The sequence below is a fragment of the Pelodiscus sinensis genome, chromosome 14 (genome assembly GCF_049634645.1).
Source record: "Pelodiscus sinensis isolate JC-2024 chromosome 14, ASM4963464v1, whole genome shotgun sequence".
Classification (NCBI taxonomy): Eukaryota; Metazoa; Chordata; order Testudines; family Trionychidae; genus Pelodiscus; species Pelodiscus sinensis.
Genome location: NC_134724.1, coordinates 29,221,124 through 29,365,302, shown reverse-complemented (window position 1 = coordinate 29,365,302; position 144,179 = coordinate 29,221,124). Strand labels below are relative to the sequence as shown.

Here is a 144,179-nt window from a genome sequence, read left to right as displayed (position 1 = left end):
TCTAAGACAGTATCTAAGACAAATCCATTCCCTCTAGTCTCAGACAATGGCCTATTGGTCATTTTGCTGGCCTGGAAGTCAGGCATTCCAGGTTCTTTTCTAAATTCTGCCACAGACTTGTACCTCCTTGGGCAAATCACAAAGGCCCCAATTCAGAAAAGCACTTAACGACATTCTTGGGTCCATCCCTATTCAGGAATGCAGACAAGCGTGTGATTAAGTGCTCAGCATCCACAACTCTAAGTGAAATCAATGCAGGCTGCAAGTGTGCATCATCTCTGAAAATTAGACCCTATTAGCCTCTCATTGTGACAGTAGCCGCACAAGTTAAATGGTGCTATCTATTTCACCTGAGGCTTAATTAATGCTTTAATCCATTTGATAAGACAGAGGTTATTAATTTCCACCATAATGGTGAACATTAGCTACCAAGAGAGTTGGCAATAACATGCCTTAGTCATCTGTTCTCTTCAAGAATAGATTGAACACTGAATAAAGGAAAATGTGGCCATATAGTGATGTTTTCATTCATTGATTTTTAGGTGATCTGTTTTTAAGGTCAAGAGAGTTCGCTGGATGTAATGTATAGCATTTCAGTGAAATGTATATATTCTGTATGTATGCCGTGCAACAGCATGAATTCAATTGCTGGATAATTCAGGCTGTTCCGTGCCATACTGATCCTCTATCTAGAGCCTAGCGCATAATTTAAACTTGAGTGTGAAAGTGCAAATGCGCACTAAGGATTATTTTGACATATGGTATCCATCATTTGGATTTACTCCTTTTCCAAAATAAACTTTCGCCAGTGTCCCTGTGTGTGTGAATTTTTGGAACAAAGGCAGAGTGTAGTGTCATCAGATGCATTTATACACAGCTCTTTGAGTAAGCCAGCATTGTTAATGAAGCAAAGTTGGGAGGAAGCCCTCCATTTTTATTTTGGCCACTGGAATCACAACTCATGTTTTAAAAGGGAAAGTGATGCTATGTGATTTGCGACCTGGCTCTGTTACCTTGCAGAGTGATCCTACTGATATCATTGGGATCATTCGTGTGAGTAAGAACTGCTCATACAGATAAGGATTTGTAGAATTCGGCCCTCGCTGAGCGATATTCTGCATGGTAGAACATGAATCACCTACATATACCATATCTGTGCAAATCACGGGACATGTAGTTTGCAAGGATTCATGTAAACTTTTTCTTCACCCCTAATTCAAGTAGTTTACATACCCTAGGTATGTATTCAATATGCCACGTTTTGTCTATTTCCAAATCTCTTAATCCCTATTTAAAGTGAAACAACCTGTCATTTCCCATTCACGGGCTATTTATGCGCATTAGTTTTACTGCTAGTATGAATTCCTCCACAGCCGATCAATTTCTCTTTAACGTACAGCTAAAAGTATGGTACAATTTGGATAAAAAGTACATTTGATTTGAATGTGATTAAAAAACAGACCACCACCACACCGGAGTGCACCCATCTAGTGCTCTAAGGCTGTGGTTTTCAAACTTTGCAGGGTACATACCCCTTTCTAAATGACACAGTCTAGTGCAGACCTCCATCTAAGATATACAGAAGCTGTTGGGAGGGGGAATCTGGGGCCACATGCCCCTTCAGATTTCTGCTTTTCATTTAGCAACAGCTTCTTGAGGTTTTCAAACTGTGGAGTGCACACTCCATAGGGGGCACGGAGGAACATTTGGTGGGGTGAGCAGTGACACCAGATGAGGCTGGCCCAAGCTAAGCCACCTGGCATCACTATTTGAGTCATCTAACATCGTCACTCTCCTCAAAAAACATTCCTTCGTGCTCCCTCCCCCTCCAAGGGGTATGTGCCAGATAGCTTGAAACCTCTGATTCTGGGTCACATAGCAGAGAGGACACATACATCAACATAGCTGCAGTTTTAATTGGAAGGAGAATATGCGCTCATGAGACTGCCAAGTCTCCCTAAATAAAATGTGTTGTTTGCCATTACAAGATTTGTATCAGTACATACCCTTAGAGGTCTTCTACCCCACTTTGAAACCCACTGATCTAGGACAGACTCACAAGGGCAATATCGGCATTGCAATGCCTAACTTTTCAGTGTTCTACACAACCCTGAGTTAGGGGCCCAAACTGCCCATACAATGCACAGACTGAGTTTGGTGCCTAAAAAGGGATTCACAAGAAGGCAAGCATACTGTGTGGGGAGAAGCCTAAACGAGGCAGTGGGAAACACCAAGGAGAGGTGTCTGACCTAAGCCTCATCCTTCATCTGGTTCTAGGGGCCTGATTCTGACCTGGGAATTCAGAGCTGTGAACTCTCTCCCGGAGTAAATGCCTAAGCCAGGTGAGTCGTTGCTCAAGAGGAAACAAGGATGTAACAATGCCACCCCAATAACCAGAACATTCACCTGGGAAGCATAGGATCAAATCCCTCTTCTGCCTGCTATGGAGCAGGGATCCTAACCACAGTCTTCTGTATGCTAGGAAAGCCCCCTAACTACAGAGTGATGGCTCTTTATTTTGCCTCTGTTGTAACTGTTCCACTTTGTCAAAATAACTACATATTCACTGATGCTGCTGCCGGGATTAGAACTTACGTCTGCCACAGCCAAGATGGGTACACTAACCACTACCTTACTGAGCACCTGTTTCCTCATTTTGTTAAGGTCACTTCATTTCCCTGGTGACGCTAGCCCCCAAAATCAAATGGAATGTTTCTGTGTGTCAAACATTTTCTTTCTTCCTTTCATCCAAAACAATTAGCTGAAATTGACACAAAATTGACAAAATGTCTCAGTTGACCCAAACCTGCATTTTTTGCCAAATAAATGCTGTGGCTAATAAAATTTACCCAGGCTCTACTCCACACCATGTTTCAACTATTCGTTCCACTAATCAAGCTCTGTTTCAAGTCAATTAAACAAGGAGTAAGAGAGTCACATTTGCCATATATCTGCCAATTCTATGATATTTCCATAGACCATATCTATCTAAATATACAATTAATCCCTCTTCATTAATTAGATTAGCAAAGCAAAATCCCTACTGGACTTTATGCAGTCCTGTACTCTTCCCCTTTCCTATAGATATGAGGGCTTTGTTGTGTTAGACAGATAAGGCCAAAATGTTATTTTGCGTGCCTCCAACTTGGGTTGCCCATCTGGAGACTACTTGTGCCTGATTTTTAGAGGTACCAAAGATCCACATGAACAGAAACACATAATTGGCGAGCATTTCTGAAAGCATAGTTACATGAAAAAATAGTAATGGTGAGCAGCTTTTCTTCTTTGACTCTCTGAGTTAGAAGAAAACCTTCCTATTTCCCCTGTGACCTCATCTTTATGTGCAATCTGCATCTTCTCTCAGCAGCTGTGAAAGTCCCATGGACCCAGAATTGTACAGACAGTCAACTGCTGAAGACCAGAGCTGGTAAGTTATTGCTGTGTCCAAATCTGCTTATTCTTGAGGTCTCTTAGGAATTAATAATAAAGTGTATGCCCATACAGATGTATAATGAGCAAAAACATCATTGCTCCTTGAAGTGCTTCTAGCTACATTAAACAGTACCAGTTTCACGGAAAAAAACCCACTTATTTAACTGGGAATAATTAAAATGGGTTAATGTATCTACATATAGAATTTGAGAAACTATCATTAAACAGTCTAATCAATCTTTGTGACAAAAGGCAATAAGCTCTGGAAGGATTGCATTTTAACTGCTGCAGAAAACCTTCAGTTTCATTGAATGAGGCAACAAATTGCTAGTCAGGAAATTATTCTTCAGTCAAAATATGTGATCAACACAGAGCTTCACACCTGCACAGTCATAGAGGGTGCCTGTTATAATGACATTTGACTTTGTGCCTATTATATTACATGACCCAGTAATGGGGTTTGAGTAGTTTCAGTTTGTAATGTCTGGCAGGATTCCCAAAGCAATTTTCAATTAAAAGGTTAGACCCTGGTACTTGTCAAATGTGACGACATACAGTGCCACAATAATATGAAATAGCTTCCTTACAATTAAACTAATTTCATCAGGTCTTTAAGTTGTGCTTGCAAATATTATGCCTTGGGGCAACATTTCTCAATCAAATACATACATGAAGTGTAATCATTTTCTGTCATCATCCCAGCTACACAGGAATATGTGCGTGGGGTTCAGGTCCACTTAGCTGAAGGGACTCAAAGGTATGGACATTAGTAACCATATGTGTTGTGTTTACAGTGCATTAATAGACTGACTTTTCCTGAAAACGTAAAACAAAGAATGATGCTTACCTACAGATAATCCCCTGAAGTCAGAGTGATTGTCATTAAACACGCAATATGTGATATTTAACTCCCTTTAAGTTAGCTTTCTTCCAATGAGATTGTTATATTTATAAGAATTTGGGAAGGGAGAACTGTTGTTGATCATTTTAACAGTTTTGTAGAAAGACACTTAAGAAATAGAACATTCTTGATAACAAGGACATGATGTGTAAATCCTGGAAATCTAGGGCCTCATCATACTTCCTCTGAACCCACTACCCAAACCTTTGTAGACTTTTAACACATATGTGACTGGGCCCCTAATCATTATATCAAGAGTTTGAAGTAAGAAGAGGCACTTTTGATGCATACAATTATTCACAGGGTACTCTCAAGCTGTGTAGCCTAGGGGATAGAGCACTATTAAAGGATTAGCCCAGGTAGCACTAATTGAGGGCAAATAGAGAAGGAGAGTCATGCTACATATTCCTTCCTTCTCTTGTTCCTGCACCACAGAAACACAACGCTGTAAAGGTTTCTCTCACCTTTGTAGGCCATTCTACTGAACAAAGCAGCACTGGATGTCTTTGGGGCTCTTTCTACTGACTCCTAGGAGATGCTGTTTTGAATCATGGGAGCAAACGGGGGATGTTTCAGAGATATAGCCTCTCACAGCACTACTAGTGGCAGAATTGCAGTACTGCAATCTTCCACTGACATTCATAGGAAACTGCAAAAAGAAATATATGTTTGTTTTCGTTCTTTTTTTTTTTCCTGCTCTTTTCTGTTGCTGAGTATTCATTTTTTCTCCTTAGAAGCTGAGGCAGCTGGTCTCCCCTTGTTTCCTGCTGGCCAAACCAGATTAAGGAGAAATAGCTGGTTTGAGTGAGCTTTTCATAAATAAACAAACTCACGGGGTAGAAGGAAGCATAGAGAAGCACAGGAGACAAAATGGCTGAGACCAATAGGAGACAGAGGCCAACGAAGCTGCGTTGTAGGGTCTTATGGGTCTACTTCAAGGGCTTGAGAGGGGCCTTGAACAAACAGCCAGTCTTATTAAAATGCTATCAGGAGAATATTCCTGCAGCTAGTAGCAAGCTGGTTGTGTTTGCTTATTCCGTCCACCCCATTGAATTAGTGGAAACGTATAGCTATGACATTTTTAAAGTTAGAAAACCACATTATGACTGGCCATTGTCCTTTCTTCTCCCACTGAACCAGTGCAAGTGCCCAGCCATGGCTCCCCCACATAGCTGTCACGCAGCAGAGGCACAGTTGATGCTCATACTGTCCCTACTACATTCCAGTCTAGGTGTTACTTGCAGAGCAATGAGATGATATCCCTACTAGGAATGTGCAAACCTTACAGGGTGAGATAGGCCCCTGAGGGTCATCCCTAAGCTCTACTGCAATCAGTTCAATGGTCAGAGATTTAATGCAGTGCCATGGGTATACAAGGACCTGTAGAGATTAGAGACATATAAAATACCTCAGCTACTTCCAGACTAGGAATGTGCAGAACTGCATGGTAATATATTATATTGTGAGACAATTCCAACCAAAGGCAGCAACATGACGGAAAATGTGAGGACAAAAAACTTGAATACAATGCAGGGAAAGAGAGGAAGCTGGTGGAGCGGTCTCAGAAGAAAGCTGATAAGGTCTGTAGAATGGGAGAGGCAGATTATTTCAGCAGTAGCATTTGAATAGACCGATAATGAGACAGAAAAGAAAGTAGGCCAGAGAGAAGGAGTCAAGAGAAAAGAGAGCCAAAGTTAAGTCTTTTCCAGCATGCTACAGATGTAACTCAGAGCTCTTGGATCAAAGTATATTTATTAGAGTTATAAGCAAAGTCAGCATTTCAATCTGTTAGGGCATTTACATTGTGATAAGATTCTTTAAAGATTGTACAAATGTACCAATGATCTCAGGAGCCGATTCCTTCCAGGTTGGTTTAAACTGAGGGACGGATGAAGATTCTAAGAGCATTTTCAGGCTTCCTTTGGTTTTAAATCAATGAAAGAAAAAAAAATCAGAGCTATTTTACATGGGGACTCCCATATCCTGACAGGAATATAACACTGAAAAAACAAAAGAAAAATGCTAATGAACTACACTATAGGCTCCTTCTTTACTGGGGAGTTCATACTTACCTAGAGCTATCCTTCATTCAGTGCCTCCAGCTTTTTCATTGGAGTTAAGGTCTTTGGAGTTACATTCTTTTAACATTAAGAAACACACTCAAACTTGCGCTGTGCCAACCACCCTGCCAGTTCTGAGATTGCAGCTCAAAAGGATTTCCATGACTGTAGTGGTTCAGCAACAGGGTTCTTCCTCTTCTGGATCCATGGAAGGTCAGTCTGTCTCACTACTTCTTGGGGCATCACCTGTCATGGGGAATTCACGGCTCAGCAAGAGTCTACTGCTTGGGTCTGTATTCAGAGTCGAACAGCAACGTATCTAAGTAGCCCAGGGGTTGGAGTGAGGCTTTGGGCTGGGGCAGATAGTACAGGGGCAGGAGTGGGTGAGAACTCCAGCTAGGATGTGGGCAGTCTGGAGTGGGACAGGGGATGAGGGGTTTATGGTGCAGAGTGGGGCTCCAGGCTGGGAGGATGGACTGAGGGGATTCAGAATACAGGAGGGGGCTGTGTGTGTTGTGGCAGATGGTTGGGATGCATGAGTGGATGAGAGCTCTAGGGTTGGCCTGGAGATGAGGGGTTTGAGATTTAAAAGGGGATGCCAGGTTTTGGAGAGGACTCAGGCCTGGGGGTTGGGGTGCGGGAAGGGGTACAGGCTCTGGACTGTGGTGTGGGCTTTGGGGTGGGCCTAGGGATGAGGGGGGCTCTGGTTGACGGGGGGCTCATACAGAGGAGGAGTTGAGGCTCAGACTTACCTGGGTGGCTCCTGGTCAGTGGCACTAAGGCAGGTTGCCTGGGGCCTCCTGTCCTGCAGCACTGCACTGCACTCCAGAAGTAGACAGCAGGTCCAGCTCTTTGGGGGAGTGGGGGCAATGAGACTCGCAGTTGCTCTCTCCAACAGAACTGCCTGGTGCTCAGGTAGAAGCAATGCAAAGAGCCCTGTAGCCCCCCTTCCCACCGCCTAGCAACCAGACATGCTGCGTTAGCCACTTCCCCGCCGGCCCCAGAACAGTGGCCCTGGTCACAACAGCTCCATGCTGGGGCCAGCAGGAAGGGGCTTCTCTCCTGCTTCTGTAGCAGCTGTTTGCTGGGTCTCGGGGGAGAGGTACCTCTCTCCCAGGCATGGCAACTGCAGGGCTTGGGGAGAGGCAGCTCTCCCTACTGCAGCCCTGAGCCCCTGAGGGGGGCTTAATGGGAAACTGAGCAGTTGTGCAGCTCAGAAAGAACTTAGGAGCCCAGGGCCTTGGAAAGGACAGTGAGTCTATGACTTGGGTCTGTGTTCAGGCTAAGTAGCAAGGGGTTTGGGCATCCTGGCACTGGAGGCTGACTGACAAGTGCTGGCTCCTTAGCCTTGAAAGGGGAAAATTCCCACCCTGGGATTAAGGTGTCAGGCCCACCCACTCCGCTGTGACCCAGCACATGGCCCAACAGTAACAACAGAGATTGCTACTAGGCCAGCGGGGATCCTGTCTACAACAAACTGCTGACAGTTGATTATGGCCAGCTGTCCCTGTGCCACTTCCTACCTCCCCCTTGGAGTTTACCTGGTCCTGGAGAGCACAGTCCAGATTGTCCAGGTAGAAGGCCAGTGGTAATGTTGGCAACTCCTCTGTGGTCAGGTCAGCAAACAACTCCAGCTGCTTTGGCCACTCCTCCTCTCCCTTGGCGTCTGCAGTATTCGCCCAGCTTGGGAGCAAACAAGAGGTATTGGTCCCTCCTGCAGCTGCAATCCAACTGAGCCATCTTTCATACACCCTGTCCTGACCACTGTCTTCTGGCAGCAGGGGTGAATATGGCCTGGCTTCGCCCACTAGGGCTCCGTGAAGGGTTCCTCCCACTCCAGATCTATGGGTGCTCACTCCACCTAACTACAATGACTTAGATTGCCATTTTCAGTTAGCACGATTCTTTATCTCTTCTGTCTTGATTCTTTCAGAACCCAACTACCAAAGATGAAACTTATAAACCAAAACATGTGTACAACTCGGTGGGTTTATTTTGTTAACAGTTGTTTACTATTTAATAGTAATTCTTGAGCTTGGCTAAGCAAAAACTAAAGGAGCCCATGCCATTCTACTAGTATTGAACTGTTGTAAGTGCCAACAAGGGGGAACAGGTACTCTTTAGGAATACAAAGAGGATGAAATTCTGGCCTCATTGAAATCAATGTAAATAATAAACAGGAGAAATGAGATGAACATAAGAGAAAATTGAGACTGAATATACAGTGAGAAACACTTACTGTACATCTGGACCAAAATACTCAAGGTACTCACAAATCTGACAGAAGCGTATGCATTGATTAGTTGAGGACCCAATCTCTGTATAGAAATACCAGACTCCATACAACTGCAGTATGCATAAATTAGGTACATATACAAATGATCACATTGCTGTATGCGTATAATTTTGATCACCTGGCCAATAGTGTAATGCCCACTTATCTGGATGCACAACTTTCCTCTAAAAATGCTAACATGTTTACTTTTCACCATCTGGTATCTCTCCAACCTGCATAATTCACACACAAGAGAAATCTTACATAAAAAGATGTTACTATGCTAAGCCGATGTTACTATGCTAAGCCAATATGTAATTTTCATGACTGTGGGTTCTACAAGTGCTTAAAAGAGGAAGTATTACCAAAAATACCATCTTCACCCGCCAGTCACTAGCAAGCCCAGGTCCATAAACAAAAGACTTTCCATAGAAGTCCTCCCAAAACCACTAGGAGCATGGAAATATCTCTCAAGTAATGGGTCTTAAAATTCTCAGAGTATATCTTAAACACAGCTGCGCAAACATTAGCATATGAAAAAAAGAATTTCTGCCAATTAGCACGCACGCCACCATTTAAAAGGCCCCCTTGGTGTCATTTTTGCTTCAGTCAGAAGAACTTAAATTTCAATTGTAACTGCTCCAGAATTTTTCTTTCGTGGTGATCTGCTTTTCCATAACGTGAATCTATTTTATTTTCATTGCAATAGATGTTTCTTAAATGTAACATCTGGCTAAAAGTAAAGTGTTTGGGTGTTGTCTTCTGTTTAGGAACCCAATGGAAAGTACATATCAAAAGGAGTAAAGCTGTCACTGGTTTAATTCTACCTGCAAAGTATTTTTTCTGAGGTAGAAATATTGCACTAGTTTTCTTTGGATTTCAAAGGTAAAACTCATCCTGACCAAGGAATATAAAGCATTGATTGATGTATATATACATTTCCTTGCAGCATATTTATTTTCAGACACTGTTGAGTTCCACTATTACAAATTAGGAAATATTTATTATAAGTTCTTCTTGGAATAATATTTCATTCTGTTTACACTAGCAACATGTTGACATTTTATCAACAAGATTTTCACCATGTGTATGTTAAGAAAGTCCTTTTAACAAAAACTATCACAGTTTATGAATATGTCTCCTTTGGTTGAGTGTTCAACGTGGGAAGCAAATGATAAAGGGACTTAAAAGGGTTTTAATAAAAGTGTTCATGGGAATGTTAATAAGAATTAATTAAACCACAAAAGCCAAATAATCTCTTTATTTAGGCAGTACCTGGTCCATTTAAATGCTGTATGCAGAATATTTATGTCATTTCTGTTTTATAGTGGAATAAATGGACACTAAAGGAATTAGAAAAATAAATATAAAAAGATTATGTGAAAATAGCATTGACAGTTTGAAATAAATGAGAAAACTAAAGCGACAGCTGGCACTTTGCCCAAGTATGCAGTTCTGTAGCTGATTTATTATAGTATTTCAGAGATGGTAGCAATAAATGCCCTTTAGTAAGATGTCAGTGCCTTCACTTCCAAAAATATGGAGATCTATAAAACTTAACAGTTATCTAGAAAACACATTTTCCCCTACTGCATCAGGAATTGATCTGCTGCAGTAGAAATATCTGAAAGCATCATGGGTTTTTAAACTAGGCCTACTGAATCAAAATCACCACTTTATGCAGCTCTTTGGTGTTCTTTAAAAGACTCCTATCCAATGCTGACCAAAGCGCAACATGTGATAGAATCACAGAAAATGATAATGCTAACCTCTTCTTGTATGAGGATGTCACTAGCACATGGCTGCAGTGAATGTGTTTCCTCCACGCGTGCAGGAAGTTTAAATCTGCTAGAGGCCTAGAAGAAGCAATTGATGCCTTTGTAGTAGCTCAAGGCCCTGACTACTGAATAGAATGATATGTTCTGTCCATAAAAAAAAAATCCTTTACTAATTTGGACAGCTTTCCTTGTTGATCAAAAGACACTTGAAGCAGGGCCAAGGAAAACTGCATCTCTTGGGCTTTGAATACTGCTAGATGCTCAAGTCCAGAACCTCCCTAGAAGAATGATTGTCTCAGGATAAACTGAGGAACTTTGTTTGATACCATGCTTCCATATTCCTACAGATCACCTACTGCCTCATTCTTTAGCACTACATCAGCATCAGTCTTCATTCTTGCTTTTGAGGCCCCAAATATCATGCCACACCTACCACTCTGCTCTCATTTCTCCCTGTTCCTACTCTACATTCCTCTCTGGTTTTTTACTGCTCCCTTCTTCATCTCCCACTCTGTTCCTTCTTGCTGCTGACCACTACATTCGTGAGTGCAATGCACCCCCCTCCTCTGAAAATCAGGACCATTTCCAGGGTCTCAAATCAGAATGGGTAATTTTTAAAAATTTGGGCAGCTGGATTCTCCTCTTTTCCTGCAATATCCATTCTCCCTTTCTTGGGGTATGTCTACACTGCAGAATTTTTTGGAAAAGCGTCCGTTTTTCCAAAAAAAACTCACTTACGTCCACTTTACAATTGCATTCTTTTGAAAAAAAATTGAAAGGACAGAGAAGTTTTTCCAACATTTTTTCTATGAGGAAGAAGCCTTCTTCCGAAAGAGCTCTTCCGGAAAAAAGTGTGTGTGGACAGGGAAGAGGGAGTTCTTTTGAAAAAAGAGGAAAGAGGAAAAAACACAGGTGCCCTGGTGGCCACTCCATCCATAGTAATCACAGCTTACATGAAAGATAGTGTCCATTCAGTGTGGACACTATCTGTCGAAAAAGCAGATAGCTTTTTCAATGCACTTTTGATGTGTAGACACTCTTTTTCGGAAGAGTTTTCTTTCAAAAGATCTCTTCCTGAAAAGCCTCTTCTGAAAGAATCTTGCAGTCTAGGCATAGCCCCAAACAACTGTCCCATGTCTTACGCTGGTTAGTCTTTGTCTTATCTACTGTAAACTGTTTAGGGCAGAAAATGTCTTACTTTCTGACAAAAAGTCTCAGAAGGGTAGCCATGTTAGTTTTAGAGATTGCGTGTACCCAGGGGCAGCCCTAGACTAGCTGCCAGCAACTGGCACCCTAGGCGAACCATGCAATTGGCACCCCCACCTCCAAACCCCTCAATAATATTGCACCACCATTTGGCGCCCCATTTAACTTGGCGCCCTAGGCGACTGCCTAGGTGGCCTATATGGACAGGCCGCCCTGTGTGTATCTATATATATAAAAAATTATGAGCTTTCGTGGGCAAAACCCCAGATGATGAGCTGGGTTAGTTTGGTTTTGAGACTGTGGATAGCATTGCATTCTGCATGGCTATATGTCATATGATGTTGTTTGTTCACAATGTCAGCTTATGCACATTTGTAGAAGCAATCAATGTAGCAGTCCAGACTCTCATTACGACCATTAGGAAGGGTCTATAGAGAGATCATCTTCTTGTGGGATTAGTAGGGGGATCCTGAGGGTCAGTGCGATGCTCAGTGATGTGTTGGAAATATTCCTTCAGTCAGAGGCAGTGAAAATAGGCTGTCAGGTCACCACAGAAAGGAATCACATGTGGGAAGGTGTGACAGAAAGAGAGTCCCCCAAAATAGGATGGACTCTTCTGCCAGGCTAAATGGGTGGTTGGATAGATTAACAATGTTGTTAGGTGAGGATACCGGCGTTGTAGTACCCTGAGGCATGAAGGAGTTTAGATAGTTTATTGCCCTTTTTCTTCTGTAGGGAGGTGAAGTGAGCATTATAAGTGGCTTGTCTAGTTTTTGTTAAGGCCAGACACATGGAAGTTTGTGTAGCAGCTTGGTTTTTTTTATGAGTCTCTCTAGTATTGAGAGCTCCTTTTTGATTATCTTCTCTTTGTTGTATAAGATGCTGATTAAGTGGTTCCTCAATTTCTTTGAGAGTGTATGTTATAATTTCTGACTGTAGTTTGTGGGGTATGTAGATTGTAATGGGTTTTTCACCTTTAGTCCATAGGGTATGATGTTCATTTGTTTGCACTTGTATACGGAGGTGATATGTGTTTGGATCTATGCGATTTCTTTATGCAGTCGATGGATTTCCACTTCGTACATCTGAGTGCAGTGCCTTGCATGTTTAAAAGTCTCAGAGGGGTAGCTGTGTTAGTCTGTAACTTTAAAAACAATGAGTACTCCTCTGGCACCTTAGAGAGTAACAAAAATATATAGTATCATGAGCTTTTGTAGGCTTTCATCAGAAGATGAGCTGGAGTAGAAATAACAGAAAACAAGTATTTATAACAAAAAAACAAAAGGTACCTGCCAGTTGTAGAATCGGTGCTAATGAAGCTAATTAAGTGGGCTGCAAGTGCCCCATACTTAGCTTTAGATGTAACAATGCAGTGTTAAAGGCAGAGAAGATTGGCTTTATAACGTGACATTCAGTTAATGTATTTGTTCAAACCCAGGGAAACAGTGTCAAATTTGCAGATGAATACCAATTCTGTACTCTCTCTCTGTAATTGGCTGGTGAAATTCCTTTGTAGAAGAATGGCTACTTTTAAATCCATGATTGAGTGCCCAGGGAGGTTAAAATATTCCCCTATGGGTTTATGTGTGTTACCATTTCCAATGTCTGATTTATGTCCTTTTATCCTTTGTCGTAGAGACTGTCTAGTTTAGCCAATATACATGAGCTACACCAGCTCTGATGAAGTGTGTTTTGCCCACAAAAGTTCACAATACTATATATGTGTGTTAGTTTCTAAGGTGCCACAGGACTTACCTTTTGACAGTTAAGGGTTATTTACATTTGCAATGCTCTACAAGTGGATCTTATTAATAAATCATTACATATACTATCCTGTTGGTTCTAGATGCTGTTGTAGCAATGTGCACGTGAAAGCACAGGGAGATGGGACATGAGGAAGGAGTCATATCCCTTATGAAGTGTTGTTTGACCCTTAAGGAGAACTGCTAAACAGGCATCAGCAGACACCACAGCTGAGCTCATCAGAAGAGACAGTAAATTTTCAATTTTTTCCCTTCTTATCTGGAAATAACTATTCCCATTCATTGTTTGAGAGGCCACAGAGCATTTCAAAGAGATTGGCCAACCTTTTTTCTAACTTGATAGAGGTCAGCCTTTGAGGATCTTTACCTGAGTATTATTGGCCAGGACACCAAATATGGATAATTGATCAGATGATCCCCAGTTAAAATATTCATTTCAGTAAATGGACCTCAGGGCGCATCTTCTCTATACAGAAAACACCACCACTCCAAAGTTAATAGACCATAATTCCCTACCTTACTCATCAAGTTACATAAAACTCTAGAAGGCTGCAGAAGCCTCTTTGGAAGAAACAAAGACTATGAAGACAAATTTATAGCACCTTTCTCTCAACCAGCCTCCATCGAACTAAACTAGGATCCCACATTCATCTCACAGAAGCTTGGGAAGTACAGTTTACTTTTATATTTGCACTACCAGAGGGAGTGGTGTGTAGTTACAAGGAGTAACTAACAAGTAACATATGAGGAAGGATAACTGTCATTTTTACAGGAAGCTTTAGAATTTAGTACTATCCCTAATTAAGCACCTCAGCTCTACAGTAAACAACTTCCTTTCCATACACCTTTCCATTCTAGAGATTTCAACTCAGCCAAAAGTATGTTTGCATGATGAAGCATAACCCCAGCCCCTGAAAGAGGACTCATCTTCAATGTTTTCCCTCTCCAATCCAGAAATGGTTTTGGCTTCTTCTTTGCTGAGATCATGTTGTGTCCACACTGATAGTAAGAAATGAATAAATCTTCGTGGCGGATTTATGAGGCAGCTGAAGTGCATTTTTCTGGGCTTTTATGGAAAATAAGTCTGGTGAGCTAAGGGTTCTTTCGCTGGGTCATGGGCATTGGGTGTTTGAAAACTCTCTGAGCTCAGCTGATTTTAAAATGAAGTCTTCTCTTCCTCCTGAGTTTTAGGGAATACCTATAAAATAGTGTTATTTCAGCATGGATTTCTCACCTAATGCTAACTCAGTCACATGAACTAACAATGATCCTGGCAACTGACTCTCCTCACACAGATCAAACAGGCATACATCTCATACTTCTTGGCACAGTGATTTGCCATGCTTTGCCCACCATGAACAGTAGATTTACTTTCTCCGTGTACTTCATCAAATGGCAGAGGAACATCATGCTGCTGGCCACCTCTGGCTCTTCCAGGGGAGTTTGGGATCGAGCTCATGTCCACATTCTGGTTCCCTGGGGAGATAAGGCATTAGGAATCATAACTACACCACTATGAGCACATGATTTGTATGCAGCCCTACACCTGAGTTTGTGTCTTAGCCTGGATTCTGTCACCACACATGCATAAGATAGAAAAGCCAGCTGTTCCCAGTGAAAGTCCAGGCTGGTTCATGAGAAGGAACTGAGCAGTGAAGGCGGGGGATAAATCTTCTGGCAACATTAGATGCAACTTTACACAGTTAACATAGAGAAAACACTTGTCAATTTGCTTAATATACAGCACTTTAGTGTATTTTTTATCAGTAGTGATAGTCATGCTTATTACTTTAGTGCTTAGGGGGAACCAAGGTGAGGACCCCACTGTACAAGGCTCTGTACAAACTTGGAGCAACAGAGAGGCCCTTCAGCAAAGAGCTAAATAGCCAAAGGTAGACGGAAAAGATGTAATAGATGCAGAGTGACTGGTGTAACAGTGGCAAGCATCATGCTAGCTCTAATTTGGGGAGAGTAGGGGATGTGATTGAGTTTGAGCTAAATGGAAAGACAAGGGATTGCTTTGTTTTCCCTACATGTACCACACAGAATACCTTGAATACAACAATTACTGGGGTTATATAATTACAATATTTATTTAATCATCATGGACATTTGGCAAGTTTGTAACTGTAGCAACAGTGGATTGCACAAGATGTGTGAAATCCTGGTTCCTTTAAAATGAATGAAAGAACTCCCACGGATTTCGGTGAGGTCAGGGTTTCCCCTCAGAGTTCACAAGAGTACAAGGAGTGCTAAGTATGACCTGTGGCTTGCACTTCCCCTTATTTACCTGTGGTGGTTTTACAATTTTGCAAATCAAGAGGCCATCTCAGTGTTCTGGAGTTTCTTTAGCTCATGCAGCAATGAGGCACACTGAGTGTCTGCTTTTCAACCAAAGACACTGCGCAGGAGTTGAAATTAGATAAAAATCTCATAACTCATCTAGGTTTTCCTCTCAGTCTCTATTGTAATTACCTGTTTATTGCAGCTCACTAATATTTTTCTCAATTCCAGAAAGTTTTCAAACTCCGTTTCCTTAAGCTTCAGTTACAGTTTAAGATCTGAAATCCTGTCTCCCATTATTGGTAGAGATTAAACTGACTTTCTTCCCCACCATATGAAAGGAATCTTTCAAACCTACATTTGGATAGATTGCACCCCTAGATTGCACAGCAGCATTTCCCTGTTAAACATGGGAGGGCTTCGTTCATTTCCTGGGTGCAGCACTTCTGATTGACATCAAATTCTGGTCTTCCTTGCCCCAGGCACATAGCAAGGAGAAGAAAAATGGGTTGTGTGGATGGGCTCAGCCTGGATAGGAGCTGTGAGAAATCTCACACATGCTTGGTTTTTAGGGGTTCGTGTGAACCTTTCTTTTGGCTCTTGATTTTACGTGGTTTTGTCCTCCCTGTGTTTCACTTTGAGTTTCAGGTTTAAACAAAAAATGTAAAAGCTCAAAGTGAAACTCAATCGAAACCCCCACATTTCATTTTCAAAACCATAAATGGGCTCCAGGTTGCTTGAAAGCTGCAGATTAAGGAATTTGAGTGGAACCTTAAACAGCCCTTGGTTCCTTTTTGAGTTTATAACTGAACTTGAAAGCAGGCAAGTTTCATGTGGTTCTGTCAGGTGCATTTCACACAGCAATTCTCTGGGCTCATTTTTGACAGTGGGGGGAGGAATTTTCTCCTCTCATTTGTCAAAGATGTGGCAAGTCCCTAATTTGTCAAAATATTTTCCTTTAAAATTTCTGCTCAGTGGATGTGTTTGCTCTCTCTAGGGCTACGTCTAGACTACGGAGTTTTTCCAGGATACCGGAGGTACCTCAGAAATACTCCACCGTATCCAAGGAACGCATCTGCTCTTCCACTTTTTTTTTTCTTTTGCAGAAGACTCTTTCAGAAGCCCTGCCTTCCTCCTTCCCCTAGGAAGAAGGGCTCTTCCGAAAGAGGAGGAGTTTCTGAAATTTGGTCCAGTGTAGATGGGCCAAATTTTGGAAAAGCCTCTTCCAAAAAAACTATCAGAAAAAGGTATGCAAATTGAGGAGTGCATTTTGCGTACCTTTTCCCGATAGATCGTTGTAGTCTGGACATAGCTTAGAACAGGAAAAAGCATAAGACCTGGGGCTACAGATCTCTAAAACCTGGCCCTCAGTTTTAGAACATCAGTGACTCTTGCACATATTAATACATCATGTTGTCCTCACCAAAGATCTCATTGCAGAAGCTAGCAATCAGATGGGGGCAGAGTGGGAGACTCTGCCCCTTAGGGTAGAAACCAGGCATCCTGTAGCATTCTTCAGGCACAGAAGAAAGGAGATTCTTCAGGCACAAAGCAGGGAACAGCTTCCACAGCTGCAGAGCACAGAAGGCCCAGAGAATTTCCTAAGGCCAGCAGCTGGGAAAGGAAATTTTGGCTGGATTGATCCATTATTGTTGATGCACATAAGACATGAAATTCATATTCAGGAAACAGTGCATGAGCTGGAAAGTCTTGCTGACTTAAATCATATGTTTAGTTATGCAATTGTATAGTAGCTGGACCTAGCTTTGATGTGGAAACTGTTATATCAGTATAGTTGGTATAAATAAAAACTTATGCCAGCCTTTCCACTGAAATCATCATATTATGTATTATATATAAATAATATATTATATTATATATACATATATATGCATGTATATACACACACACACACACACACACAGACACACACACCCTTCTCCTCACACGGCCAGAGTTTTTTCCTGCACCGTCTGCATTAACCCAAAAGTTATTACTCGCATAACCTATTTAAAGTTGAAGATCTCTACTTTCCATTTATGAATGCAGTAGCCATGGTCCAGCACTTATTCTAACATGCAAACTACCATTCCCAACTCCCCACCAATCTGGCAGCCTGCCTGGAGACATAGCCAAAGTCTGTCCTGCAGAGGTATCATAGGTGACCAACATGCAGCTGTTGAAACAGAACGAAAACTGTGAAGCAACTCTGCACTTTTCAGTACTTTTGGTTCAATCATGAAGGACCACAGAAGATCTGTTACCACTTCGCTTCTGACCTCTTGTGACACCTGAGCCAACTCATTTAATCTCTTTGTGCCTCAGTTTCTTCTTCTAACAGAAATACTCCTTACCTTCTTCATCGGGGTTGTATGGTTTAATTCATTAAGGCCTGCCGACCACTTTAATATGCTCTGATGGAAAGTGCTATGAAGTTCAAATTATTAAATCTGGTTATTAATGGTAGCAGCACAGCCCCAGGAACATTGGAAGGACATTTGCCCCGCAGCATTCAGACAGGGGAACACCCATGTCTTTCCCCCCTTCATTCATGGTGAATAAACAAAAAGGCCAGTTCTAGCACCATATGTACTGCTGGGTAGTAGATGAGCAGGGATGCACATCAACTGAAAGAAAGCAGAAGCACCAGTCTCACCAGCAGAAATCAGTAAGGAGGAAGAGCCATCTTCCCTCCTGCTAGCTACAAAGGAAGGGGAGGAGTCCTCCTCTCCTCACATCCCTTGAGCACCCGTTTGGAGGCAAAGAACACCCATCAGACTTACTTCCAATGAGGATGAGGAAGGCACTGCTGGGAAAATGACAGATCTGCCCTGTGGTGCTACGGGACCCTCCTACCTCAAAAAGAGAGGGGAGTGGGACAAAAGAGCATTGGAGAGAGATGGGAACAAAGGATGCTAATGGGGAGACACAATTTTAGTTGCTGTGAAAGACAGGACACTTGAAGGAGTCAGAATTCTAGGGAATGGGCATTCAGAGCAAAGGGAAGGGCAAAGCACTATGGGAAACAGCAGTGGGTCACCAAGCATGAGGAACGAACACAGGAAAAAATAGAGAATGGAGAGACTTTGTGATATAGAGCTCTAGATGACACTAATGAAAAAGATTATCAGCGTGCACACACAGAGGTGCACGTGACTTTATAGTGTAGGTATTTTCAAGGTACTCTTGGGACTTTAGGGGGGACAGGAACTGAGCTCAGCTGTGAAGGCAGCTCTTCATAGTTTGGATCAGAATTTCTCCACTTATTCGCTCTTGTTTTTTGTGGTTGTACCTGTTGTTAGTGGGATCTGGAACTATTGGACCCACATCACCAGTCTGACTCTATCCCTGTCCCTAATGAACAAATGTTGTTACAAGCAGTTGGCCTTTGGATGGGTTTGGGAGGTTAATTTGGTGAGTTAGGTGGTCCCATTCCAATTCTTAGTGGATGAGTGTTTACATAACAAAAAACAATCAACCATCACCAAAAGGACTAATGAGCAACCCTGTCCAGTGCCATCTACATGCAAACAGGCCATAGACACTCTGCTACTGTTCATCCAGAGATGATTTCTGGGGTATGGTTGAGGGGACACATTGGCAGAGTAAGGTAAGGAAGCTTTCAGTGCTGCTACCTTTGCTGTACCTGTTCTGGACATACTAAGATTTTGTTTTCCAGAGCTGCAATCCTGTTCTTCATCTCACATTCACAACCTCTGCATTCTCCCCAGAAACTGCTGAGAGAAAAGGGAAGTAGGAAAAACAAAAATGTCTGAATAAAAAAAACCACAGAAGCACTCATAATATCAAAAGGAGCGAGAATCTGGCTAGATCACATGTGAAGGAAGGTACTACACTCAGCAAGTCCAGGAAACAATGGGACCTTTTCATTCTCTCAGGCAAGTAAATTGTAGAACAATAGCACACCTACCCACTTAATATAAAAGATCCATTTCCAAATATTTCTGCTTATCTTATAAAGTTGCAGTGGAATTAAAAGTTTCTGTTCAGAAGGGAAAAAAAATCTACCAAAAGTATTTTATTCTACTTCCATGCTTTCAATTATATAGTCTCTGGGGCCCAATCCTATTCTCAATGGAGTCAACAGGATGTTTGTCACTAACTTCACTGGAAATAAGATTGGGCCCCCTTTTTGTAGCAGAGGGTTAACTGAATGTAGCTGAAGCCATATTGTAGGAGACAGGAGTAAATCAAATTATGTGAATACATTCCCACAGTTTTGATTTACTTCCCAAAAAGAAGCACAATATTAGACATCTTACGTTACTTCACATTTGCCTTGGGGGCAGAATGTGAGGTAAACTTCTAGAAAATTCTAAAAATGTAGCAATAAGCCCTTTCCACCAAGTTCTTGATGATGGCTGCTTTATGGAGAATACATTTTTTCTTTGACAATGCCAAGTTGTAATTTCTAATCCCATCTCTATTATAGACAGAGAGCAATGGATACTCCTGTGCAAAACTAAAATTGGAAAAATAACTAAAATTGTAAACAGAAGGACTTGCTTGAAGCAATAATACTTGAAATGGTTGTAGTGTTGCTGACATCTACTGAGGAAAAGTGAAAAAGCACCTCTTAAAGAGTTGATTAGAGGGAGGGAGTCAGACTCCACTCTTGTTTTTCAAAAAAAAAATCTGCATTATTTATCATCCTGAACTTCTTTAATATTTATTTATATTCTGAGGACTCAGACATATCAGGATAAGGTCCCATAAAAACACATACAGAGAAATGGATCTTACCCTGAAGATGTTACAGTCTAAGTCCCTGACCCTGCAAATTGTTCTGTGTGGGTGCAGAAGCCTGCAAGTTATTCCAGTAAGTCAGGGTCAGAATTTAGGAAGATTGGTGCAAATGAAGGCAGAATCTGGCCCTAGGTGCAAAACAGTGAATACTGAAAACTATTCTGCACAGTGGATAATACCTGTAGATTATGATGGACATTCAAATATAATTTGCCTCATTGTGAAAAGAATTTCAGATAAACTGCACCAGAAACTAAAGAGAGTAAAAATATTATCATTGTGAAATGTTAATTCAGACAATACTACAAACAGTATCATCTTTTGGATAGAAGATGATTGTCTGCTGCTTTGTCTGCTGCAGATGATATATGATCACTAAATACCTTCAGTCAATTCTAGCAAAAACATTGCTACTTTCTTGGATTTTGCATCTCAAAGTTCATTTTTCCTAGTCTGAATGGGAAACAATTTAGTATTATTCATTATTACAGTGCTTATCTTGCTATGAATTTCATTTACCAGAAAAATAACAAAATATTTATATGTCCATATGAATTATAATTATAAAACCTTGTTTTAAAAAAGGAAATTACACCATGCAAAGGTATAAAAGCTCTGAAAAATCTTTAAAGATCTTGATAACTGATCAAACTTTTATTTAACACTTCTACTGGGAAAAATCCTCATCACTGAAGTTACTATGAATTTATAGGAGTGTAGATGAAAATAGAATTTGACCCAGTAAATGTTTGCAGATCAGAGAGGCACAGCCACACTTGTAATGAAGAAATCCCGGTCCTATTGCAGTGAATGCCTAAACCCCATTAGCTTTAATGGGGCTAGGATTTTACCCACCATCTCTAGCGTATATTACTCTAGATATGCAATTCTCTTTTGTTCCTACATACTGTTTAATGGAAATACACATTAAAATCTATATCACTCAGATTTTTAGTCACTCAGAGCCAAATCTTGCTTGCCTTTTTCACATTCGTAGTTCCATTGACTGACAGAAAGAAAATATTATGCATTTATACTCTTAAATCCATCTAATTTTAAAGAACAAATCTTACATTCCAGAGCACTTCAGTATTTAGTGGAGCAAAATCCTACAACCTACTTTTTTAGATTGTACAACATTCCAGCAGTGTCTCATATAAGAATCACATTGATCATAAACTAAAGGAGAAGGATGCAGACATAGCTGAACAGCCCTTCATTATAAACTGAACAAAAATGACTTCCTTATTGGCTTATAAATCAATTTCAAATTACCTAGAGAGAATGTTGAAACATTTGACTTGTTAGAAATAACCCAGTTCCAAAGATGAGTCCCTGAAAGAGCTTGGCCTGGATTGGGCTTAGATTAATATCAACATTTTGAAGATTCTAATAACAAAAGACTGCCAAAAATATGTTCTCTGTGTATATTTGATAGAAGAAACATGTGAGAATATTAAGACCAGATGTCACAGATATCTTAGAAAACACTTATACTCTAAGTACCACGCAAGCCTAGATGTATGAAAACTTACCCAAGATAAAATTAATGTAGTTTTTTTCAGATTCCTTCCAAACACCTATACATTGTTATAGAACAATTTATGCTGGCTGACCCCAGGGTGGAAAAAGCGGCTTGTATCTTTTCTTGGGAGTGGCTCTAAGCCTTAAGAGTTTTCAGCTTCAACAGTCCAAATAAACAAACAACAAAGTCACCTTTCCTTGTCTGTTATTCAAATATCAAGCTCTATTTAAGAGAAAATTCACCAGACTATTCAACTATCCATCACCAACTAGCTGTTTTTAAATTCAAATAACTCTCTAGTGACCAGGAGATGGATTTTTTTTCTATATAGCTAAGTGAAAAGGAACTTCAGACCGTACTCAGTGTAACCACTACATTAAAAATAAATCATGTAGACTAAAGCCAAAAGGCCATTTAGACCAGGGTTTGCTGACCTAAAACCAGATCACCAGAATTCATTACAGGATTGCAGTGTTGGCTGAGCTTCTCTCTCCACCCCAGGTATTGTAACCTGGTGCATGGGTTTGCAGCACCATTCACTCAAATGTAGCCCTGCCAGTCCCTGGGGGCTGATAGGCCTCCATTTGAATAGTGCTGCAAATCCATGCACTAGGTCACAATGCCACTTACATCAATGTGGCCTGGCCAGTGCTGACCCAAACTTGAGCAGCATTGCAACCTTGGAAGTCATATCACTAGGGGCAGAGAGCCAAGCCCAGCCAGGCCCAGAGGACAGGATCCAGGAGGGAGTGATTGATGTCCTGTTCTCTAATGAATGCCAGGCTCCTGATTTGCTCCCACCCCACAGCCAGGTGTAATCCCATCTTCCATATTGCAATATTTCAAGATTTAGTAACATCACCAGAATTGCAGCACCCTATTTCTCATTGGAGGAGGATTTGCTTTTTTTAATTCAATAAACAAGAAATAAACCCAACACAACAATTTGGCCTGCATTTGGCCTGCAGCAGGATGGATAGACTACAGGAGCAGCAAGATTGTGGCCATTTTCAATAATCTTACTCAGCACAATCTCACTGGTTTAGACTGTTCCAGCCTTAATCGCATACCACTGTGGATAAAAAAATACAGTAACACTTATCTGTACAGCACCATTCCAATCCTCCCACCAGAAGCATTCAGGGCTCTGCATAACACATTAAAAACTGCTTACAAAAACACGAGGGCCCAATTCAGAGAAGCTTAATCTTAAACACAAATTAAACCCATCCTTACTCAGCAAATCACTTAAGCAGAAGCTTAAATCCTGCTGAAGCACTTAATTATGTTCTTAAATTCTCTTGACTTCACTGAATAGCCATGGATTTGAGCACATTTTTAAAATTAAACACATACTTAAGGGCTTTGCTGAATTAAGACCTAAAATATTACAACTGAAAAAAAATGCATTGTCTTCACAATTAGCAGATGTAAAGGCACCCATGGCATATATTAATGGCTTAATTTCTTCCTTGTGAATAATCTGATGTCCAGTTTCTGTAGCACATATAATAGGGTTTACATTGTTTCTGAACAAAGGAAATAATAAAAAAAAGCAATGGGAGAGCAAAGTAGGGGTGTGTCTGTATCCATCAATGGAATGTGATGATGGGAGTAGAAGGAGGTGCTGAGGTTTTATTTACGTATTTTGTTGACGTCTTTTGGACCCCAATGGCCCCATTCTTGCTCAGCTTGGCTAATCTTCAGATCAGGGCTGTCAGCCCTGGGAGAGCATAATACTTTCAGTATACTTTTGGAAGTTCTCAGCTCTCTCAGAAATGTTTTCCTTGACTCAGCCAGTGAGGGAGCTGGTAGTTCCCTGGGTCCCCTCAGTCTTTCCCTATGAATTAAATTGCCAGCTATGGAGTTAACATCAGAGACTGCACCCTGTAAATGAAACTGTGGACCACCTTGGGGGGGGGGGGGGCGGTATGATCCTGGAATCTTTCCTCACAGATAATCCACCAGTCTGACTCTTTCTGTGAGTAAAGGGAGCAGGGTTTGGGTCCCTTGTGTCCACGTATTAAGTTCCATGATGCAGAGTAAATGCACTGTCAGAGCACCTGAACATCAGGAATAAAGCTACTGGCTTAGATCTGGAGTCTGCGAGGAACTTAAGCAAATACTTAACTTTAAGCGCAAGACCTGCCCCATTACTGATTCATGCCCCTAACATATATTAAGGGAATGCCCACTGGAAGAGACACCCCCAAGATCGCCTTGCTCAGGCGTAAGCTGGTCTCTAGTAATACTAAAATTGCACAAGGCCAGAACTTTCTGGAGTTGTCCTTTCTTGCTCCTTTATGAGGTACCAATAGCTTTATAATTAAAAAGCAAAGATACTTTTCTACTTGTCTTTGATATAATCAGAGACATCAGACCTTAACCTCCTTCCCTTTGCAGGACAACGCTGGCATCTGTGGAATGCTGTGGTCACACAAGGTTAGAACCTGAGCTGCTGTCCCTCCCCCCCACCCGCAATGAAGGGCTTCCACTGACCCCTCCATGTGCCTAGAACTAGGAATTTTATTTGGGGCTGGGAGGGGCGCTGCAGTTCAGGTTACATTCTATGCGACATCACCATTTGGCTCCTCAAAGCTGCCTGGGACCTCCAGCAAAAAGGAGGTCTGATATTTCTAGCGAGAAAGAAGCAGACAGAAAAAAACATTCCTGGGGGAAAAAATAAGAAAAGTGTGGTGCTTCATAAAAGACCACTAGAGTGGGCAAACCTTGAAACGTTGCTTTGCAGATTCCCTTTATGATAATAGCAACGGACTTTACCAGCCAAATCTGCAGCTGGAGAAAGGGGATACAGATCTATTGAAGATCCAGCTGAGGGTCTAGCATATTTTCTCTATTTTATATAAAACCTGTGGTATCTTCAGTATCTCTTTACTACTATGATTTTATAAGAAACTTTTTCAAGTTGCATTTAAACATTGGAAAAACTGTAGAATTTTCTCTTGATTAAATGCCTAATTTACATCAATATTTAAAAGGTTAAGATTTTTTTCTGCATCTTATATCAAATGGCATACGTGGCAAAGCAATATATAGGACAGGTTGCTTGTTTTTAAACTACACAGAAAATTAAAATGACACCCTGCAAAACTTCAGATCTCACTTTAGAAATTAAAAATAGGCACCACATTCATGAATCAATTAAAAAAAACAAATATGCTGGTATCAAGTATCTCAATGTTCATCAAGCTAAAACTTTAAAGCATCATTAAACCAACCTTCATTACACTGCATGGGAGTTTGCAGTTCAAAAGAGGGTCAAAGCAACTAATATGAACACTTTTCACCTATACACAGACAAAGCATTAAGGGAAATGAAGGCATAGAAATTATTTGTGGTACAAACTGAAGCGGGCCTTTCATTACTATTTTCCCATCAGCCTTTCAGTGAATGATCATCCTTTTCTTCAGGAATGAGAAAATGCTATAAATAAGTAAGAAAATTACCCGACGAATCCAGTCCCTGTGGTGAGATTGGATAGCAAAAGCAGCCAAGCTAACTTTGACCATCAATGCAGGTACCATCCTTATTTAAGAATAAATTCTATTAATTTCAATGGAAGTTACAAGAGAGTTACAAGACAGCATGATCAGGCACTAAGGTTTATTGCCAATACTGAAGAGTATTGGTGCCTCATAAGAAAGGAGTACAGTATTTTGCAATTATGAAATAGGCCATCCAGTCTTACCCTTTACCAACACAGGATTGTTCTCTCCAGTGCTGTACTTTGTCCAATTAGTTTTAAATATCCTGTTTCTGCACTGAAGGCTGGACTGACCTCTCTAGGTCTTTTCCATCTTTATATATAAAAAAGATGGGCCTTTTTCAGCAACTATTCAACAGTTATTTTACCTTCGAGTTAGGAAGTTCTGCTTGATATTCAATCCATATTTTCCTTTTCTTAATTTCTACTTCTTGCTCTTATTTATTCCTCCTCACTCCCTAAATATACCACTAAATACTTCCACTCCCTCACCAGTGTTTGTAAAAGAGGGAAATAAATTAAATTGCATCAGCTAATGCTTACAGCTTCTGGTGCAAAACTTTAGCAGTAAGAAATCAAGTATTCTAATAAATATAAAAAAACTTAAACAATGAATGGTCTTGAAGCACCTTAGAAATGTAGATAGTATCAGCTCATGATGCTATCTACATTTTTTGTTAGTCTCTAGTATCATGATTTGATACTATCTACATTTGTTGTTAGTCTCCAAGGTGTTGCAGGACCATTCATTGTTTTTTCAGTGTTTTCATTTACAGACTAACACGGCTATTCCTCTAAGAGTAATAAAAATAATGTTATAAGTAGGGGAAAAATATTATACAGCTGTAAATCCATTAGCAAGAAGCAAAATTGCAAGAGTGAAGCTTTTAGATTACTATACTTGATGCTGATTTGTAGCTTTCTCTATACTTCTCTAGCCATCACTTTTATAGTAGATTTATCCGGTGGTGTTTGGGTCCTTATCTCAAATAAGTTTTGTTTTTCTTTGTTTAAATCATTGATCTGGTGTAGGTTGGAGATGAGAAGTTCAGTAGTCAGGCTGTCCTGGGGAAGAGAGGACAGCCCTCTCTTACGACAGCAGCTTGGGGCCAGGTGAAAAGCACCTGTCCATGGCTGCTGCAGCTGCAGTGGGCAAAGCTAAGGGCAGGGTACATGTCCTCCAGCTGGGGGACACAGACACACACACACTCTGAAATATATAGTAGATAGCCTCTGGGTGGCAAAAGGGACAGCTATGTCTATATGCTTCCTTCTTGTGCAAAAGCCTATGCAAATGAAGCATGGATTAGCATATTGCACTTCATTTGCATAATTAATTAGAGGCCATTTTTCCACAAAAAGGAGCTGTGTAGACGGCTCCTGTGCAAGAGCCGTTCTTCCTCATTTTTTCAGGAAGAACGGTTCTTGCGCAAGAGGGGGCTTGCACAAAAAGAGCCCCTAATGAATTATGCAAATGAAGTGCAGCAATATGCTAATCTGTGCTTCATTTGCATAGGCTTTTGTGCAAAAAGGAAGCAATATAGACATAGCCCTATTGCTGGTACAATGGGGTTATAGCTGTGTCAGCTGACGGTCAGGGCAGTGAGTGGTGTGTGTGTGTGTGTGTGTGTGTGTGTGCTATACACCCGAGACTTCAACTGCTGAGACCGGGGTCCCTTGCAGCGGGCAACCTGGAGGAGGTTGACAAGCGCCCCAATAAGTTTGCAGGGAGAGCTTATTACACTTCAGATTTTAGCTGCTAGAATCTGTGATTCCTTCGCAACGGGCAGCCTGGGGGAGGCTGAGAAATGCCCCAACGGATCTGCCACCTGGGAGTGACACAAATCCAAACGCCCAAGCTCTCCCTATATCTGTCCCTTAAGACCAGCTGAAGTTCTTTTAAATTGTGCCTGGTTCTGTTACAGCAACTGAAGGAGTCAGGTTAAAGCTTAAACAGTTACAGGTTTATTGAGGAAGCTTATAAATCATATGGTTGCAATGGCTATTGTTCTATTTCTTAACTGCTAGCAAAAATATAGATCTTAAAAATGGTTACAAAGAAGATAAAGATAGGAAAACAGAAATAATAGTACCAAGTAACAGCTTAATCTTTAAAGAGCTCTAAGTCTGTGTACACTTAAGACAGAGGACCACATCCAGGTACAATTTTTACCCCCTTCTGTGCCTCTCGACTCCAGCGTGTCAGGCCAGGGCCGGTCCCTCAATTCCTAGGAAAGACGAATACGAGGTGGGCATCCCCATAGAACCTCGGGAGGTCAAACACCTAACCCGACCAGCAGGTAGAGGGTAGAATGACACTCAAAAGTGAGTGTCCTGCTGTACCCATCTTTATACCCATGGGGTCACGTATTTCTCTTTCTTATCTGTGATGCCAAATGGTGCTGGTCTGTCTTTTGTGAGACCAGTTCTTACAAGGGAGTTGTGAACTTAATTTACACTTGTAAGAGAGATAACTAAATTGGAAGTACTGGGCATTCTTTTCTCAGTGGGAAATTCCTCTTCCAGGGACTGTGTGTTTGTATCAACATGGGTGCCAGCCGGGTACTTCTCGCAGCCTCGAGGCCAGCTTATTGCCTTAATCGTTCTCTCCTCATATCTATGTTTTCAGCTTCTCAGGATCAGATGAGCCAGCATAGACTATGCTGATTTTATTGCTCCTTCTCTGCCCTGTATGCTTTGGGAATCTCAGAGAGGCAAATAAGATGGATGAGATGGGGGAGGGCTGTCTGGCTACAAGCTGTCCCAGTCCCCATCTCTAGCCCCTTGTGGTAATTCTGCAGTCTAACTATCCCTCCTACCAGACCCCTCACTTTCCATTTTATGAGAAACAATAGTACTCCAGGTACATCCCATTGTCCTGGCACAACCAAACGCTGACCTTGCTTTAGGTTATGATAAAAGAAGAAACTGCATACCAAATTTGGTGGTCCTAGCTCTTACCATGGAGTAGGAGTTCTTAATAAACAGACTCACAAATAGACAGTCACACATTTCTAAAATATATAGTAAGATGTAAAAAATCTACAAAGTCTGAATTGCATTTTTAAAATGAACATGGAAATTGTAAACAGATTTAGATTACAATAAGTAGGATGAAATTACTAGGTTTCTTTAGGATATCAAAGCAGAAAAGGTATTTTATAGATCTCTGAGAGTTCTGATAACATGGAATACTTTCTCTAGATCAGGCTTGGGCAAAATTAGCCCTGGAATCTGGCCTGTGGAGGCAGTGGGGAGCCCCAGGTAAGCTCCTCTGTTTGCCCCACACACTACTCAGAAATGTGGCAGTGGGGTACTTTCTCTTTGAGTCCGGAGGGGAGGAGAGAAGAGTCAGATGCTGGTTCAGCCACCAGCACAATCCCATTGGCCGGTTTCTGGACAGACACTGGCCAATGGGAGCTGACTGTCTGAATAACAGGCAGCCCCAAATCACAACCCTCCTGCTCACTCACTCAAGTGCATGGTCGAGCAGGCAGAAGCATTTTAAGCTTTGCTAGTCTTTAGCTCTGCAGGTAGGCAGACAGGAAGGCTGGTAAGTCTCCTGGAAAGAAACCTACCTCTGGCACCTCAGCCCCTCCCTTCCCCAACCCTCTGCCCCACACTCCTGCCCTGCTACTCCACATGCACCCATACCCCCAGTCCCAGATCTGGCACCCTAATCTCCTACCCAAGATCACTCAATCCCCTCCTAACCTAGGTCACATACCAAAACCCAGCACCCCAGATCCCTGCCCTAGGTCATAACTGCCGCCTTCATCCAAACTCTCTCCCAGACCACATTCTCCCTCCTGCATCCCAATCCTTTATCCCATACTCCCTTCTGCACCCAACCTCCATCCCAGACCGCCACACCTCCTCCATTAATACCATGGAAGAGTACAGCCCTTGACCATTTTCGAAAACCTTGGGAGTGGCCCCCATCAAAAATTATTGCCCACCCCTGCTCTAGATAATATGTACACCTGAAAACCTGCCTCTCACTAATTCACTCCCCCCATCACAGGATTTATACATAAGGCACCATACTTTTCCTTCTCTTCAGCAAACTTTTGATGGAAGATGGCTGCACTGTGTATCTCTACAATGCAGCTGGGAGGCGTGATTCCCAGCAAGGGTAGGCAAGAATAATTTTAGCTCTGCTAGCTTGGGCTAGCCATCTAAGCACAGACCACATTCTTAACACAATTATTTTTGCAAAACTAAGCAAAAACTGAAAAGACCCTTTTAAAAAGATAATGGAGAACAGCTTTTTTTTTTTTAATTGTACTCTTCTTTCACCACTATTTTAGTGGGCTCCATGGCTGGAATGAATTAGAGTGCACTACTAAGGTTTTTGGAAAAGGCCCGTCCGCCCAAGGTAAACTTCAGTTGCATTCTGCTAATAGTATTTGGCAAGCTTACGCTATTGTTTTTGTACAAACAGAAATAAATTTAATATGAATAAAAAATTGCATTCAAAGTGAGTGAAACAAAAATCAAATTCTGTAATCTTCAAAAGAAATTATACACTTGAATAATTAACTATGATATATTTATAAAACTAGAATAATTGAAAACAGGATTTTAAGTTGATTCATGTAGACTGCGCTGAAATATTTATTATTGCAAGTCCAGAAGATCTGTCTGGGTTTTGTCACTAGAAATGTCTAAACTCAGTGTCCAGATGTTTATTTAAGTTGCTCCCACATAGTTCTAATGTCAATTACGAGAGGTTATCAGAGAGCATCACTGTGTATCTTCCTTGACTAATATTCTCATTTCTTCTGCATCTTTGATGTTTTCTTTCATTAAAATTCCTGGCCTACAGCCACAAAAATCTGCTGTGTTGGCAAAAAAAAATGGTCTGCAGACATGACATATGATGATGCCCTATGTCTGTGCAAGGATAATATTTATCATCAGCTATCATTTAAGCAGTATTATAATCAGTACTGTGCCATTTTAAAATAGCTAAGATGAATAATATGAAACCAGGGGCTGAGCACTTATAGCTAATAGACAACATGAGTCAGTAAAAAAATATTATTTCACATAATGAGGATTTTGGGAATCCATATATTTATCTTCTTCCTTAAGTGGGGGGGAAACAGCTGAAGACAGAGGCATTTCACACATAATTAGGAATGGATCTGGTGGATCTTTAACTCCAGAAAACAACTGCATCAAGAAGCTCTCCTGAGACATTTAAGAAGCTATAGAACTTTCATAGCAACCAGGAGGCAACAGAGCATTCCTATTCTGAGATTTGAAAGCGGCCACATTCATCTTGCGCACAGTCATGAAGCCTTTCCTAAACACAAATGCAAATATGAATAATATCACTAACTTGCAGGCTAACAGCTTTCTTGGAAAGCTCATTTATGCTCTTTTTCCCCTTGGAGATCAGCTGGCTTCTTTGGCCAGTGTTAGTTAAGAAAAGTGTATTACAATTTTTTAAAAACAATTATGTTGGCAAGGAAATATCATCAAGCCCAAAGTAGGGATGGAAAATCCCATGTAATCAGTTAACTGGGCACTGGTTAGCCATTACCTGATAAGCATCACCAGGCACCAGTTAACCATTCACATCCCTAGTTCAAAATATATTGATTCAAATAAAAAGTAACACTGATATAGGATTGTTTTTCAAACATTTTTGCATCAGTTGATACTTGTATCTTGGGAGCATTCAGGGGCTCCAATCAGGATCAGAATCTTATTGTACTAGGTGCTGTACAAATACATGAAGACACACAGTAAAAGTTTCAAAAGTGGCAAAGTGACTTTAGTGTCCAAGATCAACCCAAATTAGGATCCCAAATCACTTCAGCACTTTCAAAAATTATATCCCAGTCCGTATGACCAGGAATTTACAATCCAAAACAAGTAACAATTGCAGGCCAGGGTCAGGGATAAAATATCACTGACGTTTTAGGAAAAAATATCATAAATAAAGTATCAGTTGTCATCTGCCCCTCAGTCTGTCTCTCTCATCTCATAACAGAGGAGGTACTACAACAGGGCTACTCAACTTTGGAAGCCCCAGGGGCCACAATGATACTCACAGCACATACCAAGGGCTGCAACTTAAGTGTGGTTGCATACACATGTAAATATATACGCAAATACATGAAAATAGCTTCTTTCACACCGACAGCCATGAATACAAAGATTAAGGCAAGACAACACAACATGCAGACCCCATTTAAGTCAGTTCAGCTGATATTAATAAAATGCAATATTTACCCAATATCCACCCGTATGTCAACACTTTTAATAAGCAATGACAGTCCAGGAATTTGATTACTAAAAAGCATATCAACAGAAGACCATTATATTTACTTTTTTGTTTGGGCTCCCACCCCCGGGCCACGTGTTGAACCCCACGTAAACCCAAACCACGCCGTAGGCCGCAAATAAATGGGCCACGTATTGAGTAGCTCTGTACTAGAGCTTTCCACGGCTGCCACAGTGCCCCTGGCTGTTGCCGGTCTTTTGTAGTTTTGCCGCCAGTCCTGAAGAACAGAGCTTTATGCAGCTGACATACTTCCCCAGCAGATGCATGCTGTCTGTACAGGGACTCTGAACATCAAGCTTTAGCAGGCATAGCTCTCCCTTACTCAGGCCTTTCACACTGCACTTTCAGGGAGGACTCAGCAATGTATTATGAAAAAAAAAAAATCACCAAAATCATAAATCCAAGTAACATTGCCATGGGATTGTGTATTTCCTGCCATAGAATTTGAACTTGTGTCACAGACTAGATAGGCCCTGGGATGTAATGTAGCAATGGGAGGAGACAGTAGATCTGAAGTTCAAATATTGGTGTAGCAGATATTACAGACTGAACCTCTGAAAACCAGTACTCTCTGGTTCGACAACATCCATGATCTGGCAGGACCATGAATGCTCCTGGACCAGAGAGCCCGGGAATCTAACAGTAGGAGAGGCCAGAGAATCCCAGTAGTCCACGACAGTGCGGGGCTAAGGGCCGAAGAAGCCTGACTGCCCGCAGCAGCGCGGAGCTGGGGGCTGGAGAATTCTGAAAGCCAGCAGCAGCATGAGGCCAGAGAACCCCAGAAACCCATGGCAGCATAGGGCCAGCAGCAGCAGGGTAGACTCCCCAGCTGGGGAGGAGGTAGAGGGGCCCCGAGGCAGGGTGCTGGCTGGCTTGGGTCAGTGGCAGGGGATACCTCCCCTCATCTGGAAAATTCTCTCATTTGGGACCAATCAGGTCCCGATGTTGCCGGACCAGGGAGATCCAACCTGTATTTTGTAACTAGCACTAGTCTAATCCTATCACTATTGGGCAGTCTTAAGTAAAGGGTACAACATCACCTCCACGAAGATTTCTTTTAGAACACATTTTTATGCTAGACAGCAAAATAAAAGTAGAAACAAATCTTTCTATGAAGAGAGAGCAAGAGTGCCAGAAAAAGTATACAAAGTGTCTTATCATAGAATACTAGGATTGAAAGGTACCTTGAGAGGTCATTGAGTCCAGTCCCCTGCCAGGACCAAATACTGTCTAAACCATCCCTGATAGACATTTATCTAACCTACTCTTAAATATCTCCAGAGATGGGGATTCCACAACCTCCTTGGGCAATTTATTCCAGTGTTTGACTACCCTGACAGTTAGGAACTTTTTCCTAATGTCCAACCTAAACCTCCCTTGCTGCAGCTTAAGTCCATTGCTTCTTGTTCTATCCAAGATGAACAAGTTTTCTCCCTCCTCATGACACCCATTTAGATACCTGAAAACAGCTATCATGTCCCCCCCTCAGTCTTCTCTTTTCTAAACTAAACAAACCCAGTTCTTTCAGCCTTCCTTCACAGGTCATGTTCTCTAGACCTTTAATCATTCTTGTTGCTCTTCTCTGGACCCTCTCCAATTTCTCCACATCCTTCTTGAAATGTGGTGCCCAGAACTGGACACAATACTCCAACTGAGGCCTAACCATTCTTCCCATAGCAAGAATGACTTCTTGTGTCTTGCTCACAACACACCTGTTAATGAATCCCAGAATCATGTTTGCTTTTTTTGCAACAGCATCACACTGCTGACTCATATTCAGCTTGTGGTCCACTATGACCCCTAGATCCCTTTCTGCCGTACTCCTTCCTAGGAGTGTGAAACTGATTGTTCCTTCCTAAGTGGAGCACTTTGCATTTGTCTTTATTAAACTTCATCCTGTTTACCTCAGACCATTTCTCCAATTTGTCCAGATCATTTTGAATTATGACCCTATCCTCCAAAGCAATCTAAAGTGTTCATCTTTAGATTAAAGCTTGTCTGTGAATTGCAACTATTTAAGCCTGTTTCAAATACACCATTATATTGGACACCTTGGTCTAGTAACTATATTATTGCCATCTGCATACACACACAGTGAAGAAATACAAATATCTAAATTAAACACTATGGACTTCAGTGACCTTAGTGAGGATGTATTGCTCTGATTTCACTTAGTGAGGACCTAGTCAATACCATCAAATTTAAAAAGTAAGCTGGAGAGCTATTGCTTTATACAAATTCCTTAACTTCTCATAGCAAGAAACAACTCTTACCATGTACTGGTATTTCAGTTCTCCTGGTAGATTTACCTAACCCACCTTGACTTTTTGGGACAAAGTGTCTTTTATTGAACCAACTTCTGTTGGTGGGAGTCACAAGCTTTTGATCTTATACAGAGCCCTTTTTCAGGGCTGGGAAATGCGCTCAGTGTCACAGCTGAACATAAGGGGGAACAGATTATTAAACTGTTGTAACAAGCCAAAAATCCAGTGCTTCTGTTCAGTCCATGATTGTTGGTAACTAGTGAAGTTACCCATTTAAGATCCTAGACTTGCTATTTGAAGGTGTAGAGCAGGTTTCCTTTGAGGATGAGAACAGATGTAGAGCAATTGTGTTATGGTTCAACACTTTCACAAGTGACCATTCTACATCTGGCCGCTCAGACTCAAAGAAGGAATCTGCAGGGAAGAAAGGCTGGTCATGGGGTTTTAGCCAGACACACACCCCAACACAAGAGCAGGAGCTGAGGAAGTGGTTGTTGAGGTAAGCCAGGCTAGGAGTTGCCAGAAGACCTTGTGATAGGAGACAGAGGAACAAGAGAGTCAAAGGTGGAGAAGAGTGAAACATGGAGAGAATCATCCACATCAACAAAAGAAAGGGATGAGAGGGCATGGAGGAAAGGGCTGAGAGCAGACAAGAAGTCATTAAAGCTGATGGACTGGATATCACAGAAAGGCCAAGACAGAGGGCATGATGGGGGAGCTGATGGGTGATGCTGAGACCAGATGATAGTCATGGGTAGAGAGGAGTGTGAATCAACAATAGAGAGATCAAAGCAAAAGCACTGCTAGTAGAAGACCTAGGCAAGTCAACAGCTTTTTTGGTGAGCGAGATAATTTAACCAGGGCTGTCCAGTACACTAAAGACATGAAGGTGAAGAAACTGCCAGCTGAGATGTCAAATGAGTCATCAACTTGGAAGCTGAAGTCACTACATAGAGATAACAGGAGTAAAATTAAATCAGAAAGCTGAAGAGGAATTGGGTGAAAGATAGATGACAGCAACACAGAGTGGAGAGGGAAGAGTCAGAAGCAATGCTATTCAAAAGAGAGATAGTGGCAAGTAGCAGGAAGTTAGAAAAGAAACCCAGCACCCTCATTAAGGCAATACCTTGATTTAGGGCAAGAAGCTAGACACAGGCCAGGCCCCTCTGACTATGTCTGCATGCAACTGTGCAGTGTGATTCCCATTGCTGAGAGACCTGTGCTAGCTTAGCTCAAGCAAGTGGACCAAAACTAGCAGTGTGGATGTTATGGCATGCTATGAAAGTTTTAGATATAATCAGATATTTCATTATTCCAAAATATACAGAACAACTATTTTCATTATATCCTGCAAGCCAAGGCCCTTTTCTCTTTTTCCCCTAATACAGCAACACCATTTCAGAATTATCCTTTGAGAAATAATCTTCCTTGCTAGGATTTAGCTTATTATTTATATTTGGAAGCTAGAAAGAAATCTGATGTCCAGATATTTAAAAGACACAAGGCTTGAGGCTTCAAAAATGTTCATCTGTACACAAAATGGGTAGTTGGTATGATTTGCACATAGTGTTTTTATTGCACTTATCAAAAGACCCTTAAGTTTCCAAATGTAGTCTGCTTTAAATGACTGACACCATAGTATAATTAATGCCAGCAAATGAACAAAAGTCTTTTTTACCTGCCGTGGCTCGAGTTTGCTTACAACAGCTAATGCTATCGCCAATAGCTAAGTCAGCAGCAGGGAAGTGCATTCCTTGTGCTGCACAGGAATATCAGAATCATGATGTTAGCAAGGAAAATAAAGAATTTTCTATTATGTTTTATCTGAGCTGTATTTCTTTGCAATTAAGAAAAGCTTTTCACTGGTGCTCTCCACCTTCAATCTTCAGCTGAAACATAGACAATGTTACTGTGTTTGAGAGATATTTGATCAATGGTTGGCTCATTTACCTTACTGAAAAATACCCAGGACTTCTGAAACTAGAGAAAGGATCTGTTCTATTAGTTTCAACAGACAATAATATTTCAAAAGTTTAATCAATGTACAAAAATAATACAGGAAAACAAAACACCAAGAAAAAAAATAGTCTTCAAATTAATTAGATCTCTAGATTTGCTTAACAAGCATCACCATAACTGGACAGAAAATGTCCTGGAGTTCTTGCTTATTCACTATAGGTTTTCAGGTGGAAAAATATATTTCTTTTATGTTTTGTCCTCCAACTATACCATCTTCTTGTAGACTCTGCCACTGCTTACTACAGTATGTTGAACAGCCCTTAGCTGTATATAGAGGTATATAAAGCCCAATGAGCAATTTTTGAGGCACTGAGAACTTTCTCTGCCTATGAAAATCAGGCCCCAAACAACATCATTTGTACTTGAAGTATTAATCCCTTCCAAGAATTGCAATGCCACATCTCCACTACCAAAACCAGCACTCTACAAGGCCAAGAACCCTGATTATTGAATCCTAGTTATTTTTAAAAGGATAGTTCAAGACATCAGCTGCATTGTCTATTGACTGATATTTTCCTTTGAGCTCAGTCTTCCAGTGAATGGTAGTTTTCCTCGTCCCCCATTTCTCTGTATTTCATCGAGGCTTCTCCCTCAGGTTCATATCTGACCATTTTAATATTCAAAGTTTCTGCTAGTTTGTGCGCGGCAAGTTTGGCTTGCATTTCCTAAAAACAAAACACACACAGGAAAGAGAGAGAAGTTAAACTAGAATGTGCTATTTCATTCTGGAAGTCAAAAATCTACTAGCTGAAAAATGGAAACATTACAGAGTAACTTGCATGTTCATATTAACAGTCTCGTCCCAGCAATTCATGGTATCTCCTAGAAACAGGAAGACATTTCCTTACATTTATAAGTTCTTTCATTTTACTGCTAGAGCAGCAGCTTCTTCATGTTGCAGTACTTATAGGCCACCTTCTTTCACTTAGGCCACATCTCTACCTAGGCTAGATCTTGCTCATCAGAGTCATCACATGACTGAGAAACAAAACTCCTATGCTCCAAATCCAGTCTGACAAAGATTATAGCCTTTGTCAACTCCTGTAATTTCTCCAGTTACAGCTTCCCCCTCTATAAAAAGGGGAAATAACATTTACCTTACTCTCAGGAATGCTGAGATTAATTAGCACAGCATTGGGCAGCCTGCGGCCCGCATGGGGCCCAGGGGGCTCCACCTGTAGCCTGCAGACCCCCTGACTGCTCCCCTCCCCCATGTTCCTCTTGCACATTGGGGCACCAGAGCCCCACATCTCCTTCTCCGTCCCTCCCTCCCTGCCATCACTTTTAGAGGAGCCGTGAATTGCCTTATTCATACTCCATACTTTGTTCCCAATCTTCCCCCTCCCTCCCAGAGCTGGAACAACATGAATCAGCTGTTTGCAACTTTCCAGCTCTTACAGGGAGGGAGAGGAGCAGGGACACAGCATGAATCAGGTGATTTATGTGCTCCAAAAATGCTGAGAGGGAGGAGGAGAGCAGGTAAATGCGGGGCTCATGTGCCAAGGTGCACGAGGGGTCATGGGGCCACAGATGAAACTTGAATGGGCCTCAGGCTGCTGTGGTCCACTAAGGTGGAGGAGGGCCACTCAGGCAGCTCATCTACCATTCCTGATTTCCCATCCTGAATTAGGAAGTGCTTGTAAAATACTGAGCAGCACCACACTAAAATTAAACAGCCCAACATCAACAAGTTTTTATAACTTGTCCAGTTTTAAACATTACTAGTGTGTCATCACATGGAATTCAATGCCAAAATCCAGTGCCACAAGAGAGCTCTGTTCAAAATGAAACTTCTTTAACATCTGACAACTACAAAAAACTTGGTTATTACCAGTCACAGTGTGAAGAAAAATAACTGTAATTATTTGCATACATTTCAAAAACATAACATTGGATACTTCTTTTGCCTTCATTAGCATGAAAGGGACATCCAGCATATAGTAGTAACTAGTATGCTTGTTAAAAGAACATACCTTTTGAGTGCAAAGCACAGAGGTGACAAGGGACACAACAATGAACTGATCATTACTAGATGCAAAGAATAATGCTAAATTTTATTCACTGCTTGAGAAACTTATCTAAAGAATTTATTTGAAAACACCACTCACAAATCAAATAGAAATATTAATCTGATCTCATAAAGAGACTGGAAATCTCAACTAACATGTTTAGTTTTTATACTGTGGCTTTCTAAAATGGTCCCAGATATACAATACATTTTCCAGATCAAACAGTAATACTGATTTATACCTCATAAATTTCTTTTTGCCGTGTCTGAATTGCTATTGATTCTTCTATGGATAACAACTGAGCAGGTGCATAATGAAATGGTGGCAGCCGCGCTGCTGTGATGTCATCCAGATGTTTCTTATCTCTAATACGGCTTTCTTTCTTAGAAATTGAAGACCCAGGTCTCCTAGGTGAATGACTAGGTGAGGAACCATGCGATGACCCACTCCACTCAGCTGGCAATCTAAAAGGGATCAAATGTAAAGTTGCAACCCATATTGCCATGTGAATGTAATACACAGAAATGACTATGTTTACAATTAAAAACGGATATAGAAAGACTAATACAGAAAGTATAAATCAGGTCACATTTTAATGTACCACATAAGTGAAAATAAACAGAATTTTCATAGTGCTTTTTCATGTGCAAAGGTAATTAATTTCTAAGGGAAAAAAAAAAAAAAAAAAAAAAAAAAACTTATAAGGAAGGACATTTTACCAAGGAGGAAAAATTCATGGACTACCTACTTCAATTAACCTCTCTGGGAATGGAGACATTCATTTTCTCAGAGAAAATCCTCAAGCACATTTAGGGTTACCAGATGGCTTTCAAAAAAATACTGGACACACATGATCTCAGAACGGGGGGAGGAGGGAAGCACGGCTGGCCAGGAGGGGGTTGGGCGGAGCGAGGCTGGCTGGGGGGAACCAGCTGGCAGGAAGCAGGGATGGCCGGGGGTAGGTTGGGGGGAGCGGGGCTGGCATGGGGAGATTGGAGGACTGACCGGCGGGGAGCAGGGCTGGCCGGGAGGGGGTCGGGAGGAGAGGGGCTAGCTGGGGGAAATCAGGGAAAGGAACCAGCCAGCAGGAAGCAGGGCTGGCCAAAAGGGGATTGGGGGGGAAGCAGGACTGTCCAGGGGGAACCAGCCGGCGGGGAGCGGGGCTGGCCCGGGGGCATGCAGATCCCAGGTTGCTGCCCGTCTCATGCACAGTCCTGGCGGGGCGCACGGGCGAGTCCAGCCCCAGGGATTCCATCATGCCCCAGCCCTGCCCCCCTCCTCTCTACTGTGTAGCTGCGTGAGCATGTCTATCAGCCAGGCAGTACGCAGTATGCAACTACATACCAATACTCGTGATAACAATAAATAACAATAAAAGTTACTTAATTAGAAAATACCAGACATTTATATGTCGGGTATTTTCTCAATTTGTTTCCCACACAGAGAGCTCAAATATGGGACTGTCCGGTTCAAAACCGGATACCTGGCAACCCTAAGCACATTGAAGGATCATGCCCTATTTAAGTAGAACCACTCTCTACACACAGGTTTCCAACACTAACCATAAAAGAGCAATTTGGATCACATGCTACCCAAACACTTGCAGTGACACCTTCCTGCCTTCTTTTGTGAATATTTAAGATTTTTAATCAATGGAGGCCTGGGGGGAAATGAACTAGTTATTTCAAGCAGCTTGTAATCTTTTAATACTTTAAATATATTTTATTGTGATCTGCAGCTACAATAGGTTCATCTTTTCAATTACATGAAGGGGTTGTGATGATGCTCCATCATACATATCAATTGTTTCTAGTGTAGTGCCTCGTAAAAGTACAAAACTCTATCATATCACCAACCCTTAGCAAATATTCTTTCTGGGAAAAAAATCTCTACCAGAAGCTATACTTCTAGTTCAGTTTCTCTGCTTATTTTGTGTCCATAAAACAGCAATGGATAGAAGCATCTATATTCTACAATACTTACGCATTTGTTTTAAATTTATTTTTAGCTCTTGGGTTCTTAGCTCTTGATTCTAGAACTTCAATATAATGCGGCTTTTTTGGTGTCATGGTGGAAAGGCTTTCAAAGGGATTATCCTTAAATTTAGGAGTGTTCTGTTCTTTTTCTGACTTTCCTTTGCTGTTATTCTCATCTCCAACTGCAACTCTTTTGAAGGCTTCAACCAGCATGTCATCACTGTTGCCTGAATCATCCTCAGCACTTTCTGCTTCACCCAGAGAATTATACTTAGGTATCGGTTGATCAATTTTCATCAGGCTGGTTGTGGATGAAAGTAAACTGGATTCACTTTCATGAGTTTTTGCATGGTCTTGTATCATACTCTCTGATTGATCATGTTTTTTATGGCCCTTTGCAGAAGCCTTATGTGTGTGTCTTTTCTTGGTACATTCAGCTTCCTTGTCTTGCAAAACAGTGTTAGAAGTTTTTGTAGCAGAGTAAACATTTATATTAGTAGCAGAGTTTTCATAAATAGATAAAACTTTATTTGTTGATTTGTCCTCACTCAGGGGTACTCTTTGGTTGTTTGTATTAATCTCCTCTTGTTTTGCCTGAAACTCCAGTCTAACAACAGACAACAGTTCAGTTGTCCTCCTTAATTCTTCTTCTTCTGCTATGGCACGCTTCAGCTTTTCAACAAAATCGGCGATCTTTTTACCTTTATCTGGAAGTCTACAAATAAACGTCCTAAAATAAGAAAGAAAGAGTTACATGACAGACCTTTGGCTTTAGTTCTGATATTCACATATGTAATACCAAATAGTTAAAGTTAATAGTTTCATGAAAATACTAAAACATTGTGTAAGACATTCTGAAAATATACGATTCTAAAATCTGCATTAATGCATGACATTTGTAGTTTTATAAATTAATGACTCCATCAGAAAAAAAGTAATCATTTTGCTAAACCAGTAAAGATTATTTTGAGCTGAAATAATGGCACGGCAAATATTTTCAGTGATTTCATTTAAAGAACACAAAACTGGGAGGGGAAAATACAAGATTGATGTGAACTGTGCTATGATTATTGAAGATATTTATCAACTGACTTGGAACTATGATCATTATGTAGAACTGGAGTATACTTCTTTAAACTTGTCTTGACAGTCTTATTGGGAATAACAATGGTCCTGTTGCATTTTAGAGACTTACAAAAATATATAGTTCGTTAGTCTCTAAGATGCTACAGGACCATTATTGTTTTTAACGTTTTTTTTTAGTTACAGACTAATGCAGCTACCCCTAAGACTTTTGTTGTGAATAGTCTTCCCAACTCTATTATGCTACCAAAGCTATCTGTAGCAAATTAATCAGAGAAGTTTTCAACCTAGAAATAGATGCAATTCTGACACAACTGAGTAGAATTCACAATCAGTAAATTGCATCTAAGGAAGTTTTACTGATTTTATGGAAAATACTACAAGTAAAGTATCAGTATGTAGTACTTTTAGGCATTAGGGATGTAAAATCCCATTTAATTGTTTAAACAGTTAAACATCTTTTAACCAGTTAACTTGTTAAGGGATGAGGTGTGTGAGGTTGGGGTTGGCCCATCCACTGCTGGTCTGGAGCAGCCTCCTGCCCCCACCACAGACAGGGGCTGCATCTTACAGGCCAGAGCAGCCCTGTCAGCAGTAGGCCCTCCTGTTAAGTGTGAGGCTTACCAGTTTGCTGGTTAAACATTCACATCCTTATTATGCAGAGTTGACACTAGAATAGATTTGCTGGTAAAGCTACACCAACAAACCCTCCTAGTGTATACACAACTTGCAATGGCAAAAATCTGTTTTTGCCACTATTATTTATATGCCATATGAGCAAAAGCACTTCTATATCTTCACAAGGAATTTTACTGGTATAGAAATATCACATAAAACCTAACAAAAACAAGGAAAAAAAAACCAATGCTCTGACCAACATAGCAAAAGATTTTAGTGTACTGGTCTCAAAGAATAAGGCTAAAATTGCACATTTGTGCAGGATGCATGCGTGTTCTAGTTCTTCCTCTCTCTCACTTTTTCGCCTATCTTCACTGAAAGAAATGTGTCTCTATAACTAAGTTAGCTATTTCACTGTAAATTTTAGAGGGGGGCAGGCATTGGTGTTTTACCTCAGTGTACCTTGTTGTGATCAGGCATAGCTCCGCTAACTGGGGATTACTTCAACTAGCTGAGGTCTAAAATTATTTGTGTCTTGTCTCCACTACAATTTTGCGTCAAACTAGCTATATTGATGTGAAGCAAGACACATCTTTTACAACAAAGATAAAGTCTAAGTTTTAGGCAACACCTTCTTACATTCCCACCCCCATAAATTGTTTCCCTCCCCATTTCAGTATTTATTCATTAACTGTCTCTCTCACACACAGTCTTTTTATTAAAATAAGACTAGAAAGCCTCTTTAAAGACTGAACTTATTTCTGTAGGTGACATATGTCATAATTGTAAATCATTAAAGTCCTGACCCTGTAAACATGAGAGGTGGTTTTACTAATGTGAGGAGCTGCACATGTGAACACCATCTGTTGGTTCAGAAAGAAACTTTCCCCCAGGTCAAATGGGTAGTGACAATTTTTTTCACCTTCATACAGTGTGTGGGAACAGGTTACTTGCCAGGATTATCGGGGTCTACCTATCATTCCCCTGCCAATGCAAGGTCTTTGAACATTGCTGCACCTCAGTCCCTCCTATTTTCTGCCTGTACCACCTAACAACATAGCTTCCCGTGGACAGTAATACTTTGGTCATTGGGTTTAGCATGTGGGCACTGGATGATGTTGGTGACCTGTGACTGGGCCATCCCTTCTGGCACTGAATTCTGATTGACTGATCCTGTACTGCTTGGACTACCAAATCCTTCTTCTCCCTGTCACTGCACTCTGCGTCACAAAAACACTGTGAGGCAGCCCCTTCGATAAGCTCTTGGGCCTGTTCTGCCCACTGAGTCAGATCAGTGACTTGGTTGTTAACCCTCTCACAATGACTCAGCTCCTGTCACCATGATATCAACCATCCAAAGTGACACGTACCTGGTGTAAGCTGTAGAAGGTTGTGACTGGGAAAGGGGGCGGGAGAAGAGGAGCAGGAGGCAGGACAGCTGTGTGTCTGCATGACTGGCATCGGGAATGACAGCACTGTCTTGGCACTGGGGTAGCAGTGAGAGTATGGGGGGGTGGCGAGGGCAGGAGACAGGCAGCGCTGTGAAGCGTGGACGATGACAACAGAGCGCTGGGGATGCTGGCGGTGGCTGAGGGCAGGAAGCAGACAGCTCGTCGGGGGGGGCGTAGACGGGGATAACAGCGCGGCATTGGGTGGGGGGCGCAAGGTGCGCGGGGGCAGCAGTGACGCCGGATACCTCCCTCCGCCGCGCGGGCGGGCAGGGACAGGCTGAGCCCAGCCCGGGGGCGCTCTCCCAGGGTCTCGCTCCCCCGGCCCCCACCCCTCGCTCACCGAGCGGCCAGCAGCCTCTCCTGGCGCCTCAGCATCTCCCGCAGCTCTTGCAGGCTCCGGCCCCGCAACTCCCCGCCTTCCCCGGGCGGCGCTGACATGCTGCCGGCCGGCTGCGACGGGTCACGTGCCCCTGTATCGGGCTCCCCAGCGCCGGCTCCGCCAGCAGCTTCCGCTGCCTCCTGGAGGCCGCCATGTTACCGGAAGGGACGGCACTGCCGAGGAGTCAGTTTTTGTTGAAACGCGGTTGCGCGAGCTGCGGAAGATACCGCCCGTTCCCGGGGCATTCCCATTGTTGCCCGGCCCCTCGCTAGAGCCCGTTCTTCCAGTAAGAGCGCGCATCTAGCTCCTGCCAGTTGGGCCCCACGACCCTGGCGTCTTCAGTCCCTCCGCTCCACGCGCATCAGCCCGTGCCCTGCCGGGTCACTCCCACCCCAACCTCTATATCGCCCCGCCCCGCCCTTCTGCCTCAGCTCTATAAAGCCCCGCCCCGCCCTTCTGCCTCAGCTCTATAAAGCCCCGCCCTTTTGCCTCAGCTCTACATAGTCCGCAGCCTTGTGCTCCTGCTTTGTAGTCCCAGCCTCTATATGGCCCTAGTCTCCCCGCTGCGTCCTTCCACGCCAGACCCCACTTTCTCACCCCTCCAATCCCAAACACAGCCCCCAGCTCTACGCCCTCCTCCATTCCCCTATGTGTCACACGCATCCGCTCTCCATAAAGTCTCTGTCTGCTGCACCCCCAGGCAATAGACTTCCTTCAGGCCCTCCACATAAGTACCAGGCTCTTGCCAGTGCCAGCATTAAACCCTTCCCCAAACCCTGATCACTTCCCCTCTACCACTGCTGCACCACATATGCACATGTAGAGCCACCGGACGCTGGTCATCAGGTGGTATGGAACAAGGGTGCCATTTAGTAGCCCCCCCGAAGTTTGAACCCCTGGGCTGTGTCTAGACTGACAAGTTTTTCTGCAAAATCATCTGCTTTTGCGGAAAAACTTGCCAGCTGTCTACACTGGCCGCTTGAATTTCCAGAACAGCACTGACGATCTCATGTAAGATTGTCAGTGCTTTTCCGGAAATACTATGCTGCTCCTGTACGGGCAAAAGTCTTTTTCCGACTTTTGCGCAAAAGGGCCAATGTAGACAGCACAGTACTGTTTTCCGCAAAAAAGCCCCGATCGCGAAAATGGCGATCAGGGCTTTTTTGCGGAAAACCGCGTCTAGATTGGCCACGGACGCTTTTCCGCAAAAAGTGCTTTTGCGGAAAAGCATCCTGCCAATCTAGACGTGCTTTTCCGAAAATGCTTTTAATGGAAAACTTTTCCATTAAAAGCATTTTCGGAAAATCATGCCAGTGTAGACGTAGCCCTGGAGTTTATACTTGAGGGCTACTTAAAGCAGCATGCCCTGGCTCCACAGGCAGTTCTTTAATGCAACAGTTTAACGTGCTTGCAATTTTGCCATTGGGGCAGAGACTTTGTTATAAAAAGAGGGAGGCAAGTAATTAAGAATAACAAAAGACTAGTCATTCAAGTAATTGAAGGATCCTTAGATCATCACAAAAACATTGTCAGGTACTCCACTTAAAAGATGGGGTGGTGGGAAGAGAATGTGGGTTTTGCTGCTGGGATTTACATTTAGACCAGTATTGTTAAATTTATAAAAAGGCGGTAAATAGGGAGACGGCAAAATTTGCAGATACTGTGGAACAGTGGTCCCCAGCATGGTGCCCGTGGGCGCCATGGCGCCCGCCGGGACATTTCTGTGTGCCCGCCTAGCGCTGCCCCCAGAGCTTGGCGCATGCATGGCCCCGCCCAGGGCCAGCTCTAGGCACCAGCAAACCAAGCATGTGCTTGGGGCGGCACATTTTCAGGGGCGGCATTCCGGCCAGTCTTACAGCCCAATGAGGGCCTACCTGTGGCTGCCCAAGACAATGGGCGAGGCGGCGGAGGGGAGTGTGGCAGGGAAGGCACTGGGCAGCAGGGAGACAAAGGAGGGAAGGGAGACAGGAGCGGGGCCATGCAGCAGGATGCCGGAGCCCAGCCACCCCCTCCTCCTGCAGCCTCCCCCCCGCCCCTCAGCCCCACCCAGCGGCTGCGCTAGGCGACGACTGAAGTTCGCAGGGTGCCCAATGCAGCTACCGCCGCCCTGAGTAGCGGGGGCCCAGCAGGGGGCTGCAAGCCAGCATGGGGGCGCCACCTCCGCACTCCACACATGCCCAGCCCTGCCTGGGCATGAAGCGGCCGAGCATCTGTGGAGCGGCAGCTGGCGGGGAGAGGCGACCGGGCCGGGGCTGGCATGGAGGCAGGTGCAGTGTGCTCTGCTAGCCACTGCCAGTGTCCTAGGGGGCGCCATGATGGGCAGCCCGGCCAGGAGGCGGGCGAGTGTTGAGCCCCGCCGCATGTGAGCTGAGCCCTTGGGAGGATCGGGTGCGCCCCGCACCTAATCCACCCCGATGGCGAACGCTAGTGAGCTCAGCAGCAGGCAGAGGCGAGCAGCTGTGCCCCATGGTCTGAGTTGCCTGCCTCCATCCCCACTCGCACTGCTGCCGCACCACTTGTTGTTGTTGATTTCAGCCCCTCCCTCCATCTATCCCCTTCCCTCCGGCCTCTTGTCTAATCAGTGCCAGGGGAGCTCAGGAGACCCTCCGCCTGCTGCACGAGGAGCTTGGACCCTTGCGCAGGCAGCGCCCCATCCAGTGCTCTGCCTCGCTCCTGCTCCCAGGTGTTTGTCCGGGGCTGCCAGCCAGCTGCACTACCGCGCTGGCCCCTCCGCACTTCCGCAGCACCCCCGGGAGCCGCTGGCTGCTGAGTCTCTTGCAGTGACTGCAAGTGAGCCCTGTCCTGCCCTGTCCTGGCGGCTCCTCTCTCCTCTTTCACATCGTGGAAAGGTGTGTACAGCTGCAGAGAAAGGGAAGTAGGGGGACCCGTGACACTTTCACCCTTCTCCCAGGGCGCTCTGACATTTCCGCGTGTGCTGTGCGGAGGGGACACAAGGATTTGGTGGGAAGAGGAAAAGGAGACGGAATTCAGTCAGTGGTGGGAGAGGGGAGCAGACTGGGTCTGGTCGGGATTGGGTTTGGCTGGGAGGGAAGAGGGTACAGGGTGGATCAGGTGGGGGAGAGAAGAGGGGTGGACTGGGTCCAGTCACTGAGGGGTCGGCTTTGCCTGGGAGGGGAGAGAAGGTGGAAATTGGAAGGTGGAAATTGGGTTCCGCGAGTGCATGGGGTGGGAGAGGGGGGAGTCAGGATGTGCGTGGACGGGGATGTGTATGGAGGGGAGGGGTTTGTAGGCTGGGTTTGGCTGGAGAGAGTGGTGGGAGTCAAAGCCAAAGGGGCACTTTCCTCCTCAGTGCCTGTCCTGGGGAGGCGGCCAAAAAAATGTTTTGCTTGGGGCAGCAAAAAACCTAGAGCCAGCCCTGGTCCCACCCCCGGGCGTATGGCACATGTGCAGCCCCTCCCCCGGATGGCCCCGCCCCTGGGTGGCCCAGCAGCCCCGCGTGGCGCCCACCACCCAAAAAGGTTGTGGACCACTGCTGTAGAATTACTCAAAATAGTTAAGTCCAAAGCTGACTGAAAAGAGTTACAAAGGGCTCTCACAAAACTGGGTGATTGTGCAACACAAGGGCAGATGGAATTCAGTGTTGATATATGCAAAGTAATATATAATTCTAACTATGCATACAAAAATGATGGAGTATAAACTAGCTATTATCACTTAAGGAGCTTCAGGGGGTAACCAAGTTAGTCTGTTACAGAAAAAAACAGCAAGCAAATGGTCTGATAGCACTTTATAGACTAACATGGTATCATGACCTTTCATGAGCACAGCCCACTTCTTCAGATGACCGGAGTTATGATTAGAAGATAAGGAAACTCAAAATAAATAGGAGAAGGAAAGAGGGGGGAGAAAGATATTGTTGCCCACCCCCCTACCTCTATGCATAAAGTATCAGGAGAAATACCTGATACTTTATGCATAGAGGTAGGGGGTGGGTGACAGAACATCTTTCTCTCCCCCTTCCCCTCTTCCCTTCTCCTGTTTATTTCAAGTTTCCTTATCCTCTAATCATAACTCTGGTCATCTGAAGAAGTGGGCTGTGCCCACGAAAGCTCATGATACCATCTACATGTTTTGTTAGTCTATAAAGTGCTACCAGACCATTTGCTTGCTGTTACCACCTAAGAAAGACATCTTGGAATCATTGTAGATAGTTGCCTGAAAACATCTGCTCAATGCACAGTGGCAGACTGAAAACAAAAAGGTAACAGAATATTGGGAATCATTAGGAAAGGAATACATAGAAAATATCACATTGCCTCTACATAAATTCATAGTATTCCGACATCTTGAATCGTGTATGCAGATCTGGTCAATCTAGCTAAAAAAATAAATATTGGATTTGGAAAACATACAGAAAAAGCAACAGAAATTATGAGGGGTAAGGAACAGCTTCCATATGACAAAAGATTAACAAGACTGGGACTTTTTCACTTGGAAAAGAAATTACTAAAGAGTAGGAGGATACATTAGATGTCTAGAAAGTCATGAATGGTGTAGAAATAGAATAAGGAAATGTTATTTATTCCTTCACTAATATAATCCAAGAAGCTAATCCAATTAAATTTATAGGCAGAAGATTTAAAACTTACTAAACAAATTATTTCTTCTCAGTCAACCTGCGGAACTCTTTGCCAGGACATGGTGGAAAGACTCAAACTATAACAGGGCTCAAATAAGAACAAAATAAGTTCAAGGAGGATAGGTCTATCAATGTCTACTAGCTAGAATGGGCAGGGATGGTGTCCCTAGCCTCTGTTTCTCAGAAGCTAGGAATGGGTAAGAGGGGGTGCATTATTTGATGATTGCCCCTTCTGTTTATTCCTTCTGAAGCACCTGACATTGGCCATTGTGGGAAGACAGTATTTTGGGCTAGAAGAACCTTTGGTGTGACCCAATATGGCCATTCTGATGTTCTTATGTAGAACTGAAATGTATCTGCCCCTGTAACCCACTAGACCCCCACTCTCCTTCCAGAGCTGAGAAAGAGCCTGGAGTCCTGACAGTGTGTCTCCCTCTCTCTCTCTCCCTGCAAAGTTAGTAATAAAGTAAGAATATTTATTCAAATGTTAAGGCTAACCAGTATCTCTTAAGTGACTTGCCACAAGCTGTCAGAATGTGTTAATATTAGAGCTGAGTGGGTCAAATATTTAATTTTCTTTCTTTTATATAGGAATTAAATACAGTGCTCTTTTCAGCTAAGTTATCTCCCAAAAAACCCTCCACATCCTAGCATTTCCAGTGCCTTAGCAGCCCTAGAAAGTGATATGTGTTTGTGGAAAAGAAGGGCGGGAGAGGCAGGGGTGAATGGCATTTCCCCCACCTTGCTGCTTTGCTTGTTCTGTGCATGCTCAGTAACACTGCTGCAGCTACCATTCTTAGTCTGCCCCCCCATCATGGTATATACAGGTCCCTCCACCAAAATCTAAAATAGCACTGCTGATATTGAACTCGAGATCTTAGGGGCTAAAGCTATGAGCCTCTACTGCAGTGTTTCCTAAACTTTTTAAGACCGAGGAATACCAAACAATTTTTTTTTATGAGGAACACCTAGAATATTTTGTTGAGGAAAAAAAAAAAAGGTCAGGGGTGGAAGGAAGAGTTATTGAGGCCATTTTGAATTCTATTCTTCTCCGTGGCACACCGGTGTACCACGGAGCCCAGTTTAAGAAACACTGCTCTACTGCATGAGCTAAAAGCCAACTGGCTCTTGGCTAATGCTCTAGAGCAGACTTCACTCTCCCTAGTAGTCTTGGGTTCTCTGAGTTACATACAAATATACCTACCCATGGCCAATGCCTCATGCGCCTCCTCTTTTCATGGCCTTCCTTATCTCCACCCACAACTTCTTTGGGGTCAAATATCCCATGCCCCCGACACTGACTGCACTCCCACTTTGTACAGAACTCCACAATCGCCTTTCAAATAACCATAGGAAGAATTATACATTGGAATACCAATGTACTTTTTTTTAAAAAACTATAGATAAAACCTTGGGGGGCACTGTGTCAAAGATGATGTCGAATCTTGGAGGGCACTGTGTCAAAGATGATGTCAAAAGTAAAGTCAGTAGTGAATGCAACATACAGTCAATCGTGTTCTACCTGTTCAGGCCAATGATGCAGCTAGTTCAGGGTCTGCAATATTTCTCTACTGAGCTCCTGATGTCCCTTTTTTCAGCACATCCAGCCCACAATTAGATAGTCATGCATTGTTTTAAATTCTGCTCATTCTTTCATGACTGCAAGAAGGAAGACACAGGGGAAGCAGTGTGGTTTCACTAGATGGCACAACTGGAGTGATTACTCAAGTCAATTTTGGGGACTTTTACCAAGCCCTTCCACCCCCCAAATTAGCTCCTGTGAGTGGCTGAAAAAGCAAAAATGTTGGAAAAGGACAGCTTCTATACCCTGCGCTCAGCACTCCTAGATGATTGTATCAAAGTGGTTCTTTTCACTCCCCCACCCCAGGTGTTTCTTCAATTAGGGTATGTCTACACTACAGCATTATTTTGAAATAGCTTATTTCGAAATGACGTGTCTGGATACAAAATGCATTTTGAAATAGCGCATCCACACTGATAGGACGCTGAATCACATTTAAGGCTGGCCAGAACTGGTTCTGGCAGGGCATCAGGTCAGGAGTTAGCCTTAGGCAGCAGCCACACAAGGTATCTGAGACCTGTGCTTAAAGGGACCCCCCCCCATCCCCCGGACAGCTGGTTCTAAGGTTTCCCTGCTTGTTGCCTACCTCGATGAGGGACAGCAAAGCATTTTTTTCTCTTTGTGCTCTGGGTGCCCTCACTCAGGACACCACAGCACTCTGCAGCATGGAGCTGCAGCCACCCCTGGACTCTCTGGTGATTCTCCTGGATGTGTTGCTGCAAGCCTGGCAGCACGTTCTGCAGGCAGTAACAGTCTCCCTGGTGTGCCCCATTCCCCTCTCATGTCCTTCCACTTACCCCTCCCTAACTTCCTGCTGTACAATAAAAGACACGTGTTCATTACAACAAAGCCTCTTTATTGAACAAAACTGGGGTGGGAGGAGAATGAAACTGAGGTGAGACTAGGGAAAGAAGGTGGGAGAGAGGAGGAGGGAGGGTGGAAGAAGGGAGGGGGAAACCTGGGAGGAGGGAGCTGGCAGGGGGAGGCAAAGAAAGGAAGGGGGAGGAGAAGCTCAGGGTCAGGGGTCTCACTGGCCCAACTGTCTCCCAGCACCACGGGTACGGGAGCCTTTGGTGTCCCTGGTGCTGTAGGGGGGTGGGGAGGAAGAAGCGGGAAGAGGAGGAGGAGGAGGAGCAGCAGTAGCTGGGGAGGCAACAGAGGCTGGAGCAGCAGGAGGCAGCAAGCTCTGCCACAGGGTTGATGACCACCTGGGGGGCATGGACCATTGTGCCCCCCAGGATGCGGTCCATAGCATCAAAACAGGGGCAGGGGTCTGGATCTGGATCAGGCCCCTGCTTGGGAGCTGCCCCCTGTGGCCCTGGCATATGCCTGCCTCAGCTCCTTTATTTTCATGCGAACCTGCTCCTGGGTTCGCATGTGGCCTTTGATGGCCAGGCTGGCAGCCATCCATCTGTAGACAGTTCCATTCTTCCATTTAGTGTGGAGATCATAGACGTAGGAGGCATCCCCCCCAAACCTGAATTAGGTCCCTGATCACCACACTGGACCAGGCAGGTACCTACCTTTTCCGGCCCCTGGCAGGCTCTTGGGAGCTGGCAGACTGGTCCTGGGTAGCGGTGGAGGGCTGGCTGGCACTGGCTGCCTGGCTCATACTGGGGCTACTGGGTCAGGTGCAGTGATTTCTGGCTTTGGGCTGGCAGGCTTGGAGCTGACACAGGCACTGCAGCCAGAGTCTACCCCTTTAAGGACTCCGGGGAGAGGGTCAGGGAGAGGAGATTTCTTGGTTGGGCCCAGAGTAGCCACCAGGGCACCCTGCAAAGGGCTAAAGGCCTTCTATTTCAAAATAAGCATCTACACAGCACTTATTTCAAAATAGCAATTTCAAAATTGGAAAACCTCATTCAACAAGGAATAGCAACAATTTCGAAATAAGCCCTCCACTATTTTGATTTAATTTTGAAATAGCAGTTTGGCTGTGTAGACACTGATAAAGTTATTTCAAAATAACGGCTGTTATTTCGAAATAACTTTGCTGTGTAGACATACCCTTAGAAAGCAGGCCTCAACAGCCATACAGAAAAATTCCTCATTCCTGGAGCACGTCGTACTGTTAAATTTTCAAAGTACTTTATATAAAGAGGAATAATAGAACTTAGTGGTCTACAACCCCCAAAGCAATGTTTATATAATGTCATATTCAATTATTGTGCAATGGGATAACTCTATAAAGTGACTGGTGTCCGAGAACAGATACCAGGGTGAGACACGTATGGCAATTTTCAAAATATTAACAAGACAACCAGAAAAACAAACACACACTCAAGACTACAGGGAATGGGACTTAAACAGCAGGAATAGGAAAGAGAAGGTGGGTTAAGAGGAAGAAGAAGGGAATTGAATGAGGATAATAGGGTGGCGCCAGTTTCCTATTTCAAGCTGAGCAGTGCAGATGTTCGGAAAGATCTGACTAGAGAACCACAGGTTGCTGACTTCTACACTAAATAAATCAAATTATCCAATTGAGGCAAAGGGCTCTGGGCCCATGAGAGTTCAATTCTAGATGAACCCTCATGTCACAAAGTCTGCAATCTTGAAAGTGGTCATTATGATCATTGCAAGAAACACATTTTGTAGTAAGCTCGATGAAAGAAATTGTAGAGAACAGGAGGAGATAACTTCCATCTGGTGTTCAACAATCTCATCTTACTGAAAAAGCAATGAGGGTCTAGATTTCTTACTAAAATTGATTTTGTTTTTTGCATTTTCACTTGTAAAAATGTAGTCATTTACACTTGTTTCAATGGATATCATGTTTTAGTTGAGTTCTAATAAAATATTATGGTTAAGATTTTTAACGGTCAGGGATTGCTTAGTAAGGGTAAAAGTGCAGATTACAGAGATATTAGCAAATTGACATTTTCTATTGGCTATTTCTAATTTGTCCTTTTGAAATTGCAGCTTTTTATAAAATGTAGAGCCGATGGATGCACTTCTGTCATTCTTTAAAAAAATCCCAAATGAGAACAGATGATTTGACGTAAATAAACATTCCTCTGCATAAGGCAAGAACAAAACCTTACAACACTTAAACAATACAAAAACTAAAAGTAAAATGGACTCCATTGGCGTTCATTGTCCAAACAGAGAAATACAAAATCTAAGAACATGAGACAGTGTCTCTTTTATGTTAAACTTCTTTTAAAATACACAATACATAATATACAAGATAAATACAGAACTTCAGACTCGGAGGGTTTGCTTATTATCAACTGGTTGTTATAAGTGCCATGAGCTTTATTAAACTACTCTATATAGTAGTAATAATAATCAAGCCATTAGCAGAATAGTGATTCCCAGGTGGCATATTTGGGCCTTTTAAAGTTTATCCCAATAGAGGCCGCTTAGCCCAAGTAACAGTAAAGAGACACATTTATCAGAGATTGTTAAAACAGTTGTTTTATGAACAGGATGAACTGAGGCCAATCCCAGAGGGATTGAGGGAGGAAGCATGTTAAAATTACTATCCACCCCTTTGTTTGCTCAGCTGGAAGGTGAATGGAAAGGCTGAGGGCCAGGGAAAATGAGATTAATCAAGTCAGCAGCTATCCATTGGAAAAAAATACCATGATCAGGGTGAGAAAAGCCCAACTAAGTGACCGTTGAGTATTAGTGCCTATTGCTCCCAAACCATATCATCCCCTAATGCAAAAAAATCTTACAGGAGAGGGCTCAGAAGGAAGAAATCTGTTTGCCCTATTTCTTTCTGACCATTCTGTCAGGTGAAGCAGGTTTTGCCTTTGACAAATAGGCAAGAATACCCTCCCCCTAAGTTAGAAGAACCCATGAACCTGTAAAATAGGCCAAATGAAGGCTCTGTTCCCTGCATCTGCTCTGAATTTTAGCTCCTCTTCTGGACAACTAGCCCCAGTAACCCTTGAAACCTGTAAGTGGAACATTTTTAGCTGACTCATCACAGGTCCAAAGGCAGGATGATGCCTAAGTCTCAGCTCATCCCCTCCTGCCCCTATCTCTACCTCTGACCTTTGTGCAGACCACAGAGGAGGGGTGCCAATGTCGTGGAAGAAGAATTCCCCTTTTTCTGTAGGTGAATAGGGAGGCTCACATATGCACAGGTCTAAGAGGGATGATCTACAGCTCTATCACTATTAAACACCAAGTTGCTGCTGTGCAACTTCAGTTCACTCATTATTCCATGTGCAGAATGGTAATAGCTTTTACAATTTATATTTCTAACTCTAAACTGCAACAGTAGAACAAAAGATGATGAAACTGAAATCTCATATTCTAAATTACCAATGTGAATCATCAGCAATGATGTACAGGATACAAAACACACAGGAGTTCCCTTATGGCATCACTCACGAGGACAAGCACTCAATCTGTGGCATTCACTTGTCTTTAGGAAGAATACTGAGTATATGGTGTCTGTATCAGAATAAGATTTAGAATTCCCTTTATGGTTTAAGTATCATCAGCAGTTTAGCTAGAGGTCATCAGTGATAGACAGGAACAGGGTGAATATATATTCTTGGTTGAGTCTGATCTTCACTTCTTCAGCCACTCTAAATATCTAGGCTGGAGAAAGCAGGCACAAATGCTTAAAGGTAGAAGTGAATCTGAAACTCCTTCCCAATGCCTACCTCCTCCTCCATTTCCCTGCTTTGAACTGGCATTTAGAGCAGTTGTGGGGAAGGGAAAGGTCATGCATTCTCAGGCCTTGTCAGCTGGAGTCAGCTCCAATACAGCTCCAATATAGCTGTTTCAAAGATAAGCAATTATCAGAACACGGGCAACTTAATACAGTCTAAGGACCTTGGCCACTTCTTTTTCTAATGGGGTTCAGATGTATCATATTTTTATTGCTCACTAATAGTATTTTCACAGCTTGTTTTGAAGAACATTTTTGGTGTATTTGAGCATATTTTTCCTCCAAAATAAATGGGACAATTTCTTTCATTCACCTATTATTTTCTTTGAACACTTTGTTCATCATTCATATAAAGTGCTTAGTATGTCACAGGATTGATCATTTTGTTTCACTTTGTTGTGGAAGCTGGAATAGCGGATGTTGACAGAGGGACCTCTGAGTTCGATTTAGTGAGTCTTAACTAGACTTGCTAAATTGAACTCCAAAAGATCGATCATGGCAGCATTGATCTTCCATTTAGTGAAGACATGGCCAAAGTGTATGCTCCTCAATGTGGATATTGTCTCAAGAAAGGGTGCTAACAACAGTTGACAGATGGCAATAGTCTGTTTTCTGTCATATCTGAACTCAAATTCAATTTTTTCTTCAATAGTATGAGAACAGTTGCTATGCAATTTAGTATAATTTTCATGGCAAATATTGTGGAACCTATAAGGAAATTAATTGTAAAGAGCAGCAGAGAAGAAAATCCACTCTTCTGATAATTAAATGAGAATATATGATGTGATGGGGTGACAGCTGAGACAAGAATAGAAGAGAGGAATACTGTTCTTTATATAGGAAGACTAAACTTTCAAGTAATTAGGCAATGCATCCAAAAAATAGTTTTTGATATATTATACAAGCCATTGGGGACATTCCAGTAGAGCTAGATGTTTATATATGGTAATTTTTAATCATTCTGGAAGGTACCAAACTGAAGTTCTCTATCCACACCAAAGGACTCCAGGAAGGGGGGAGAACATATAGGATAAAGCTCACAAAATTGTCAATTGAAATGGTCAAAGTTTTTCAATTAAAAAGTTTTCTTATTAGAAAAATGTGGATGCATTACAAATTTTGATTGACCAACTGGGAAGTTCTAAACAAAGAAAGTCTTAATTTAAATTGATATTTCAAAGCAAAGCTAAAAATTTAAAATTTTGACTCAAAATGCCATTTACTTTTGGAAGGTTTCCAAAACCTAATTTTCCATTAGTTTCTTCTGTTATAGCCTACTTTAAAAATTAAAATATAGGTTTCCATCCTTCCCTCGCACCCCAGTTGAAAGCTGGGTGTGGGGAAGTGGAGAAGAAATCTACGTTCATATACTTTGTTACTGCTTCCAGATTGAAAACATTTAAAAACCTTACATTTGTGTTTAAGCATGATATAGTTATCATCAAGGAAGATGAAGAGAAATTTGTGAGAATGATACAGGTGCTAAATGAGAAAGGAAAACGGTATGGATTGATTACGAATATCAATAAAATGAAGACAATGGTATTTGGAGATAAAGAAATAGGAAGGAAGATCAGTGTAGATGGGATTGAACTAGAGAACAAAGAGAAATTTACATATTTGGGGAGCAACATGATATATGATCTAGACTGTAAGAAGGAAATAGCGTCTAGAATAGCGAAAGCAAGAGCAAGTCTGAAGGCGATGGACAAGACCTGTAAGAGTAAAGCAATTAGCTTAGGAACAAAGCTGAGCATCTTGAAAATGTATATTCAGCATGTTGTACGGATGTGAGACATGGGTGATAATGAAAGATTCGAAGAGAAGGATATTAGTGTTCGAGAGTTGTTATAGAAAAATCCTGAGAATAGAATAGATGCAGAAGGTCACCAACGAGGAATTATATAGGAAGTTACAGCTGAAAGAGAACCTACTGCAGAAGGTTACACAATGGAAGTTACAGCTATTCGGGCTTATCTGCAGAATGAACAAGTTAAGACCCTGGTATTCAGCATAATGGATGGTCCAAATAGGAGGGGCAAACCCCACAGAGAATGGATAGATGATATACTAGATTGGTACGGAGCTAGTCTACAGAAACGAAGCCACTCCGCACTGGACAGGGAAAGATGGAAGGAAATAGTGAGGGCGGCATCGGACACCAATGAGCATTGAGCCCATGGTTGTTGTTGATGATGATGATGATGATGATGATGAGGAGGAGGAGGAGGAGGAGGAGGAGGAGGAGGAGGAGACCACCCATATGTGTAATAGACTTGGGAATAATCATTTAATTAAAGTTCTGTATGTGCTTAAGCTCTTCACTGAATTCAGAGCTTGAGTGCACTCTTTTCTGGAGATTTTGGTGTTGTGTGTTGCTGCAGTGATGATGGTGATATCTCGTGCACAGCTTATGGGTTTAGGAAAAAGCCAAATCCTATACTCCTAAATTTATACACTTTTTTACCTGCCCCTCCACTCATAAAAACCCCAAATGTCAAATCATGGATTTAACTTCCTCCCAAAAATATCCAACACGTAGAGACATTAAATCTGACAAATATTAAAAACATTTTATTAGTGCATTTTGGCAATTTACAGAAAAACCAGAGTCAAAGTTTAAGAGGTACTACAAAGCTATCAAAGATGCCCATACAAAAGTATATCTAAGAAAGTACTAGCTAAGCTATAACACTTTGCTTTCTTCTGATAAGTACTATAAACCAATAATCCTGTTCATCATTGATTAGTCCCTGTTTCTAATCTTTTCTATTATTTGAATATTTATAAAAGACTCTTTTGATGCAGTGAAGATATTTGCTTCATTGTAAACGTGCTTTTAGGGAGATAATATACCAGGCCCATACACAGGAACGTGTGTGCGCTTTTTTTGTAAATGTAGACCGCAAGGGTGTGAATGCTTACTCTGGGGACGACCTCCTGCATACAGGCCTGTACTTAAATGATTGAGCATTAACTATTAAAATAAAAACAAATACTGCCATGACATGCATTGCACAATGGTAATACAGATAAATGATGACATGATGCATTCCATAATGATATTACAGATAAATTATGAAGAGTAGTAAGAGAAATAGAAGTAACATTTGTAAAGGAGCAAAACTATAATTAAAATGGGTTACAGGGATGGGAGTGCAATTTAGGAAATCACAGCAGCTAAGACAAGACAAATTTGTGAACTGTTATGAAACTTCACATTGACATATAAACTGATACGAGACTTCCAAATCCTCAAAATGTGTTATACACTCCCTCAAACACTGCATGTGAGATGTTTTACAGCATTCAGTCTCCTGTAGTGTAGCAGTGCAGAGAAAGAGGCGCTGCGGGGGCTAGCAGGGAGAGCCAAGGCATTATGGAAGCTGTACCTTTAAGAGAACAGTGAGGAAGCTGTGCTGTGCTCCTGCGCTGATATGTTTCACCCTAAGGGGGGGAATAAAAACCTCTCTCTGCTCCCTTGTGCCCCACACCTCCACCTTTGCGCACTTGGCAGGTGGTTCATGCCCCTGGGTAACTATTACCCCCTTCGCCCCTTCCTGTGTGGGGGCAAAACCCCCATGGCAGGGACTGGCAGTGCCTCCCCCAACCCTCTGAGTCAAACCCCAATTCCAATCATCCCCCCCCCCACCTGATTTTTCCTTTCTAGCCTCTCTTCTGCCTCATCCTAGTTACCTGAACTGCCCCGGTCAGTTAATTTCTGGCTCCTGCTCACACTCTGTCCACCCTCCCCCCCCCACTGTGTTTTGCCCCTGAACTCCTTTTTAATGCTTGTAAAGAGCCAGCAGCAGCATCTGAATCGACTCGAGGACAGCAACAGCCGCTCTTACTGAGCGTGCTGCGTTCCAGTGCTCATGCTCAATACACCCTAAGCAGCGAATTCTGAGATGCCATTGCTTCTGTTGCTACACTGGCGTAGGGGAGGGACTGACATGACTCTCCACCTCACCCTTGCTTGGGGGACTATTGAGAGTGGTGTTTGCACCTTTCACAATCACCTCCTCTCCCCAACCTCCCCGCATACGGGCCTGGATACACTCACTGATTAATAATGGAATCTATCTTGGTAATGTATTTCATCTGCCCTTGGTTTAGACAAAATGGATAGTTCATTTTTTAAATAGTTTTTTGTGTATGTTTGTTTTTTGAGGGACAAGGGACCAATAAACTAGTTATTGTGTATCCAAAACAAGTCTACAGTTTTCTTTTCTTTAATTAAGGGTCTCATCTACTTGATACTCAGCTCAAAGAGCAATTTTGGGTCTTAAACAAGAGAATGATTTCCTGTTCTCAAGATACATTTGCCAAAGGAAACATCAACAAGAAGGACCAAAAGCCAAACAAATCATTTAAAAATTCATACATGTTTTGAACCTAGAACAGTTTGTAGATTAAGTTGTTTCTATAATTTTTATGGCAAGCTGTTATATTTTAATTAGTGTTGAGACACTAGAGTATACAAATTCATATAAAATATACAGTATTTATTGCAGTTTATCCTTTTCAAATACAGTAGATATTAAAATGTACAATGTAACTTATACAGTGTATATACAAACTGAATCCTAAAATGCTTTTTCAAGTTAAATACTAGACAGCTGACAACATGGTTTAAATTACAAAAGAATATGGGGTACAAACACTGCTTTGTGATCCAAATAAAATGATATAATTTACACTTATACATTCAATGCATTTTATAGGCCTTAGCTACATGGATCTCACTGACTATTCCAGTAAAACCTAATTTCCAATGTTGTACGGCACAATTATCCAAACCAGTACTGATACACAAGATATTGAAATGTGAAACCATTTGTATAGTTTTTTAGGTACATATGAACTAAGGCTAGAAGGATCCACTGATCATCTAGTTTGACTTCCTCACAATGGAACTATGCTGATTTACACCAGCTGGGGATATGACCCAAAGGTGCTGAAACTAAGTGTGTGGCAGGTTCTGCAGAAACCGCTCCCCCCCCCCACTTCAAGTGCTTTCTGTTACATACAGGATTTACAGATCAGTTCAATGGCTCTCAGAATCATCACTATAAAAATTGTTACAGTACCTCTGCTCTGACCCTAAATCTCTAATTGTTCTCTGAATACCACAAACTTTTCCCCCTAGCCTTCCTACTCCTATCTTCATGATCAAGACAAGACAAGACAGTATTAATCAATTAAGTCTGAACAAAATGTAATTACAAAATCCCTGTCTTTTCTTTTAGTCAGTGATTTTCATGTAGCACATCAGATATTAAGATGTCCTTAACTGGTATATAGTTTCTTCAGTCCTTCTAATTTAGAAATTAATCCATTTTTATACTGCCAACATTTTCCCCACTCTTTCACAAGCTCCAAGCGTCACTTGCCCTCTAAACAACTGACTGTTGTTTCCAAATCTTTGCCTATGTAACTGCATTGGGCTCTATTATGACTTAAGAGGACAAAAATCCAAAAATGTAAATTTAAAAATGTAATCTAGGCATCTTTTGTAACTAGGCACCTATCCACCATCTTTTAATCCAGTCTTCATCCAACCATCTGAAGTTTAAAACTTACTCTCATATAATAAACCAGCCTCATCACATCATCAAAAACACTTGCAAACCTTTTTGTCATTTAAGATATCAAAAGATGCTTGTGTAACGAATTGTGACTTTGTACCCATGGGAAACCAGAATCACCTGTGGGGATCAGTTAAAAAATCTTCAGTATCAAGAACACAAGCATCTATCACTTGAACAAAGTAAAATCATGAGGGCCTACTGACACTTGAAACACTTCAGTGGCGCACCTGCAGTTTTAGAGCATTTCAGTGTAAGCATTAACCGTGCGGATGGGAAGATTCTCCCATGGGCATAGGTAATCAACTTCCCTGAGAAGTAGTAATAAGGAAGATGGAAGAATTCTTCCATTAGCCAAGCACTGTCTACACCGGTGTTACGTTGACTTAAATACACCGATCAGATGTGTGGGCTTTTGATATCCTTAAGGGCCCGTCTTCACTACCAGGAGATCATTGCTGTGACGGTTGATCCACCGGAGCTCAATTTAGCAGGTCTATTGAAGACCCATTAAACTGAATGCAGATTGTTCTCACATTGACTCCGCCGGAATGAGAAGCAGAAGGTAAATCAAAAGGATAATTTCTCATGTTGACCCAGTGCAGTACAGACACCACAATAAATTGACCTAATCTATGACAATTCCATTCATGTACTTGGAATTATGTAATTTAAATCATCTTAATCCCATAATGAAGACTCGCCCTTAGTGATTTAGCTGAATTGACCTAACTTTGTAGTGTAAATCAGGCTAAATTATGAAATAATCTGAATGGCTGCTGCTATCAACCACTAGAGGGAGTCATGATCACACACAGTAGACAAGAATATCATATATTGGATTTACAAAAATCAACCACCATCAGACCAGCTCTGAGTAGCTTCAAAACTTGTTTCTTTCACCAACTAAAGTTTCAATATAAGATATTCACTCACCCAGTATGTCTATAATCTCTGGCACATATTAATGTATTTGAAAACCTTGCCAATAAGTTTCACTCCTCACTTATAAATATGATAAACTTCAAACTAGCTGTAAGATGGTGGAAACCCAGTTCAGCCAACTCAGACACAAAGCACACAGGGCCATCCTTACCTATACACTGAATATGAAGCTGTATAGGGGACCTGAAAATTTGGGACACCATTGGATCTTAATGTCCACACACCCGCCTCTTCCTATCCTTGTTCTATGGTTCTGCTTTTCTCCTCCCTTTTTCCCCAAGCCCCCGATACGCTAGTGTCAGCTGACAGTCAGGGCAGAGTATGTGTGTGTGTGTGTGTGTATGTGTGTGTGTGACCGAGAAAAGGTTTAACATCCGTGACTTTACCGCTAGGACCGGGGTCCCGTCGCGGAGGGCAGCCAACAGGCTGACAGATGCCCCAGAGTTTATAGGAAGAGCTTATTACATCTCAGATTTCAGCTGCTAGGATACAGGATCCCTTCGCAGCGGGCAGTCTAGGGAAGACTGAGAGATGCCCCAACGGATCTGTCACCTGGGAGTGACACGATCCAAAACGCCCAACTCTTCTTATAGCTGTCCCTTATGACCGGCTGAAGTTCTTTTAAATTGTGCTTGGTTCTGTTACAGCAACTGAAGGAGTCAGGTTAAAGCTTAAACAATTACTATTTTATTGTTACAGAGTAAACTTAGCTGTTAAATGCTCCTACTGTGTTACAGATAACACAGCCACTACAAAGGACAGGACAGAACAGAAATTACACTAATAAGTCACTTACAGGTACCATGAAACCCTTTTGGTTCTCTGAGCTCTTATTAAATGCATGCAAAATAGACATCTAGCAGGTATATGTTCTCACCCCTGCGTTCCAGACTTGGCGTGGCCAGCGTCTTTCTCTCAATCCCTCGGGAAGAAGTAGGGCGAGGTTGGGCGTCCCACAGAACTTGGGAGACAATCAATACCTGCCAGCAGGTGTAGATGATTGGAGCTCAAATGGGGTGGGCTACTAAACCCCTCTTTATACCCCTTGGGTCACGTAGGCTTCTTCCTGGTCTCAAGTGGCCAATTAGGAAAAATGGCTTTGAAGCCAAGTTTCCCACAAGGGGTGCAAAGCATAATTCACACCTGGGAAAATGCAGACAATGAGTACCTCTGGTATGTGATGGGTGAAGATTCCTCTCCTGGGACAGTGGAGGCGTGTCAATTACTGGTACTAGCCATCAGGGCGGCGGGAGGCCCTCGGTCGTCAGCTAGCCCATTTACTGTCTGGTTTCTGTTTATGGTAGAGTCAGGGTCAGGCAGCACACCTGCGTTCCCAGGGCATCAAAGGCTGACTGCCTTTCTCTTGCTTTCGGGGGGGGAGGGGAGAGGAGGAGAGAGAACAAGATGGGGTTCATGTCTGGTTACAGCTAGTTAACGTAAAAGTGAAAAACCCTGGGAGACCTATTAGCAGAATATTGAACCTGTGAAAGTGGTAATGAAGCTATTTAACAAGTATTTTCTACTCCCAGGCATACACTATCAGTTTCTGAATAATTTACTAAACCTTCAGAGTTAGTCTGTAACAGGAAAAACTTAGAAAACAACAAATAGTCTAGTAGGAACTACTAGACTATTTGTTGTTTAAGTTTTTCCTGAATAAGGGGAAGTTACTCACCTCGAGTAGTAACGACCGTTCTTCGTGATGTGTTCCCGTGGGTGCGCCACTCTAGGTGTTGGGCTTGTCCTTGTGCCGCTGATTGGAGGCTTTTCGTAGCTGTAGAAGGCCAGACCGCGCATGCGCAGCAGGCGCCGCACGCTGTTTCTCCCGTCGCATGGTCCGGCCCTTCCACCAGTTCCTCTCACCGTCCTGAATCTGTAACGAGACAGGAAGACAGACCTGGAGCGTGGAGGAGGGAAGAACGTGGTGGAGCACCCATGGGGACACATCTTGAAGAACGATCATTACTACTCGAGGTGAGTAACTTCCCCTTCTTTGAGTGATCCCCATGGGTGTTCCACTCTAGGGCTATGTCTAGACTGCAGGCTTCTTTCGAAAGAGGCTCTTTCAAAAGCATCTTTCGAAAGAGCCTCTTTCAAAAGATCATGTCTAGACTGCAGGCGGATCTTTCGAAAGAGAAATCCGCTTTTTCGAAAGAGAGCACCCAGCGAGTCTGGATGCTCTCTTTCGAAGATGGCCTCTTTACATTGAAGAACGCCTTCTTTCGAAAGAGGGACTTTCGAAAGAAGGCGTTCTTCCTCGTAAATTGAGGTTTACCGCCATCAAAAGAAAAGCCGCGTTCTTTCAAAATAATTTCGAAAGAACGCGGCTTGAGTCTGGACGCAGGGGAAGTTTTTTCGGGAAAAGGCTACTTTTCCCGAAAAAAACCCTGAGTCTGGACACGGCCTAGGTGACTACAAAGCAGTAGTCAAGATGCGCACTGTGTCAATGATTGTCTGCAGAGGCTAGAACCGCAGACGCTACTGCCGCGTCTGAGGCCCAGCGCCGCACTATAGCGTAATGATGCACAAAAGAAGTGCTAGAGGACCAGGTGGCTGCCCGGCAAATGTCGCTGAGAGGGATGCCTCGGGCAAAGGCAGTGGAGGTGGCAACCGCTCCAGTGGAATGAGCAATAGGCTGAGAAGCGAGTGGCCTTTGAGTGAATGACATATCATGATGCAATTAGTAATAAGTCTAGCTATACGTTGACTCGAAAGAGGATTGCCTTTGGAACGCTGTGCTATCGACACGAGCAGCCTGTCTATACATCTCCATGAGCGGGTTCTCTCTATGTAAAAGGAGAGAGCTCGTCGTACGTCGAGCATGTGTAACAAGGTCTCTGAGAGAGAAGCATGTGGCTTAGGATAAAAGGTGGTTAAAAACTATAGACTCGTTGATATGAAAAGACGTATTAACTTTGGGGATAAATGCCAGATGTAGGCACAATGTCACTGTGTCCTTTGAAAAGGATGTGTAGGGAGGACTTGCCATTAATGCCCCTAGCTTGCTGACTGTGTGCCGAGGTAATTGTTAATAGGAACACAACTTTCATTGTTAACATTTGCAGCGATATTGATGCCAAGGGCTCAAAGGGAGGGCGAATGATTGTGCGCGGGACCAAATCCAGGCTCCAGGCTGGTGGAGGCGGTCTGTGAGGTGGGTGTATGTTCGTCAGACCCTTCAAAAATCTTTTCGTGGTTTGATGGGGAAAAAAAATTGAGAAACTTTTCACTGATTCTTGGAAGGCACTGATCGCTGCTAAGTTAACTTTCAGGGTTGACATGGAGAGGCCAGAATCGTGAAGCTGGAGGACGTAATCCAGGATCTGCTGCAAAGGAGAAACAAGGGGTTGCACGTTTTGAGTTCGACACCATTGAGCAAACCTGTGTCACTTTGCCAGGTAAGTTTTTTGCGTCGAAGGTTTCCTGTTGCTCATCAAAATTGTCTGGACTCGTTGTGAACAAAGGTGCTTGTCATATTTGAGCCAGTTATCAGCCATGCTGTGAGGTGGAGTGAATCGAGTCTGGGATGCAGGAGAGCTCCTTCCTCCTGTGATAACAGGTCTGGGTGAAGAGGGAGTGTCCATGGTGGGCATATCGACATCCTGTGCAAGAGTGGGTACCACGGCTGCCTCGGCCATGCCAGGGCTATCAAGATGACTGTTGCCTCCTCAAACATTATTTTCCTCGAGAGTCCTTGCAACTAGGACTGCCGGGGGAAATGCGTAAAGGAGCGATCTGTGCCAAGTGGTCAGAAGAGCGTTGCCCAGAGAACCCCTTCCCATTCCCACTCTGGAACAAAACTGGGGACACTTGCACTGTGTGCTGTGGCAAAGAGGTCTACCGTCAGCATACCCCACCTGCAAAAGATGTAATGTAGTACGTCTGATCTTATCTCCCACTCGTGATCCATAGGGAATCGTCTGCTCAACGAATCTGCAATGACATTGCTGATGCCAGGTAAGTAAGATGCTGTGATGGTTATGTCGTTCTTTATGCACCAATTCCAGAACCGTATTGCTTCGGCGCAGAGGGAATGAGATCTGGCGCCTCCCTGTCTGTTCACATAGTACATCGCCGCCACGTTGTCTGTGAATATCCTGACCGTGGTGTGCCGTATGCATGCGAGAAAATGCTTACATGCCAGAAAAGTGGCACGTAACTCCAAGAGATTGATGTGATAAGTCTTCTCTGTGGAGGACCACCTGCCCTGAATGCGGTCTTTGTCCATATGTGCACCCCAGCCTATGAGAGAGACATCTGTTGTTATAAGCGCAGAGGGCTGAGGACGACAGAATGGGACTCCCGAAAGGAGGTTTCCTGTGTGCTTCCACCAACGCAGGGAATCACGGACAAGTGACCGTCTTGTGAATGCTGTGCTTTTGTGGTAAGTATACCCTCGCTAACCAGTGTTGAAGATTCCTGAAATGAAGTCTGGCATGAGGGACAACAAAGGTAGTGGATGCCATGTGGCCCAGAAGACGAAGGCACGTATAGACAGATACAGTTGGAGCGGTGTTGGGTAAATTGAGGCAGTCCATGGTATCTTGCTGAGAACTGACAAACTCAAATCTGAAAGTATCAGACCAAGCCTGGGAAACATACAGTACAGTTACTGTGACCCTGGTTACCACATTCCAAAAGGGCCTCACTTTGATAAGGCAGGTACCAAACAACCGCGCGGGATTGTCTGCTTTGTTCCTAGAAAATAAGCTTGAATCCCAAAGATTGCGCCAAGGCAAGAGATGCATTATATTTCCGGCCGACAAAATGGCCATCAACATGCCTTTGCTTTTGTTGGCTTATTTAGCTTGTTAGGAACAACTACCTGTATTAGTGATAACATGTTTAATTGGCAATGGGTGAAGATACTGCATAACTGTCGTAGACCATTGGCTTATGTGCATATCTCACTTCCGCTGCTAGACCTATCAAATCACTTCTCCTCCGTCCATATAATCTAATGTATGTTTTGGTTAAGTTAGTGCTCACCAGGTTAACCCCTGCTGAGTACTCCACCAGCTGTGTGAACCAATAAATCCTCTGCTTGTTTTCACCTGCACCCAGTGTGTCCAAGAATTATTCCCAACAAGCAGTGTTGAGGATCTTTACTAGTTCTTGTATCGAGTGAAACCTGTCTAGAGGTAAGTATGCCCTTGCCGTGATAGAATCTAGGTCTGCCCCTATGAAGTTTATATTTCGTGTGGGATCAATGGTCGACTTCTGTTTGTTTATTATAAGGCCAAGAGAATCGAACGTGTTTCTGGTCAACGAGATCATTCACATGGTCTCCATAAATGCATTGGCGCCTTTATGAAACAATCGTCCAAATAAGGGAATATGAGAACGTGCTGGCGATGGAGATATGCCGCGACGACCGCTAGAGTCCTTGAGAAAACTCTGGGAGTCGACACCAGGCCAAAGGGGAGGACCCTGTATTGAAAATGGTTGTTTATCACGAAGCACAAGAAGCATCTGTGCGCCGGATGAATTGTAATGTGAAAATATGCATCCTGCAAGTCGAGGGCTGCAAACCAGTTGTGATTCAGAGATGGGATTATTGTGGACAGAGTCACCATCTTGAAATGTCTTCTCTGCAGATAACGGTTGAGCCGACGCAGATCGAGAATCGGCCTCCATCCTCCTGTCTTCTTTTGCATCAGGAAGTAGTGGGAATAAAAGCCTCTCCCTTTGAACTCTTTTGGGACTCTCTCTATGGCTCCAATGGCAAGTAGGCGTAGAGCCTCCTGTCGCAAAAGAGTGTCGTGAGAGGGGTCCCTGAAAAGGGACGGGGTTGGTGGATGGGTAGGGGGTATAGATGCAAAGGGGATGGTGAAACCTGATATTATTTCCAATACCCATTTGTCGGTGGTTACTTCAGCCCAACGATTGTAATAAGGCTGAAGGTGATGATGAAAGATGGGTATGGTATCGGCAGTGATGGCAACGACGACTGGTGAGTTTACACCCTCGACAGGCAAGTCAAACCTGCTGTTTTGTGTGTGGTACATTGGTCGCCCTAGATGGTTGCGGACATCTATGCTGCGCTCTTTGTTTGGATCGAGTCTGATCAAAGAGACGAGGTTGTCGTCTTTGGAACTGAAAGTCATATCGTCTCTGATTCGGGAAGTACCTTTGGCAACGGAACGGTGGTACGTACATGCCAAGCGTACGTAGGGTCGTACGCGAATCCTTTCCAGTATGTAACACCTCATCAGTTTTGTCCGCAAATAACTTCAATTTGTCGAAAAGAAGGTCTTTGACTTTCGCCTGCAAACCCCTAGGGACGCCCGCAGCAGCCAACCATGATGCTCTGTGCATGGATATTGCAGTAGCTATTGATCTTGTGGCAGTATCCACAACATCTATGGCTAGCTGTAGACAAGCTCTAGAGCAAGCATACCTCTCCTGTACCACGGCACAGAGTATGGCCTTGTCCACTTCGGAGGTGTTCTGGGCAAGCCCTGCCAACTTGGTGATGTTATCGAATCCATGGTTGGACAGAAGTGCCGCGTAATTGGCAATGTGAAGGAGGGTGGACGAAGAATAAACTTTTCGACAGAAGATGTCTAGTTTTTTGGCCTCTTTCTCCGCTGCTGCATTTTTCACCTGTGAATTCTTGGCACGATTAAGGGCTGCATCCACTACCAGAGAGTTTGGGTGGGTGTGGGTAAAGAGAAACTCCAAACCCTTGGAAGGGATGAAATCTCTCTTTTCTGCCTGCTTTGATGTAGGTGGGGCGGAAGCCGGGGTATGCCAGATTTCCGAGGCTGGTTCGAGAATGGCCTCATCAATCGGAAGTGCTGCTCTCGACTGTTGTCTCGGGTGTAAATTTTTCAGCAGCTTGTATTCCTTGGTCTCCACGTCCGCCAGCTGGACATTCTGTGTCTGCGCTACCCGTTTAAAGAGATCCTGGAATTCTCGACTGTCATCCGGGGGGTGAAGTGTCCCATTGAAATACGGCCTCATCCGGGGAGGATGACAAAATGTCAGCTGGAGATACTGTGCACAGAGGGGCATCCTCGTCCGAAATCTGACCCTCCTCTGGTTCGGACATCTGAAGAGGAGGAGGAGGAGCAGCCACCAGAATCTTGGGCAATGGGGCTGTCTGTTGGAGTGAACCTACTGGGGACTGGCGTCTAGCCAGAGAACCATGGCAACAGCAAGAAAACGAGATCTTGTATAATGTTGAAAAAAATAATCTCTCCCCCCATGGCTATAGGAGCAGTCGGGAGACGGCCTCCTGGATGAATGGGCACTGCTGTATCTACTGTGGTAAGACCTCAAAGGTGAACGAGTCGGTGAATGAGATCTACTAGTAGGCATCACATAATGCGGTAGGGGGTGCCTGTACACATAAGTATAGTGAGGCCTCAAGTGCCGGTGCAGAGAACGCGGGCTGTGGTGATAATGAGGTTCTCACGGAGAATGGTACCGTGGAGGGGATGGAGACGATGCCGGGGAAAACCATTGGTGAGGGAGACGGGGACACTCTTCTCGGAACAGATTTCCTCTGAGCCTTTGTAAGAATGACTGAAGGCGTGGTGCAGGGCTTATCAACAGAGGAATGTTTTGAGGCTTGATCCTCATCATCCAAACCCAGTATTGGGGAGTGCCATACCGATGAAGCTGGGGAGGCTACCTCTCCTATCGGTGCCTTATGTGGAACCAAACTGCGGTGATCTGTCGGTGCCGTACTTGGTTTCTTAAGAGTTTGCAGTGCCGCCTCTGGTACTGCAGTGTGGCTGTCACTCGGCACCATATCAGGCACCGTGGGTGTTTGGTGCCCCAGTGCCGACTGGGCTGTCAGTGCCGTTGATTGAAACGGTGCCGGCCTCGGTACCGTATCATGCCTCCCGTGCCGTTGCACCGATGGTGCCGAGGTCCTCGGATCCGGCACCTGCGTAGGTGGCCGCCTGTGAGTCAGAGGAGCCGTTTTCTTCCCCGCAGCCTTAATAGCGTTCGAAGGCGCCAGCACCGAAGAGGAGGGCACCAAAGGCTTATGCCTCTCTGATTTTTCTTTCGCAGGCGGACGACCCGTTCTGATTTTTCTTTCGTCTGGTTGGTCACCTGCACCGACTTTAGACAGAGGGGATGCGGCCAGGGATCGCGCCAGGGAGGCTTTCGTCCCTTTCTTCTCAGTCAACTCCCTCGGCGGTGATGACCTCTGCCTGCACTCCATAGAGGGGGTCCCCTTGAGCTGCCTCAGAAGGCTGTAGAACCTTATCAAAGAGGATGAGCTTGAGCCTCATGTCTCTGTCCCTACGTGCCCTGGCCGTTAATTTCGAACAGTGGGCACACTTGCTCGGTATATGGGACTCCCCTAAACAGCGTATACATTCATCGTGGCCATCGGACGCTGGCATGGGGTCTTTACACAGGGAACATTTCTTAAACCCCGGTGAACCAGGCATTTTGATTCTACTGGATTAAATAGTAATAATAAACTAGAACTTAGCAACAGCAACACTGACTAACTACAACTTTTGTTTTGTTTTCTTTTGTTTGTTTTAAACTAACAAATAAATAACTAACTAACAGTAACCTGAGGAAAACTAATGAAAATTTTAACTTTTCAATTGAAAGGAGCTGCCTCTGTGGAGAGACAACAGAGCTCCGTCAGCAATATAGGATGGTTGAAAGGAACTGGCGGAGGGACCGGACTGCGCGACGGGAGAAACGGCGCGCGGCGCCTGCTGTGCACACATGGTCCGGCCGACTACAGCTACAAAAAGCCTCCGATCAGCGGCATTGGGATGAGCCCGACACCTAGAGTGGAGCACCCATGGGGACCACTCAAAGAAGAATTTACTGTTAGTCTACAGGACCTTAGTTTAAAATGTGTTTTAAAAATATGTCATTAGTGTGTTGCTGAAGATTATAAAATCACATCTCCAAAAAAATCATCAAGCCTCCCTCTCCCTGGGCTGCTGTTGGGCACAGAGGCACCAGTTTAACAGTGTTGGGTATGGCTCCATAAATCCTAAGGACATCCCTGCCACCAAGCTTCAGGCACCATAGCTTAATTCAAGTAAAGATTCTCCACACAAGGTTAAAACAACAGTTACCATTGATCTCAGGGTGTTAGTAGTTTCATTGTACTTGCTACCTGGTCACAAAACAATTCCTCTGGTTTATAGTATAAAAATAGCTTCTCGTTTCAGGGGTCCGTAGACAGTAATCCATAGGGGAGGGCAGACTGTCCTCAGGCCCTTTCCCATAGAAGTGATTTCTGTGTCTTTTCACTAGGAGAAATAGGTTTATCCCATCTCTTGTATTAATGCTGACTTAGTATTTTAGGATTTTTTTTAATGAAAAGTTTAACAGCTACATCTATGTTAGCACAGATTATAATAACATACTTTAGATAAGCAGATATTACACAGCTCTCCAAACTGTATTCAAAGTAATTTACACATGCCTTGATTTTTTTTTTGGTGGGGTTAGAGAGGAGAGGGCAACAAAACAAAACAAAACTTACCTTGAATTTTGTAGGTAGTATTATATCACACTTTGCATCTTAGAAAATGAATATTTTCAGAAGTTGAAGTCCAATTTCACTGGACCCTAAATCTGCAGCTTAATACACAGTCACAGTGCAATCTGTTGTGCATATGAACTTGCAGAATTGGTAACTTAGTTCATATTCCATTTCATTTCTTTGGTCTCTTCGAACTCTGTATATTTTTGTAAAGTGTTCCAAACTATCCACACCAATGCAAGCGTTGTGTGTGCTATTTTATTTGCCATTTAAAAAGTGCAATTTAAAGCACACTTCTTTAACATTGAAAAATATGAAATACCTTGGAAGTAAGCAAGGCATTTGTTAGATGTAGATTATTGATCATTTTAATTAAAAACACAACATCTTACTTTGTTTTTACAGCTTGTGCCACAGCTTAAAATCTTTGGTTAAGATTGGGAAACATTCATTTTGAGAAACCCTGAGGCATGGCTAGTGTCCTCCAGTAATAATATGAAATGCTAGAGGAACATTAAACAACAGTGCATTTTAAAATAAATACAGTTGTGACTGTAATAAAGTTATTCTTTTAAAAACTAATTTTAATAAAACCATAAACAATATTTAAAATAAAATTAGCATAGTTTTAAAATTCTGGGATTATAAACAAGTTTTAAAAATCATCCTGGTATTAAAATACTTGCAGGTAGAATAGATGTAGTAATTTCTGTCTGTACATGAAAAGTGGGCATGTGATATTAAGACAGATTTTGAAGAAATAGTATTCTGATTAAGAAACCTAAATCACAAAATAGAATAATGTACAGCTAATATCTTTGAAGGCAAAATTCTGCTTTGCAGTTATTCGTTCCTCTTCCTGGGCAAAAAGGGACAAGAACAAATCCAAATACCAGTGGTAGGGCCTTCACCACTAGACTTGGTCCTGAGTCTACAAACATTTATCACTGACTGTATTTCTTACAGCTAACAGAACAAACAATGGTCTGAATCCAACAATGCAGTAAAGCTTCCGTGTTTATACTGAGAGTAGTAAGCAATATATTATTAGCAAGTGTCTGTAGGATCAAGGTACACAACTCTGCTGTAAATATTCTGCAAAAGAATACTAGTACACCTTATCTGGGCAAACATGAGTCCTTGGCACTGTAACAGGTGACCCACCCAAGAAGATAAGAGGTTAATTGTAAATCAATGTCCTTTCACAGGAGAATTATAGATTTTATACCTAATTATATTACATTGAAAATAAAATAAATTACAGCTTAATTTTACAGAAAGAATTTCAACACACAATCAGAAAACTATAGAACAGTCTCTCCTTCAATATGTGTGAAATATGACCAATTGTACTATACAGCTTCCCCACAAGAAGCAAATATATATTGCATTTTCACACAGCTCTTCTTCCACAACCCCATGCAAAATGCTAATGTCAGTAGCAACTTCGGATATGAAGATACTAAAAAGCTAGAAAGAGTTGATCAAGACTGCCTGCTATGGTCTTCTCTGAGTCTGCTTAGCTTAATTCTGATCAGATGTCAAGCTTCACAGGGCATTTGCTTATTTGTTAAGGAGTGCATTGACTTGTGCGTTTAAGATGTATTATTCTTCATAGTAAACTCCAGGACTCTCTTGAATGGGATGTATGTCCTCACGAGTCTTGAAGGTTCAGGAGACCTTTTGCTATCAATGTCCGTACTACTAAGAGAGAAAGAAAGACATTTTGACTGTCAAATTCTGCAGGGCTCGACTTGTTTTGCTTGACATATCAATTTGGGCAGCTGTAAACTTCATCACGAATAACTTGAGACTCAAAGGTTCTTTGTGATACTAGCTCTAGAAGCTTAAGCATTGTATTTATCTTCAATTGTAATGCACATTTAATACATGCCAGATATTTTTATAAATGTCATGAAGAACTCTTGACAATTCTTATGCCAGATACTATCACGTTTGAGATGTGAGCATCATCAAATCACATATTAGAATACATAGCAACCCAAGTTCTGATTTATAGCCATAAAACCAGTGACGTGGATTGAAAAAAATAAAATTGACTATAAAACATAGTTTCATAAAAACTAAACTTGGAAGATGTCTTGATAAGTTTAAAGAATGGGAGAAATCTGAGAGGTAGGCAAAAGCTGCTTTGAGATCTAAAGGGGCCCCCAAAAAGCATCACAAAGAAGGGTTTGTTAGCTTTTTCATTATGAACCAATTTTTGAAGTTTCATAGTGCCGTTAAATTACTCTCTAGGATGAAAGTTGCCAAGAGTTGAAAAACTGCCATGGGGTTGTTTTTAATATTAGGAGGGCAAATTATATTATACAAGATAGTTTACTGATTTCATGTGACTATTTGCATTCCTCAAAATTAAAGATTTATTTTGCAGGGCTGTTAAATGGATTAGTGTACTGCTAGGTATTTTTAAAATGGCCAAAATATTAGGGTTTATTGTTCATGGACAATTATTACTTTTTATTTTAAGTGTGTTCTATCCTACTTCTAATGCAAGTGCACAGAGCCTTGGTTACACCAGAACTAACATGGTTCCACTGAATCATGTAAGAAAGACATTGCAGTCCATGTTAATGGACAGGGAAGACACACTTCCCCTCAAAGCAACGAAAGTGGTTTAGGTAAAGGCTAAGGAGGGAGAAACATAACTATGAAGATTCACTGGCAAGTCCCCATGCAGGGCCGGGGGCATGTAGAAAAACTATGGCAGCCATTAAAAAAAAAAAAAAAAAAAAAAAAAAAAGCGCTGTACTGTCACTACTCAGTCTTCAGAAGGACTTACCACTTTTTCCTCCCCTCCCCGAAGCTTGTATTAGGCAGGCTTAGAACTGGATTTGCCTAGTTATATGTACATAGTTCTACAGTTAATATGTTAATAGTGATATTGTAAGAGCTCTTACAACAAACAATGATCAACAATAATTTACTTCCTATATTAGATTCTTGTTGTATCTAGGATAATATCTGGCAATTTTAAGCAAATGCAACTTTTTAAAATACTGATGGACCATGTATTTTATGAAGACATAACATGAGCCTGATTTGAACTACAGAATTGCACCCAAATTTTAGTACTGCCTAACATACCAGATATTTATGCAAGTCAACTATTGTGCTAATGTTCTGCTGCACTCTCAGTAGCAAAAACTTGAACATTAATTTTCCTACAGGTCACAAGAACAGTTCGTTGATATTCTTCCAAAAGGTGGAACTCCAGGGGACTAGATTTAACTCTCTTATCATTTTACCCCTTTGTAGTTAAATACTCCCGGAGTCTCTAGTATGCTCCATTAATTTCAGGAAAAAAACATGATTGTTGTAGGTGACCGAAATAAAGTCAATGGTAAATATCATTTTAACGCTACACGCCACTCTGTATGCCATGAAGAAAAAGACCATTAAATAAAAATACACTGCCTATTAAAATTGCAGATAAGTTCTTCAGAAATTACAGTTTGTAGAGATATAAACTGTTTCAAAACCATATGCTCTTTTAATGGACAGGTTTATTGCCAGAGTGATTTTCTGTAGAGAACCCTTCCCAATAAATTAGACAAAGCTCTGAATACCTGGATGGAAGATCACAACCTATTCCAATCTCTCTTGTTTCTACATTCGTCCTTGGCTGGGTTTCCATTAAGTAGTCTAACCTGTCTTGTAATTCTTTATTCTGGAAAAGAAGAATTTTCTGCATGACTTTCAAGATGCATTTTTTCAGAAGACAAATATGTATACATGATTTCAACTCATTAACATAATATATTTTTCTTTTAATTAATAAAGTCCAGCATTAGACTTCATTGATATTTAAAAATATTATTTAGAGTATGCACATTTCCTTATTTTACAGTTGCAGTAATTGTAAAATAAAAGTCAATCTATGGCGTACATTTAGAATGCTAGGATTTTTATTGTTATCTTTTTGGTGCATATGCATAACTGTATGCTACAAAAATTCAGCAAAAGTGCAAAGGTTATTTATTACATGCATTCATGCTGTTCCTGATGTCATAACTATTTTTGTTTCCATATTCAAGACCAGTTACTTACTAGAGTCATTGAATTTACATAAAGAAAATATCAGACAGCATGGTTCTAACTAACATTTCTTATAAAGCACATCAAAACAATTTTAACTTTTTAATTTTTTTAACTTTTAAAAAAAATATAGCTAATTTAAGTCCTTACCTCACATTCTAGGAAAGAAATTTTTTCTAGAAGCTGCATTATAAACAATTCCTTTTGCTTGATCTTTTTCTTTAGTATTTCAATCTATTAATGACAAAAATAGAGGACTTTAAGAAAATGAGGTGAAAAAGACTTTTTGCCATAAACAAAAAAAATCATTGATTTCAGTGTACAGCCAATATTATACTTTCTGTTCTAGAATGTGCATATATTACAAAACACCCTGAATTCAAAAAGGTCACCTTGGATGGTTCATAGTTGGGAAAAAATGCCATTACCAACAATTGTTTGCCAGATTGATGATATAACAACAGTAAGAGACCACCTCAATAGTAATGTGACATTTTCTATGCTCTGTAGGGAACAATATTTACTGTAACATAAATACAGTATTAATAGCTTCAATTTCTCCCCTTCATTAGAGCAACATTTCACAACTTAATTTGTGCAAACTTGTCCTAAAGCTAATTTACCTAGCTACAAGAGGATCTCCTCTGAGTAGTGGGATACTTGCATGTTATAGAGCCATTACATTAATTTTTATTACACATTCCTCCCAATAGGTTCTGGCCCAATATGTGCATTTCTGTCTCTTGTGAATGAGTATTTTGGAGAAAAAAAACCTACTGTGGACTTACTGCTTAAGTGAGTTCTGCTGCAGTTGATCTGTATGTTGTTTAGACAGAGCACTAGTATAACAGCTCAGAACACAAAGTGGAGAAGACAAAGTTGAAGATATGAGCATTAAAAACTATATTTATGCCTTCAATTTCAAAATCATATATTTTAAAAGGGTGCAAGTTATGTCCTATGTGTAGCAAAAGTGGTAAAAGATAATATCTGATAGCATGTACTGGATTCTGCACTCTTAATGAAGCTAAGTTATGTCACTACTCATACAATTAAGTTCCTGCCCACCGTCACTAAATAATCAACTAATTAAAAATCAAATTACATATACAATTTTAAGGAAAAAAAGTAAACAAAAAATGTATTCGTGAAAGTGCAATAAAGTTTTATATAATGTATTAAGTTTTAAAAACAGCCAATCAGAAGGCAATTGAAGTTCCAAATAATTTAGTTTTCCACTTATATCTGTCACTCTGGTACACTGGAGAGTCAAGGTGTGTGAGGTAATATTACTGAAATGCATCAGAGTAAAACAATTTCTGAATTTCTGGCCTGCTTTCTTGCTCTTCATTCCATCTTTTTTCTTAAAAAATAAATTCTTATTAAGAATGCTTTTTGCTGTTAAAACAACCTTCTATGCAAAGTTCACCAGCATATATGAAAATAATAAATAAAAAAGTTTCAAGAAAGAGGGAAAGAATTAAATACAGGGGCCATCACTATCACAAAAAAATCACTACAAACCAATATAAAAAAATTAATCAATGCAAAAAGCCCGAAAAATATTCTAAAGAGAAAGAACCTGGAAAAGGTTAGAATAAAACACAAATGAATAAAAAAAATGCAGAGAACTTAAAGGAAAAGATTTGTGAAGCCAATAATAATAAAAAAGTACAGCCATAATGGGTATTTATCTTAATATAAGTGACATGCCCCATTTGCAGTTTTAATAATTTAACTTCAGTGAATGTAATAAAACAAGGTTCCGATTCAGTTATTACTGAAAAAGGGAAGAGTATATTCCATTCTGTAAATTTTTCAATTAAAAGTTAGTGATAAAACACATAATGAAGAAATGCTATGATCAGCTCATCCATTTATTTGCAAACAAAGGGGGTTTGTTTTCAGTTCAAGCTAGTGCTCCATCTGTCTTTCACTTTAAATAGCAGAGCCTTGTCTGGCTAAAATATAGTTCCAGTAGCAATATCATTTAAAATCGTACTTGAAGTGATCTTTTCAGCTTTCATAGCTTTATAGAAAAGTAATCTTTATATCACCGGCAGACATTTGACAGCTATTGATCCTGTTTTTTTATTTATGGCTCTGTTTAATGCTATAATTATAGTTCAGCCAGAATTTTTATTATAAGTAGGTTTAGTCTTTCCATGATTTTGATAGAACAATTTATACTATCAGTATATTCCACTCTCATGGTGGTAGTTGGTATTAATAGTATGTTCCTCTGCCATGCACAGAAGGAAATCATTTTGGTATCAGAGCTCTGTATCAGCAGCAAGAGTAGAAGTACAGCTTTAAACCAAATATAGCTGTGTGATCAGACGACAATTTTGCCCTTACTTAGGCAGAGCCTGTTTACTGGAGACATTATACAGCAGTTGGTGCCAATTCTGTTTTTTAAATTAATTCAGAAGACTAATGTTTTTATTTAGAGTAATAATCTAATTACACACCAACAAACATTTCTGAAAGCCCACTAAGTCTTACATCTTTACCTTTTCATAATAGTTCAATTTACTGATTAAATAGAGTAAATATAATTCAAAGCCTTTAGACCATGAAAGTTAAAATTGAGCAAAGAGGCTGGTTTAGTATCACACTGTCAGGTACAACTAGATGTAGTATGATTAAAATGGCACAATCATATATATTTATATATATTCCACACCTACTCAATAGAGTTAATACTATAGAAACATCTGAATGATTTGAACATGGTCTAAGAAGATTATACTTAGGATAATAATGGAAATGCTTGAATTAAAATGAAGGCATTGAAAACTCAGAACACAAAGATGGAAAATGGATTCTTCCACCTCCCTCCAACATGATATTCTATGATCTGGCATCACATTTACTGCATTTGTGATTTAAAGTGGGAACCACTAATGGCTCTGTAGGCTGAACCATACACACCATAAGCAATATGTCTTGGCTCATTTAAGCATGGCTTTATGGTTGCAGTTCAATTCTATTCATTCTTCGGTTCCTTTAGAGGGCTATTTATTTATATCAGTAAAAACAATATGAAGTAATATCAATAGAGGATCTGATTAGACCGTGTGTATTACACTTGCAGTGTTTTGTGTAACAACACATCTGATTCCTCAAATCCTGTAACACTGAAAAAGTGATACTTCATTCAATCCAAGGCCTTAGCTTTGTTGACTAAAATGACCAAACCCATTAGGGGTGACACACACGCAGCAGTGGACAAGCCATGGTCATCTTTCTAGTGTGCAGAGAGGAAGACAGAAGTGCAGAGACATTTTATATCTCCTGAATGTAGCAGAGCTATTCTCAGTGCCAAATGCACATAGGTCAGCATGGAAGATGAGCAGGTATGTAGCCAATAAGCCTGCAAATATACAGAGTCTATCAAGCAGACAGTCAGGTTATTGGCAACTACTGCAGTCCAGAAGCTGGAGTAGCCACCAAAAAGGGCTATGGAGCTGCTGAAACCTTGTCCATAAGCTGACTGGATTTAGACCTCCTCCTCCTCCGAGAATTCTCCACTAAAGGCCACTCACTGCACCTTTGGATAAAGAAATTACATTGCTAACCTATGGCCTTTCATGTGGCAAAAAGCCATTAAGAAGCAATCAAACCTGACTGTATAAAAAAAAACTTTAGAGAACTTTACCCCTAATAATGAGATGTGATATGTAAAGGAAACATGGGAAAGGAAGCAACAACTTTGGATGAGTATAAAATATATATTAAATAAAGCATTAAACATAATACTGTACATAGTTACAGAACATTGTCATAAGTAACATTTGCATAAACTGAAAGTATGATGATCTTCATTATGTGAAGAAGTAACAAGAGTATTGGCTCATATATGCATTCTTTCTGTAAAATGTTTTTAAAATAACTGCAGTAATATTATAATCTTCCATACTGCTTTACATTTTGCAAAGTGCTAGACAAACATTAATTCACGGAAACTAATATAAAATAATGAACAGTAGTATTTAGAGCATTACAAAAACACACATCCCAACACACAAAAAGAAGATCTCTGTCATAAGGCACTTGCAACGTGAAGTAAACACTCAGGGCTCGTCTACATTGGCCCCTTTTCCGAAAGGAGCATGCTAATTTTCCAGGTCGTAATAGGGAAATCCGCGGGGGATTTAAATATCCCCCGCGGCATTTAAATAAAAATGTCCGCCGCTTTTTTCTGGCTTTTAGAAAAGCCGGAAAAGAGCGTCTACACTGGCCCCGATCCGGCCCGATCCTCCGGAAAAAGGCTTTTCAAAGTAGGAATAAGAGATCCTCCGGAAAAGGGCTTTTTTCCGGAGGATCGGGCCAGATCGGGGCCAGTGTAGACGCTCTTTTCCGGCTTTTCTAAAAGCCGGAAAAAAGCGGCGGACATTTTTATTTAAATGCCGCGGGAGATATTTAAATATCCCCCACGGATTTCCCTATTACGATCTGAAAAATTAGCATGCCCCTTCCGGAAAAGGGGCCGATGTAGACGTAGCCTCAGTATATGGGGCAAAAGACCAAAGAGCCATGAAGTCAGAGTCTCCATATAGGGATGGATGCCTTGCAGAAAGAAGTTGGTTTTAAGCAGGCTGATCAAGGCACAACTTGATATGGACTGGGAGAGAAGGAGCATAACAAGTTGAAGATGATATCAGGATGAGAGCCTGAGTGGAAGGTTGGCAGAATTATCCACAATAAAAGGTGTGGGTAAGAAGTGGATCAGTTTGGGACAAAAATAATATTCAAACCTCTTCTTAGACTCTCTCCTGTATCCACTGCAATCTGGCTTCTACCCTCTATACTCCACTGAAAGTGCTATCACTAAAGTCTAAAAATATCTTTTGGCTAAGATTTGGAACCTCCAATTTGTTCTTGATCTTTACCTGGCCTTCAGTACCATTATCACTCCCCTACTCGACATCTAGGCCCTCCAACTAGCTTTCATGGCATTATCCTCTCACCGTTCTCCTCCTACTTCTCTGACTGCTATTTCAGTATATCCCTCTCTGGGAGAACTCCACAGGGCTGTAACTTAGCACTTGCCATAACTCCTTTTATACCTTACCCAGCTCTTATGTTTTTTCACAGGTTCCACCAATGTCTCTACACAGAGTCACAACTGTTCCTCTCTTCACATCCATAATAGTCCTTAGCATACGCATTATTTGTATTGCAGTAGAGCAGAGGCAGAGAACCTTTTTTGGGTCAGGGGCCGCTGACCCCCCGAAAAGAGAGTCAGGGGCCGCACACAAGTGAGAAGAAAAAAATCCTCACTGACATGACATCTGGGAGGATAGGCACTCCCCACATTCCTCTCGCACACCAGAGCCTAGGGGGGGCCCACGTTAGTAGATTTTGTGTGTTCCAACCCTGAGGGAGGTTAGGAGGGGGAGGGACTAGAGCACCAGAGGGGGCTCCCCAATGCTGGTGGGGAGCCCTGAGCCTTGGGGGCTGGATCCAGGATTAAGAGGGAGGCAATTAAGTTCCATACCCCCACAGTAGAGTCTGGAGATCCTTATCAGAGCTGAAAGCTTCCTCATGTTAGGGGATGCACATCATCCTGGATGGCTAGTCATCAACTTAACTTTAATATAGCCACTCTAAAGCTCTATATTTTTCTTCTAAATGCTTGCTATCTTACCTTATTTTCTGTTATCATTGACCACTGCCCCATCTTCCTTATCTCTCTGTCCTCCAACATAAAGGGCATCTTTAACTCTCAATCTCCCATCACACATCCAGATCATAATAAAATCTTGTGTCTCCCTCCAAAACTTAGAAAATCCAACCCTTCTATTTTATCCCATCATTTAAGATGTTTGATCATGCTCTTCTCTCTCACCTTGGTTACTATGACGTCCTCAAATTCCCTTGCTTACTGAAACAGCCTGTGTCAAATCTCTCTGAAAAATTGTTCCCCCAACTTCTCCTGGCCTTGTCACCAAAGTTTAAACTTTCACTTTTCGCTTCAAGACCCTACAATACTCCACCCAGACTACATCTAGGAACTCTACTACTTTGCTCTCGTAGGGTGCATCTACATAGTATCCTTACCTCAAAATAAGCTATGCAATTTGTGTAACAAATTGCATAGTTTATTTTGAGGTTATTTCGAAATACAGCCTCTCCCCGAGTTACGGACCAAACACTTGGCCGTAACTCGATCCATTCGTAACTTGGACCCCATTGAGTTACATGCAACCATGCTGTTCGTAAGTGCGGGTCGCGTTCCTAAGTTGGGGACTGCCTTTACGACCGCTCCATGAGAGCTTTCATAAGTGCGAACGATCGTAATCCAACCGTTCGCAACTCGGGGAGTGGCTGTAGTTTATTTCAAAATTTGGCGCTGTCTACATAGCACCAAATTTCAAACAAACAAACTATTCCAACAAGTCCCTTAACCCTCGTGGAAGGGTTACAAGGACGATGGACTAGCATGCCCCCTTATTTTGAAATACATTTTGAAATAACAGGCGTATTTAAAAACACAGAAATGCTATTTTGGGATACTTCTAGTATCCCAAAATAGCCCCACTGTCTAGATGTAGCCTTACATGGCAACAAAGATATTTGTTTCCATACCTACTTAATTTCTTTTGCCACTCCTGACTTCCTCTATACTGCCCTCTATGTATAGAACAAACTCTCAAATTCAAGGCATCAGATTCTCACCCTTTCCTCTTCATAATCTTTCACAGACCCACTCTTTCTGAAGCTCTAAATCAAATTATTTTTCTTTTAAAATATTCTCAATCTAATACAACTTCTTTCCCTGGATTTCCCAGAGTGTTCCAACTGTACCAAAGGGATATTAATTTTAGACAATTCAATCTTGAGACATTGAGACACATTGGAGAGGAAATATTCAGAAATGCAAGGTTAATGGTAGAAAATTAGATTTGGGAGTCATCACCATAAAGCTAGATATCTGAACCTATGGGGATGAATAAGATCATTAGAAGAAGAGGAGAAAGCAAAGAAAACTATTCTGGGACATAGATGTGAGAAAGGAACAGAAGATGATCTCCAAAAAGAAATGCTAAAGAATTGAACATTAAGATCAGAAGATAATCAGGAGAGTAAAAAAAAAAAAAGCCAAGGAATGAGAAAGAATGACAGAAAATATTAAAGAGAATAAAAGATTGACATGATTTTATCAGAGAGTTGTGTCAACCGTACAATTTTTACTTTTTTGGCTAAATATGATCCATTTCAGAGCTGGAGGCTTGAAAATATGTATAGATTTACTGGGTTGGAGTCTATCCAGAATTTATTTAAATTCACCCCAATTTTACCACATGATGTTGTCATCCAGTTGAAGTTATTTCTCTGCATATCACATTGTACACTTACTTGGGTATCGTATATTATACAAATCTATATTTTACTCTTTATTTGCCATTAGTAAAATTGACATCTGAAACCTAGTGATGCATGACTAAGCTTATTACATTACAAACACACAATGGACTAAACAATACAGGACAGACAAGACATTACAACACCTACTAGAATGCTAAGAATGTCATCCTTTTAGGGAGACAGTTGCTGTACAGGAAAGACCAGATTTCATTGGAATCTGATGTTTCATTCAACTTTAATTTTTAAGTAAGTCATATTTATTGTATTCTAGGCAGTAGAGCTCATATTTTTCCATGGGGCCCTGACAAAAAATCATTAAGAATTGGTACCTTACTAGCTTAGGGCTCCATTAAAAACTCCAGACCCAGATAATATCTTATACTTCTTTTAACATCACAGTCTTAATTTTATATATATATATATATATATATATATATATATATATATATATATATATATATATATATATATATATATATAAAACAGATTTAACATATTTGTAGTAACAGATATTATTACTCAAACTATGTTTAGTGCAAGTTATTGTACTAATTTAATTTGCCTAGCTCTAGTAATATTATATTAGTCTTTGATGCCAGTCTACTGCTCCAGGAGATATAAGGAATCACTGGTGTTCTAGTGTGTTAGAACTGTTTGCAGTGTCTAGCTTAACCAAGTACTGGCCACCTTGATTAAGAACTACAACAAAAGAGTTAAAAAAAATTGGGTTTAAGTATATTAGCTGGTTTGCTTTGCCAAGAACAGACCATTCAAATCTAAGCAGCAGAAATCAATGCAAAATGGACTTTATAGATGAAGCTTGACTAGGAGTGACAGGTTGACTAACATAAAAAATACATGAATGAACATTCTCAATAATGATCTGTGGTGGTTCTGTTTTCATAGTCTGTAGTGGTCCAACACATACCATGTAGTATGTTGGCAGGCATGGCTTTATTTCTTAGAATCACTGAGGCAATCCAAATGTTTATGATTCTCTGCCATTTCAGCTTTGCAGTTTTGCTTCTTTAGCCATGTCCCCATATGGCTTTTCTTTCTGTGTGTGGGCTCCTTTGTTGAAAAATATGTAGATGATATATCCCGCACAAGCATACAGTTTTATTAGTAAAAATACAGAATCCCAGCTCAGATAGTGACTCCATCCTCCATGTTTCTTTGTTCCTTCTTTTACAGTTTTAAATGTATTTCCATATTAAAACTGATGATACAATGTTATATGCCTGGAGTTTCTGAAATGTCTTGATTAAGCAGTTTTCAGCTGGTTATATCACCTTTTTTGTCAAGATTTGTTCTCTTTTCCATTTGTTCATTTTTCAGGTCAGGATTCAGTCTTTAGCAGATGGTATACAAATATTCTCCCTTTCATCCCAATATCTGCTACAATTAAAAAAAGGATGTAGCTTCTTTCTCTTATGCCTGGCCGCCACTTATCTTCCAATGAATCTGAGACTAAATGTGGAGAACAGCTCGTGTGCCATGACCTGGAGATAGTTCAATTCAGTAGGTTAGGGGAATGTCATTCTAAATTTCTATTCTGCAGATAATTTCTCTAAGAAAAAACAAAAACAAAAAACTTCTTTTTCCTTTAAATCACTTTCCCAATATATTCAGTTTCAAATGTTAATGTCTATTTCTTTCCTCTCTCCCTGAAGAAATGCTTTATTATGCCTAATAAAGTCCCTGGCATAATGAAAACGTGATCTTGTTTTTAGTACATAAAACTCAAAAGCAAAGGAATGAAACTTCAGATCTTTTAAATCTTACCAGGTGGAAATATAGCACATAGCCATCCAGCCTAGATGAATACTTTTATTTGTTAAAAAAAAAAGTAAAACTATTATTTAAATGTTTGTTTCATTTTAAGTTCTTTTAAATTGTTGTTTTTCTTAACTTTAAGTGTCTGCATAAGGCTTTTTGGGGGACTGAGACATTTATATCTATCATTCACCATAGAAAGAGAAGGAAAAGATCACTTTAAAAAGCAAGATTTTAAAGACCATGAACCTTAGAAACCGTTTTAAGGTTTAAAGCAAGAAAAAGAGGCAAAAGTTTGCCAGCAACACCATTACCAGGTAAGAAGGACTGGCTCAAGTCTCATAAATCTGCACCTCCCTGTTCACTTGCGTCATCTGACTGGTGGCTGATCACTCCTGTGAAAGTGTTCTGAAGAAAACATTTCTGCCCACCTTGATAAAGTCTCTCAGATATAGTTCTGCTTAAGCGTTTCACCAACTTTGACCTTTTCTACACTGCATCGGGGAGTTCTGTCTTGCTATCAACTAGGTTGTAACTTTAAGATGAATACACAGAAGGAGAACAAGAAGCAGACTATTGGTAGAGTCTTACAAATTTCTCCCATATTAATGCTCACTTTGATTTATCCACTGAAATCCAGATTATTGATCTCTAATAGTCTGTCTCCTTTCACTTTCTTTCCTATATGTACCTGCACGGTAAACTTCCTAAATTTGGCACAATTTATTTTTTAAATATGAATATGCCATGCCACCAAACATTTAGATTCCCCAACTGCCAGGGAGATGGGGAGTTTCATATGCAACCATTGGCATGGTAAGTAAAAATACCATATTGTGTATTGGAAACACATGTATTTAACAAGCAAGTTTTGCTTTGAGAAAAATCTGTCAGTGTTAAATTATCTGTAATTCTTCATTAATTATAACATCAGACTCTATTAATATGCAACAACAAGAGCTGGCAAGAAACTTTTCTAACCAATGATTATCTTTGTGTCTCACAAAGCAAAGAAACCCTAGGGCTACGTCTAGACTGGCATGATTTTCCGCAAATGCTTTTAACGGAAAAGTTTTCCGGAACAGAGCGTCTAGATTGGCACGGACGCTTTTCCGCAAAAGCACTTTTTGCAGAAAAGCATCCGTGCCAATCTAGACACGCTTTTGTGCAAAAAAAATCTGAGCTGTCTACACTAGCCCGAACGGGAGCAGCATAGTATTTCCACAAGAAGCACTGCTTTCTTACATGAGATCGTCAGTGTTCTTGTGGAAATTCAAGTGGCCAGTGTAGACAGCTGGCAAGTTTCTCCGCAAAAGCAATTGCTTTTGCGGAGAAACTTGCCAGTCTAGACACAGCCTAGGGCCGTGTCCAGACTCAGGGGTTTTTTCGGGAAAAGTAGCCTTTTCCCGAAAAAACTTCCCCTGCGTCCAGACTCAAGCCGCGTTCTTTCGAAATTATTTTGAAAGAACGCGGCTTTTCTTTCGATGGCGGTAAACCTCGTTTCACGAGGAAGAACGCCTTCTTTCGAAAGTTCCTCTTTCGAAAGAAGGCGTTCTTCAATGTAAAGAGGCCGTCTTCGAAAGAGAGCATCCAGACTCGCTGGGTGCTCTCTTTCGAAAAAACGGATTTCTCTTTCGAAAGATCCGCCTGCAGTCTAGACGCGATCTTTTGAAAGAGGCTCTTTCGAAAGCATCTTTCGAAAGAAGCCTGCAGTCTAGACATAGCCTAGGAGACTGCAAATTGCTGTGTGTGGGATCTAATGCAAAGAGATGTTGAAGGTCACAGTCTCTAGTAAACTTCCATTTCATCTCTCACTTAAACATTTATTTTCCTCTGGTAGTTAGTTTCTATACCTCTGTTTAATTTATGTCTTGACAGTAAAGCTAGTTTGTTTAGCTCAAGATTACCAAGCTTTTACTAATTCATGTAAGATAAGAGTTTATTTTAAGATAAGGAGAACTTTGGAAAAAAAAAAAAAGTCTCCTGGCATGCTGAATAAGAGAGGTTGATCTCAGGCTTGATTTTTGGTTCTATTGAAGGCAATGGCAAAACTACCATTAAATTCAATGTCAGCAAGATTGGGCCTGTGTGAAGAGCTGGGTGTAACAGCATTGTCTTATGTGATTCCTTCTGCATCAAGTCACAGTCACTCTGTACATCTGTCCTCACCTGTCTCTTACATCCCTGCTTCACTTTTGACTGCTCCTTTTGGACATGACTAGAGTAGGGTTGACTACAAACTGCTAGCACTTTTTAAAAATGTTGGACGCTATTTATGCTTTGTTTAAAAACATATTAAGTGAAAGTGTACTAACTTGCATAATTCTAATCTAGACAGAGTGTCTTCCTTTAGCCCCTTTTAGTTTCATCTGACCCTTCAAGTTTGTAGCATTCCCATTATTATTGTTTGCCAAGTTTCCTCTGTCTTCCTCCAACAGAACTTTTTAACTGGAAGCTTTGATCTACAGAGCTAAGCAAGAAACTCAGGTAAACATCTGCTCGCTTGGATACAGAATAAGCTTCTGTTAGTTACTGCTCAACCTAGCAACACCCACCCAATGCCATGGGATTCATTCCCATATGGAGCTCCCACAGAATGCTCTCAAATCCTACACGACATTAGGGAGGCTGTTTCTGGCTAACCACTAGGTGGTTACTTTAAGGTGTATACATAGAAGGAGAGCAAGAAGCAGTGTATTGAGAGAATCTTACTAATTACTACCACAATAGTGCTCATTTCAATTTATCCACTGAGATCCAGATGATCTATTTGGAGCATTCTCACTATAAAAATTTCTTGTTCTGTTTTGGATGGTTCTGTATAGAACCTGTATTTGCTTTTAAATTATAGACTCTCTGGGCTAGGGTTTCGTATTTATTTGGCACCTTATAGACATGAGACACAGAACATATGGGATTTCACTCAAACTTAGTACAAAGGTAAGGACTAGCACAAAGCTGACTCTATAGAAGTATTGTACTACAATGGAGCTAGGCTGAAAAATTGTTAAAAGGAAATAAATTAATGTTTTCATAAAGGGAAATCTTATGGCAGAGGGAACAGGAATTGGGAGAATATATAAAAAGAAATTAGGTAGAGGGGGTCTAAGTTTTGATGTTTGCGTCTCAAGATCGCTCGAATTATGGTGTGCACAATAAAAACAGATCCCCACAGGCTTAACAGCTCTGTTGACAAGACTGCACACCAACTTTGGGGCACCTAGTACCAGATTTATCTCCTGATAGATCCTATAGGAATTGGGTAAGGCCAAGATGAGGCACTGCCTAGCTGACTAAGTAGTAAAGTCTCTTGGGATCTAACAATCATCTAGTTGGAATAGTACCTTCTTAAGATACTATAGTAATGAGGGCCATATAAGTATCTGAGCACCAGACAAACTTTAATGTATTTGTTCTCACAGCACCCCAGTGAGATACAGAAATACTGTTGTAATGAAGCTGTTCAATTCAGACCTCAACTCTCTCTCATTTTAAAGGACACCATTCATCTTAGCTCTCACTATTTACATTCCACCCAGATTTGTTGCTCTTTCGCTTTCATTGCTGAAAATAATTTATATCAGAATAAATAATCAAACTTGAGTTTACCAGTAAATTGCACTGAGAGAATGAATCCCACAGCATTTGGGTGTTGGCAGGTTGAATAGTAATTTACAGAAGCTTATTCTGTACCCAAGCGAGCAGTCGTTTACCTAAGCTTCTTGCTTAGCTTTATAAATTAAAGCTTCCGGTTAAAAAACGTATATTTTGCTTTAACATCTGATTCAAGTATTGTTGATATTTCAACAATTCATCTAATTTAGGTACCACATATTCCTTTTCTTGGTTTCCTAGAGTAGCCTGTTTTCTCACAGTCATGCCAACATACATTATAAAATAATTTCGTAATTATAAAATACTTTGTCATTCTTTTCCAATTATACTATTTAAATAGAGGTTATCATTCTTAAGATGAACACATCCCTATAAACAATAGGATGGGTTTTTGCTTTTGAATGTACTGCAATAATGACCAATGAGGTATCTTAAATTCTACATTCCCAATTTATCAGCTATTTCTTTTGCATTATGTCTATATTTTAAAAGACTAACAGAGGAAGTAATTCTGGCTATACTCTATTGAACACAATTTTTTTAACCTGACAACTGTGGAGCTCAAAAATCTCCCATACTCAGGAGATAGTACCAAACCTACTACATGTATCTCCCATTATTGAATTTATTTCCAAATCAGTGATGCTACTGTCTTCATAGGCAACAATTATGGAAATAAATATTTCTTCAATACCCCACCAAAAGCATAAATTCTGGTACTGACACCTCAGGCATCTACCAGCAGCACTAACTCGCTTACACAATGAAATTCTGTTTGAAGCTTGTTTTCAGAATGGGATGAAAAGCATGACACTTATTGTGCTTTATCCAGAGGTAAATCAAGTATTTAATGGGAAATCACAAAAAAATGGGTAGGAACATTAATCCTACCATCCTGTCATTATGAACTGTTTCTTGTTTGCAACAGCTCTAGTTTCTGTCATTCAGATGACTGCTTTACTCTAGTTTTTTGAAGAAATAAAACCTTTTGAACAGAGTAAAAAAAATAGGCTAACCAATTTACATGTAGCTTGAAACACAGTCGTTCAGAATGCTGGGAAAGCATACATTAACCCATATCCTCGTGCAGTGAAGAAATAGGGTTCTCAAACCTATTGCAATTTATCAATCTGCTGCAGAATTCATGATGAACTGCAGAAAGTGGGGAACATAGCTCTATTTGTGCTATGGGATATGCACAGAACCAGGACTGTAATGTGGGCATCACAATCCTTCCACACACAGTTCATTGTAGGTTCAAAGCCAAAGCTTGTATTTGGCATTATTGAATTTAATAAGGGATGACCAATCACAAATCCCTGTTTTGGGAATGCCAAAAGAAAATGAAAAAAAGAAGGTGAAGCACATGCTGAAATCAATTAACAAAGACACCAATAATTTCTTTTAATAATGAAAACTATACATTCTTTATGGCTTTGTGACCATATGAATTTTCCCAATTACTATAATTTTAAAAACAATTCAAGGCACTCCTGCCTTTTATCTTAACTAAGTGGAAACTTGCACAAAGCTTTAAAAAAAAAAAAAAAGTAGGCATCATCTGACTTTCTATTCTCTAGGAGGGTGACAGTGATTAAAATATACATCTGATAGTGATTAAATGATACACCTGAGTAGATAGCTTGTTTAAAAGCTCTAGCAGGGATTTAAAAAAAGGTATTCCAGGATGAATATATTTCTCTATAAGCATACAATCAGATAAACTCACCCTTCAATTATTACTGAAGTTTATAAAGTTATATTAGGAATGAATTTGGTCCAGTATTTTTAATGCTTTTGCCAAAACACTCAGTATGGAAAGAAAGTAGTTGTGGAACCTCTAGTTAGCCAAGTAGGTACAACTACGTTGAATCAAATTACTAACAAGTTACGCCCATGCAATTTAGTACAAAGTCCAGCCTGTTAAGCATTTATTCACAAATATTCTTAGAATTATTTTGCCTGCCCTGCATGTCCTGGCTGAAGAGCTAATTCTAGTAGTTTTGTGGAAAAAGAATCTGCAGGGTGCTAGTTTGCTTATTTATACTGAAATGAAATTCTAGTAGTAATTCTAAATTTGTTCTACCAGACATCAATTCAATAGATGAGCACTGGAGAGGGAGACAATAAATCCTGTTTATGCCGTAGTATAAAGTTTTTATTAACACAAGTTTGGAGTGGTTGTTTGATGTGTAGGTGGTGAAGCCATGAGTCATCCAAGCGAAGGTGCCAATAAAACAAATTTTACACCCAGAAACAGACATTTGTGTACCCGATAGAAGTAATTTGAGAAAAAGAGGAATTAGTGATAAGACCACACGAGCCAGTAAAAGGTGCATGATAAAGGCAAATAAGCGCATCACTTTACAATTTAGTACACAAGTATCACCACACCACATGCAGCGTGTACATACCTCTGCATTATACATATATGTATGTTGTATTTTAATGCCTTTTACTTAAAGTTTTCAATACAACATCAAAATATAAATATTAAATTCTAGGTTTGATTTGAGAAAATTTTCAGACATTGCAATTATGGCTCGACATCTGGCTAATGTTCCAAGAACATGGGCAAAACATCCCTATCCAGAAACCTCTGCAGTCATTGTGAGCCAACTCCTAATCATCAGCAGGACTAAGCACTGTTTTTTAACAGCAGTGTAAAATAATACAAGAAGTTAAAATGAATGTTCTCATCTTTGGAAGTCGGAAAGCAAACCAGGATAGAGAAACTTTCATAGCAAACCAGTAGTACCACAATACTGAATTTAAGGGAAATTCCTATTCAGATCAGCAACAGCATCCATAATAATTCTCCATCATGTTGAATGTTAGTCCACATATAATTGAAGCTGAATCTTCAGAGTCCTCTCTTACTACAATATCTGAACTAGTGCAATTTGGCTGTCTTTTGTCACTCCAATTTAAATGCAAATTAACATCCAAAATCCTGTGTCATACCTACCCAGTCTGGCCTCGCTGGGACACTAGCTGGCCTGGCTGCTGAAAGAGCACTGTGCATACAGGCCACTGGTAAATCAGAGCAGAATTCACATGGAAGACCGCTTTACCTTCTATTGGAAACAAACCCAGACTCAGCTGGCTCCAGGACTAGAGAACTATAAGGCTGGATTAAATCCACCTCTTCTGTGCACTATCTTTCATAGATATATTACTAAAAACATATTGATATACATACTATATAGCCTGAGAGCAACTGGTATAAACTGCTTTAACTTCCACTTTCTGCTTTGCAATATACAAATCCATAGCTCATGCACTATTGATGCATAGTAAGCATCATGTTATAAGATGGTAAATAAAGCAGCAAACAACATGCAGAGCTTTTGATTGTGGAACAGGCAAAAGGATTTAGAAGAGATCTCCTTCCTGGGCTATGTATTCAGTTTTATGGTGTAAAGAGTTTAAACCTCCATGTAGCTGTTAAGGGAATATATTGTTTTTCTAGAGCTCACCTCTTCTACCATATGTTTGACTTTCTTCTGTTGGCAATGAACCATATCATCCAGATGTTTGATACGTTCTCTAAGACCAGCTGCAACCTCTTCTAGATGCTGTGACCTGATACAAGTTATAAGAACTAAGTAAATATATAGGAAGCCATAATGTGTAAACAAAAAACCAAACAACCTCGCACACACAAGCCCAAACTAGAAAAGGATACAAGGATCCCACTGGCCTTATTTTAGGGGCTCAGCACTTCTGAACAGAGTCGGGGCTTTGTCTTTTATGCCTATCTTTAAAAAGCACCACAGATGTGCATAAAACTATGCTAACCTAAAAAACAGATATTTCTCAGCAACGCAATGTATTCTATGCAATCCATCACCATTGCAATCAATTTATCTCACAAAAAAAGCTTAGAAGGATGAGTTTTTGCAAAATAAATTCAGTTTTCTTGCATAAAATAAGACAAATATGTTCCAGTTGGATAATTCCTTCCCAAATTATTCTACAGTCAACATTAATATAAAAGATTCAGGTTTGATTTTTTTAACAATGCTTGAAATCTCAGGAAGGAGTAGCAGCTCACCTCTGTTTGTCTGAATGGGTTTGAGATTTTGCTCCCGATATCTGGGTTTCATGCTGTACCAGTTGTTTTTGTAGCTGGTGGCGTTCCTAAACAAGAAAATATAATTTCTCCATTTTTTCTCAATGTAAATTTAAACTCCATTAAATATATTTTATTGTGATTTTAAAAAGGCCTATAGTATGTTAACTAAAATAGAGGCTGATTGAGATACAAATTATTACTAGAACCAAGAAGCACAGAATGAAAAAAAACCCCAAAAACTTGAATAATGAGAACAGGGAATATTCATCTGAGCACAAAGATAAACAGCAATGTTTTCAGTCTTCAGCACCAGTCTGCTGGTATCAATGGGCAGTTTTGCTTGCAATTTTGTATTTTGGGAAATGTAACTCTGAAGGATAAAGACGTGTGAACCGAAACACAATTCTGAAAGATCCACAAAGGGACTCCATCCCTCTACAATTATTACAGAGTGAAGATATGATTTCATTTACGGTCTTGGATGCAGAGATTAAATGAAGCACATAACCACTGTTGATTATATGAAAATGAATTTTTCCATATCGTTCCTCCAAAAGGATCTCGATTCAATGTATTTTGCTAGAAATCAGAGGAGTCTTCTTATTTTTCTCCCAAAATTTCCCTGCTTGTACTATTCAAATGTCACCCAGCATGAGTACTGAGAGGATCCATCACATGTAGAGGCTGACCCTACTCCACTACAGTCAGTGCGAGTTTTGCCATTCATGTAAAAGAAAACAGGATTGGGGTCTTAAGAACCAGCAAAACAAGCACAAGAACAGGAGATTAGAGCTGACTACATAAATTAATGAACCGAAGTAAATTACAAATGCATTTCCTAACACCAAAGACCATAACGTACCACCTTTACTCACTGAATGCTACCTTGTAACCATGAATAACTCCACTAAAGTCAGTGGGATAAAAGGAATCAGTGGCAGACAAATAATGGTCCGCTGGCCAACTCTGGTTCTCCAGGGTTAACCCCGGTGGGGCTGCCACCACTGTATTTACCTGTGCCTCCGTAGGTATGGACGATTGCAGCTCCTGTTGGCTGCAGATCGCCATTCCCAGCAAATGAGAGCAGTGGGAAGCTGTGTTCTGGTCCACAGCACTTCTTGCAGCTCCAATTGACCAGGAAAAGCTATCTATGGCCAACACTTTGCCCATACTGCCGAAGGCTCAGGTAAATATAGTGGTAGAGGCCAGCCAGGGGCTAACACTTGTGAAATGCCACCATTTTATTGCCCACCCCTGAATTACGATTTGGTGATTTCTCCAACATTACTGCTAACTGATAAAATAAATGAAGACATATCTCAGCTAGATCTTAAAAACTGAGAAGAGTCTACCTAAATACTTACAATGCAATCCACTTCTGTTAGCTGGGCAAAGAGTACATTAACATACTACACATAAATGAAACCAGGGTTAGTAATCCCATCTAGCCAGCAAGTTTGGCCAGTGATGGCTGTTTCAGTGTATTAGCAAATAATTAGTGATGCTAGATTTAAATGGAAGCTGAAGTGAAAGCACAAGAACATAGCTTGAAAGAACTGAGTTTTATTATATTTTAGGATTAAAATAACCAACATCCTAAATTTTTGTCACCACTCAGGACTGCCAGCAAGTCCTTACTGCTGCATTATGTCTTTTAGACAGTAAGTTCTTTGCAGGGATTGTATTCACTTTCATATATTGAACAATGCCAAACATGCTGAAGGCACTAACAAATAAAACTACAGATTCCCGTACGGAATATAACGGAATCATTGATAATGTCAGATCAATAATTACAATGAAATTCCCTTAGTTGACAGCGGGGAATAAACCTGTTTCAGACATCACAGAGCTTACATCAGACAGGGTCAGATAATACAGGTTGAACCTCTCTTAACCAGGACAATCTGGTCTGGCAACATCCCTGGTCCAGAAGTACGATGGATGTTCCAAGACAAGAGAGTCCAATGGAGGGCCGGTGGAGGAGAATCCAATGGAATGGGGCTGGAACCCAGTAGCGGGTCTGCCCTGTGACAGCGAAACTGGAAGCCCAGCAGCAGGGCTGCCGCCTGGTGGTGACACAGGGTGGAGGCCAGGAGGCAGTGAGGTTGCCTGGCAGGGCTGGAGCCTAGCAGAGGGGCTGTCGCCCTGCAGTAAAACAGCTTGACAGGACCTGGAGGCAGGCGATTGCCTGGTTGTGGGGCCAGAAATCTGGCAGCAGGGACATCTGGCACCACAACCAGGAGCCTGGCAGCCCCCACTGCCAGGCAGTGGGGCAGCAGCGTGCTAGGACTAGGAGACAGCAGGGCTGCAGGGAGGGGGGCAATTGAGTGGCGCAGCAAAGAGTCCATCAGCCCCACTGCTACTTGGTAGACCTGCTCAGAGAGGATGCGAGGTAGCAGGGCTGCCCAGTGAGGTTGAAATGCAAGCGGGGCTGCTGCCTAGCAGCAAAACTGGACCCCAGCAGGGGGGCTGCCTTGTGGGGCCAGGAACCCAACAGCAGGGCTGTGCTAAGGGGCTGGCAACAGGTGGCGGAGGGTTGGCAATGAGGCCATGGCTGGGGGACTAAAAAGAGGGGCAGAAATGACCTTCTCTGGTCTGACAAAATCCCTCATCCGGGATCCATTAGGTCCTGACGGTGCCGGACCGCGGAGGCCCAACCTGTAACTGTTTGAGTAGAGATACTGCACCATGACTACTAGACTTCCATTATAACAATTCTCTCAAACCTGTATGAGTTTTGCCCTGGAACAAAGTCCACAAAATAGAAGGCAGGGCAGGAGAGATAAAGAAATGACAGAAAAACTGCTACAACTTGTTCTACAGCAGTGCCGCTAACGTCACAAGAGATAAGTGTCTGGCAGTATTTCTGCTTTCAGAGAGTTACAAATCAATTGTAAAAATATGCTCAAGGCTGCACTAAAATAGACAATATCTGAGCTAAGGAGAGAAACTTGAGACAATATTGAATGCAGAAAAGATTTTATAGATGAGAAGTAGATCTAAAAACTAAAAATCAGGGATCACTGTTAGAGTACTTTGAAAAATAATCTAAAAATAAGTTATGTGCCTAGAAACATAGATGATTGTTACATGCACGGAAAGTTTGAAATCAGAATTTCAAAAGAATTTTAGTCTGAAGTCTTAAGAGTCTCATTCTGATGTGCAGGAACGTCAAGGTCCAAATCCATTAAAAACTAAATAGTGTAACAGGTTTTCTCTCTGATGCATTTAGGTGAACATGTTTTATACACACACTCATTAGTCAGGTAAATTTGTACATTATAGGACATTGGGAGATAAAGGCTGTGTCCACACTCAGGGGTTCTTTCGAAAAAAGTACCCTTTTTTCGAAAGAACTTCCCCTGCATCCAGACTCAAGCCGCGTTCTTTCGAAATTATTTCGAAAGAACGCGGCTTTTCTTTCGATGGCGGTAAACCTCGTTTCACGAGGAAGAACGCCTTCCTTCGAAAGTTCTTCTTTCGAAGGAAGGCGTTCTTCAATGTAAAGAGGCTGTCTTCGAAAGAGAGCATCCAGACTCGCTGGGTGCTCTCTTTCGAAAAAGCGGATTTCCTCTATCGAAAGATCCGCCTGCAGTCTAGACGCGATCTTTCGAAAGAGGCTCTTTCGAAAGATGCTTTCGAAAGAGCCTCTTTCGAAAGAAGCCTGCAGTCTAGACACACCCAAAGAGTGGGGTTTTTTTTAAACTGTCCTTTCAAAATAAAGATTGCTCCCATATGTCTCTGAGCTCTGAAGCAGCCCTGAAAGTTTTGGCAAGTATCAGCTCCCACAAATAGTAGAGTAGGCAAAAGGTACCAATTTGCCATGGTGTGCTCTCACCAGTCCAAGCACTAAGAGCATGGATGGATGCAATAAAGAGTGTAGATATTTGCATCCATACATTAACATTCTGTGAGCAGAAAAAGTTACCTCTTCCATGCGCTGAATGAGCCGATCCAGCTCTCCAATCCTCTGGTCTTTTTCTTGTATACTTGTCTCTGTAATTTGCATCTTCTTATTTGCCTCCTCAATGGCCTTCAGAAGTCGATTTGTTTCTGCCTTTGAACAAACAGGATTACGTTCATATCCACAAACAACCAATAAGATTGATGAATGAGAAGCTCATTTCTGTGCTTTACAATGGTGTTGGCTTTTTTTTAAAAGTAGACTTCATAAAGCCAATACATCTATGCGCCCAAAAATAAAGACTGCATTTGTAAACCAAATAAGCATCTAGCTATAGCTCCAAATGTGTGTTTTGTGGCACATAAAATTTGGGTTCTCAAAATTGACGAGTTACTTTTAATTTAGGGCTATAAGACTTCTCAGCTATCAGTTTCAAAAACAAAAAAAATATTTTGCACATTCCATGAATATGTGTTCTCCCCTGGGTGGATATAAACACACTCAGTATAGAGAGAAGAAAAATGTGCTACTCCCAACAACAGTATGTTTAGTTACCAAAGCCGGTCACTTTTAACTGCATTTACAGCTATGTCACATTAAGGCTTGAGAGACTGACTTCAGTTGCAGTGACTTCTTGTTATTGACCAGAATGTACAAAACAACATGACCAGAGTGAGCTTTTGTGAGAAAAAAAAAGTTCTCACAAGATTTCTTTACCTATTAAAATCTCAAGAGAAAAAATAATTAATTTATGATTTGCATTTTCTTAGACCAGCAATAGAAAAACTACTTTATTTTCATTTTCATTTTGAAATTTAAATTAGTTTTACTGTCCACTATATTTAGACACGTTCTTTCTTCAGCTACAAAGCTCTAGTGACTATGAAAATTAAAAAGCGGTTGTGACAAGGCATGAAAGGAAAAGAAACTGGGGTGCAAATAAATGTAAGACTTCAATTCTGGTGTTACATTTGTCAATATAATTTAAGGACTGTACTTCAAACACTAAATGCACTGAATGGAAGAACACTCTTAGGCTAGCTGTACATACTATGAGAGTTTCTCTCTCAGCTATATGCTTCTGTTCTTCTTCTTGTAGTTTTTCTTCATACTGACTGTACAGTCTTCTCGTCATCTCTCTCATTACATCAGCATTGGCTTCCTGAGAGCATTCCACCTATAGCAGTGAACAAAATAAAATTTTTAAAGCTGAAACATCTCCAGGTAAGACATTACCAGAGACAAGAAAAACTAAAGTTCAAACAAACTGAAAGGTAAAAAAAATAATAGATGTTGATAGTTAGAGCCCTTCACTAATATTGTTATAAAATATACAGGCAGTCCCCGGGTTACATGGATCCGACTTACATCGGATCCCTACTTACAAACGGGGTGAGGCAACCCTACACTAGCTGCTTCCCCCCAGCAGACCAGGGAGACGCGAAGCTAGCCCTCCCCCCCCCAGCAGACCAGGGAGACGCGGAGCGGCTTTTCTCAGCAGACACCTCAGCTTGAGAATAAAGGACTGAGGGAAGTAAGGTGTGGGAGAATAAAACTGAGCTCTGGAGAAATGTTTGGCTAGAGTTTCCCCTACAATATGTACCAGTTCCGACTTACATACAAATTCAACTTAAGAACAAACCTACAGTCCCTATCTTGTACGTAACCCGGGGACTGCCTGAACTCTACTACTAGACCTGAAGTCATTTACCCCAAGTGCATATTACAGCATAGAGGGGCCTTTAAGTGGACATAAGTTACATTTGTACCAACTTTAGAGCCCCTTCACAATGCCAGAGTTAAAGTGCCATTAGTGTAACTGAGAATCAGGATTGACCTTTTATTAAGCTCTCTGATAACACTGTCACATTATGAAGAACAATTTAAAATTCTCTAATTTTACATGAGTTTAGCTGAGAAATGAGCCTGAACCAAAACCCATATCCAAATGCCTATGAACTTTGCAATGATCAAAATCCAAACCCAATATTTAAAGTTTGAGTACATCTGTGGTGTGTACTGAAATAAAACTAAACGGAACAGTTTTGTTAGGACAGGATTCTCTTTACTCGCTCTGCTACAAATCTAGAGGTACACCTTTAAAGTCATGTGAGTTATGCTGATCTAAGTCAGAGGAAAATCTAGGCATACAAAACTATTAACTTAGTGTTAATATAGGTATAAATCAGGGTAATAAAAGAAGAAGCAGGCACCTAGTGTTTAATGCTGGAACTCTTAGTGGTCATGATTATAAAAGAGTTCTGTTTTGAGCACCTGGTTATCTTGTTTCAAGGACTCCAAGATTTAACAAAACTCAGTAGGAATAAACTGTTCAAATTTTATTACTCTGTATACAAATAAAAAGATATTTTGTCTTCTAAAGAGGAATAGAGCTCTCTGAAAGATTCCATTTGCACCATAGATGCCTTCTGTGGCATCTCACCCAGACAGATATTTACATTAGGAAAAAAGAGCAAGTTACTGCCAATGCAATCAAAAGGAAGTGAAATTAAATTAATTTTCATTCAAGTATACATGAATGCCCACAGTAACAATAATGTGGCTATAAACAACTAGCTAGAAAACAGTTTGCCTCCTACCCTCCCTAAAAAGTGTTAAAGTGGAATATAATCCCTGTACCACCTCTCCCATATTCCTTTGTCTACAATTTGGGTGGCCACTGTAATAGCTAACAACTTTCTCAAGTGAGAATATAAAAAGAAATAATTCTAGTAAACAGAGAGGAACAAACCTAACTGTCAGTAACAAGGGTAGTTGGCAATTTTTGCCTTTTCACAGCCAACCACCACAATACCATATCCTCTTTTTACACCGCCCCCCTTCAAATTAAAAATCAGATTCTGTGGATGTTTCTGCATGTGACTTAACAAGCAACTTCCTCTATGCCAGCATGTGCTTAAACTTTTAATACATACTGACATTCCATTGATGTCAATGTGCTTGATTAAGCACATGCGTAAGTGCATCACTGAACTGGGGACTACAGGCTGAATTCTGCCCTCAAACTCACTTCATTCTTGGAAAGGACGTGTCCTCAAAATTAGGATAAACTACAAGTTTATTTTGAAATCCTGATTTCTTTTCCTCTACTCTCTTCCTTCGGATATTCTTTCCTTCTTTTTATTCTCTACAGACCATAGCAGATCCAAGCAACACTGATAATGATCACAAACCTTGTAATAATATTGTTGAAAGGAAATTAGAACATAAAAATACATTAGTAAGCTGGCACCCTTCCTCCTTGGTTTGATGGATTTCGGCCAGCTATCACGATGCACCAATGCAAGATACAGGAGTACCCAAGAAAATAATCTGTTTTTTACATTTAAAATGTCGGTAAGTCAGTGGTGACCTAATTCCATGGAAGGGGCATAATGTATTTTTAAAAATATTTCTGATGCAGCACAATTGTTTCAAGTTACTTGAAATGCTGTTAACTGCTCTGAAATTATTTAATGGAAACTTCCAAATTAAGACAGTTAGTTTCATTAAAAGATCCAGCTGGTGTTTCAGTCTCTTGTGTTTACCTGAAAACCTGTCCCGCAACTAACTTCTCTTTTCAAAGGTAATTTGCTGTTAGGGTGAACCTCTGTTGCCCAATCAATACTGTACATGTGCACAAAACAAAACAGATTTCTGATGAAAAATTGTGAAAGATACCGTACTGGCTGTCAATAACATTCCATGGATGGACTGGTGAAGAACTCTACACAAATATGGCAAAATCTTTTTTTTCCAAGCCATTAATCTCATTGTCTCAGCAATGCCCTTATTTTACAACGTGAATAAGGGGAGATGATATACTGTACCTTTAGTTTCAGAAGCTGATTTTCAACTTGAGCTGTTTCTAGCTGTTTCTGCTTTTCTTTCAGTTTTTCCATGGACTGTTCATGTGTGCATTTTAAATTTCTTATTTGATCTCTTATATCTGTGTTCTCCAAACTAACATCCACTAAAGTTTTCTAAAATACACACAATGAAACACACAATTTGAAGTAATAAAAATAAAAACATTGTGTTTTGACCAACCTATCATAATAGGATTTCCACAACATTTAGAATATTTTAGAGTTTAGTGTTTTGCTGACAGTGTTAACATAGTTAATAGCTTTGGCCCTTCAAAGTTATGGCTTCCAATTATTTGCTTTAACAAAAAAAGTCTCTTCATAGGAGAATGTCCATTAAAATGCAATCCCAGATTTCTGTGACCAAGAGAAAGATATACATGCCTTACAGTGCAAACACCACTTCCATTTTGCATAGTAACACAACTCAAATGAAATTTACTTTTTCCTACATTCTTCTCCTTTCCAAATGTTAAATTTTAAGCTAATATACCAGAAAAAACTGATGTTTGGGGGGGAAAAAAATCCACACCTGGGACGTAGGAAGAAAGGAGAATCATGGAGGCTAGCTGGATTGGATGCCAAGCTGAAAATATTTTTTAAACAAGAATAATGACCTTCCTTTGTTTATAGGCGTGGCTACTAAATATCTGTAAAATTTTTAAAAAATTGAAATTTCCAGCAAAAGAAAACAGTGGGACAAAATCTTATGATGTGTTATTGGTTTGTAAAATATGGGGGGGAAAAAATCTCCATTTCATATTTAATTTTCCATTAGACAAAGGCCAAGGAATTTCACCAGCTACAGTGGAGTGAAATGACTTTACTATATATTATAATATAGCCTTTTAGCTAGCAGAACTCCTGAATCATTTTTAAGTTCATAATTTATCTGTTTTAAATGTTCTTAATGACATTTGATGGTTAACATCCAAACGTATATCTAACCATCATCAGCCCCTCATGTATACTGTTAAATTGAAAGTACTAAAAGGAATCTAGGTGGCTGTTGGATCAGGCTGTCATCTGTGACTGAGCTATTTACAGCATACCTGTAACTCAATTGATGCTGTTGTCAATGAGGTGTTCATTTCATTGAAGCTATTCAAGGCTGCCGCCTGCACTTCCATGTGGCTCTCTAAGGAATCCTTTTCAGCATTTGCTATCTGAACAGATTACAAAAAGATATAAAAAAAATTCTCAAATTTTAAAATGCTCTCAAAAGGATGATAGCTGTCACCATCTTAACACCGAAGAGAGAACACGTTAAAACCAATAGGATTTAGAGGAGTTTGAATCTTAGAGTAAAGTTTTCTCTATTGAAAAACCTGTTTTAACCAAAAGTTCATTTTAAAAGCTTTAATGTTGGCCTCAGAAGCAAGCTATGGTAAAATATAGAAGCAGTTTTTTTAGTGTCTTCTCACAGTGTGTGCCATCATGCATATTAACTACAGCAAGAACTCAGGCTCTAACTCTTGTGGTCATGAAAAAAGAACTTCCATCTAGCTAAACTTGGTAGAAAAAAATTCATCCCTGTGAAGAGGGAATTCACCCCTTTCGATATTTAACTGGGACTCAGACAGCACAAAGGCCTTGTACTGACCCTGGGCACAGGACCAAGTGTTACCCAGGAAGACCTCCTGCAGAATTTGTCTTTACCTTGAAGATATACTTTGCATACTTTTACATTTTGTTAAGTTTCAAAAAGAAAAGATTTTGGTTTATATAAAACATTGTGTGTCTCTAGAAACTGCTTTGAGGTTCTGCCTCAGGGGTGGGGAAACTTTTACGGGTTGGGGACCACTGAAAAATCAGCAAGGGGCCTCACACAAGTGAGAAACAAAACAAATTAAAAAACAAAACAACAATAAAAAAATCCCACCCAACCCTCACTGACATGGCTCCCAACTGAGGAGAAAGACACTCCCCTTGCACACCAGAGCCTAGGGGGAGCCCAGCCTAATAGATTTTGTGTGCTCCAGCCCAGTGGTCGGGCAGCAGTGGGCTGAATGCCAGTGCGGGCTCCCCAGTTTTTGGGGGCCAGATCTAGGCAAGTTGGGAACCACATCCCAAGCATGAGGTTCCCCACCCAGGTTCTACATGAAAGATGAGAAATGCAAATGTATATAAGAGCATTCCAGCAGGTGAAACAACACTAGCACTCATTTATTGTTATTTAAATAGCATAGTAAATTTTCACAATACTTTAGAGCAGTGTTTCTTAAATTTTTTAAGACCAAGAAACAAGAAACAATTTTTTATGGGGAACACGAAGAATTTTTTTGTTGACCCCCCCAAAAAAACCAAACAACAACAACAACAAAAAACACCACACACACAAAAAAGGGAGGCCATTTTGAATTGTGTTTTCTCGCGACACACTTCCAACTGCCTCTAAGAAAGGGTGCTTTAGAGTATCTAAAATATGCAGACCCCAAAACTGACAAAGCTTCTGCCACAAACAGAAACCAAACATACACATAAACAGGCACAGGTCAGCTGTTTTTTAGTTGTGTGTGGTCTTCAGTGCACAATTGGACAGGCAGGAGTGGGAGGACGCTTGGAAGCAGTATACTGGAAAACTGCTTGAGGCATGAGAGGTGAAGAGCAAGAGGACACACAGGAAGTTTTCGAAATAGGTAGAGGCGGCATTGTGGATATGGTGCTGGGAGAAAACAGCTGTCAAGCCAGCTCATCCCCAGCATCAGCTCCTGCTCCTGTCCCGCTCGCTGCCTCATGCAGAGGCAGCAAGGGGGGATGGGGAAGTGAGTAAGTTTACTACTCACTTACATCACTTGTTAGGAGAGGGTAAAAAAGAAATGGAGCAGCTTAGAGAGAGGCTTGGGTGGAATGCAGGGAGCAAGGCATAGTGTAGGAGAAAATGAGATCAGGAACACAGAGAAGCAGAAAGCTTTGAAGATAAGAAGCATGAGCTTAAATGTTAGCGTGAGCAGTGGGGGAGGAGCCCAACATAAATATTTACTGTGTTTGAATTTTTCAAATGACATACAGAAGAAATGATAAATCAACCAACCATAAGGTGTGTAAGAACACAAAGGAAGATACAGCAGACCAAACAGTATCAATGATGATTAATCAAGGTCTAATCTTATAATTAACACAATCAAACAAGGTCAATGTATAAAATACACAAGCACTGTACACCAATCTTCATAAGTATTTAACAATTTGCATTTACTAGCCAAGCTACACACCAGCAGAGCCAGAGCGCACAGTGGAAGCCAGTGCTCAAGGCTCACAGATAAAAAGCAGCCAGAGAAAGACCGTTCTGGACAGATTGCAGAAGAGATGTGAGACAGGAAGGACCTAGAAGAAAGGTTCAATGACCAAGGTCAGGATTTCACATGTGCATATGCAAGAGTTTTAGTAACAGGGGGTATGTCTACACTACCGCCCTAGTTCGAACTAGGGTGGTTAATGTAGTCATTTGAAGTTGCAAATGAAGCCCGGGATTTAAATATCCCGGGCTTCATTTGCATCTTGCCGGGCACCGCCATTTTTAAATCCCCATTAGTGCGGACTCCGTGCCCGCAGCTACACGCGACACAGAGTAGGTAGTTCGAATTAGGCTTTCTAATTCGAACTACTGGTACACCTCGGACACGGAGTCTGCACTAACGGGTATTTAAAAATGGCAGCGCCCGGCAAGATGCAAATGAAGCCTGGGATTTTTAAATCCCGGGCTTCATTTGCAACTTTGAATGACTACATTAACTACCCTAGTTTGAAGTAGGGTGGTAGTGTAGACATACCCTGGGATAAGAATAAGAGACAGCTTTTGAAGATGCTACAGAGAGAGAATATTTATACTAAGGGCCAAGGGGTGATGGGAGAAGAAATAAAAGGATTCTAAAATGTTGTCAAGTGTGGCAGCCTAGGTGCCTACGAAGAAGGTAAAGATGTCAAAAGTGACACATAATATAGGGAGAAAAGGAGACTTAGGGATAAGAAGCAGTCTGGGGCAGTATTCTCTCTAAGATTTTTCATCCTTGGGCAGGTTGAATTTTCTTTTGGGTGAGCTGAAATTTCTTATGTGCAACACCAATATTCAGGTGTTGTGTGGATGTGCACCAACCAGTACAAACAAAAACCGTAGATATAAATATATATTTTAATAGGTGTGGAAGAAAATATATTAAAACAAGCCTTAGCGCTGCTTCCTCCCACCACAGCCTAACCTGCTGCTGGGGATAAGGAAGGGCTCCAGCGGTTGCGCTGGGGAGAAGGGGCGGGGCTGAGCTCCCACCACCAATTAGCTTGTCTGCCACTTATGGCATGCATGTACCATAGGTTGCCAACCCCTGCTATAGAGATTAGGCACACTCTAGGATAATGACACTCAGAAGCTAAAGGCTCCATGAGGATAGCATCAAAACACATATTTAAGTCCCATTAACTTAATATTAAACATATGCTTACATGTTATTCTTATTAACAAGGCTTTTTTGAATCAGGGCCAGAGAAAATAATGTTGCAATTGGCATCTATATCTTAATTTTTTAGCCAATCAGTTTTCTGAACTAAACAATTCTGTTTGTATGGATTCAGGTAAGAACAAATTGAATTTTAAGAGTTACCTCCTATAAAGCACTAGACAACAGATTCTTGTTTAACACAGTTTATTTTTCAGCCCCAGGACAGTAGCTTTCCATGATAAACCTTATCCTCCAGTCAGTATTCAAATATTTATCATACATAATCACACAGGCAATACAATCAACAGTAGTATCTATTTACAAAAAGAGGGAACAGGATGGTTCTTTCCTGTTCCTTTTATATGACCAGACCTGAAAAAACACTCAGCATAAGCTGAAAAGCTTCTCTCTCTCTCTCACCAACAGAAATTGGTCCAATATTACCTCACTCATCTTGACTCTCTAATACTCCTTTACAGAGAGAGAAAGCCTCTGCCTGGTTTTAATTTTGCTTGAAAAATACAAAGTACTGACAACATGAAAAATAAGGAACTTATATGGCACTAAATCATTATTTGTTTCCTGCCACATGCTGTCTTTCATAAAAAAATATTTATAACCTTTTTTAGTTCACCTCTTATAGCATCATTACAAATAAATGTGAACTTACTGTCAATTCACTTGTAAGTTGCTGTATTTTTCGTTTCATTTCACCATACTCGCCATACATTTTCTCTCTTACTTTTTCCAAAGTTGCTCTCACCTGTAACCAGACAAATTCTTTGTTATTCAGCTTTTATTACAAATATAATTTAGATTAGAAACCAGACAACAATGTGCTCCAAAGACCAAGCTGTGATCATCTTTTGCTAAGCCAACATTTGTCCACTGTGACCTCTGTGATATTTAAGTATTTCCTGGGTTTAAGTATCTTATTCAACTGTAGTAGCCAAGGGTTAATTTGACTTTTTAAAGCATGAATTTATAAACATAATTCCATCACTAAATTCCGAAACATAGGCTATTCACCAATTTGATTTTAATATTAAAAATAAATGTAATTAAAAATAACCTCAGATATAAATTAGAACCATCCAATAGTGGAAGTGGAAGGGACCTTGAGAGATCATCAAGTCCAGTCCCCTGCCTTCATGGTCTATTTAACCTACTCTTAAATATCTCCAGTGACGGAGATTCCACAACCTCCCTAGGTAATTTATTCCAATGTTTAATCACCCTGACAGTTAGGAAGTTTTTTCTAATATCCAACCTAAACCTCACTTGCAGCAACTTAAGCCCATTGCTTCTTGTCTATCACCAGAGGTCAAGGAGCACAATTTTCCTCCCTCCTCCTTGTACCACCATTTTATGTACCTGAAAATTGCTATCATGTCCCCTCTCAGTCTTCTTTTCCAAACTAAACAAACCCATTTCTTTCAGCCTTGCCTAATAGGTCACATATTCTGGATTTTCAATCATTTTTGCTTCTCTTTTCTGGACCCTCTCCAATTTCTCCATATCTCTCTTGAAATGTGGTGCTCAGAACTGGACATAATACTCCAATTGAGGCCTAATCAGCGCAGAGTAGATAGGAAGAATTACTTCTCATGGTTTTCTCACAACATTCCTGTTAATGCATCCCAGAATCATGGTTTGGGTTGTTGTAGTTGTATTTTGGGGTTTTTTTTGCAACAGTGTCACACTATTGACTCTCATTTAGCTTCTGATCCACTATGACCCTTAGATCCCTTTCTAGATAATCACTTCCCATTCCGTATGTGTGAAACTTATTGTTCCTTCCTAAGTGGAGTATTTTGCATTTGTCCTTATTAAATTTCATCCTATTTACCTCAGAACATTTTGCCAGTTTTTGTCCAGATCATTTTCAATTATGACCCTATCCTCCAAATTGTTATTTCCTACATATTTTTTCACAATAGAAACAAAATTGAGTTAGTTACATTAACCAAACATGAACAGATTCTACTTCCTAGCTCAAGATTAACTATTGTTTACAAAGGACACATCTAAATATATAAATGTTTGTTTGCATGCTACTTTTCAGACACATAGTTAGAGGTCATCCATATCATTGAGTCATATGATTACCTAGCAGACTGATTAGGTACAATACTATTGTGACCATAGTTAGACCTATACACAGCTGGAGTCAAGAGGCACCTGCATTCATATATATGTATCTAATACTGCTTCAGGGGACTTTAAGGGATGCACTCTCAGAAAGGGGTGATTGCTAAAGGGCTGCACTAGGAACAGGCCCCAAACCATGTCATGCCCTCATTGGAATGTGCACAGCTCAAGTTGTAGAAACTGAAACTTAACTCCAGGTTATCCAGCTCAAGCCCCAGAGTCATCCCACATGGCAACCATCCATGGACACATTCAGCTTTACATAAATAAGAACATGAGAAAAAGGATATTTGAGAACATCCTTTAAAAAAAAATATGACTCACCTCTTTAATGTAATTCATCTCTTCTTTCACCTGGTTAGCTGACCACCCATAAACCACCATTTCTTTCTTATGGTTATTGTCAGTCCTGTGCACCACACCATACACCATGCCATCAGAGAACTTTCCTGTAGACATTCCATTCGGTACGTGGTGGAGTTGCTATTTAAAAACAAACAAACAAAAACACCCCTGCCTTTTACCCTGAATACTACTAAATACAAAAACAAGAAATTCAAAATAGCAAAAGGGAGCATGCTACAGACCTGCACAGAAAGATACAGAAATTCCTTAGGTCTTTTATTATTCCTTTATTATACAAGTATATACGTTTCACTGGTCTTAACAGTAATAAGTGTATGGACAACTAGGAGACAACACACTGGATTTCTGTGTGAAAGGGAGTAAGGGGCTATTAAAAAAGAATGAATTATTCAAGACAATGACTTACTCAAGTTCATCATTGGGCTTGCTCTTATACACTTGTTTATATGTATGGTTAAGTTTGGCAGCTAGAAGTAAATAGATGTGCAAACATAGCCCATAACAGCTGTTTTCCTAAGTCTTGAGTTACTGTCATCTTTTGTTTATAATTTACTTTCAGTCAAAATGTTTCTTTTTGCACCTTTTAAAATAAAAATATCCTGGAGGAAATCTAGGAGACTCAATATGTAAGATGTTTTGTTGTTCATTTTAAATTGTTTTAATGAAGATATACTGTACACAAGAGGTGCAGTTTTTACAACTCTCTTAGGTTGTCAGTGCAAGTCTCAATATTTTGCACTATAATTATTAAACTTATGAATAAATCTATTCATATGAACTCTGATTTAATATAATTCTAAGGAAACATCTGAAATTGGAACTTTCAATGAAAAAAGAATTCTAGAAACTGCATTTGGACACCGACAGGAGGGAGCAAAAGAGAGGAAGCAGCTGCCCTGTGGCTCAGGATTTGAAAAGGGCCTGGGGCTCCTGGCCACCGCTATTATGACAGCTAGAGGCCTTGCCCCTTCTGGGGACCCATAGCAATTTGCCCAGGGGCCCAGCCCTTATGTTGGCAGTACTCCAGTGGTTTGATATTTAGAATTCAAAAAAAAAAAAATTAGGATTTGTACTATATTTTGTTTACATGTTAAGCAGTTCAGTTCACATTGAAAGCCATTTTTAGCATAATCCTATAGTATCCCAATACTTTACTTCAGGTTCTATTTCTTCTGTAGGATTTAGTAACATCAGTACTCGAAGACGTGAAGTAGGGCAATGAACTGCACAGAATTTGCACTGCATGTGTGTGTTAGGAATGATACCAACTCTTGTAAGAACTTTGAACATGTTCTGGTAGGTAAAAGTAGAGAGGAAATTAAACTTTAAAAAAAAAAAGTATGTATGTACATGCCTCAATTTAAGACACACAGTGTGTCCTCACTAGATGGAAAACGCGGCCATCTTTGGCAGGATAGCTTCCAGCCTGGCCACCAAAGGCCACATGTGAACCCAGAAGCAGGTCTGCATGACAATCAAGTTGATCCGGCGAGACCCCCAACCCTGAGCTTCCCCTTCCCCTTCTTCCCCTTGCTTCCCCCTTCTAACTCCCTCCTCCCAGGTTTTCTATTCCCCTCTCCCACCCTCCCTTCTCCCCTCTCCCGCCTCCCTTCCCCAGTCTCACCAGAGTTTCATTCCCCTCCCCTCAGTGTTGTTAAATAAAGAGTTTGTGTTCATGAAAATACGTGTATTTTATTTGACATCAGGAAGGGGGATTAGGGAGGGATAAGTGGAAGGACGTGAGGGAGGAATGAGGCACAAGCCCCCAGTGGAGCAGACCAGGGAGGTTTAGTGCTCCTCAGGGTGGAAGCTCTCCCACAGGGTCTCCTGGATACTGATAGCCCCCCGATGGACCTCCCAGATGGCAGCCAGCAGAAAGTGCAGCGAGGCTTGCAGCAACGCATCCATGAGAAGCACCAGAGTGCCCAGAGGCAGCTCTGACTCCATGTTGCAGAGTGCCGTGGTGTCCTGACTGAGGACAAGCAGAGCACACAGAGACAAAATGCTTTGCTGTCCCTCATTGAGGTAGGCAAGCAAGCAGGGAAAGCTGAGAACCGGCTGTAAGGGGGGGGGGGTCCCTTTTAAGCACAGGCCTCAGATAGCCTCAGGCAGCAGCCACACAAAGTAACTTCTGACCTGATGCCCTGCCAGACCTGGTTCCAGCTGGCCTTAAATGCGATTCAGCATCCACTCAGCTATTTTGAAATGCACTGTGTGTGTAGACGCGTTATTTCGAAATAAGCTATTTTGAAATAACTATTTCAAAATAAGATATTTCAAAATAATGCTGTAGTGTCGCCATACCCTAAGGCTGTGTCTACATTGGCATCCCTTTCCGGAAAAGAGATGCTAATGAGACACTTCAGAATTGCAAATCCGCGGGTGATTTAAATATCCCCGTGGCATTTGCATTTACATGGCTGCCGCTTTTTTCCGGCTTGAGGATAAGCCGGAGAAAAGCGCCAGTCTAGACGCGATTCTCCGGAAAATAAGCCCTTTTCTGGAGGATTTCTTATTCCTATACTTGAAAGTAGGAATAAGAAATCCTCCGGAAAAGGGCTTATTTTCCGGAGAATCGCGTCTAGACTGGCGCTTTTCTCTGGCTTATCCCCAACCCGGAAAAAAGCGGCAGCCATGTAAATGCAAATGCCGCGGGGGATATTTAAATCCCCCATGGTTTTGCAATTCCGACGCATCTCATTAGCATCCCTTTTCCGGAAAGGTATGCCAATGTAGACGTAGCCTAAGATCTTAACAGTCACCATACTGGGTCAGACCAAAGGTTCATCTAACCCTATATCCTGTCTTCTGACAGTGACCTATGCTCTTATGTTCTATAAAATAATGAATGGTATGGAGAAATGAATACGGAAATGTGATGTAATCCTTTACATAACACAGAGAGCCAGGAGTCACCCAATGAAATTAATAGGCAGAAGTTTTAAAAGACAACCAGCAGGAAGTATTTCTTCATACAAAGCACAATCTCTGGAACTCGTTAACAGGGGATGCTGTTAAAGCCAAATGTACATCTGGTTTCAAAAGAAAATGGTGTACAGGTCCATGGGGATGCATCACTAGATAGCTTGCCCTGTTCATTCTCTTTGAAGCATCTGGCCCTGCCCACTGTCAGAAGATAAGGCATTGGTCTACACTGATCACTAATCTGATCCTATATGGCCCTACTTATGTAAATTCAGCACAAGATAACACTGAGCATGGAAAATTTCACTCCATATGGTAAAAGTTTCACAAAGTGTTTATTTATACACACACACACACACACACACACTCTGTGATAGTGTCTTATAATGGAAAATGTTGGGCAATCTTACTAAAAAAACCCCAGTGCTAACAACTTCATCTACTACACAAACACACATGTATGTTTATAGTTGCACTACACTGTGCAACTATAAACATACAACTCCACACTAAAAATCACACACAACTTTGTGTCTTGATAACCAAAGCTACATAGTCACATACTACTGTACCCATCATTTAAAACACATTTGCTTTGTTGAAAACACAGAGAAATCAAGCTTGTTTTACAGGAACTGGGTGGAACATGACTCAGGACAGGCTTTTAATTTCCTGAGTTGTACCATTCATTCGGTCGTTGCATATCAACTACACCCTTAAATAATTACTTGCATTATTACATTAAAGAAAAATTTCCGTCTTCCAGAAACCCAAGACAATAATCTTTTCAATTATGGCAAATTACTTTAGAAAATAATACACTTATAAGGATCTGAACATTATCCAAGGATCAGATACTGCCTAGAATTGCAGTTTTCAAAGTCACACAATTGGTTCATTATAGTTTCAGTGGAGCTATGGTAACTTAACTTTTGAGCTCCAGCAACAAAATATGTTTGGTTCTCCAAAATGGTATAAGACTCATTTTAAAATATTGCTTATAGGCATTAACATGGAGATTATACATCGCGCACTACAAATAACTGATTTTTTTCTCAGTTTGCTGATAGTCCCAAAGAGACAGGTTTGACAAAGTGAAATAAAAAAAATTGCTGAGTTTTAAAATTCTTGTTTTAAAAATTAAATAGAGGATATTAACATGAAATTTATGAATATGAAAGTGTGGAAACAAAATGTTTAGACTTTTTTCTTGCTTGTTTTCAATAGAAACAATTCAGTAAATTCAACACAACCTCATGAAATGTTTGGGTTGACCCAAATGTTCATTTTTGCTAAAAACATTCTCAGCTGGAAAATTTCAACCACCTCTAATTATAAACTTTCAGGTCACAAGTAGCCTTTTCCTATGCCATGCAATATATTTGTGCAGAATACCTTGGAAAGATCTTTTCTGCAAAATATGAAGAAGTTAATTATGCAGTAATGATGATTCCTCAAGATGTGTGTTCCTGTGGGTGCCCCACTCAGGTGTCGGTGCATCTTCATGCTGCTAATCAGAGGTTTCCCCCCCCCCTCGCAGTGCCTTTCCCACCCTGCACGTGCAGCTGCTGTCTCATGCTGCTGTGTCCATTAGCTGCATTAATGGCACAGACCCCTCCATTCTTTTTCTACCAAGGAATCAATTGACAGACTCCAAAGTAGAGGGGAGGAAGGAGGACCCACGGGTCGTGGAGGACCCACAAGGACACACATCTTGAAGAACCATCATTACTGCACAAGGTGAGTAACTTCCCCTTCAAGTGGTGTCTCTGTGGGTGCTCCACTCAGGTGACTATAGAGCAGTATCCGCGCAAGACAATGGTGGGCTTTGGAGTTGTGACTGGTAGCAAGGACAGTCCGGCCCACAGACGTAATGAGAACTGGTCCCTGTTGTAATGCATAGTGCTGGACAAATGTGTGATGAGATGACCAAGTAGCTGCTATGCAGATGTCCACCAAAGGTATATTATGGAGGAATGCTGTAGAGCCGCAATCGCCTGGGTTGACTGTGCTGTGATCTCTTGAGGGAGGCATTTGTTGCGAAGATCATAACAAGCATGGATACAGGACAATATCCACTTAGAGATTCGCTGTGCGGACACAGCTGACCCTTTAGAGGGGCCAACAATGGAGATAAAGATCTTGGTGGATCTACAGAAAGGTCTCATCCTGTCAAGGTACAATGCCTTGAGTTAAGAGTTATGGGGATTACGGAAAAACACAGGTAAATAGATGGGCTCATTAATATGACAAGTAGAGACTACCTTTGGTAAAAACCTTGGATGTGGTCGTAATGTGATCTTGTGCTTGGAAAAATAGTATAGGGCGGGTCTGCTATCAGCGCTTCAATCTCACCTACTAATCTGAAGGAAGCGATTGCGACCAAAAATGCCACCTTCACAGACATGTGATAGAGGGAACATGTTGCCAAAGGTTTGAACGGGGGGTCGTGTCATGGTATTAAGGACAAGGACTAAGTCCCTATGGTAGCATGTGTGGACGTAAGTCAGGATGCATCTTGTATAGTCCAGAGAGAAAGTGCATAGTAGTGGAATGAGAAAAATCGAGGTGAAAGATGGCAATAGCCGATAAATGAACTTTTATAGAACTGATGGACAGTCTGGCTTCCTTTAAATCCATTAGATACTTGAGGACAGCGGGTAGAAGGGTGGTGTGGGGGTGTAAATTACTCTGGTGATACCAAGCATAAAATAGGCACCATTTATTTTGCTACATGTGGAAGGGCAATGGCTATTATATGGTTGAAACAGGCGTGTTCTTCATGTTGGAAGCATGAAGGAATCATGCTATGAGCAGGAGTGTCCACGGGCTAGGGTGGAGTATTCATCTTTGATTTTGGGAGAGAACGTCAGGAATAATTGGAAAAGGAATCGGGTCGCAGATTGACAGGTATCAAAAGGTAGAGATACTATGGCTGTCTGGGCCATGATGGGGCGATTACAATGACTGTTGCCCAATCTATGCATATTTTGTGGAATTCTGGGAACTAGGGGAATCAGTGGGAAGGCATAAAGGAGTGGTACTATCCAAGATAGGAGGAAAGCCTCGCCAATGAATCCCTGCCTAGACCCACCCTGGAACTAATAGTATGGACATGTGTGGTTGGTTCTGCTTGTTGGGAAGCTACATTGGAAGAATATGCAATGAAGGACTGCTGGATTGAGTTCCCAATCATGCCACTCTGAGAAATGATGGCTCAGGGTGTCAGCCATGATGTTCTGATGGTCTGGTACATATGTAACTGGTGGAGTTATGTGGTTCGTTATGCACCGATTACAAAACCTGATCACTTCAGTGCATAGCAACCATAAATAGGCCCCACTCTCTCAGTTGATATAAAACATGCACATTGTATTGTCTGTGCGGATGCGGATGGTTTGTTGTAAATCATAGGAAGAAAATGGAGATAAGCATTGTGAATCTCTGCCAGTTTGAGAATGTTGATATGCAGGCATGCTTCCCTGAATGACCATCTGCCCTGAACTCTGAGGTGTCCGCAATAGGTGCCCCACCCCATGAGAGATCTGTCAATGGTGATCATGCAGGATGGACTGCATTGCTGGAAAGGAACTCCTTCCAAAAGATTGCAAGGCAGCATCCACCAGTGGAGGGAGGTAAGAGCTACAAGGGGAGCGACAATCATTTGTTTAAATTGTGTCAAGTGGGAACGTATACTGTGTTAGAGAAAAGAAACTGCCCCCCAGTAAAAAAGTTTGGCCAGGCCGCTCTTGACTCCTTGAGAGAAACCGGCCGCACCTTTCCTGCATACCATTGCCTTTAGAAAAGGGGAAGGTGTGAAAAGGGGAAAATAGCCTGACTCTCCCACCTGTCACCTTGGCGTGAGAACTGCTGGGCTTACCTGGTCGCATGAAACCTGCACAGTTTCGGCCCAACCCCTGGGACACAGACCCCCCCCCACTTGGTGACCATTGGGCCATATATGGTAATACGCAAGCGCAGGAAAGCGATGTGCAGATTTGGGGATAAATACCCATCGCACAGTTCGCTCTAGGAGGTCTTCGCAACACACGTACCACCGTGCACGTGCCTTCTCGTATACTTCCAAGCACTGCCGGCCTGATCAACGACCAGCCACCTCCCCCGTCTCTCGAGTGTAACCAAGGCCTTCGCAACCGAACCGATATCTGTGAAATGTTTCGTGTGCTGTGTAAGTTGGTATGTATGATTTGATTTTTTCCTGTTGTATAAGCTTAGTGTTGTAGTTGTTTTTGGGTAGTACATAAGAGTTTGTAGTTATCACTGTTATTTAATTACTGTAGCTGGATATTTTAAGATTAGAGACTATTCCCCTTGCCATTCCCATCCTCATATCTCTGACACGTTTTACTAGAAGCCATAGAATAAATATAATAAATACTGTAAATTCATTATTAACATGGTCTATTAAAAATCTTAGAATAAATACTATAAATTAACCACTGTCATAAATAAATAATTTTTATTTGATAAAACTGTCCACCTGGTTCTGTCCTTCCCCTCTTTGGGTATTCATCATCGGACCTGTGATTCTCGTGACACGCTGCTGTCAACCAACCCTGAAGGCAGCACATGTGTAGTCTTGTGAATTGGACTACGTAAGGAGTGGCTGATATATGGCCTAGGATTTGTAGGCACATATGTACGGTCATAAACAGACTATACAAGACTGAGCTGATGAGGTCGAAGATCATAATGAATCGATAAGGGAGGATGGCCCTGGCTCTGGTGGAATCTAGTAGGACTCCTGTAAGTTCTTTGGAATGCATGAACTCCAAGGTGAATTTCTGGAGGTTAATTAGTAGATGAGTGAAAAGGTCTCAGGTAGCACTGATCACAGATAAAGTTTTTTGGCGGGGGATGCCCTTGATTAGACCATCATCTAAGAACAGGAATATAATCATGCCTTGGTGTCTCAGGTGGGCGTTGATGATTGCTAGCATCTTGGAAAAGATGCAAGGTGCAGCTGAGAGGCCGAAAGGTAGGAAAACCACTACCAGTACCGTGTCCCCTACTGTAAACCTGAGGAATCTTCTGTGGGAAGGATGTATTGTTATATTGAAATAGGCTTCTTGAAGGTTGGGGGCTGAGAACCAGTCCCTCTTATCCAGCGCTGGTATAATAGTTCCCAATGTGGCCATCTTGAATTTTTGGTTGCAGATAAATTTGTTTAGTTTTCTGAGATCCAAGATAGGCCTCCAGCCTCCTGTTTTCTTTTGTGAGAAGACTTACTTTTAATAGAACCATTTTCTATGGTATTGTTGAGGAACTGGTTCTATAGTGCCTAGATGGAGGAGGTTTTCTACCTCCAGCTGTAACAGGTACTCGTGGTAAGAGTCCTTGAGGAGAAACAGGGAACGGTAGGGGGCATAGACGGGAAGGAGATGGTGTATCCCAAACTCAGTATTTCTAGGACTCATTGGTCCATGCTAATATGGGTGGTAGAAGGGGTTGTAGACAACGGCCAAAAGGGTGGCTGAACTGGGATGGTTCCAGTGGGTGGTTATTCAGATCCTTTATTACACCTTCAAAAAATTGTGATTTTGTCACTGGTGATTGTGGCGCAGTGGATTGAATGTACTGGCCTCGTCTTCTGCCAGAGCACTGTTTGGACCTTTGGTCAAAGGGTCTCTGATGGTGTCTTTGAAAGGGTGCGTCTCATGGCCTCTGGTATGGGGTGTAACACCTTTTCTTACTGGTTGGAGTGTACATTCCCTATGCGTGGAGTGTCGTGCGGGAGTCCTCGTCCATCTCACAGCAAACAAATGAGCTCTGTCAAATGGGAGGTCCTCCACTCTAGTTTAGAGCTTCTTCAGAATTCCCAAGGATTGGAGCCAAGAGGTGCAACATCATAATGGCCATGGCAGTTGTTCTGGCTGCTGTGTCTGTCACATCCATTACAGCTTGTAGGGCTGTACAAGTGATGGATTGACTCTCCTGGATAATGACTTGGAGCTATGGTTATCTTTGCTCTGGAAGATTATTCATGAGCTCTTGCAGTTTTAAATAATTTGTGACTAGTGTGGTATAGTTAGAAATCTGAAATTGCAAGATTGCAGAGGAGTAAACCTTCTGCCCAAACAGGTCCATTTTCTTATGTTCTTTAACCTGTGGGGTGGACTTGAATTGTGGGAGTCTAGCGCAGTGATGGACCATGTCCACAACCAGAGAACTGGATTGGGGAAGGGAAAATGCCTTTTGCTGGTACAAAATACTTTCTATCTGCCCTCCTGTTTGTAGGGGGAATGGAAGCTGGTGTTTGCCATATGTTCTCAGATGGTTCCATTATGGCCTCATCAATTGGTAGGGCAATTTTTGTGGAGGAAACAGGTTGTGGTATTTGCAGCTGTCTGTGTTGCTTCTCCTGCACATCCTGGAGTATGTCGTCTTGTGAGTTGGTGACCCTCTTGAACCGTACTTGAAACTGTTTCAGGTCATCTATTGGAGGTGAAGAGGAAGGAAAGGCTACCTTGTCAGGGGATGGAGAGGAGTGAATCACCCAAGAAGGGTCCTCATATCAGACTGAGGTAAGTTATCCTCCTCCTCTATTAGGTACTCCTGTGTTGTGGCTGTGGGTGACTCGGGTAGACATGCTGGTGGCAAGTGAATCACCTGGTGAGCTGGTGTGAAAGGTGCTGTTTGTTATTGTTGTTGCCAATACTGCACCCAGGGAGGCCACCGAAAAGGATAAGAATGAGGTAGATATGGCCATGGGTGGTTGAACCGCGGGTACTGAGGTGGCTGTTACCTGGTCTTCTGTCTGGTGGAATGCCAGGATAGTGCCAAGTAGGTGGGAGAGGAATGCTGTGTGGAGACTCTGCTCCCGTGCAGGTTAGAATTAGATGCCCTCCACCTGGTGCTGATGCAGTGGAATGTGGGGGTGACTCACCCCTAACATCAGGGAATGAGAGAGCCTGTGCTCCTTGGTGCCAGGATTCAAGCTTCTTCTGAGCCTTTTCAGCTGCTATGTCCAGTGCCCATAGCCATTTGGTTGTCAGTACCAGAGCCCACACCAGAGCTCAGGCATGAATCAGTGCAGCGGTGTCCAGTGGTGCCAGAGGAGGTGGCATGTCCAGCTTAGGCTTCGGTGCCAGCTGTGGTCCTGGAATGGACAGTGTTGAGGAGGCTGGTTTTCATTTCTGCTCCAATTCAACATGCTTGGATGGTGCTGCCTTGCGTTTTTCAGCAGTGCCTGAAGTAACAACAAACATGCTGGTGATACCCTGGACTTGCAGGAGTTCTGGGGCAGAGATGAGAGTGCTCTCTTTCTTGGAGCCGAGAGTTCAATAGAAGAGACTTTTTCGAATCTGAGATGCATTTTTGTGCCTGGCTGAAGGGACTTCTCCCACAGAATATTCTTCAGTCTCATTTCCCTTTTCCACCTGGTCCCCTGAAACTCTGGCAATGCTGGCATTTCTGGGTGATGTGGCCCTCACGAAAGCACCTAATACAAGAAGCATGCCCTTCAGAGACAAGCAAAGAATCCCTGCAGAAATCACACTTCATGAATCCAGGGGAGCCCAGCATGGTGAAAAAAAAAGTGGGGAGGAAGAAAAGTTTGAGAAAAAAGAAAAAAAAGGGGAGGAATTTTTTGAGGCAAAAAAAGGTTAAATAAGAACAATAAAGAAAGGACAATTTTGACAAAAATTGGTCTCATAGGAGAAAGAGCACTGCTGAGGAACTCTCTTCTGCTGAGGACAGCAGGAAAGGAAGTGAGGGGTCAGCACCACATGTGCAGCTAACAGACATATGTAGCTAATAGACAACACGAGGCAACAGCTGCACATGCATGGCTCGGAAAAGGCATTGCTAGGGGAAAACCTTTAATTGCTGGTGTGAAAACGCGCCAACACCTGAGCGGAGCACCTATGAGGATACTACTCAAAGGAGAACTAGTAGATTCAAACTAACCAAGATCCATATCCATCAAAACCACACAGTAAGGATGTTAAGAGGTGGGCAATTCATGAATTGTGTAGTTGATAAAATTTTTGACTACTCAATCAGTTGATTAGGGTAGATTTGCTCAGTCCCGGCTTGTGCCCGGTCCAGGAGCTGCCCCTGCTGCAAGTTTAAATGTAGTAAGAGCAGAGTTAAGGGACACCCTCCATGGACAGGGGCTGCTGCTGGAGCTGCCTCCCCTCCCCCCTGTATGGGGGAGGAACAGGCAGCACCATGGAGATGGTGCTAGCTAGAATCGGCTTTTAAGCCAGTTCCCCTCTGCACCAGCTCCTGCTCCCCCATCTTGCCGCCTCTGATACAGAGGCAGCAAGGGGGAGGCGGAAGCAAGTAGTTGAGTAGTTAAGCCTAAGCTTATCGGGTAGTTGAGTTATCGAGTAGTTGACTATTCGCTTACATCCCTACCACACAGCCCCCCAAATATGCTTATTTCCCATTACATACACCAGAGAGCAGACATACATTTACACCACAATGGAATTGTACATGTGGCATGTAGATATATACACATTACACAACCACTGCTTACACCTCTCTAAGCATCGCTTTTGTTACCACCACCTGCTCTGAGGTTTGTGCATCCTTTCAGGTTATTATGTAGGTTTAGAGTAATGTCCCAGGCTGCTTCTTTCTCCCTCTCCCTCACAAAAAAGAGAGTTTAAAAGTTCCCATAGAGAAATATCCCAGGTGAATAATGTCTTTCTCTTATTTCATTTGTTCTCTGCTTTACACTTAATTGTTTTGGTATATGCAGTGCCTTCATATCATGAACTCCTAAGGAAGTTCGTGAACTCTGCTGTAGTTTTAGCTGTTTTCTCATTGTTCAATGATGTATACACTTGACAGCACTATCTATGATATATTCTCTCAATGTCATTTTTCTTCAGTCTGTTCTCTCCTTCCATCCGCGCAAATTTCTTCCCGCTCTTTGCACCTCCCCCAAAACAGTTCATAGTTCTATCATTTAAAATGTATTTTTTCTAAATTATTTGTAGCAGGATCTAAAGTGGACTAGAGTGTTAATCACAATTCAGCTTTCTACTTCCCTTGAACAGCTACTCAGGGGAAGGACAAGGGGAGTGACTAGCTTAGAAGGCAGAAAGGGAAAAATTCCTTGGGGAAATTCAGACTCACACCCAGGGTTCAGATAATGAAAATTTTTCTATTGTCTTACTGATTACTTTGATTTATTTTACATTCTTGCTATGAACACTTACCACCTTACAAGAGATGGTCTTGTTGACTGCAACTGGTTTCTCTCCTGTATTCCACCAGCATTCCTCTGACATTACACACTTCTTCCAGTTTGCATTCTCTGAGCACTTACCCCTACTTCTGGTCTATGCTTTTTCATCAGTATTTTATCTTTTTTTCCTCCTTCTCCTTCTTGTTCTTCTTCACGCACCCGCCCTAACATGTTCCCTTTCTCCCAAATCCCTGGGGGGTCCCCTACTCCCCAAACCAACTCCATGAAGTACCTGAGCCTTCACAGTCAGTAAAATCTGTTTAGCATGTTTACACCTTTTCACCACTCCAATACAAAGAGCCAGGCTGGTAGATCCTTTCTCTGTGCTCATGTATTCAGTGATGGGAGGGCGGGGGGGGGGGGGGGGGGGGGGGGAGAGAGGAGTGGAAATGGAAATCACTACCACTCTCTCTGCTGCATGGTCAATGGTGAGGAAAAGAATAGATTTCTCAGATGGTGATATTAAAAGTCAATGTGAGGCTTCAAAGTGTTCAGGACTAGATGAGCATTGGCTAGATCATTGCACTAAGCTGCTGATTTAGCTAAGTAAAGTTGTCAGTCTTGGTGGATTTTAAAGCCAAGATCCAGAGATGCAGCTTAACCATCCCTATTTTTGGTCAATACCAAATTCCCAGCCAGATATTCTGGCAAACCCCCGGTGGCAGCGGAGTTAGGGTGACCAGGCAGCCTCTGCCGGGGAACCCCCCAGCTGAAGCAAGGCTGGCAGAAGCGAGTGGTCAGAATCCTCAGCAGCTGCAGGGCCAGCCCTAAGCAGTGGCAGAACTAAGGAGGTAGCAGCAGAGCCAGCAGCGCTGAGTGGCCCCAGCCAGGAACCCCAGAGAACACCATGCGGTAGCGGGACCAGCAGCAACCAAGCAGTCCCCACTGGAAACTCCAGGAGACCCTGGGACAGCAGGCAGGCAGAGGAGTGGGGAGCCATGCCGGGCCAATGTTAGGAGGGCTAGCAGCAGGGCAGGGAACCCCCAGGAGAGGAGCCTGGGAACAGGAAAGCTAGCAGGGGAGCACTGACCTCCCCTGGTCTGGCAAATTCCCTGGTCCAGGGCAGCTTAGGGATGTCCAACCTGTATTCAATTCCTTGCACTATTTTAAATACTTGTATACAGTATACATCAGAAATTTTGCAACATCTGATAATTGTCAGGTGTCATGTTTACATCTCCACCCAAATAATACACAGTTCGGTATGAAGCCAAGTCACCATAAAAACCAGCTGAAGGAGGGAGGTTAACTATCGGGTATTTGTGTAAACATGTAGGCAACAAGAAGGAGGGCAGGCAGCTCCGCAGAGTCGGTTCCCTGCGTGTATTAGCCCCCACCTCCTTGCTGCCTCCGTATCAGAGGCAGCAAAGGTAGGGGGAAGTACGTGTAGTTAATAGGTTTAACCAATAAGCCCAGGTTTATCAGTTAATCCTGGGGATATTAGGGGCTCAGGGCAGGGAATTCAGATGTATGATGGACTCAGGGTTGGTGTGTGCGGGAGTGCAGGAGTGGTATGGTGCTGCAACCAGATGGGAGGTGGGCCCCAACTGGAGGCTGGTTGGCCAGGCTTCATTTTTAAATGAAGTAAAATATGTCCAACACAAAAGGTTTCAACATTGTCTTGATTTATGGGGGGGGGGAGAACCCTTTTTGGGTCGGGGGCCACTGACCCACAGAAAAATCAGTCGGGGATTACACAAGCAAGAAAAAAAAACCACCCTCCAAAACCCTCAACCCTCACTGATGTGGCCCCCACCTGAAATACCTCACTCCCCTGGTGCTTGAGCCCCATAGTCGGGGGAGGGGCAGGGAGGACTGAGGTTCGAGGCTTCAGTCCAGATTCACTCTTCTTAGGTTCCAGGGCTAGTAAATTTTGTGCAGCCACCTAGGCTCTGGGGTAGGGTAAAAAATTAGGGGTTAAGTGTGCAGGACAGAGCCACCAGTGAATGGGATAGGTATGAGTGCGCACGATCTTGGTGAGTGGAGGTGGGATATAGGAGAGGGTGAGAGTGCAAGGTCTGGCCAGGGGGCAGGCTGCCTGGCTACAGGGCAGGGTGCCAGGCAATGGGGTAGGGGGGAGTCTGGCCAGGGGGGCAGAGGGGATTCTGGCCAGGGGGCTGGAGTCAGGGGGGATTTTGGCCAGGGAACGGGGGTGTCTGGACAGGGGATTGGGTAGGGAGGATTTTGGCCAGGGGGCTTGGGGCAGGGGGTATTCTGGCCAGGTATGTGGGGGGGGAAGGCAAGGGTATTCTGGCCAGAGGGCAGGGGAGATTTTTAGCAAGGGGGTGGGATCTGGGCATGAAGGGGTAGGGGGCACTTACTTATTTGTCCGCCATGTGGCAGGCACCGTGTAACATGCCTGCTACTCCTATTCCCCGGAAGCCTCCAAGGAAGTGTTTCCTGAGAAAGGGCAGTGTGCATGGAGCCATTTTCGCTGCTTGTTTCCCGCATACGGAGAATAGTGCACCGAGATATTTTTTGCTCCACTTGTTCCCTGCACGCTGGATCCAGTGCAAAGCCTCAGGGCTTTCTCCTCCTGTTCCCCCTCCCTGCCCCCAGCAAGGCAGTGCTGATGCTCCTGTCTTGTGGAGGGGATGTAAGGTTGCAGCGCCAGCTCAGGCTCCCTGCTATGGGGGGGAGCAAGGGGTGGCTGAGAAGGGACTCCGGAAGAGCTGTATCCGCCTCCCTATAAATCCATATTTGGCTTGTAAGCCATAGGTTGCTGACACCAGGATTAACACAGTTTCCCCCATCATGCTTTATGTTGAAATTGACTTATGAATACCAATATGAATAACTTGAAGATGCTTTGGACAAAGCACTTCATGTGACCTATCAATTTTAATGTCTCAGTCTGCTGGACCTGTTGATCTTATTTTGGTATATGTATCACTCGTCCATGTAAAGTTAGATATATGGAGTATGGAATGCTTTATGGTTTTAAATGTGCAAATGAAAGCCATCAATGTCTGAGTGAACACCTGTAAACAGCCTCTTTTGTCCTTTGAGTCTGAGCAGTGGTTGGTCTTAGGAAGTCATGTGACCACCCCAACTGGTAGGATCTGACCAAGTAATTTTCCACCTAAGGGTGGAATGTAGAAACAGAATTCCCACCCAAAGTGGAATCTATAAAACAATAGGAAGCTAGCAGTTTATTTGTTGTTGGCTGGTGTGACACACCCAAGAGGATAACTAGAGACCCCAGGAAAAAGGAGACTTTCCTGGTTTGGAGGTTTAGCTAGAAAAGAAGAACAATTTTAGTGTGAGTTTGCAATAAGATTGAGTGTGTTAGAATTAGTTAAGCTTTTTTTTCGTTATTTTAAGATTGGTAATCTACTTTGCTCTGCCTGTTCTCACTTTCAACCACTTAAATCCTACTGCATGTACTCAGTAAATAAAAGTGATTTTATAATCAAGCCCAGTGTAAATAATTGTTATCTGGGGGAGCAATCCGTGTACATGTCCTCCTTTCACTGCTAAAGAGGGCTTACCTAAATAATTCATTTTGAGTTCTGATCCCATTTGGGGAGTGGTATCCCAGGAAGCTGGGCCCCACACTGCATTTCCCTCAAACCTGAAGAGTTTCAGTTGTCTGTATTGCTCCTCTGGGGGGTAGGGGGGGAAGGTGGGTGATCTCAGCTCTATGCCTTGGCTGGAGGAAACCCGGTGAGCTGGCCCAGTAGGACAGGATGGTGAGAAGCCCCAGAGAGCAAGGTGGCGAGTGTCAGTGGCTTTGTCAGTACTGAGGGAAGCACTCCTAAGAGGTCTTTTGTGACCGCCCCGTCACATGGTGTACTTGGATCACTGGTTCTCAACCATCATGGGCTGCATCCAATACTATCTATATGGCCCTGAGGATCTCTCACATGCTGCAACTGTGCACTGATTGGGCCACAGCTGGAGAAACACTGGTTTAGATACACAAAACAGGTGTATAGGCAGGTGGGTAAAATAAAAATGTACAAGTTTTAGCAAAACCCAATTGTTAATTACCTGCAATATCTTAAATCACTTCCCTTGGACAGTTACTAAAAACGTGTTTCTTATTTTTAGTGGCTAGCAGAGATGGGAAGGAATCCCGGAGGAATTATCCATTTTCTATTTGGTGTTCCTGTGGCCCTGTAAAATGGAAAGCATTCTGCTGATGCAACTGTTGTGTTTGCACTAAGAGCTCTAGTCAGAGCTGTAGAACCACATGTAACTCTCGTGGAGTTAAGTCAGATGGAGTATCAAAGCTTCATAAATCAAAGTACAGTAGTGTCATAGGTTATTCGCCCTCATCCTCTCTTTGCAAGCAGTCCTCACACCACTTAGTTCTCCACAGAATATTTTATTTATGTCTTACGCAGTGTCCAGTCCCATCACCATAAGGCTTTTCCCAATTTTCAATATACTCGACCTATGGTTGAGGGAAACAGGTCTCATGTCTGAGATCCTGAGCTTCTTTGCCCTTCCTTCCAGCCTTTGCCTCATCTTCCTGTTTTTATTTTTAATCCATCAGCTAATGAACTGAATCATCTTGTTAGTCATTCAGTCCCTAACCAATTATCTCCTCCATTTGACCCATATGGGGATGTTTGCAAAGTGTATAGAAGGATGAGTCAACCTTAAACAACTCAGTGTCACAAGTTCGTAGACCTTCTCCTTACTACATTGTTACCTTGAACTGTAACTTAAGTTTTGCACTTAACCTGACTCCAGTCCACATAAAAATCTCTAGCTCAATTTAAGAGGTGCTTGAAGCTCACGCTAGTTAGATTGGGAATGCAGTATCTTGAATTACAACAGCACATCAGCTACTAATCGGATAAATCATTGGGAAGACATACCTAGAGTAAGTCCACCTTCGATCTAACCACCACCTTGTATCCACACTGCAAATTTGATAACCTAGCACTCACTTCCTAGGTCCCAGGACCCTGTAGTTCTAGAGAGTCCGAGCCCATATTAAGTTTGGACTTAGGGTCCAAGCCAGATTGATTTTCTGTGTGCACACAGCTCCAGTTTGACTCAGGTCCCAAAAATCCACCTGTGTATCCCAGACTTCATGGTGACAAAGCAGCAGTGGTGCAGAAGCACCATTACTCTCTGGGCAAGCATGCTCCTCCTTCCAGTACCTCCCACAGAGACTTTGGCTGCTCCTCACAGTTGCATGGAACTTTCCCAGAGTAGGGAACAAATTTGACAAGCAAAAGGTGGCTCCCTGTCACTGGGATGTTGGGTTAAAAATGCAATAGAGATGGTCAAACTCAGTACTTCCTGCCTCAGGTTAGTTGATTTAAGTCCCACTAAGGCTTGAGTGAAGCAAGCTGAGTGTACTAACCATTGCAGCAAAGGCAAGCCCTGAGATGCTACTTTATGAAACAAAGATGGGTACACAAAATTTAGTAAGTGCTCAAATTAAAATTCTTAGATTATGACCTTGTTTATACTACAAAGTTGTGTCAACATAAGTTATGTTAAGGATTAAAAAGCGCTATGACATTACTATTATACAGTCACACTATGTTCTGTCAGCAGAGCATGCCCACACTTGATACGCTAAACACTGACAAAGAGAACACTGCACTGTGGGTAGCTATCCCATTTCTCCAGCTGGGACTTGGGGGAAAGAAGAGTGGATTGCAGCACATCATGGGTGCAGTCTCAACATCCTGTGATGCATCTTCTTCCCTAGTTGTACATGGTTTTCCAACTGCATTTCATAACATTTTTCCATAGCCCCTCTTTAGTGGGAACCAACCATCTCTGTCTGAAAGGAGAGATCCTGCACTACACTCTCCTGCTGTGGTCACCGTTATGACCCCATCACAGGTGGTCATGTATTATAACATGAGCTTGTAATCTGAATAGGAATCAGAATTCCCTGACCTGCTGTGCGCCACGGAAATAAACATCACCACATTAATTTTTGGCGTTCGTGGAGCAGCTGGACACAATGGACTGTCATTTTTTGGCTCAGGAAACAAGCACTGTGTTGTGAGACCACATTGCTATGCGGGTCTAGAATGACAAGCAGAGGTTACAGAACTTTCCAGAGACAAAAAGCCACCTTCATGCAACTGCATGAAGTTCTACAGCACAAGGACATCAAAAATGAAAGCTGTTCTCTTGGTGGAGAAGCGCATGGCAATCACAGAGTGGAAACTGGTGACTCAAGGTTGTTAACTAGTCAGTTGCAAAACAGCTTGAAGTTGTGAAGTCCACCATGGATGCTGCACTAACATGTGTGTACAGGGACATTAATCAGATTCTTCTAAGGACGCAACACTTGGCAATGTGTGCAAACTAGTAATTGGCTTTATGGAAATGGATTTTCTAACTACCGAATGATGATCGATGGCATGCATATTCAAATTTTGGCTCTGAACCAACTAACACAGTACAGTAATTGACATGGGTACTTCCTCCATGGTATTTCAGGCTCTTGTGGATCACCATGGGTATTTTGCTGACATCAAGACAGGAAGGTCCAAGAAGGTGCATAATGCATGTATCTTCAGCAACATAGATCTATACAGAAAGCTGCAGGCAAGGACTTTCTTTCCAGATCAGAAGATTCCGGCGGGGGGGGTGAGGGAGAGAAAGGATGCTGAAATGCCCACAGTAATTCTAGGAACCCAACATACCCCTTACTTCTATGGTTCATGACGCCTTAGAGGAAATTTGTTGAAGATCTATTTACTGCTGTCCATCAGGCTGAGTAGGTGCAGAATGACAGTGGAATACACATTTGGCAAATTAAAAGTGCATTGGTGATGCCTATATGGCAGGTTAGAGCGAAGTGAGGAACACACTCCCCTGGTCATACCTGCCTGCTGCTTAATCTTTGTGAGGAGAAGGATGAAGAGTCTGCCCAGAGGTTGAATGCTGAGGCAGATTTTGAGCAGCCTGATACCAAGGTTACTAGAGGAGCACAACGAGTCAATTCAAATCAGGGAGGCTTCAAGGCAACATTTTTATAATGAGAACTATGGATGGTAAGTAGCACAAATGACTAATCATGTACTTGATACAATTTGTAACAAGTACACTATTAGTCAATAAGGGACCACTGTGGTGCTGCAGTTTAAATGTAGGAGAAGCTAGGCATGTAGGCAGCCCAGCTCCTACTACATTTAAATTGCAGAGCAGCAGCAGAGGTAGTTCAGGGATCCGGCACGAGTCGAGTGGCTCTTACTACATTTAAAAGGCAGAGCCGCAGCTGTCCAGACCCGGCATGAGCCAGGACTGCTACAGTCTTGGCTCGTGCCGGGTCCCGCGCTGTGCCTCTGCCTCCCCTGCCCACCCCTTCCCCCCACACCACGGAGATGGCACTAGGCAGCACTGGCTTTAAGCCGGCTCCCTCTCAGCACCAGCTCTTGCTTCCCCCACTCCCTAATATAGAGGCAGCAAGGGAAGGGCAGGGAATGCGAGTAGTTGACTCAATTACCCAATAAGCCTAGGCTTATCAGGTAGTTAACTAATCGACTACTCTTTTATATCCCTAATGAGAACCAGTAATGTGTAGTTCTGTTCAGTAATCGGCCATGATTCACTATTTTGAGTTTTCTTATTTTGCCTAATGTTTGTGAAGTTTTCTGAGTGGTATTTGTAGTAAGCAAATGATTAAAATGCATATATATGTTTTACTACCAACAGCATGTAGGACACAGATTGGTGTTATTTTTTTTTTAAATTAAACTCTGAAAAATAATCAATTACCATAAACAGAAGGCTTGTAGGAAGAAAGTCTGCAATGCTCTCATAGCTGTGCTTATGTCCAACTATCATTTTAGAAGCAGTCCAAAGGGTGGGAGTGAACGAAATACTGACATTTTCCAAAAAGTTGGAAAAATTATGTGGGAGGAATTTGTGGCGGGCATGGAAAACAGGTGTATTTCAGGTGTAGAAGGGGTGAGCATCCATCTATTCCTACGGAAGTGATGAAGAATTTCAGCATCTGTTTGCTGCTCCCCGATTTTTAATGCCCGCTGTGACAAAGCTCCTACTTAAACTCAGTGAGTTTGCTTGCCTTAGAGACTTACAGCAGCCCCTCAACTTTAGACACCACTCCTACAACATTAGTTTGCTGTTTGTTGAGCTCTTTTCATCATTGGTCAGTGTATGATAAAGCAGAGAATAAACTCCACAGCCCATTTTCCACTCAGGGAAAAGGAAAGCGGATGTTGGGGGGAACCCGGGCCCACACTCGACTCCAGGTTCCAGCCCAGGGCCCTATAATAGCAGCTGCCTATGTGAGTGCCCAAAACCTGCTACAAGACAGTTCCAAGACCCCTGTGCTACTTCCCCACACATCCCCAGCACCTTCCTTTTCTCTGGTTTGCCCTGCTAGCATCCACTTGTTGTCTCTTTTTTTCCTACTCCTAGCAGTGCTTTTCTCCATCCTCTCAGCTACACTTGCCCATCACCAACTGCAGGCAAGCTTTTATAGCCAGTCTCAACTGGTTTCCCTAATTAACCCTAGGTGTCCTAATCGGCCCAGGCTGACCTGACTCTGCAAATTGGTCAATTAGCCCCAGATGTTTAAGTGCCCCTGATTGCCTCTGCTGGTTGTAGACCAGTTCCGTCCTCTTACTCTGGGCACAGCAATCTCCTCACTCCGAGGCTTATACACCTCCCCTCTACTACTTTTTTTAACCTTCTGATCTGACCTGGTCACATCACTCAAGTGCTTTTTGAATGCACTCTGCGCTCTCCTTTCTGTCCAGTCTTTCCAGTCACTGTATTTTCTCTCCAGTCACTGTATTTTCTTTTTGCTGCCTCAGAGGCTTGGAGCATCTTGCAAGTTCTTGCTCCACCTTGGTCACTTCCTTATCTGGTAGGGGCACTCTGCCAGTATGTAGCAGGCTCCCCTGAAGACCACATTTGTAGAAGCACAACAAACAATACACAGACTCATGACTTAATTCAGACATAGCATTGAATCATTAACATTAAAATATACCTCATCACAAATGAATTACTTTTTCCACTGTCCCCTGGCAAGCAACATCTCAGTAAACACCATAAATGTGGTGAGTTCAGCCGAAGGGTATGGGGTTGAGTGTTCAATATGGGGCAAAGGACTTAAGAAAGGGGTAGTCAATAATTCTGGCAAGGGGGCCACTCCATGAATTTTGGTAAGCCACAACAGGCCAGCTCTGGGGCCCTGGAAGGGGCAGGGCTGGGGGTTAGAAACAGATTGTGAGAGAGACAGAGACTCTGACAGATTGTATGCATGTGTCACAGAGACTGAGAGAGTGTGTTAGAGAGTCACAGAGACAGGGTGTGGCACAGAGTGTGAGACAAAGAATGTATGTGTTGCTGCTGCGTCGTAAGTTTCTGAAAGACACCATGCACTGTCTCTAACAGGAAAAGCTCTCCTGCTGTTGTGACTCCCCAGCCCAGCTCTGCAGAGATTGGGCACTGTGACAGGGCAGCAACGGAACCCCGACCATGTGCCAGAGCCGGGGCTGAGCTCTGCACTCCCACGGAGCCAGCCCCAGTGTGCTGGAGTGAGGGAGTATCCCACCCCCAGAGGTGGGCTCTGCTGTGCATGCTCCACCGCGGCCAGCAATAGCCAGGCAGGAGGTAACTGACAGACTGATCCGGTCGCTGAGGCTGGAAGAGGTGGGTCAGCGTCAGGCGGCTCAAAAGGAAGCAGCATTCTGGCAAGCGGGGAGACCTGAGGCAGACAAACACTGGGAGGAGCGAGATGAACGAGGCCCACCGGGGGAGAATGTTGGGAGACTCACTGGCATGGGACACCCAAGCGGGGACGATGAAGGCCAGAGTAAGCAGGCAAGAGGTCCTGCATCATTTCTTGTTAGGAAGCAGCCAAGGGCAAGGCTCTTGGAAAGGCCTGGGGGGTTGGTGAGATATGGAGGACTTCCCCACCAATGGGATAGGGCGGTGTCACCCTGTCATTAGAGCCCTGGTCCAGGACCTGGAGTGGGGGCGGGCCTGGGTCCCCCTACTGCATTTACGCGATGGTGAGCACGGTGTGATTGACGCCCCAAAGTGCTGATCAGCAAACTACCCCATCTGGGACTAGTCGGGTGGAAAGATTAACCCTGGATTCTGGCACGGTATTGAGTGGTTTGTGATGCGGGGGGATTAAAGGGAGAGGGGTCGTTGTAAACTCCCCCCCCCCGCCCTCACATGGGAAACATTGGTTGCCCTGTGTCCTGTGGGAGGGGCAGAGAAAAAACAAGGAACTGACCCCAGAGAGTGGGGCTCGCCCCTTGGCAGGGCACCCTGAGGGGAGGCCCATGACAAGCATATGAGGGGTGGGTTAACAGATGGACTACAAGGGCAGGCAACACCTTGATTTCAGAAGTCCCCTTTCTCCTCTCTCAAAGCTCTGTATGGCTAAGGTTGTTTTAAGGAGATCACTATAGGTGAGTAGGGACAGTATTGTACATTCTGCTGCCATTTTTGCACAGGTGGAGCCACTGAAGTCAATATGTCACTCCTGAGGGTAAGCAAAGATGCAACGGTACATCTACAGCACATATGCAGATTCAGACCTGGCTGTTTTCCTGCGCGCTATTTTGGTCCCTGCACCAGTGATTACCAATTGGCATGGAAAATTTTTCCACCACAGGAGAAGGAACAAAATAAGGAGCCTCCAACAGATGATTGGCAAGTACCTCCAGGAAAGTTTCCTGAAGATCTCTCCGGAGGATTCCTGTGAAATCTTGGTGTGCATCAACTCTGTTCCATCATAGTGCTTAGCTGCACAGAGAAATGTGAAGCACACTCAAATGGAGCTAGACTTGCACATTTCTATCTCTTAACCCATTTCTACTGAATACAGAACAAAGGACATCCATATGTCAAATAACCAAGCAGCATCAGCTCAAAAACAACACTTACCAGAGGTCTTCTCTGGAGCATATTGCTCGCTGGAGATAGACTTCTGGGACTGGTTAAACACTTATAGAGCTCAGAAGAGTTTCTGACTTGCCACATCACCAAAGAACCCTGACATGGGCTCCACATTGACTTCCAACTCCGTGTCCTGGTTCATGACTTTGCCCTCGGTGTTATGTCCACTGTCAAGTGCCTCCGGCCCTGTCCAAGTATCCAATGGTCTCTTGGAAATGGAGGAGAGATCCCCACCAAGGATGGCATCCAGCTCCTTATAGAAGTGGTAGGTTTTCAGTGCAACACCAGAGCAATGGTTTGCCTCCTTTGCAGTGCTGAGCAAAGATAAAGGAGATGAGGTAGGTGTGCCAGAAGGCAAAGTGTCCTGATCACAGTCCGTACCACATAACCATGAGAAGTCTGCCCATAAGTATCCAAGTTTGTTCAGCTGCAGCAGAACTGGAATTGGACAGCTTCCGCTGCCCATACACACTCAGCAGATCCAATGCCATGGTCAAGTGGGGAGATGTGATGTGAGCTCTCCACCCCGTATAAAGAGGAAGTAGAATTTCAAAAATTCCCAGACCTCTAAAGGTGGAGCTGTGGATGCTTGTTTACCTAGCTGCAAGGCAGCAGAATTCAAACTGCTGACTAGAGTGGTCAGGTTTGGCACTGTGGGACTTCCCAGAGGACAAATAAAGTAACAAAACTAAGCATGCTGCCTACACTGACACTTTATCTATAAAAACTTTGCTGCAAAAAGTTCTATGTCTCCCAATGTGGTTTTATTTTGTAGCCAAAACAAAATAATTTTGTCAGCAAACATGGCATTGTAGTGCGTACACCTCATCCTTTTTGTTGAGAAAAAGCTGCCTTTTGCTGACAAAATTCTGTAGCATAGACAAGGCCTTACTTTCATATTCAACACTAGTATTTTTCTGAATGTTTTCTCCTCAAAATATCCAGATTTGAAGACAATACAACACTGTGATCATGCAGCTTTGCTGTCCAGTTACTGTCATGCTGTTCCTGTCGGGTCTTGGCACTGCATAGCTGTATCTGCATACTTTAATTGTTAAATGCAAGCCTGCCAACTGAGCAGTCCCCCAACTCCTGTCCCTATTACTCCCATCTATAAGATGACATAGTTCTCTGTCTCACTAGGATGCTCTGAGGATTAGTTAATGTTTGTAAGACACTTGAAGAATAAAGGTAATTTTATTAACAGTCAGTCAAATGTGGGTGTATCAACTCAGATATCTGATCACAGTATTTCAAGTATTGTATCATTCTGCAAATAAAAAGAGTGAATAAATAGAGTCCTATGTGCATTCCCAGTTAATATGCAGCCAGGTAGAGTTTATGCAAGCAATACATTACAGTGACAATAAAATCCATCAGAAATGCCTTAGTTTAAAGGAAGTTTGTAATGTAATGTATTAGATGACTACAAATTCACAGTCAATAACTTTTCTGTACTTGTTTGTCTATATGGGGATATACATCCGATGGCATGAATAGTAAAATGCTCCATGTGTTTTTTAATATTTAATTGCAATATCAACTACATATCTCAAAGAGGATCATACTGTCTGAATGTTGATATTCAAGAGTATATACAAAACAATAATTATTGACAAGTTACTTAGTCTTGATAGTTTTCCAAAAGTATCATAACTCAATTCAATAAGATCATTCAATTAGTGGATAATTCTGACTTTAACGAATATGAATCATTAAACAATGCATAGAAAGAATCCAATCTCTTAAGAATACATAAATTTACCACTTTGCATTCTAGACCCAACAGAGGATTAATACAGCTGCTCCTCTTTAAAATGCAATCTCTGATGTAAAACTGCCAGCCTTAACTTGTGTTAAATTTGCTATTTGAATAGTAGTTGGGGAAGGGAAATCTGATTTAATTCCTTTAAATTCAAGGCTCCACAGTGAAAAAGGCTCACTATAGTAAAGTTAGAGATAAAAACCATTTAAGCTCTAATCATTCATGGGCCTCTGACACTTCTTTCAGTATTGTTTCCTGCACAGTACAGTAAATATGTATCCTCCTCAAAAACAAACTAAGACTACTCTTACTGTGGGTGGATCCTACATCCATTGCATTAATTAGTTACCCAAGGAATTTCAGCTATCGGTTATAAAGGGGAGAGGATTTAAAGTGGCAAAAGGTAATACACATGCTACAACTTCAGTTTAAATATGGGTCTGATTCTAATTTTATTTACAGACACTTAAGACCCTTCTACCAGCACCAGAGTGATGTCAAACAGCCTTAATATTAAAACATATATATATCCAGGCCTGTATCTTTGAGAGATTTGATAAATACCTTATATTTTGACAGCTCTGAACAAAACTGAAAATAGGGAAAACATTTGTTTCTTGCTGGATCAGGTTACAGTTACTTGAGATACTATAAATAGATGTGTTTTCAGGTGATACTAGTGCTTCATCTCAATTTTGTTTCACTTTAATTTATTAAAGTGCTCATATGGTCAAATTATAGAAGATGCACATCTTTATTTTTTAAAGACGACAGGATAAGGATTAAGACAGGATAAAAATTATTTTACAGTGCTAAAAATATGGCCTCAAGTGCTTTTAAAAAGATATTTAGGTGCCTAAATAACTAAGAATCTGGCCCTGAACGTTTGGTCTTGCACCTCCGAACTTCAAGTTTTGCCATTGTTTCAGTGACAAGAGAACTGGAATTCGCCTCTCTTACATCATTCTTTTCAGAAAAACCTTGATTGCCTTCTTTTGTATTTTCCCATCAGTACGGACTATATAGTATAGTTAACAACTTACACTTCACTTTATTTTTGTCTGTAGTGGTGGGCAAATTACGGCCCGTGGGCCACATCTGGTCGATCTGACCTTTCAAATAAGGCTCTCGAGCTCCCACTGGGGAGGTAGGTAGGAAGTTTGTCCCACTTCAGTGCTCCACCAGAGAGCAGGTACAAAGTCTTGCCTTGCCCCACTCCACACAGCTCCCCAAAGCAGAGGTAGCCAGGGGGCTTATCATGCTGCCCCTGCCCCCCCCAAGCACTAGCTCTCCAGCTCCCATTGGCCATGGTTCACAGCCAATGGGAGCTGTGGGGATGGTATCAGTGGATGGCCTCCACATGGACACCAGAGGAGGAACAGGCTGCTACTTCTAGAAGCAGTTTCAGGTAAATGCCCCCTGAAGCCTGCCTCCTTGAGTACCACCCCCCCATCCCAATACTCTTTTTGAGCCCCAATTCCCTTACGGCCCTCCAAACCCTTTGATTCCAGCCCTATACACCCAGTTTCACCCCAAAATCTTCATTTTCAGCTCTACCCCACAATCTGCACCCATCACCAAAGCATCACTCTCCTCCAACTCTCTTACCCTACCCACGCCATAATTCCTCCTCCCATCCTCTGAACCCATCTATCCAAGCCTGTATTTCTATCCTGCACCCCAAATCTCTCATCCCCAGTCTGACCCCAGAGCCTGAATCCCCAGTAGGCTTGCCAGGTGCCCGGTATTGGCCCGGACAGTCCGGTATTTGTGGCCTCTGTCCAGTAAAAAAAAAAAAAAAAAAAAAAAAAAAACCAGAAAATATGGGACATGTAAAATGTCTGGTATTTTCTGTTTCTCAGATGGAAGGCCGCTTGGGACATTCTTCCCCTGCCATGTCTGGGGATTTAAAGGCACAGTGACACTTTTTTTCCCCCCCTTCAACCAATTTTTTTCCTGCCATGTTCGGTATTTTTTGTGAAAGTATCTGGTAACCCTAATCCACAGCAGGACCCCTAACCCTCCCTGCCCCCATGCAACCAACTATCCCAGCTAAGAGCTCCCTCCTCTCCTCCAAACCCCTCAGTCCTACCCAGGAACCCGCTCCAGCACTGTGAACACCTCATTTCTGGCCTCAACCCAGAGCTCATATTCTCCCTGCTCCCCAACTTTGTGAGCATGAATGGTCCTCCACAGAATTTTGATACCAAGATGTGGATCTTGGGCCAAAAAATTTTGCCCATCCTTGACCTACAACCTGTGCTGCAAAGCGGTTCTCATCCTTATACAATGTTGCTGCCACCAACTTGGGAGCTCACCCACACCTCAATTTTGAATACAGTATGACTTTCATGCGAACTGACAAATTATCTTTTCTTAAGTTTGCTAAGATGTTGAAATTCCCATCAACTTCTGTCGAAGGCATGAAACACACATTATATTGGTTACCATACCAATCATATATTGATAAATGCCAGCCCACATCCAATTCACTTACTTTTTTTGTTCTTTCCAGTTTATTTGCTCCTTGTTCAGGAAGAGAGCCTTCATCTGGTGGTACTGTTAAGCGTAATCTACAGACATTCATCTAGAAAAGAAACAAAGGTTTTCTTTCAGTTTTAATACTAAGAAAGGTCAATTAATAGACATTCCCCTCCACCCTATACAATTAGATGTGCTAGCTTTCATCCATGTCAAATAACGGAAAAAATATTTTCTAATGGGTATGTTCTTTAGCTGTCAAGAACTAACTCATGGAGAGTGTTACATACTTCATATTATTATATCCGCTTGATTGAAATGAGGTTTTGCTATGTTTCAAGTCTCATTGTCATTTGGAAAATACACACAAGCACAAAAAAGAGTTTCCTTCAGTTTCTTTGCTTTGATTTGGCAAATCTTTGATATTTAAAATGGGAGATCCAGCATCTGAAAACACAAAATGCTTTCTAGAACAGACCCAGTTTTTATGTCAAGTTCATACTAATAGTTTGATCCTGGAAACATGCATGAGTTTAGGTCCAATGAATTAAATGAGATAATCACATCAGTAAATAATGCACATGGCCAAAAGTTCATTTCTTTTTCACAAAAAAACATGCAATCAAGGTTCCTCTTCCTACATGACCGTGGAAAATCCACTTCCTTGTTTGTGAAACTGGGTTAATTATGTTTCCCTTCATTCTATTTCCCTTTCTTGTCTGTTTGGACTCGAGTCCCTGCCTCAAAGAACTTAACTTGAGGAAGGGACTAGTTTGTTCAGTGCCTAGCATGACAGGGCCCTCCTTGGCTGGAGCCTCCAGGTGCTATAATGAAAAACAAAAGTGATTCATAAGCAAATGATACCAACTGTTGAAATGCAAAACACACGGTCAAAACTAAAAACTCCTTGTGGATGTGTTAGCTTAAGCTCAACATGGCTAAAAGAGATCACTTAAATTTTCTCTCAAAAATGCCCCCTTCCTTCTTAGCCACTATGCACACTATTACCATCCTACCAGTCTCTCAGGCCCATAATATGGATATCATTTTGGACTCCAACTGCTATGTTTGTTCATAATTCATTGGGCATAACATGCCTAAGATACAACCTATCTGTCCACCTTCCAACGCTACTAAATCATTCATCCAGAGCCATTGCCTCAATTATTGCAACGTCCTTTTCCCTCGCCTTGACAAATGCAATCCTGTTTCACTCGCATACATTGAAATTGCTGCTGCACAGACCATTTTCTTAGCTTGTTGCTCTCACCATTCCTTTCAACCCTCCATTAACTCCTTCTGTTCTGTTACACTGAACATAAGCTTCTTGTCTTCACTTTCGAGGCACCGTAGAACCATAAATCGCTGATACTCAGACCTCAGTGGTTCAGGAGCCAAATTAGCAATCAACATCAGCCAACACAGACACTGTAGCATAAATTTGTTGTTTCATGTACTATTGTGCTATATATTTCTATTTCAATCATATGATGGAAAATACTTGTTATATATTCTTCTTACATCAAAATGACTGACCATGTATTATATCAACTACAGTTGATTAACAACATAGCAAAAACATCCTGATTTGTTAATAATTACAATACACCATATTAAAACACTGTAATTTAAAGAGTCCCAGGAAACATATTATGTTGTCTGATCTAAGATTGCTTATGAATTTCCAGTTACCACCTTTAGGGTTGACAGGTCCTTTGTCCCATGATCTGGCCCAGTATTCAATTATTCTATACTTGGGAACCCTGTTTTGCACAGATGCAAAATGCACACTATAGGAGCTCCTGAATATTTGTAAATCTAGTTTATTAATACATTTAGCACAGTCACAAACAACCAATTTCATAAAATAAATAGGAAATGTACATCTGTATTTCCACACCATATACTCACATCATTCCTTCTAGGACAACCTGAGGTGTTAGCCATCATCTTCCCCCTCACCTGCACTTTTCCCATCATCATCAGTGGCCATGATTCTAGTACCTCCCAAGGACTACATTTCCTTTTCCTACTGCCCCTAGGGTGGGATGCCACTTGTCATTGTGTTTGATGCATATTCAGTAGGGTATGTTATTATTTCTTCTTATTTGTATTTCCTCACTCTACTAATGGTGAAGTGTCTTTTTCCAGTAGGTTATTATACTCAACTTCTTATCATATACATCAATTTGTTACCATGCACCTTTTATTATTTCTATCCTATCCAGTTATCCAGTCTGGTCTCAGCTAATTATTTTGGATTTTCTAAGTAATGTTGTACATGCAAAGTGAGGGTATTCTTGGAAAGTTACTATCTTACCAACAGCTATCTAGGAGGGTGAAAGGTCCCAATCATATGCGAGCTAACTGCTATTTAGGTGAAAGGTCCCAGAGAAAAATACTAACTTTGCCTTAGCTCAACCATGGCCATACTACCAACACAAACCTTCCATAACTTATTATAATAAGGATATAATCAAAACCATAAGGAAATAAATTTATATATCAATAGGCAAGCAAGCAAGCTAGCCATATAGGCTACAATTATGGCAGTGAATGAACCCCAGTCTGAGTGTCACCGATTTAGATCTTTAGATCCATTTGAAAAGTTTGTATTTTTTAAATACAAAAAGAGCCCAGTGCCATTAATCAGCATTCATTATCAAACCTACTACATGAAGCTGGAAGGAGGAAGTTAACTTTGGTAAGGAAACATTTTAATTTCAAGTTTTCAAATGAATTATTATAAACAATGTGATTTATTTTTAATGATAAAAACAGCCTTGACTGTGTACACGTACACTGCCTTTTAACAATAATTAGGTGACATCTGTAACTGGCATTAGAAGAGAATTCCAGATTCTTTCTTTTGACCATTATAACAGAGAAAATTAAGGCACTTCCTGTTTACAAGTTAATAACCATACCCTATGCTGCTAAACTTCATTTTTGAGTTTACTGATGCAAAATATGATTATCCAGAAGCCATTATACACATCTTATTTCCCCTTTCACCTCCATCGCTTTAATTTTCATTTCCCACTGTTCTTTTCTCCCATCAGCTCAGTAAGGTTCTTTTCCTTAATACTTATTTGTTTACAAGCACAAACCAGAAGGGCAGTCTTCCAATATAAGCAATCAGAGACAAACTTTTCTGATAGTTCTTGTGGAGACAAACCTTCCTGACTTGTAGGATGGCAAAGGAAGACAAGGGAATTTAAGGGGTTGCAAGAGAATGTGATAAAAGAAAGGAGACCAAATCTTACTCTCTCTGATTTCAGTAGGTGCTGAACTAGGCCAGACAGATTAGATTGCAAAAATCTCCCTTTCAGTGATTTGACAACCTGCAATTTTAGTGTTTTTTTTTCCTTGTTCACTCACAAAAAAAGAAACAGAAGTATAGACCATCTTTGAAGCAGGCAAAAAGGTTGGCATTCAATAAATGAGCCAATCAGCACAGGACTATTGCAGCTGATTTAAATATCCACGGTACAATTGTATAATTTCAGTATGCTTCAGGGGTGTTAAAAAACAGTTAATATAACCGTTAAAAAATCTTAGTGGTTACAAAGTTACATGCTGCAAGCTTATACTGCAGAGCCCACAGCGCAGCTGGCTCCCCAGGAACAGGGCTGGGAAATCAGCGTGTATAATACGAAAAACTAAAACCGTTAACCATTCAAATAGTTACAGTCTTAGATCCCTAGTATGATTATTGACAAATAAGCACTGACTCCGCAGAAGCAGCCCCTGTCTGCTGGGGGTCGAGTTCCCTGCGGACAGCGGCTGGTCCAGCATCCTATGGAGCAGTCTCTGTCTGTGGTGAACAATATACCCAGAGCTACTCCAGATATGATCTGATGCACACGCAGCAAAGCAAAGACAGGTTCACTACAATTCTTAACACTAGTTTGCCAAATGGAATGTAAGTTAGCAACTGGAGACAAGTTTACCAGTTTTTAATAAGCTATCTGGACCTCAAAGATAGTTTGTTGCAATTTAACACTTAAGAAAACATCAAAGATTAGTTTAAAATTTTAGAATACTTGAAAAAATATAGGGCCCACTTCCACAATCCTTATTCACACTGAGCAGCATTCCTCTTGAATAAGCAGGGATATGTTTTACACAAGTAAGAGTAACAGACTCAAACCTTGAATGATTATTTTGACAAATATTCTGTAGACTTTTTTAATAAAGCAAAATAATAGTGAATTATGTGGAGCCAGAATGCCTGCAATAGGGATAGAATGACTATAATCATATTTTTCTAGCAACATAATTAATATTTTTCTAGTGATAATCTGTCTTATCCTTAGATCTCCATGCTGCTCTCATTAGTGTAGGACACTCAATATTGATCCAACTACTGCAAATGGTAAAATTCCCACTGACATTATAGGGTGTGGAGAGGTTTTCAGTTAGGACAATAAAGATACAATTGCTTCTGGCACTCAAGTGATATGGGGACTGGAATTTTGTCAAAGAATTCCCTGCTGCTTTCCTCCATGACCTTTTGTTTTGATCTTTGTTCAATGGCTGAAGGTTAAGAACCACTCATTATGCATAGGATCAGAAGTTATTCTAAACTTCTGGAAACAAAAAACAAGTCTTTCATTTCAGTCAGAATGAAAACATGAATCTTGTGATAAGGGACAACTGACAGTTTGAGGAAAAAATTTAATTATAGCTAGTTATAGATTCTGCTCTACAATAATGAGATTAATGAACACTTCCTGTGATCTCAAGTACATTAAGACTACGACATCTTGTCTTGGGTGTAATTTTACTTAATTTGCTATTCTAAGTGTTTTCATTTCCTTATTTGAAAAGCCATGTTTGGGTTCTAACAAAAGAGAAAGGCACTACTCTAACGAATTTTACTTGCAAATTCTGTTGTGGCCACTAGAAAAAGGTATTACTGTATATTCTTACAAACTACGAAAACTACATATTTTTCACTTTGTCCTGGAATGAATGCTAGAGTAGATTCAGTAAAAAAAAAAAAAACATGTATTCTAAAATATACTCTTCTAATAGTAACTAGTTTGGAAGATACAGAACATAAAAATTATGAATAATGAGGATGGGAATCACTTTTATTCTAAAGAATTAGGGAATAAGGCAACATTATCTTATTAACTCTCCATTAAAACCTCTTATTTCCTTATTATACTACTGCTAATTGCAATTTCTAACCTAACCCAAAGTTTTCTAATTTTCTGTTTTAACAACTTTGCTTAGACACCATGAATCTAAATTTATGTACTTATATTTGTAAAAAAGAATGAATTCAGAGATTTTACTGTCTCTTAGCGTATGAAGGCAGAAGACTTTGCTCCAGCAACTTCACCTGTCTCACTGGTTACTGTATACAACAGGTGTCATAACATTCTTCACTAGTTTTGTTTAATCTGATGAACAGGTGGCTGTTGCAGTTAGATGAATAGAGATAACTATTAAGACTTGCAAAAACATTACAGGCTTGAAGAATAGCTCTGTGTAAGCTCAAAAAGCTTGTCTCTATCATCAACAGCAGTTAGCCCATTAAAAGATACTGGTTTTGTCTACACTAGCACTCCCCAATATATCAAAGGGGGGAGGGATAGCTCAGTGGTTTGCGCATTGGCCTGCTAAACCCAGGGTTGTGAGTTCAATCCTTGGGGAGGCCATTTAGGGATTTGGGGCAAAAATTCATCAGGGATAGTACTTGGTCCTGCTGTGAAGGCAGGGGACTGGACTCAATGACCTTGTAAGGTCCCTGCCAGCTCTAGGAGATAGGCAATATCTATTATCACTGGGAATGGTTTAATTATGTCAGTTGGAGAACTCTCTCTCTCTGGTATAGAGCAGCTACACAGAAGTTACAGTAGCACAGATGTAGCGGTAGAGCTCTGCCGCTGTAAGGTCTAGAGCATGGGTTCCCAAACTGGGGGGGCATACCCCTCTGGGGGGACATGAAGAAATTCCAGGGGGGGTGAAGCAACCCAGCCACACCCACATCCCATCAATCCCACCCCAAGTTTTGCTGCTATTTTTTTGGGAAGGGGGGTGTGAGGGTTTCTCAAAAACCAAAAGGGGGGGCATGAAGCCAAAAAGTTTGGGAACCACTGGTCTAGAGTGTAGACATAGCCATTACCTCATCATTCTTGTCTCTTTAAAAACATTACAGTCACACAATAATACTGGCTCATAATGACAAGTTTATCACCCGATTCTTGTTGATTTACTGCCACTGCGGCTGGTAAAAGAACGTGTGCCCTCTCATAATAGCACATGTTATTATACTACTGTAAACTATTTAAAGTAGGGGATGTATGGGAACATTCTTATCACTGTATCTGCCAGAATTTTAACAACATTCAGAAGAGTTGCTAGGCACATTAATACACCATCATCACTGATCTTATCTTGATCATGAAAGATTCCAAAATATTCATATATTGTTCTATTTAAAAGACTTATAAGTTTAACAAGCAACACGCACTCACTGAGGCATCTAAGGTGTTAATTTAAGCATCCTTAATCTGTTGCCATCAGAATGTGGAAATCTTTCATTCTTTGAATCCAGCTGGATGTTTACAAACAACTGCACACAGAATCACATGCCTAGTATCCTCAGAAAAAGGGAAGCCACAATATAACTAGAAAAAGAAAACCTCATTGTAGAACCCACTAAATTTGATCCTGGCCTCAGTAGATAAATAGACTGGAACAGAAACAAAGGGGGGGGGGGGAGGGACAGAGGAATATGTCAAATACATACAGGGAAATAGTTTGTGCTCTTAAATAATTAGTAAAGGGTCTTCCTCCCAAATCCAAAACATTATTTTGCAGTATTCTGCAATATTTTCTTTAAACTATTCTTCTTGGAAATTGAGGGTGTCAACCTTGACGTCAAATATGTTCCATGTCTAAAGTAGAAACACAAAACTTTTTTGGGAAAAAAACCTGTAACAAAAAAAGTACAGATCCAGATCCTCAGAAGGAGTTATACTCCTAAATACATTTGAGGATCTAGAGTGCAGAGGTACAGTGAGTGTTTCTGTTGAAGACCAATACTCTTGCTTTTATAGTTCTCATCTTTGCCATGCGGTACAATATTCTTGGGCACATTTTTCTCAAGTTCTAGCCAAAAGGGAACTAAGTAGTAACCTACATCTTCCCATGCACAAGTAGCCTAGCACGCAAATACTGGACTGTCGGGCAAAACCAAGGAGGCACCTTAAAGGCTAACAGATGCATCTGACGAAGTGGGTTTTGCTCACGAAAGCTTATGGCCAAATAAATTTGTTAGCTTTGAAGGTGCTACAAGACTCTTCATTGTTTTTGCAGCTACCGAGTAACACCGCTAATATTTGTCCCTGCCGGGCAAATACACCGTCTGCCCTTCAAAAGCAAAGCCTTAATTTAGGGCAATAAACTGAACTGCACTTTGGCCCTGCGCTCCCTGCCCCCGTCTGTCTACGCCTGCTAGCCGGGCGCAGGAGAAATGGGGCGCCCGGGGGTTGCCCTACAGTGTTAAAACGCTTGCGGCGAAGGGGGAGAAAACGAGCCGAGACTCCCGCACTGCGCTGTGCGCCCCCTCCCCCACCGGACAGCGCCGGGACTCGCGTTGGGGTCGGCGCGTGAGGCGCCGGCTTGAGGGGGGACGAGGCAGCAGAAAGTTCCCTCAGGCGAGGGGGGCTGAAGGCAACGGCAGCGCGGCCAGCTCGGACAAGTGGGGGCGCGGACCCACCGTGCCGACATGCAGGGCGCCAAGCGGCCCGCTCAGTGCCTGGCCCCTCTGGGGTCCCGCCTCAGGAGCGCTTCGCCTTGGGCGGCGCACGGGAACCCACCCCGGAGGGGCCCAGCGCCCCGCGGCGGCCGAGGTGAGAGCGAGCCACGGCTGGAGCGCGGGTCTCCCCTCCCGCCACACAGGGTCCCGCGCCCGGCGACTCACCCGCTTCTGGCCGGAGCCGCTGTCGCCAGCGGGCGGCTTGGGGACCGTGGTGGTGACGGTGAGCGCGGAGCTGTAGCGCCGCATCCTCCTTCCTTCCCGCCTTCCCTCTCACTGACCCGCTGCCGAGCCACCCGCTCAGGCCCGGGGCGGCCCGGCTCCGCCTTCCCCCACATGGCCCGGCCGCGCCAGGTGCGGCTCCGGCCAACGCCCCGGGGAGGGGCCGCCGGCCCTGAGCGCGCGAGCTGCTGCCGAACTCGTCAGGCAACGTTCTGTCGCTCGGTCAGGTCTGCCAGCAAGGCGGCGGGGCGACTAGCGTGTGCACCGTAGGCGTATTCCCTGGGCACTTGTGGGCCTGTGCTCCGCAGGTGTGTGCCCTCCGGGGCACGTGTGGGCCTGCGCACTGTGCACAGCGTGTTTATGTGCGCACCCCCCGTGTACTTTCAGCATCTGTGACAAGGTATTTGTGTGTACCTGGCAGCTGTGCATAGTAGGTTAGAAACGTCCTGTGACACTTTAGAGACTGACAGAAAATACATACGGGCTCATGAGTGTCCGTGGGCAAAACCCACTTCTTTCGCTGAGCTTGAGTGCAGAAAAAAAGGTGTGGGATAGACTCTCGGAATTTATAACAGAGAAGGAGGGGAGAAGTACCTGTCATTTGTAGTGCCAGTGCTAATGAGGCTAATGGTATGTTAGTGTGCGACATCACATCTAATGTCCATCACTATATGCATGTGTCTGGCATGTCCGGTCATGTAAAGCAACTGTGGGGGTATTTCTGTATGATGGACATGTTATTGTGCTTAATTGATCTCATCATTTTGCATATTACATGTGTATATTTAATGTGTATGTGCATAAATATTGCATCTATTTACTTTGATACCAGATGTACAGACATGTATCAAGCACCTGTATTTTGTCTGTTAGATATTGTTTGTATTGTAGTAGCATCTAGAAGCCCCAGTCACGGATTTAGCATGGATTTGTATAAAGTGTATAGTGATTATTTGTAGTGTTTAAGTATTTGAATGCATATAATATGGAAGCATAATGTGTGTATGCACAGAGTGCTTGAGCACATGCATGTGGATATTGTGAAGGCACAGTATCTAGAAAGGCACATGCAGTGTGTGCCTGATTCAGTCTGTAGAGCAGGGGTCTCCAGCCTTTTTAAACACAAGATCACTTTTTGAATTTGTCAGTCCAGGATCTACCTCAAACCCAAATACCCCTGCTCCACCCCTTTGCTGAGGCCTCACCCTCCTCACTTTGTGAAGATGTGATACAGGAGAGGGGGACAGAGTGACATCAGTGCCCCTCTGCCTCCCACACCCTGCACAACAAGCAGGAGGCACCCAGGGGCAGCTCTGAGGCTCTGGGCAGGAGCAGCAGGACAGTGAAGGGAGGGACAGCTGAAGTGCCAGTGCTTGATAGCCTCCCAGCCAAACCAGTCAGGATCACCTGTCAGAGGCTCCAAGATCTACCAGTAGATCCAGATCTACTGGTTGGTGACCACTGAGTGTGCATATACTGACATGTATTATATTTGTTTCTGACAGCCCAGCATTCCATTTCTTTTACACTCAGTATACACTTTAGGTGACATTTATTTGCAGTATTGTACAGGTGTTTACTCCCAGGATCGGAAGAAAACAACAGATGGGTGATGTAATTTTTTAAAAAACCAACTTCTGTTGGGGAAAGAGGCATGCTTTGGAGCTTCACTGATCTCCTCTTTTGTCTCTTTCACCAGCAGAAATTGACCCAATAACAGATATTACCTCATCCCCTTGTCTCTTTCATGAATTATTTATGCAGTCTTATAGAATGATATGGCATTTACAGACAATAAGATATGATCAGTTCCCCCCAATGAGTGTAGATTCTAACAAATAAGAGAGGAGAGAGACACACAACAGTTAGGTAATATAACTACATCCAGTTGGTTGTTGTAATCACACCTTTATTACAGATTCTAAGAAAATTTCTAAACAGGACACAAGACCAAGATTTCTCTGGCTTTCCCAATAAGTAAACTACTGCAATAATAGAGAAAGAAACATTGTTAATACATTAAACTATGACGGCCACAGAAGAAACTCTCTCATTGGACCTAACTGGGGTGCAGTAATAGAAGAACAGTTCATTGGTGGATTGTTTGGGTTTTGCCTTATTTTGGGATTTCAGGAAGAAACAATTATAAGTAGCTTTGTCTAGAGCAGTGGTCCCCAACCTTTTTAGGTTGTCGGGCGCCAGGGGGCATGGCCGTTTGCCCGCCGGGCGCCAGGGGGCGGGGATCAGGGGCGCCCCCCCCATCCACGTGCCCGGGGGCGGCCCCCCCATCCACGCGCCTGGGGGCGGGGCCCCACCTAGCCGTGCGCCCAGGGGCCCCCCCATAGCTGCGCGCCCGGGGGCAGGGTCCCCTCCAAGGGCCGCGCGCCCAGGGCCGGCGCTCCCCGCCCCCCCCCCCCTCCCGCCGAGTGCCGTGCGCCCGGGGCCGGCGCTCCCCTCCCCCCGCCTGAGTGCTGCGCGCCCGGAGCCGGCGCTCCCCCCCCCCACCTGAGTGCCGAGCGCCCGGAGCCGGCGCTCCCCCCCGCCACCTCCCGCCGAGTGCCGCGCGCCCGGCGCTCCCCCCGCCAAGCGCGCTCCCCCCGCAAGCGCCCGTGCGCCATGTGCCCGGGGCCAGGCCAGCCCCGAGCACCTGGCAGGCGCATTGAAATGCGCCCACGGGCGCCATGGCGGGGACCACGGGTCTAGAGAGACATTTTTTGCCCAGTGAGGCATTTATTTTCCCCCATATACTATAAAGCAATCTAGTTTCAATGTTGTACTTAGAGATGTGGAGAGCTTCAAAAAATAGATACAAATACTCCCAAGCTTTAAAGAATAGATACAAATACTCCCAAGAGAAGTGGGGATCTATA

At 42.1% G+C, this 144,179-nt stretch overlaps 1 protein-coding gene across 1 annotated transcript; it reads right to left on the bottom strand.

Moving 5' to 3' along the window:
- Positions 1-36,079: 36,079 nt before the first annotated feature.
- On the bottom strand, positions 36,080-141,562 carry MYZAP (myocardial zonula adherens protein). The gene is made up of 15 exons (XM_075897324.1): positions 141,253-141,562; positions 133,327-133,416; positions 106,003-106,161; positions 104,198-104,290; positions 100,144-100,257; positions 99,056-99,208; positions 96,277-96,402; positions 95,250-95,378; positions 91,298-91,383; positions 90,720-90,825; positions 74,626-74,709; positions 74,007-74,107; positions 40,070-40,792; positions 38,328-38,550; positions 36,080-36,742 (listed from the first exon to the last, which is right to left on the bottom strand). Exons 1-15 carry the CDS (start codon positions 141,334-141,336, stop codon positions 36,602-36,604), a joined length of 2,412 nt encoding a protein of 803 aa, XP_075753439.1. The 5' UTR covers positions 141,337-141,562; the 3' UTR covers positions 36,080-36,601.
- Between the last annotated feature and the right edge of the window lie 2,617 nt (positions 141,563-144,179).

What these genes read in the sequence shown, in the direction of transcription:
- MYZAP (XM_075897324.1), bottom strand. Translation starts at nt 141,336, where the DNA reads ATGCGGCGCTACAGCTCCGCGCTCACCGTCACCACCACGGTCCCCAAG. An exon ending in CTGAGAGAGAAACTCTCATA is followed by an intron (nt 95,379 to 96,276) that starts GTATGTACAGCT and finishes GTTTGTTCAAAG; the next exon opens with GCAGAAACAAATCGACTTCT. An exon ending in GGTTGTGATCTTCCATCCAG is followed by an intron (nt 40,793 to 74,006) that starts GTATTCAGAGCT and finishes TTCTTATTTTAG; the next exon opens with GACGTTTATTTGTAGACTTC.